The sequence below is a fragment of the Callospermophilus lateralis genome, chromosome X (assembly GCF_048772815.1).
Source record: "Callospermophilus lateralis isolate mCalLat2 chromosome X, mCalLat2.hap1, whole genome shotgun sequence".
In the NCBI taxonomy this organism is placed as follows: domain Eukaryota; kingdom Metazoa; phylum Chordata; class Mammalia; order Rodentia; family Sciuridae; genus Callospermophilus; species Callospermophilus lateralis.
Genome location: NC_135325.1, coordinates 122,639,533 through 122,783,711, shown reverse-complemented (window position 1 = coordinate 122,783,711; position 144,179 = coordinate 122,639,533). Strand labels below are relative to the sequence as shown.

The following is a 144,179-nucleotide window of genomic DNA, read 5'->3' as shown; positions in this document are numbered from 1 at the left end:
GATGGAGCCAGCTGTCCATGGATTGAGACATCTTAAACTGTGAGCCCCCAAATAAACTCTTCCTCCTCCTCTACAATTGTTCTGATCAAATCTTTTAGACACAACAGTGAAAAAAGGTGACTAAAACAACTAAGAGAAAGAGTCCACATACAAAGGACCACATAATATATAATTCCATTTATATGAAATATCCAGAATAGGCAAATTTATAGAAACAGATTATTGATCACCAAAGGCAGGAGGGTGAGTTTGGGAGTGATTAATTAATGGGTCCAGGATGTCCTTCTGGGTGATGGAAATGTTTTTTAACCAGGTAGAGATGTTAGTTGCACAACATAGTAATTGTACAAAATGTCACTGATTATATACTTTAAATGGTAATTTTATGTTATATGAATTTCACCTCTACTTTTTTTTAATGAAATCAATCCTCTCTACTTAATACCTATTTAAGCCTCAGGATTGTAAGTCCTCATTGGGGATCAATTTCAGAAAAAAGGCAGACAATGGTGGATAGCTTTATGCTCAAAAATCACTGGGCCTTGGAATAGGAACCCACTCGATTTACCTGAGGGCCCATTGTCCAACTCCAATAGAATTTTTTGGTATTTTTTCTCTGGAGATGGATAACCAAATCAATATCATTGAATGTATCCCTTCTGAGTCAGTGTCCAGAACTTATGTGATTAGAGATTCCTGTGTTCCTTCACATCTGGGTAATCCCCAAGAGACTTCAGGGGCTGACACTGAGCCAAAGTGTGGGAGGTCTTGTACTCAAATTGGCAGTGGGAAATAGCAAAAGAGAGTTTTTGCTAGAAGGTGGACAAAATCACTTCAGAGAATGATTTCTGTTTCAGGCCCCCAGCATGGTGAATAATCCAGAAACCTGGTCTCAACTACTGGGTAGGTATTCAGATGAATAGTGTTTTTAAGTTAGGTCCTGCTGCTCCCTAAGGCTTCTATAAGTGCAGAGAGCCTGCAGAAGACCTCAAAAAGAGCAGTGAGGCTTTCAGCAGACACACTACCTTTATAGAGAAGGCCCCAAGAGATTCTTTCATTTGAAACTTGAGCCCAACAGTATCCTCAGGTCAGCTAGAGTCTCACAAGGCTGGGCTGGTCCTTCTGACTGTCTGAGGATAGGAGGGACCCACCCATTCAGCCCAAGTCTGCTCTAATTCTGGAACACTTCTTCAAATCCAGTTCTGAAGCATGTATGGACTAATTCATATGAATTAGTCCTAACAAGGCTTCAATCATACCTCTAGTGTCAGAAAGGTCTTTCTAACACACAAATCTAAACATGTCTTGCTTGATCTGCTTAATAGACCCTGGGCCTATTCATTGCCTTCTGGTTGAAAATGAGAGCTCCCTACTTGGCATTTTAGAATGTTTGTAGATTTCTGGTCTCTCATCATCTCCCACCACTTGCTTGTCACTCTGGCCACTAACCCCTTGCACACCTCCCTTCTACCAATTCACCAATTGAGTGTGGTGATGTTTTAACCAAGGCCTGCCTTCCAGAGTGAAGGGTTGGGTGTTGGCCTTGTTGAGCCAGGCCCTGGAGTCCAGAGGAGACAGTGAATCATGAAGCTTCTGGGAGATGCCACCAGTCACTCAGACATATGTCCCAGGCCCCAAGACAGGAAGCTAGGTTCCAAAATCCAGAGCTGGTGTGCTCCAGGTGTGCCCTGAGCTTCCCTCAGTGGGCTGGAGGTATCTCCTGGCTTTTGCTTTGAAGCATCTTAGAATCGTCACCCAGGCCCTGTCAAACTACTGAAAATCCAACCCCATGGAGTCTTTCCTCGTCTTTGTCAGGGAATCCTAGCTTTGTGTATCACTTCAGCTTGCATTGCCCTCATGTCCACTTTTTAAATTTCAAACATTTCAAACATAATAGTAAACATTATTGACTCATATAATAGGAAGTCCAAACATAGGGCAGACTCAACTATCATCAACACAGGTTTTTTTCTGGCTCTCTTCACTGCCATTCATCTAAAGATTGAATTCTCTGTATCCTAATAAGGCTACCAGTAGCAATTCTGACTATATAATTTTTTTTGTTTAAGTCTCCTGGGCAAGAGAGCCAGTAAGGGTCTCGGTGGACCAACTCTGTTCACCCTGGATCAAGGATTGTCACAAAAGGAAATGCCATGTGTCATTCAGCTAAACCTAGGTTCCTGCCCTTCATCAGGAACTATGGGTCAACAGGCCCCATCCTTGCCTGCACCCCTAGACTGAGTCAGGTATACTCCTCTCATGACTTCCCCAGCCCCCATGCTTCCTCTATCACAGCACTTCTGCCACTGTGCGGTCATTGAGGTATTTTTACTGTCAGCTCCAGGAGGACAGGGCCTGTCTTGGGTGTTCTGTGGCCTCAGAGCTCTCTGGCCCAGAATAGCTACTTCATAGTACTTGTTGAATGAAGAGAAGAAGGAGTGAATGAATGAGTGGGTGGATATAACAGCTGAGTAGTGTGGTCAAGGGACTAAGGGTCAGATGGGGTGGGTTGGGGAAAGCCATTTCTACAGGCAGGCTCCTGTGTGCAGAGGCTGAGTAAAAACAGGGCGTGCCTATGTTTGAGTGCCAAAGTAACCCAATGTCCCAGCTCCTCCTCCAAGTGGGAAGCTCTGACATCAGGCACAGGGAGCCAGAGGCAGGCTTGCCAGCTCCTTTAAGCAACAGGGCTCACACAAATTCTGAACTATCTTCCCTCCCTCATGCTGGCCTTTCCTGGCCACTGACTTCATCCTCCTCTGCCTGTCTGTCCTTGCCTCACCTTCTGGATTTCATACACACTGGTGCCCTCTGTATGGTTATTAATAATACTCGAGAGTCATGCTAATAGTGCCTGCTTCCAGAGTGCTTTCTTAGTGCCAGGCCCTGGGCTGGAGCTACACTAGGCACAGGATCTCCTTTCCAGCACAGTAACAGAAATTAGCCAATATCCAAAGGGGCATTGGTTGGGGTGGAGGCAGTCTGATCCTACCCAAAGGGTTGTGGCATCCTTATTGAGCCAGAGGAGGCAGGACCTTAGCTGAGGCCCATGTTGGGGTGCAGTGCAAAAGTGGCAGATCTCTTTTTCAAGGGAAACGTTAGGTCAAGTCCCCATAGATGAATGAGTCACAATAGAATTGCTCTGGCTGGGATTTGGGGGCAGGAGTTGTACCTCCTCATCTTTCCATCTCCTGCTCAGTGAACTCTGAGATGTAACCTGTGCTCAAACAGTTCTATCACTTACCTGAGCAAGTGGCCTCAAGGCCCCAGTCATCTGTACAGAGGGGAGGGGTGCTATGAGAGTTCTCACCTCAAAGGATGCTGTTGAGCTTTACATGAGATGGTGAGGCATGAGGCATGTGTAGTTCCATACACAGGAAGAGTTTGGTATTTGCTGGTACCCAGTCATTGTTCAGTGGGATGCCAAAGTACTCTCCTGCCTCCCAAGGACCCATTCAGAATGCAAGGCCATTCTGCAGCTCTTCCTCTCATCTTTCAACATGCCTTTTATTGCCCCAATTCTCTCCCCACACCTATCTACCCATTCATTTATTCATGGGAAAAGTATCTGTTGGGCACCTACTATATGCCAGGTACCACACAGAGACAGCAACCTAGGCCTGTGCGCTCATGAAACAGTTTTGATAATTAAATGTCAGGAAAGCTGGACTAGGCAAGCCAAAAACCATGAGATAAATCCATTAATATCTCCCCAGGGACCTCTTCAACTGAAGATTGGAACACAGCCCAGCCCCCATCCCCTTCTCTTTCTACAGGGGAGGCTCTGAGGTACTCTCTGATGATTCTTGGAGAAGGCAAATGATGTGATGCCAACCTTCTGCCCACCCTGCTTGCTAGACATCTCCCAGAATTCTGCTGGAGCCTTCAGACATTCAGTCATGGAATGGGCACACATACTGGAGAGTCCTGAACCCAGGAGGCCCTCTTGGGGCCACTGTGGGTAAACTGTTTTGTGCTTAATTCAGTTAACTGGAAAAACTCTCCCTCCATCATGAATCTAAAATCTTTTTGAAATTTTAGTCACTGTAACTGAAAGGAAGTTACAGAATCCCACATATACATAAACTACTTTCTAGGAACGTGCCACAGCTTTGAGTCATTTTCTGAGCCATCCCTGCTTTGTCAGACTCTTCTGCCATGGCCATGGACCTGGGTGGAGGGAAATGCCCCATCAGTGGGACAGTCACACTCCCTCTTCTTCCCCCAGATCCTTCAACTTGGGCTAAGGGATCCTTGCTGTAATAAGCTGGGCTAATATACTTACAGGTGCTTACAAGTACTTGGCATACAACAAATGCTCCAGTTAGCAATCTTCGATAGAGAATATCAAGGGCAGGAGAGATCTCACCCAAAGCCTCTGGTCTTCCACTGTCTTAAGTGGCGGTAGGCAGGGCCCGTTGCCAAGCATTGGGGCATGGAGGGGGCTGGGTACTGCATGGCAGAGCGGTGCAAGGTCCTGAGGGGCAGAGAGCACACACACAGCCTGCCAGGAATGGCATGGGGCTGGCTGGAGAAACAGGTGCCAGCTCTGGGGTGGGGTGGGGTGGGGTTGAAGAGTGAGTAGTGACCTTCTTGGCTTGAGCCTTGAAGGCAGTGTGCAGGAGGTACCTCCTGCTCCCTGGGGAAGGATAAGCGGTGAACACTTGTCAGTGCTGAATGACAACTTGGTAGAACGCCAGGCCTCTCCAACTGGGATCTCTACAGCCTTTGACTCATCTTCCTGGAGGGTTAATTTTACTCTAAAATTAAGGGAAAAGAGTTACTTTAGCTGGTAAGTAACATAAAGATTATTCTATTGTATCAATAAACACAGATGCAAACTTCACATGGGTTTTTAAGCTGAGTATAAAGTTTGGGCTATAGCTCAGTGGTAAAGCACTTGCCTGGCACCTGTGTGGTCCAGGATTCAATCTCTAGCACTGTAAAAACAAACAAACAAACAAACAAACAATCCAACCACAACAATGATAACAGCAACAATCAGGCAACTTCAGATGTGCTCAGACTATTAGCATCTCATTCTTTCACCTGTTAGGGAGACTATGCAGAAGAATTTAAGGAGCACTAGCATGTTAGGGAATAAAGGGGTTTTTGGCAGACAGATGTGAATCCCTATCCCAGCTCCCCATCAATGATCTGGTCTCCCCATCAATGTGCTGGCTGAGATCTTGAGCTTTGAATGCTTGCAGGTGATGGTTCCTGCCTTGGAGACTGGCATGAGGACTAGAGGCTAAAGAGGAAAGGAGGGTCAGCACAAACACCTGCCTGAGACCACAGACCAATGACTCCCCATGTGGAGAGCAGGGTGCTCGTGTGGCCTAGTGCTGGATGTGGACTGCACAGTGGCACTTTGTTAGCCTGGTTCTGACTGCTTCTCTTGTTGGCTGGTAGGGGTGGGCGTTCTTGAGCCAGTCTTCACATGGTGTTCTCCCTGTATATCTTTCTCTGCCTCTGGTCCAGATTTCCCTTTCTTATGAGGATGGATATTAGTCATACTAAAGAGCCCAACTTGCTCAAGTTGGACCCAACCTATCTAATTTTATGTGTAATGACCCCATTTCCAATAAATACCCATTTTGAGTCACTGAAGAGTTAGGACTTTACCATTTAAATTTGGGGTGGGGGACAAAAATTCAACCAATAAAAGAGATGGAAGGGAGCTTTTCATTTGAGGCCAAACTCCAACATGCTGACTGTTTTCAAATTTTGCTGCTGTGAGTCTGTCTAACACCTGAAGATAAAGAAATGCAGCCCCCCACCTGCATCCACGAGAGACCATGGGAAAGGGACTTTGAGCAATTGCCTCCAGTGCCCCCTCCCAGGACATCTTTGCTCAGGACTGCTTGTGGCTGTTTTGCATACCTTGCTCTGCTTCCTATAAGCTTCCTTCCCACACCCCTGGCCAAGTCAAAGGTAGCTTTAAGCTAGAATCCTAATCTTGGTATTCCAGCCCAGAAGGAATCCTGTGGAATCCATGGAGAAGACCCCACATTGGTCTATTCCAAAGAGCCCCAGAGTACCTTGAGTGGCACCCAGGTTCAGTTGCCGTGGGCACTCTTACTCCATGTCATTGTCCCAGTCATTCGTGGCATTTTCTAGGCTGGGAAAGATTTTACTTTGGCTTGGGCATCTGGGTGTGTTGGCAGTCTCCAGATTGTGTCTTGAAGAATGATCGCTTTGGGGACCGTGTGGAACCTCATTTGCCACCACCAACGTCAGTCAGAGCCTGGGGTTTCTATTATTGCTATTTCTGCATGCTAACTGCATGCTTATTTTAGACTCCTCTCAGGAAAGCCTGCTCTCATTTAATTCCTTTCAGCCACACTTTCATATTGCACTAACCTATTTATATTTAACAGTTTGAGCACTGAAGTGCCTTGATTAGAATAATCAATTCTGTATCAAGAAACAGCCTCCCTGGGAATGCAGAATCCAGCCACGTGCCCAGATGCTGAGCAAACAGCCCTCTTATTCCAACCACATCCTCCTAGTCCTCAGGAAAGCTGTATGGGGGGCTCTCCAATCCCCAGGTCCTGTTGGCATGGAGAATGAAATCGATTTTGATTGGATTCTTCTGAAAGGATTTGTGAACAGGAGGCTGCCCTTCCTGCACAGCAGCTTTCAGGATTATTTAAGTTGGTCAGCATTTGTAGTGATCCTGGTGGTATGAGGTACATTTAAGGACAAATCAAGAATGTGTGCAGATAAATTGCTAATAGCTAATGCTCATTGAGCACTGACCTCATGTCAGGCCCAGGGCTAGCTACTTTCCCGGTAGTAGGGAATCTCACTTGATCATTGCAGCTACCCTCTGGGGCAGATCTTATTATTATACCAGTGTGTCAGTGAGCAGACTGGGGCTCAGAGGAAGTAAGTAGCTCTGAGCTCCTGCAGCTAGTAAGTGGCAGCAGTCAGATTTGAACTCAGGCAGTCTGGCTCTAAAACAGAACCACTCTCCTGAGCTAAATGCTGTCAGTAGAGGGAACCCCCCCCCATCTTGGGGGTTGGGGGTTGATGCATAGGAGGGAAAGAGCCCTACCCAAGTTCATAGAGCAAGTTGGAGACAGCTGGAGCAATTTCACAAGTCACTACAGCCCGGGTTTGGGGCATGGGTGTGCTGATGAAGGGACCTTGTGATTAGTTTGGCAGGGGACTCTACCCCTTTGGTGAAAGTCCGTTTTGTTGATGCACTTCTCTGGCCTGAGAGAAGCCCTCACTGCTGTTCCTTCAAGGACACCTGCCTCCTACTAACTAGTTTGGGCATGAAGTAGGTCATTGGTGACTTCTGTGAGAAGTCTATGCCACAGTGGACTGGCATGATGGGGATGGAAACCCAAATGGCGTGAGTTGGGGAGATAATGGGAATGGAGGTATGGTGGTGAGAGTCTCTGTAGATAGTTCTTCAAAGAAATTGTCTGTGAAGGGAAGTGGAGAAGTGAAGGAATTAGCTTGAGGGAGGGGGACACAATAAGAATGATTTGGAGAAGGCAGGAATTGATCCTTCAGCAGTGACTGGGCAGAACATAGGAGCAAAGCCCCCCATGCAGGTCAAGTGTCTGGCAGGCAGGGTACTTCGTGTGGAGGGACTGGCCTCCTGGAGGTACACGGATGAATGTTGGATGGCTATAGGAGGAAAGGCAGGTGAGAGATTCTTTGGTAGGTTTGGTGACCTGTGATGAGACAGTTCTGTTATCTTTCTACTTCCTCATAGATGGGCCAGGGAAGAGTTATGAGTTGGCAGTAGAATAGGGAGGGAGGTTCAAGGAGAGATGAGAAAATGTGAATCGTGTAGGGAAGTGTAAAAAACACTTGGATTGGGGAGTGTAGTAGGATACTGGGTGGTTTTGAATGCCCATTTAGGATCTGCAACTGAGATCACGTTGGGAGGCCCATTCCTTTAGGTCCTTCCAAACTGAACAAAGCCAATGTTCCCTTCTTTCTCTGTGTCTTCAGCCTTTTCTTTATTGGCTCCTTCCAGATGGCTCAAGTTTGTACCCTCCTCCAGCTATAATCTCATCCCATTCCTCCCACTCATAAACTTCTAGAAAGAGTTGCCTACATTTGCTGTTTCCACTTTGGCACCTCTCACTCTCCCCACATCTCACTTGAGTCAAGTTTTTGTCTTTAATCTCATACTCAAATAGGGTACATTTATGATATTAAATTCAATAGCCATTTCTGGTCCCAATTCTACTTAACTTCTTGATAGTATTTGACTTGAGACTCTTTTTCTTTTGCTTCCATAAAACCACATTCTCCTTGTTTTCTCCCTTCCTTGCTGGCCAGTCTTCTCTGCTGGCTTCTTTTCTATTGGGTCATTACATTGTAGAAGTTTAAGGCTCCTTCCTCCATCCCATTCTCTTCTCATTCTCTCTTGGCAGTCTCATTCTCACCTAGCTTTAATCTATATCTATATGCTGATGACTCCCAAATTCTGATCTCTGGTGTGGACCTTGCCTCTGAAGACAAGCCTACAAGTCTATCCGCTTACTTAATATCTCATATGCAATTTTAACTGGTACTTAAATTACAACACCACTTAAACAAAACTCATGATCTTCTTCAAATCTGGCCCACTACCAGCATCGCCTCTTGGGTGAATGGGCACTGAATTTCATGCACTTTTGTAAACAGAGCCATTATGCATTTTTCTCTCTTATTCACTTATATGGATAATAGGTAAGCTAAGCTCATTTTTCTCCATGGTCTCTCTCAAATGAATCCACTTCTCTGACTCCATCCTTTTCATTGAATGCACCAGTGTCTCCATCTAAGACTACTGCCACAGCCCTTTAACTGATCTCTGCTTCAACTCAGGTGTCTTTTCATTCTATAGAGAGAATACCGTTTTAATATATCAATCTGGTTATGGTGTTCCTTCTTTCTTGAAACCCTTCAGAGGTTTCCAGTTGCACTTATGATAAATTCCAAACTCCATACCATGGTCTGCCAAGTCCTGCATGGTCTTATTCTGCCTCATATTTAACCTTTGCTCCAGCCATACTGCCTTTCTTTCATTCTCCTACACTTTCCATAGTCATTTCTACCACAGGAATTTTGCATATATGTTCTAGAAAGAGTTCTGGAATTCATGTTTGTTTCATTTCCTTGGTAATCACTCCTCATCATACATATTACAGCTCAGATGGTCAGCTCCTCAGGGAAGTTTTCTTAGATGTTCCCCTGCCCACTGGTCAGGTATACCTGTTGTATGCCATTGGATGCCTGTGCTTCAAATATTGCAGCATCACCAAAATTTGTACTAGCAAGCTCATTCTGGAAGGTGTTTTTTTAAATATATATTTTCTCCTCAGCAGCCTGCCAGCTCTGTGAATATTAAGATCATGTCTGTTTTCCCACAGTGTTGCTACAGCACCTAGAACAGTGCCTTGCATGGCCCAGAATAGGCACTCACTATTCATTAAGTCTGGTTTCATACAAAGATTTTACATGTATACACACATAAGTATATTTACATATACATATAAGTATATTTATACATAGTCACACAAGATACAGACATTTGTATGGACATATACCATCTAATGTCCATGTATTCTAAATTAATTAGTCAATTTCCACCAACTTGGAGAAAAAGAAAGGAAGAGGGTCTTAGGCTGGGTAACTGGGTCTAAAGATATGGACAACATTTTGCCTATGTGGATACTACCTGCTTGCTATTTCTTCCTGTATTTATCTTTGACCTGCCTCCCCCAACCCCTGGCCCTGTTCAATGGTACAGTTAACTCTGGATAATGAGGCCAGCAAGGCTTTATCACCTTGTCTTGCATGCCTTACCCCAGTTCCACAGATTTTGTCTTTTGAATGGCTTTATGAGGGATGCTGGGTTTCTTTTGCTAAGGGGTTGGGGGTGGACCCATTATCTCTGCTATCAGCCCTTTCTTGTGGAGTTGGGATCAAGAAGATAACAGCATGTCAACATCACCAGCACCTCTCTTGACCCTTGTTTTACCCTTGTAGAGAAGGTCTGGCCAACAAGTTCTTGTCTTCCAGAACTTTCTGAACACTATACCCCTATTCCATGGGGCATTTATGAGGGGTCCCCTTCTCATACCCTCCCTTTCTGTCTTGAGACCTCCAGGTGCCTCTTTTTCTGCCTTCTAGCACAGAACAGGCATTTATGCTCTTTTGATTCCATCACCCTGGACTGGGGGTGTAGCTCAGGGTAGAGCACTTGCCTAGTATGTGCACAGCCCAGGGCTCCATCCCCAGCAGCCCCCCAACGCAAAGATTCCATAACCCCATTTTCTGATGAATAAATGAATGAATGAATAAACAACTGCTTGTCTATCTCACACAACTGCATCTCTTCTATTACAGTTTTGAACCATAAAATGTGCCATTGCCTTATAAGCTCTGAAGCCAGGTATAACCACTTTTGAGTCCAGGCTCTGCCACTTTTCAGTGGTGTAAACTTGTGAAGTTGCCTAAAGTCTCTGTGCAGTGTCTCCTCTATAAAATGAGATCTGTTGAGAGATTTAAAAAATGATATTGGCCAGTGAGGAGCCCAGGCCTAACACATAGTTTGAGAAGTAGTTCTTTCTCCACAGCTGGATACTGGACAAAGAGTCCTGTTGTCTGTGCTTGGCATTGTGAGATAATGGTTAAGAACACTGGCTTTGAATGTTTTCTTCTTGGATTGGACCTTTCTGTTGGGGGAACCTTGATTGACTCCCTTACGTTGCCCAGGATCACACAGCCAGAAAGTGCTGAGCTGCAATTCAGACCCACAACCTCTAGCCATCCTACTGTACCATGTAAGCTCTGTTCATCTCTGTAAAATATCAAGAAGAAGCCACAGTGCACCTGCCATTAGGACATTGCTTGGGGAAATATGAGGTTGAGGGCCCTGCAGCTTGCTGCATGCTCATTTCTGTCTATTCCAGCCTGGGTTTGAGAAACTGTGGAATGCTCCCTGAGCTGCCCCTGCCAGGTTCCCAGGCTTTGCTTCTGTCCTCTTCCCAACCTTGAGCAGCTTGTCCCTGGCACCTCCCAGCCCCTCTCGTGGGGCCTGGAGCCCAGCCCAGTCCAGCTCAGCTCTGTGCATCAAGAGTCGGGAAGAGAGGCAGCCTTTGTCAGGCTCTGCGGGATCTCCCCTCACTTCCCCAGAACCAAGAGGGGCCAGGCCTGAGACTCTCCCATGTTTCAAAAAGAAAAGAAAAATAACTGCTCCAAACATCTTGAAGAAGCTGGCAGAAGGTCACAGTTTTCTAAATTGCACCTTACCAGACACTCATTAAAAATGTTCAACCTGGGGTCTGGTCTATATACACATGGAAAATGGAGTGTGCAATAATAATCAGTATTAATAAAAACTTCAGAGGAAAAGACTCTGTAATCCAAAGACAAAAATCACCCACAGTTTTTCATTTTAAAAAAAAATGGTGGCGAAAATTCAAAGGAGAAACACATCAAGTGTCCAGAGCCCTTGTTCTTGTCATACTGTCATCCCAGCAGAAGTCTCTTTGGTGGCATCTGAGGAACCAGAAGAATCACATAGGGCTTGCTGACTTCAAGGGTACAAGGGAGATGCCACTTTTCAGGAGAGGAGCATTTCTGGAGACTGCCAAGGGTCATCCTGATGTTCTAATGCCTCTTGATCTCAGCAGAATTCTGCTCTGCTTCTATTGACGAGCACAACTCCCATGCTGCCCTATGGCTATGCAAATGCATGTCTGTCAGGGTACTTTTGCAATTGCCTGCTGGAGTTAGAGCAAGAGATTTAATCTCTGCCCAACTAGGATGACCTTGAGCAGCTACACTGGTCAGCAGGAGCTGGGACACCTAGCTTTGTAAAGGCCCCAGTACTTTGTTGTGTTTCTTGCTGTGGAACTGTTTGTTGTATATGCTGACAACCTGGAACTATCCCAAGGGTAGATAGAGGTTATGTAGGGGCTCTCTGTCTCGCTCTCCTGGAGCTGAGTTGGTGGTCCTGACAGCAGGTCTGGTGGGCTAGGGAAAAATGTGCAATAGCCTCTTAAGTTCCTGGCCTAGTGGTTCACTTCACTCATCTTAGGGTAGAGCAGGGCAGGGCAGAAGCCATCCCTGTCTCAGGCTGGCAGCACCATGGCATACTTGGAGGACACTTCAGCAGGGCCACCGCCCACTCCCTATCTAGGTCCTTAGCATATCCTGAAACAGAAGTTGCACTCCCTTAGTGGTCACCATGGGTTTGGGAGGGTGGACCATGGAAAGGGGAGAAAGACTTCCACAATCTGTGTGAAGTCCCACATGCTCATTATGCAGCTTCTTTGTTGTTAACAAAGGAGTGCTGCTTACCATCATGCCTTGAGAGCAATGCCAGAATGTAGACATCCTGAACAGGAGTGGGCAGGTGCACATAGGCTGTGAGCTTGGCATCGGGATTAACCCAGGCAACTCTTCACAGGCAAGGAAAAGCATGCTTCTTCATGGTCGATAATGAATCTTTTATTGCTCACAAGTCTGTACTCTGTGGGGGAAAGCCAACAAATCTTTAATGACCAGTGGTGTCATGGTCTCTGGGACTTGAAGTCTCCTTATCAAAATCATACTAGGGAGTCAATTTGCCCGGTCCCTGCCTTGCTTTCCAAGATAGCACCCCCAGCAGGCCCGGGTCTCCAACCCCCTCCCAGCCATTGCTGGATCTTCACCTCCTCACCACCCTAGATATGGCATGGAACCAAAAGAAAGCCTCTCTCAGTCTCTTAGATGAGGAGTGGGCACCGCCTAGCCTTCCCAAGTCACTTCCCTGAGTGCCTCTGGTCCACAAATAGAATCCTCCTGAAACTGGAATCCCAAGGGGAGTGTGAGAACCACATGTCTTGCTTCTCCCTTTTTATTTTCTTTTCCAACTACCTCTTTGGCCTGAAGTGGAGTGGGAAGGGAGAAGGGAACAGGAGTGCTTTCCACCTCTTTTATGGTGTCCATTATGTGTACTACCCCTAGCATATAACAGAGTTGACCTTGATTCTTGATATAATAATGGGGACTGTAGCAGTCAGGGTTTTCTCAAAGAAACAGAACCAGTAGTAAGTATACACACACACACATATCTATGTCATATATCTGTGCATATGGATTACATGATTGTGAGGACTAGTCATAGGATGGGTGACAGGCTGGGAACTCAGGCAGAAATAAATGCTTCAGTCTTAAGGCAGAATTTTGTGTTCCTCAGGGAAAATTTAGTTTTTGCTCGTAAGGTTTCTCAACTGATAGTTGGCTGAAGCCTGTCACATTATCAAAGATTAATGATCTTTCCTTAATGTTGACTGAGTGTAGATGCTAAGTACAGCTACCAAACATCTTCACAGTAACACCTCTAGTGTTTGATGGAATCACTGGAGACTAGAGCCTGGCTAAGCTGACAACAAAGCTGATCATCATATAATCGAAGATGTTTAGGAGAAGAATTTTTTTCTCGGTAGTCACAGCAGGGCTTTTGTTTTCTTTTTTGGTACTAGGAATTTAACCCAGGGTTAGTACGTCCCCAGTCCTTTTTATATTTTTGTATTTGGAAACAGGTTCTTGCTAAGTTGGTTATGGTCTTGCTAACTTGCTGAGGCTGACCTTGAACTTACAATACTCCTGCCTCAGCCTCCCTAGTTGCTGGAGTTACAGGTGTGCACCATCATCCTGGCTACACAGCATGGCTTTCAAGACTACCATCTGGTCAATGGACACCAGAAATACTTTCTGGATATTAAAAGCTGACTCTGTTTCTTGTTATGTTCTTTCTGTGTGAATTTTAGCCATCTAGTTATCTGTGGAAGGTTGTGGGGAACATTACCTCTGGAATATTGTGAACAGAATATCACCCACAAGGAAATGTAAATGAAAAAATGTAAAAATTAATACACTTTACCAGTATGTTTTGCCTGGGGGAGGACATTGTTGTATCTTCACAATTATGAATCATCTCAATGAAGAAGAGAGTGACAACTAATGACAGCTGCAAGCTTCCATTGGAAATGAACACAAACAAAGGACACTGATAGGGCTTATCCCCCCAGCATGGCAGGTATAGACTATTAGAAAAGTCCCAGGAAGGTCATGCCTGCAAGGCCAAAGTTGAGGAAGAGATGAGAGCAGTGGAAGAAGGCAAGGACACAGCAAGGGGCATGCTGTCAGTTCTGCTTGGCACTAGGTGATTCCAGAAGTGATAGGCCTGTTGCCTGAGGAGGCAGGTTTCCTAGGACTAGCTGCTAGAGGGGGGAGGAAATAGTCAATTACAGTTTTGCTTTTCATCCAACAGGTAATTTCACATTGCAAAGGATCCGACTAGTATCACCAGGTGGGCATCGCTATCTGAGAAAGAGAATAGTGGGGCACAGGGTCTGGACATCAGCTTCCAGCTTCCCTCGGGGACTCCTGCTTCTAGGCTCAGGCAGACCATGGCCATGATCACATGTTCCTGGAAGGTTGGACGAGAAATCAAGAGGGAAAGACACCCATGAGGTCCTCTGTACACAGAAAATTGACTTTTGAATCCAGCAAAGGGGATAGCTTCTAAGCTATTTGTTCATTGGAGTCTCCCTTGATCCACATTTTTCTCTACTCTTGTTCAGGCCTCTGTGCCTCAAACTGGTGGCATCTTCTGAGCTAAGGTTGCAATCTAATATCTTGAGCCTTATAGCCCTAAAAGGGCAGGTGATATACCCAGAGGTGGGGGAACCTTACACTTGGGCTCTGTGTTGAAATTTCATGGGTGAACTTGTTCAGGGTGCCCAACTCATGGGAAGGCAGTGACATACACAGGAAAGGACAGCAGCTAGGATTAGTGAGTGCTGTTCTACAGGCCTTGTGTGGATTCAATCTTGTTAAAAGTGAATTCAATGGAAAATACATTTGTTTTATTTTTTTGATGGTCAGCTTATTTCAAGCAACATAACATTTTTGGTTTTTTAAAATTTTAAAATTTGTTTTAATTAGTTACACATGACAGTACAATGACGTTTGACATTTGACATTTCATACATTTGGATCAAATGGGGTATAATTTCTCATTTTTTCTGACTGTACAGGTTGCAGAATTACAATAAAATAATGTCTATTTTATTCTGCTGCCCTTCCTATCCCCCCTTCCCCTCCCCTCCCCTCCATCACATCTCTACCCAATCTAATGTGACACACTTCTTTTTTTTCCCCTCACAACATCATACATGGATTCTGTATAACAATGAGGGTCTCCTTCCATCTTCTGTGCAATTCCCCTTCTCCCTTCCTTTCCCTCCCACCTCTCTTCCCTATTTAGTGATAATCTGCTTCTCATGCTCTTCCTCCCTATCCCATTTTGAGTCACCCCCCTTATATCAGAGAAGACATTCAGCATTTGTTTTTTAGGGATTGGCTAACTTCACTTAGCATAATCTGCTCTAATCCCATCCATTTCCCTGCAAATGCCATGATCTTGTTATTTTTTTATTGCTGAGTAATATTCCATTGTGTATATAGGCCACATTTTTTTTTATCCATTCATCCATTGAAGGGCGTCTAGGTTGGTTCCACAGTCTAGCTATTGTGAATTGTGCTGCTATAAACATTGATGTGGCTGTGTCCCTGTAGTATGCTGTTTTTAGGTCTTTTGGGTATAGTCCGAGAAGAGGAATAGCTGGGTCAAATGGTGGTTCCATTCCCAGCTTTCCAAGGAATCTCCATACTGCTTTCCAAATTGGCTGCACAAATTTGCATTCCCACCAACAATATATGAGTGTACCTTTTTCCCCGCATCCTCGCCAGCACTTGTTGTTTGACGTCATAATGGCTGCCAATCTTACTGGAGTGAGATGGTATCTTAGAGTAGTTTTAATTTGCATTTCTCTGATTGCTAGAGATGGTGAGCATTTTTTCATATATTTGTTGATTGATTGTATATCCTCTTCTGAGAAGTGCGTGTTATTTCAAGGAACATAACATTTTTGGTTTTTTAAAAAAGTTTTATTGAGCTACTATTCACACAACATACCCATTTAAAGTGTAAAATCCTCTGGTTTTTAGCATTTTCATAGATATGTGCGATCATCACACAACCAGTTTTAGAACATATTCATCACCAAAAAAGAATCCTGTGCCTTTAACTGTTATCCCCCGATGCCTCTCTTCCCACCCATCTAGCCTCTGTCTCCATGGGTTTGCCTGTTGTGGACTTCCAAATGAATTAAATGAGAAAGTTTTGTGTCTGGCTTCTTTCATTTAATACATTGTTTTCAGGGTCTATCCAATTTGTAGCATAAATCAGTACTTCATTCCTTTTTAAGTCTGAAAAATACTCCATTGTATGGATAGACCACATTTTGTTTATCCAGCCACCAATCCATTAATGGCCCTTTGGGCTGTTTCCCCTTTCAACTCTTATAAATAGTGTTGTTATGAACATTCCTACATGTGTGTCCATTTGGATGTTTGCTTCATTTCTCTTGGCTATATACTTAGGAGCATCCTGGAGTAACTCTTTCTGTATTTGTTTTCTTACTCCTAAGAAGAGCTCCATGAAGAGAAAATACTTGCATTTTCTCCATTTGGCAGATGGGAACACTGAGGCACAGAGACACTAAGTGGTTTGCTGACCTGCATAAGACCCCACAGCTAACTAGTTCTGGAGCCATGATTTGAGCCCAGGGTCTCTGGCGCCAGACACCAGTGCTTAATGGCTGCCCTGTGCTGCCCCTTGGCTTACAGACTGTGTCCAAGTCCCATGAGGCCTTGGGGCAGCTGGGTCTTTGCCTTTGGCTTGAGTCCATGCTTGCTGAATCCTCCCACTGCTGCTTGCAGGCCAGGGTATTCAGCGTGCCAAGTCTGTTCCCTTTGTCCCCAGAGGAGCTTTGCAGCCACAGCCACTCAAAAGGGGCAGGGCTTTGGGCAGGCAGCATGCAGAGTGGGCCAGGGCTCTGCATAACATTTTGAAAAGGGCCACACATTTCCTCAATTGTTGCTGACCATGGGCCACATTATTGAGTGTGAGGAGATTGATTTATCAAACCCAAAGCAAAGCCACTCAGAAAAGAGAAATGACAATGCTGCATTTCCATGAAGACTCTGTTCCACATGCCTCACATCTTCAATGGCCAGAGAATTTCAATTTACAGAAAACCAGTAGATGCTTTAGTAACCATGGCCAAACTCTCAGGTGTTCTGATGAAGAAGCCTCCACTCGTGGCCTTATAGAGGGAGTAGGTTGGAAAGAGAAGGAGAAAAATCCACTTATTTATTTGTTTACTTATTGTGGTACTGGGGATTGATCCTGGAGTTCTCTAACACTGAGCTACATTCCCAGTCCTTTTTATGCTTTTTCAGTTTTGACACAGGATTGTGTTAACTTGCCCAGATAGCCTGGAATTTTCAATCTTCCTGCCTCAACCACCCAAGTAGCTGGGAAAGCTGTGCCACTGTGCCAGACTGAAAAATCCACTTTTAGAAGGAAAGAAGTAGAGCTGGCCTGTGCCTATGTAGGTGGCTTGTGGGCTGAGACAGAACCCAGGCAGAGGGGGTCTTCTGCAGTCTGGGATTTGGAAAGCTTCTGCCTAAATAACAAACAACCCTGAGAAGGCCCAGGTAAGTCTGGGCAAATGGAACCTGTTGGAGGACAGAACTCCCCCATTTTTGGAAAGCACAGAAGCAAAATAAGGAATGCTCTTCACCCCTACTCCAGAAACAATCTCTGCTAACAGTTTCAGGTTCACCTTCCATTGAGGAGACTGTATTCCCACAGATGGCAAGGTCTCTTGTGATGATACATATATGTTACCCCCACCATTTCAAGCAGGGTGCCTGGCCTGCCCTTTTTCAGGCACCCCAACTTCATGAGGAAATGACTCATTGTCCACTTTCCCCACTCATTGGAAGATCAGATGGAGGTGATGGCGAAGGATGCTGGGGTGGATGGAGCCAGAACCTTGTGCCCAAGAAGCAAGGAAGAAGAGGGCCCTTGCTTGAACTTTTCTGGGTCTCTGGTGTGTGTGTGTGTGTGTGTGTGTGTGTGTGTGTTGGGGAGACTTAGGCAGCACACTTTCTTTTCTAAGCAAAACTGATTTTAATGGTAATTTCCTCTGAACACATTAATTTGATACTAAAAATAGGGACACAATTTTTATGGAACAGATAAATATTCACATTATTGCAATTGTGTTTTACCCAAACAATACAAACAAAAACAGCACCAATATCTTTTTGCTCCAAAAAAACAAAAAAACAAAACAAAAACAGCACCAATATCTTTTTGCTCCAAAAATGTTTTGCTTCATACTCTTAATATGGAGACTCATGGTATTGACTTTAAAATCTGAAGATACACATGCTGTGTGCCAAAGAATGGGCAATCTATAAAAACAAACAACACACATTCAAGTCCCAAGGCATCCAAAGTGTGTAACTTTTTATCTAGAAAACATGATGGAAAGGAGAATGACAGATCTGAAGAGACCAAAAAGACAGCTTCCATCTTGGAACCCTACCAACTTGCTCCATAGTGTTCTTCAGGTTACTAGTGGAAAGTCTTGGTACTGGCCCTGAAATCAAATCAAGTCTGCTGCATCTTGTTGCTATTTGCTGATTCCTTGTTGCTTTCACTTACCAGGAACAATCTTTGCAATGCAATATGGAAATTCATACCTGTAGTTGATCTAATTCCATGAGCAAGACAAATCTTTAACCCCAAATCTCAGGTGCCTCAGAGTTCCTCTTTTATGGAGAAAGGCCCAGTCCCATTTCTGCTGCCTATTTGGTTAGATCTTTTCTCTGCAAACTGGTTTTTGAAGCAACTCTTCTAGCAGAGGGGAATGATAGCTAGTTAGTACCAATTTTGATGGTCAAGTTCCTGAAGCTTTTAACCTGTGTTATTGAGGAGGAGGGATGAGAGGGTGCTTTCTTCACTCCAAGGTTCAAAGAACAATTTATAAAACGATGGCAGTCAAAATTAATATCAATTAATTCTGATAAAGTAAATACATGAGGGAGGGTTAAATGTTGAGCATTGAAACGTCCAAAGTAACAATGATTCCCTTGAAGACCTCTTTTGTTCAGTCTCCTATTCACTGTCCGGTTCTTGGGCAGTAGAAGCTCCAGTTGCTGAGGCCTCTCACTTAGCATTTCTGTGGAGCAAGGATGAGGGCTGTTGTGTCTCCCTGAGAATTTGCTTTTAAGGGCCTGCAGGAAAGTTCAGAAGACAAGATTAGATTAAACTTTTGAAGCAGGTTCATGCAGGCTCCTCTTGCATCTTTGGATCTGCAGAGGAAGGTGATGTTCAAGGTTCTCAAATGGGACCAAACTGGCTGGAAAATGTTCCCAGACTTTCAATAAATGGGAAATTCCATATGCTTTCTAATAGCTGCCTAATACTCCATAGAAAGGCTGTCACTAGTCTTTATTTTGAACACTTGAGAATTTTCCAGATTGGTGTGAGATCAAAGGATGTCATAATCAACTATTTTGTACACCCATCCATGAATGACTTTACTACTTTTCCCTATGAAAGATACTTATCATGTCAAAAGCCAAAGCAGTTCTCCTTGATCCTGAAGCTTAATAGGAAATTCCTGAGCCTTTTCCTAGTCCTGCTAAATGATTGTCTTTGAGGTTAGGGCCCAGTGCAGCCATATTTTTCAAAAGCCCCACAGGTGGTTCTGATGGACAAACCAAAATTGAAGCTCTCCTGGGGCTTGCCAAACTGTCCCCACAAAAGTTGTGTGGATTTGCCCTCTAATCAGCAGTGAAGGAGAGAGGGCCAGGTCCCCATACTTCATCTACACTGTCTATTTATTATCAATTCTTACATCTGGGGCCAACCTGACAGAAATGACACAACAGAATGTCATTGGTCTTACTGGCATCCCTTTCACCTTAAGGAAGGTTGTGGATTCACTGCATGTTCATAGACAATTTGTATTTATTCTATTTTTATTTATTTATTTTTTTGTGCTGGGGAGGGAAGCCACTGACCCCACCCCCAGATTTGTGTTTCTTCTATTAATTGATTATTCTTCTTCTTTTAAATTTCCTCCTCACTGGGTAGTTTATCTTTTTCTTATTGATTTGAAAGAAATCTGCTTTTTAATTTTTTATATGTAGTATAAAAATGAAGAAATACAAAAGAAGAAATGTGGGCTGGGGTTGTGGCTCAGTGGTAGAGTACTTGTCTAGCACATGCGGAGTACTGGGTTTGATCCTTATGCATCACATAAAAACAAATAAGTGCTGGGAATGTGGCTCAAGTGGTAGCGTGCTCGCCTGGCATGCGCGGGGCACTGGATTTGATCCTCAGCACCACATAAAAATAAAATAAAGATGTTGTGTCCACCAAAAATTAAAAAAAAATAAATATTAGAAAATTCTCTCTCTTAAAAAAACAAATAAATAAAGATATTTTAAAAGATAAATAAAATAAAGCTATTGTGACCATCTACAACTAAAAATATTTAAGAAGATTAAATGTTTATCAAGATAATCATTTAGCTAAGAAGTTGAAAATGGAAAGAATTGAAAACAGAGCAGTTTTGAAAATATTGAGAACACAGGGATAATTCAAGTGAGCAAAGCAGCTGAGCAACTGTTGAGGTGATCAATTTCTGCATATTGCCATAATAGAATGAAAACTAATCTGTTTGGTTGCTTTTCGTGTTTAGGTCCCCCCAACACTGTGCCCTGGTTTTGGCATAAACTCTGTTAGCTTCTGGAAAAGCAGTTGTAAGAGAACTGAGACCATTCCTATCCTCTTTCTAAATGCAGCTTACTTTCTGGCCTTTTCATTCTGCCTCAGATTGCTGGATTTGTATTTAAAAAAAAAAAACCTGTACATTTAAAAATTATTTCCCTCTAATATTGTGAAATTTTCAACTATTCATAAAAGTTTGAAGAAATGTACAGATCTACCTCCTAGATTCAACAATTAACATGATAGTCTACTTGCTTTGTCACATATCTGTTCTCTACCCTTCCATTTATCAACCCATCAATCATCTTTGTTTATTTATCTTATGGGCTTCAAAGTACACACAGGCTTCAGTACACCTCACCCCCAAGCACTCCAGAAAATCATTAACTAGAGTTCAATGTTTGTTTAAGATCCTTCTATTGTAGGTTAAATTTATTTATAAGGAGATGTCCAGATTTTACATGAGTCATTCTCTGGATTTGGGCAAATGCATGCACCTGTATAACCCTAGCCCTATCAAGATATAGAACCTACCAGCACTCCAGAAAGTTCCCTTGTGCATTTTGCCAGCCAACCTTCAACCCTGGCCAGAGGGTCTCATTATTAATTTTTTCACCATTCATTACTTTTGCCTATTTTAGCTCTTTATATAAATGGAATCATACAGTATATATGCTTTTGTGTGTTGCTCCTTTCTTTCAGCATAATGCATTTGAAATTCCTCTGTGCTGTAACCTGTATCCATAGTTCATTTCTTTTCATTATTAAGGAGTATCATTGTTTATTGATGAGTAGTAAATGAATTGTATGAATATATGAGAGGTTTTTTGATATACACCTGGGCTATTTTTGTGAATAAAATTGCAATGGAAGTCTTTTTTTTTTTTGTACTGGGGATTGAACCACTGAGGCACTCAACCCCAGCCACAACCCCAGCCTTATTTTGTATTTTATTTAGAGAAGGGTCTCACTGAGTTGCTTAGTGCTTCGCAGTTGCTGAGGCTGGCTTTGAACTCATGATTCTCCTGTCTCAGCTTCCCAACCCTCTGGGATTATAGGCATGCACCACTGTGCTTGGCTGCTATGAAAGTCTTATAATCATCTTTTTTTTTAACTTATCTTTATTTTGTTCATTTACTTTTACAGGGTGCTGAGAGGATCGAACCCAGTGCCTCACACGTGGGAGGCAAGTGCTTTACCGCTGAGTCACATCCCAGCCACCTTATACTAATTTTTTTTTGTAGATAATTTACTGCTTTTTTGTTTTAAATCTTGGGAAAATTAGCCTTTGAGTGTCATGTGTTGTGATTTTTTTTTCTAATTTTGTCATTTATCTTTTAACTGATGTGTTTTTCTTCAGGCAAGTTTTGAAAATTTTATATAAGCAATTTTAAGAGTCTTTTTCTTAATGTCTTCTGGATTTCTTTCTTTTTTTTTTAAAGAGAGAGATAGAGAGAGGTAAAGAGAGATTTTTTTTTTAATATTTTTATTTTTTAGATATCGGCGGACACAACATCTTGGTATGTGGTGCTGAGAATCGAACCCGGGCCGCACGCATGCCAGGCGAGCCTGCTACCACTTGAGCCACATCCCCAGCCCTGTCTTCTGGATTTCATATCATGATTGGAGAAGTTTGATCTAACTTGACTATAAAAATATTTACTCTTTTATTTCTTTTTTAAATTTTTTTTAATTTTATTTATTTTTTATTAATTTTTATTGTTGGTTGTTCAAAACATTACATAGTTCTTGATATATCATATTTCACACTTTGATTCAAGTGGGATATGAACTTCCATTTTTACCCCGTATACAGATTGCAGAATCACATCAGTTACACATCCATTGTACTCTTTTATTTCTTAAAAATATGTTTTGTTTTTCTTCTTTCTGTGTTTTTATTGATGCATTATTGTTACACATAATAGTGGTATTTGTGGTTATATATGAGTGCATGCCATGATGTAACAATATAATTTGTTCAATATCTTTCACCAGTATTTCCCCTTTCCCTCCCCTTCTCCCTCCCCCTGGTCTCTTTCCCCTACTTTACTAAATTCCCTTCAATTGTCATAAGATCCTATAACCTTTCTTTCCCTTTTTTCCTCCTTAGCTTCCACATATGAGACAAAACATGTGACTCAAGGCCTTTTGAGTTTGGCTTATTTTGCTTAACATAATGTTCCGATAGTACTAGAACCCTTTCTTCATTCTTCTTTTTAAAAATTTTCCTAGATATTCTTGCTTTGTTGATTCCTCAGATGAATAATTCCCAGCTATTTTTAATATTAAGAAAATAATTCTATTGGTGTTTCATTGTGATCACAGAGATTGTGCAGATCCATTTGGGGGAGAAACACATCTATCTGAGATACAGAAGGGGTGAAGGAAGGACAAATATTAAAGATGACTCCTAGATTCTGGACTTGGAGACCAAGTAGATTTCTGGCATCCAGAACTGAGGAAGGGGAAAACGAAGACCACCTTTCACTGAAGGATGCCCAGGCTTGGAGGAGGTACAGTGAGGAGCTTGGCCCTCCTGAATTGGAGCTGTCCTTGGCAAGCCCACAGGGAGAAGCAGGGAGGCAGAGACCCTCCTTATCCACCTACCCATTCATTCTGAGGCCTGTTCTCTGCATGGGCTCTGAAGTGACCCAAGGCTTCCCTTGTTGAGCCAAGATGACCTCCCCAGTGCTTTCCTGACCCCTCCTTTTTTCACCAGGTACTGCCCACTTGCCTCCTTCCCATTCCTCCTGACTTTTGTGTTTGCTGTTTCCTCTACCTGGAACATTCTGGCCCTAGCTCGTTGCCTGGCTTGCTCTTTTCTAACCTTTAATCTCAGCTCAGATATCACTCTCTCAGAGATGTGTATGCTGAGCACCCTATTTGAAGCAGATTGTTTTTTGCTTCCCACTAGCCCCACCAAACTGAGGTTTCTCCCTCTTTCTGTCCCTCTTGTGTTTCCTTCACCGATCTTGACATGCCTTATTATTATTCTATTTGTCCATGTATCATTTGTCCCCATTCAATGGGTCATTTTATGTGTCAACTCGGCTAAGCTTTGGTGACTAGTTTCATCAATCACTCACCAATCTGTTGCTGTGAAGGTATTTTGTAGCTGTGATTAACACCAACTGATTACAATCAGTTGAATTTAAATAAGTGAGATTACCCTACATAATTCACTAGTATTTCCCTTTGCCCTCCCCTTCTCCCTCCCTTTGGGTGGGCTTCAGCCAGTTAATTAAAAGAACTTAAGAGCAAAACTGAAGTTTCTCTGAGAAAGAAAAAATTCTATCTGTGGACTGCAGCAGCAGCTTCTGCCTGAGAGTTTCTAGCCTGTCCATCCGGTGCCCAGTCCTGTGGTTTTGGGTTTGCCTGGTCAGGTCTCCCTCCCATTACACAGTCTCCCACTGGTTCTCTTTCTCTGGCATAATCCTGATGGATGTATGCCCCACCTTCCCCAGTTGATTTTATGAGGTTGGCATGTGCATGTTGACATGTCATTTGAATCACATAATTGCCACACACTAGGGAAGACAACCACGTATGTTCTTTAGAACCTCTTGTCCCCTGGATGCAGTGGCACACACTTGTAATCCCAGCAGCTTGGGAGGCTGAGGCAGGAGGATTGCAATTTCAAAGCCAGCCTCAACAACTTAGAGAAGTCCTGTCTCAAAATAATATATATATATATATATATATATATATATATATATATATAGAGAGAGAGAGAGAGAGAGAGAGAGAGAGAGAGAGAGGATGTGGCTCAGTGGTTTGGTGCCTATAGGTTCAATTCCTGATACAAAACAAAAAGTAGAACTTCTTCTCCCAACACACTGGCTTTCCTGGATGGAGGACAAATGAGAGAACAGTTTACCCATAGACCTTGGTCCCAGCACTCCATGGGGTCTGAGCATGCTGTTAGGGAAGAGGAAAGACCTGGGATCTCACATACCTCCCTAGGCACTTCTGGCAGCTTCCCTGGGGTTGGCCTCAGGGATGGAAGGGGGGAATTGTGGTTCTTTCTGCCTCTCCAGTGGGGAGTCCTCAGGCATCTGCCTGTAGCTCCTCAGGAGTCATGGGCAGCTGAGTGCCTTCTGCCCCACAGTCCTCCCAGAGAAAACCATGCAGCCAAGAAAGGGGTCCCTTGAGGATGGTAGATCAGGCTGTCAAAGGCAGGATGTAGACTCCAAGCTCTTGGAGGGCTTCATCCCAGTGTGGGACCCAGTCCAGCAGCATTCCCTGATGAGTGAAAGTTAGGACTCTGACCAGATGTCCAGAAGCTGAGCTGCTGGGATGGTGGATGCAGGATCCTGAATCAGTTTGTCTGAGTATGAAGTTTGAAAAGTAATGGATGGAATGTCTCCTTGTAGAGAGGTGGGAGAATGGATGTCATTGTAAGAGAGAGGGCCAGGTGTAGGCCAAAGGGGAAGAAGGGTCCCAGGATACTGTAGGTCCCAGGATCCAAGGGACAGCACATTTCTGCTGAAGGATTGAATCTGCTGAGTATTGAAATTTTTCATTGGTTTTATGGCCAGGAAGAAGTTTGTGTTTTGACCAGGTTACCTAGGGGGAAGGAGATGACACTGGACACACACTGTTCTGGGTTGGCGGTAGGTAGGAAGAAAAGGTAGGGCACTGCCACTCACTCCTTGGCAAGGGCTGCAGAGAGTTGGGGTTGGCACTTTATTGGTGCTCCTGGAAAAAAATCCAGCAGAGGAATGGTTGATGGTGCTGGCGACAGAAGCAGTGAAAACAGATGAGAGGGAAGGCACTGCTGGGAGGCCATGAGGCCAGGCTGGGATCGGGTGTTAAGAACAGTGTTCAGGGAATTATCTGTGCTGTGGCCCAAACTGGTTCAGCCATGAGGTTACCCATGAGGTTCGCTTGGGAAGTTAAACCCTCTGCTAATGGAAGAAAGAATCCCCTCAGTGGGACATGACCATCTTTTGTTTTGGTAGAGCTGAAACAGGGATATCTCTGACCCATGAGGCTCTCAGGAGGGCTGAGGAGGACATCTGGGAGGGCTGGGCAGGGGGTTTTATAGGGCATGAGGTTCAGTTCCCTGATTAGCAGGTTCTGAGAAATAGTCACTGGGCATGTGGCCTAAACCCCTGAGAGGGGATCTGACAGCTGGGCCCTAAGGCTCCAGTGTATCTGGAACTATCATGGACAGGGTACTTGAGGAAGATGGATAATACTGATAAGGAGTAGAGACTGGCTGAGGGGCACTTGTGGGATACCTATTTCCTAGATCCATAGGAATGCTTAGCAGGAAGCAGGAGGGGCCTGTCTGAATGGGGGCTAAAAACTGAAGCTTTTGGGTAATGGTTGTTTCCATGACCCCTTTGGTCCATGGACAGTAAGACATCTACCCTGGTGATCTTGGCACTTAGTCATAGCCATCTAGTATTAGTAAATATGGGCATTTTCTGAGAGCAGCTTTTGGTTCTGTTGGACATGACAGGCCCACCTCAGAACATGTACATTTAATCTTGATCGTTTCTTCAACCATGCTATTACAGCACACGTGAGTGTGTATATGTGTGTGTGTGTGTGTGTGTGTGTGTGTATGTGTGTGTGTCCCAACTAGCTTCCTCCCCACCTTTGGACAGATGTGGCTCCATTTGTGAATGCTTGCCACCTACTGGCTTAGTTCTGGCCACCTGGTGGGAGAGGCAGAGGTCCAAGCCATCCTATTAGGGTCCCCTTCAGAAGACGCCCAAATCAGATGAATCTCTGTAGAAGACACTTTCTTGCTGTGATGTTGGTGGCCCACAGGTGAAGCACATGGGAGTCCCTGTTGTTTCTGCAGCAGTTTAAGGAAAACCCACCACGCTTAGCAAAGCCTCAGGATGCACATGTGGATGGGGAGAGGAGGGGAAGGTGGGGGGACTGGAGGGCTTCCTGGGATGCTGGGATTGACCAGCTGGTCAGGATTTAAGGGAACTGGGCTGGAACTTCAGGGACCAGAGCTCCTCTGAAGGTGGAGCAAATCCAAGTAATGCCTCTCCTTCCACTAACATCCTGGACTGAAGGCAAGCCAATTTTGACCTTCTACCTGCACCAATTAGCCTCCCTTTGCCCCACAGGCCCCAGCTCTCCTGGCTCCTCTCAGAATGAGCAGGGCTGCATTTAGCCCAGGCTTTGTACAGAGCCATGGGAGAGGGAGGCAAGAGGACCCTTCTTGCTATATGCTGCAGGGGTGCTCAACTGCCTGTCTATGTCACCATGGTCTTGTGGCTTTCTTTTCAAAGTATGGGTATATTTCCCTATGTAGCTGACATGTCATCCAACTCAAAGTCACCTCCCTGCCTAGCCACTGTTTAAAAAATAATTTTATTAGAGCTTTATAGTTACACATAGTAGTGGGGTTCATCCAGACAAATTTATTTGTGCAAGGTATTCAATGTCAGTTCATGACCCCTTTTTCCCACCCATCCTCCCTCCCCTCTCCTATTCTCCTTCCTCTACTCAGCTTACTTTAGCCCACTTTTTACTTTATATTTGATTCTTTCTATGTATGCATAAAGGTAAGGTTCCCTGTTGTATATTTATATATGAACATAACATGATTTCCCAAGAATTCATTCTGCATTGCCTCCCCTTACCTGTCTCTCCACTCCACCTCTCTATCTCCTTCTTCCACATATTGATATTCTTTTTATCTTTATGTTGTCCCATGCTTCCCTCCCCTTTCCTTTATTTCACTCTAGCTTCCCCATATGAGAGAACACATTGACCTTTGAGTTTCTGAGTCTGCCAGTCACTCTCTATGGGTGCCTCTTCCATGAGTGGAGCTGAAGGAGCCCTAAAGTTAGGCCTGCACTGCTCTTCTTTGCTTCACACCTGCTTTATCTCCTCAGATTCCATGGGTCATACCCAGATAGCAAGTTGACACAGTCATGTGATCAATTCTGTCAGGATCCACTCTTGGTCCATTTTCAAGGGTGGCAGTGTCTGAGCAAAGAAGGGCAAGTGTGATCTTCAGCAAGAGCAGGAGGATGGAGGTGCAAAGTCTGGATTCTCAGAGGGAGTCTCCCACCCATCCTCTGTCCCCACTGTGGAATTACCTGAGTAACCACGCAACCCTGTTCCTCTCCTGTAAAATGAGGAGTTGGGATTGAAAATGCTATGCTTCTATGTTACACTGGTCAATCACTGTAATGTGTTCTACCCGGCCAGTTACCCCTGTGCCCTCACCACAGCAGCTTTCTGATGCACAACACATCAAACCACCTCTGAGAACCAGAGACACTAGCAGGCTCAGCTGACTTGGGTTTGTAGGCACTGAATGCTCCCTGGAAAATGAAAACATAGAGGCACTTTTCTCCTGGCTGTTTATTACAGAACAGAAAAAAAACACACTGGCTCAAAATAGATGCCAGATTTTGATGTAGAGGCAAAATACGAGGTGGCAATTAAAATGTGATTACACAAAATCTGGACACTGAAAAAAGTTTACAGGACAGTGCGTGTGGATTTTTTTTATAACAGACACTTAAATATACATGACAATAATTGCAGATAGAAACCATCAAAGACAAACTCCAAATCAACTATTAATGTTTATAGACTCTTCACCCCAAACCACAGAGCCTTACACCAAGACGAATGCGGAAAGACTTGAAAGCAGGCTTGAAAGCAGGACGGGCTCACCTTCCCCCTGTGAGGGTGCACTGAAGCGGCAGGAAGTGGGGGTTTTCTCTGAGGTCTGAATGACGGAAAGAGGGGAATGTTCTAGTGCCTCGAGGTGGACAGCTCACACAGAGCTCAGCTCTTTGCACCTCTCCCAAATCTAAAGGACATCTAGCTTACCTGCAATGTCTCAGGGAGCACTTAACAATAAAATAGCTTCTGCTGTAGATGCTCATTAAGGAGGAGCTAGCAGGGACGAAGAAGTCTGCAATGAGATTAACAGTCACACCTGGCAGGCGACAGAATTTTTAGTGAAAATGGAAATCAATGACCAAGTGGTTTTTCTATTCAGCATTTGTCAGTTTGTACAACACCCATTGATTACATCCACATCTCTCATTGCATCAAAACCACAGCAACTCAGTCACCTGGCTTAACAAGGTGTCACTTCAGTGGACAACACAGTCTGCATATTTGTATAAAATGTATAATAAACACAAAACAAGGCATAATAAACACAAATCTATTGAAACAAAAGCCGTCACTTTATTTACAAAGTCACAAAACCAAGTATAAATACTTCTGTCATTCGTGTTTAGGAAAACCATTTACAAAATTTTTAAATATATACAAGTAGCTTGAAAAATCGCCAGCTTTCCATTGTTTCTGGTAGAGAGAGGGACAGGCTGGGCTGACACCACTAATGAGGAGCCAAGTGTGACTGTCTGGGGCCAGTTGTGAACTTGATGTGGATTCTGGCGACTCCTTTGAGTGACATCAACATGGGGGTTTCTGTGGGCATCCTGCTCTGATCTAAAACTCCCCAGTACCCTTGGTGAGTTGGTCAGCATTCTGAGCTATGGCATTTTGGACTGCAGCTTGCTGTTCCAAAATGTCATCGATCAGCCTCAAATTGCACACCCAGTCTTCATCTGGGTCCTCGCTAGAGCCTTTCAAGAGAGCTTCAATGAAATCCACCTCACTATCATCAGGGGGTGAAATCAGACCATTTAGCGGAGACTGGGGATGAGGCTGGGGCAAAAGGTTGTCAGGTGGAAGCTCAGGGAGGCTACCTCTTCTGTTAAATGGACCCAAGGACTGGCTAGCAGTGATGGCAGATGCAGCAGCGGCAGCAGCGGCGGCAGCCACATAGCTTGGTGGCTCAATGCCCTGAACAGGACTCATGGGAGCCATGGTGGCCATGCCCTGCTGGAGGGACTTGGTGGTGTTCAGCACAGGCACAGGGACCTGTACTGGGCTCTTCTGGAAGCTCTGGTTCCCCAGCAGGCTGAAGCTGGGGTTGGCCAGGGCATCACTAACCTTCTGGTCAGGTGTGCCTCCTGGGGCAGCCTGATTAGGGGGCACAAACGGCTGCTGAGATGGAAATGCCGAGGCTACTGGAGGCATTCCCATGGGCACCTTGGCAAAGACTGAATTGCTGTCAAAATGGTGCTTCATGCTGTCATCTCCCTGGCTTGGAGGAGGTTCCCTCGAAACTGCTGTGGTCATAGCTGCTGCCGCCACCATCCAGGCAGCATTGTTGAATACAGTGGGCATTCTTGTCCTACTGGGCTGTCTGAGCTGGTGGGGACTTAGGTGCTGACTGTCCAGGGGGTGGGAGCAGAACCTGGGCAGGGGCACTCCTATAGGGGTGATTTTGGGATTCTGTGGATGCTGGCAGACAGAGCCAAGATTGCCCTGGGGGTTCTGGTTCAAGTGTGAGGATGTGGGACACTGGGGGCTGGAGTTGAATATTCTTTGCTGCTTCTTCAGAGTTGGTGAGATCGTGCTCATGCCCTCATGGCTCTGGTGTCTGGTGGGTTGGATTATTCCTGGATTCTCATTGTTCTGAAGGAGCCCAGGTGTGGATGACATCATATGCTGGCTGGACAGGGGGCTTGCCTTGGTGTGGCTACACTTGGAGGTGACTTGTTCTTGGACGGCTACAGAAAGAGAGACATGGGGATCAGTTCCATAGGCATTCTCAGCAAGGACTGTGGCCACTGGACAGGCATGAGTTCAGCATCCGTCACTTCTCACCTCATGTCCCTGACTAAGCAACCCTGCCCCCACTGACTCTTTTCAATTCCCCTCATTTCTCTGCCCTCAGCCTGGACAGTTATTCTGTGAAGCCCTCCCATAACTCCTATGTCTGTACACAAAACACCCCTCACCCAAAGCAGATCATGCTGGATTGAAATGCCAGCTGCCCACCTTTTCAAGTAGACAGGAATCTCTGTGATACCAGGGGCTGTGTCTGCTCTTACCCTCAGTGCTCTGTATTTAGGGGCTTGTCCTGAATATTTTGTAGAAGAAAGGAAGGGTTGGGGTGGAGTGTGGTGGGTTATGGAAGATGGCTTTGCCCTCAAACTAGGGAGGATGTAGCTTGCCTCAGCTCTCCACCCAACAAACATGGTAAGAAGGAATGCTCCCCATAGCCTCTGAGCCCCACATTTGAGGATCATGTGTTTGCTGACTTGATCTGCAGTAAGTTTCCTTTCTAAAGGTCGAAATCTAGGAGGCCACCTTCTGAGCTTCCTGATTTTTGAAGAGAGACAGGGTGGAAAGAGACAGAGCAGAAGACAGAAGGTAGAATCCCAGGTACCTAAGTTTCAGAATGCATCCTGAGTGTGCTGTGGCTGACATCTACCGGCACTCTTGTTCAGTGGAAGCTGTGGAAACTGAGGCACGTGTCAGTCACATGGTTTGCCCGAGGTTAAGCAAGAAACAGTGCAGTTAAAATGCCAGCCTTGGACACTACCCATCTTACACTCCATGATCATAATTACTAATTCTATTTTTCTTTTGTAACCATGCCTAGGTTCTTTTATTACCATGGCACCTCCAAGTTTTTCAACTAGTTTACACTCTAGCCTCAGCTTTCCTGAAACTGACCTGCTCTGTCCCTGTAGCTGAAGCCTGCACGACATGCCACTCTAGCCTGGGCAGATAGACACAAAGTTGGCTGGTATCAGGCTCAAAGGCACAGGGGCTTTTGCATGAGGCTGGAGAATCAACGGTGTAGAGGTGGCATTGGGTAAAATGAAGATACTGCCACTTGTCGGAGAGTGTTCCCATGAGTATGCTTGGCCTGCTCCAATCTCACCTTACTGGTTTGTAAGGACTGCTTAACTCAGTTCTGCCTGGAAGTCTGTAAATTCCACAAAGGTGGGACCATGTCTAGCTTTTTGCTAACTGGTATATCCTAAGCCAATAAATGTGGAGTACATTCACGGTTGCCATGTGGGTGGTGGGGTGGGGGGAGCTCCTGCTATCTGTAGAGGCTCTGGGAGCCAGTAGCCCTGGAACTCATTAGAAATGTAAGGTCAGCCCAGCTCTGTGTGAATGTGCATGGGGCAGTGAATGGGCAGGGTCAGAATTCATGTTCTACTTAACTGACTTACAGACCACTCAAGTGCTTTTCAGAAACACAGATGGTAACTGCTTACTCAGAAGTGAAATTCTGCCCCACCCCTACATATGCATCCCCTGGCAGGTCCCTTTGGGAAAACTGACCTTAACTACTTACCTTGAAAATGGCTCATCTGCTGGCCCATGTACACGCTCCTCTGTTTAGGGGTTATTGCCATAAGACCTGATCTCTGTTTCTCTTGCTAAACAGAAGATGAAAAAGACACATTAGATTATAGCTGCTAAGAAACGTTAGTCTTGGGATCACTGCTTGGGGACCTAGGACTCGGCTTTGGTGCAGCAAAAGCATGAGTGAACACACCAACACACACTTGCATGCATGTCCCACCCTCCACAGCAAAGTTCCACAGGTATAGAGAAAAGTAGGATTCTGCACCTGGGTTAAAAAATCAACTGCAACAGCATAGGATGGGGCAAGAGGCAGAAATCAGTAGCAGTGCACAGAGAAAAAGACTGAGGCAGTTTGAATGTCTATCTGTTCAGAATGGGTCAGCAGTGCGATGTGGTCACCAAAAGAACAAATGTAACATTAGGCTGCATTAATAGAAGCAGAGTATGTAGAAGAACGGAGGTGACAGTCCTATGCTACTTTGTGTTGGCCACACATGCCCAGTGTGGATAGGAATCTGGCCATGCCATTTTCAAGGACACCCAGACAAATTGGCTGCATTCAAAGGACACAGTGGCTTGGGCAGAGCAGATTCTGGCCTATTTGGTGGTGGGTGTCCAGTCTCTGCAAGGCTGTCATGGGGAAAGGACCAAGGTTTATCTGGGTGGTCCCGGCATGAAGGCTGAATGATCAAATGGTCACATGGACACACTGAGTCCAAGAGTTGGCAGACACTGCCAATTTCTCTTCCTTTTCCTGATTGGCTGCAGCACGGACAATTGGGAGGAGCTTCCTGTCTCCTTCTCAAAGTTGGCTGAGTGGGTGAGGGAGGAGCCAGGCTTTTGGGCTGCAGTGAAGCCCCTTACGTTCCATCAAGTAACACATTGTACCAGGGTTGGGGCAGGGGCAGATGAAAGTTAGAGGATGTGACCCAAGAAAAGGCAGGGGAGGGCAGAAAAGTGCAAAGGGAAGGATGTACAGAGAAAGTCCACCCAGGAGCATGAAAAACAGCAAATCAGTGTGGGATAGGCTCACAGACAAAGGAGAAAAACATGGCAGGGAGAGGATCAGAAGAAGGCCCAAGGCAGGAAAAAGCACAAATCACTAAGACCCTCAGCCAGCCAGGGCTAGGTGGTGACTGGGACCCACATCTGACTTCAGTCCACTGTTCAACCTGTGCTCACCTGCTGCCGTCTCTCTCCCTTTCTCCAGAAGCCTGCCTGTGAGTGCACTAACCAACATTTTCTCTCACCTGTGCCCCCCATGTGATAGAGGTCTCTACTGCGCAATATGAGCTGCCTAGGCACTGCCTGCTTTCCTAGCAATGGGCATCCCCAGGCAGCCCCTCTCTGCACTCAGTGGGGATGGTGTGGGTGTAGGCAGGGCAGAGGGATGGCACTTTGGAATGTGCCCAGCTCTCAGGCCTGGCACCAGTACCTGGCCTCAGCTCCTGGCAAGGCAGAGAGGACAAACACATGGCACTGAGAAGACTACACCAGGAGTGATTTCCCCAGCCTGGGCTTTGCTTTTCCATCCCACCCTTAGCCTGCTTCCTGTGCTGGCTCTTGTCTCCTCCCACAGCAGAGGCTGCTGGGATGTGGGTGGAGAGGGCTGTTTCTCGGCTGACCCATGGATCTGCCCTCTTCCTGCTAAAGCACTGGTTGGGCGGGGTGGGGTAGGTTAGCTTTTATGAGTGATCTCTGTCTAGGGCACTTCGCACCCATTATTTCCTGTCATCTCAGAAAAAAATGCTCAGTGGGGACAGAAGGCATGACTGCCCCAGGCCATAGCCTCTAGATATGCCTGAGATGCTCAGGGTGGGTGGGCATTTCGAAGGCAGCCCTTTCACTTATGTTCTTCTCATTGATTCTTAGATCAGCCTGAGGACATTGGAATACATCCAGAGTCCCCAGCTTACTGATGTGACATGGGAGCCTCACAGAAGTTAAATGACTATCCAAAGCAACATGGAAAGGAAGTGCAATGCTTCCTAACTGCAGACTCAAAGTCTATACCCACTGGCTGCCCCATCACTTTTATCTAGTATCACGGTAGTACAGGGACCGGTGCAGATGGAGGTTAGAGAATGTGACCCAAGCAAAAGCAGGGGAGGGCAGAAAAGTGCAAAGGGAAGGATGTACAGAGAAAGTCCAACCAGGAGCTCAGAAAACAAGGAAAGCCTGAGCTGGGCAGGATTCAGAGAGTGGAGGCCCTTGCTCCCCTTGTACCATCTTTTGGATAAGACAGTGCTTCACACTAAGTTTAGGGTTATAGGGACAAAGGGGATACTAGAGCATCCAGAGTTTAAGGGTAAAATCTGGTCAGCTGCGTAACTATACATACTGCCAAGGTCAAACAGTGCCCTTGCCCAGCCAGTAGTGCTGGCAGCTGCTCTGTAGAAGCCCTGTGTCTGTGGGGACCCCCAGAAAGCTGGGATCTTCCACCAGCTCTTCACCCTGCTAGGGTGTCCAGAGACACTGCCAGTCCTCTCCTCCCTGACAGAGGGGGCCTGGGCACTCTCTCCAGCCTTTCCAAGGAGGCTGCTTCCTTTGTTTTGCAGAGGGAGGCTCCGATCCTTTGTTCTGAATCAATGTGCTCCAAAGATAAGCCACAAGAAAACAGTTGTTGCCTTTTGACACTGACAATTAGAATCGTTGGAAAATGGAGAAAACAGGAAATGACAAATGGTTTCAGTGACCAGGAGGAAATGGTGGCTGAAAATTGCTGCTTAGTGACAGACACTCACTTTCTGCCCTCTTGTAAAGGATGGCCCAGGTCGTGTGGCTTTTTATAAGCAAAGTTATGGAGACAGTCATCAAAGGACTAAATTTTCTAAGGCTGCGATTGTCATATACACTTGATCCTATTGTTCCCCGGACACTGATAAGTGAGCCCTGTGTGCCTCTCCCACAGTGGCCATCCTGATGGGCTAGGGCCAGCAGGAAGTCTCAGAGAACTAAGGCCTCCCCCTTCCTCTGTCTCACCTATTCTCAGCCCCACTCAGCCAATTCACAGACAAGTCCTGGGCTGCCTTTCAGGAAGCTTCGTGTTGATGCTCAGGAAGCTGTACAGCCCCACCAGTCTCTAGGGGCTCATAGAAGGGCTAATGCCTTAACTTGTGTGCCAAGCAGGAGCGAAAGGCAAAAGGCCAGGCCTAACCAAAGGCTGCCACTGCCTCCTGGCACCACTGAGCTCAGTACGGTGCCTGCCAATAGACTAGGCTGGGCACTGTACCAGCTTCACCCAGCAGCCACCACATGCTCATGTTTCTGTGCACCCCAGTACAATCACCTGGATGCTTCCTTCTCATTAGGGCAGAGGGAAAGTAATCTTAATAACAATTCAACCACCTAATTGGAAAAAGAGACTCTCCAATTGGGGGGAGTCAGAGGGCAGTAGAATCATATACAAAGACAGGTGCCCACAAAGGGTTCCTGAGTTTCAGCCTGATTCAGATTGAAGTCACTCACTCCACAATCCCCTAGAGGAAAGCATTCTGACTCAGAGGAATACAGCATGTCCATTGAGAGAGGGAGGGAATAGGGAGAGTGAGAGGGAAAAAAGTGGGAGAACAGGAGGGGGGGGGAGAGAGAGAGAGAGAGAGAGAGAGAGAGAGAGAGAGAGAGAGAGAGAAAGAGAAAGAGAGAGAAGAGGGAGGAGAAAAAAGGGGAGAGGGAAGAGAGGAGAAAGATTATTTTTCCCTCATAAGGGAATCCCCACCTGGTTTCCCCAGTGAACACTACTTGTGCCAGCAAAGGCACTCAGCTATGTGTCCCATAGGGTAATGAGCTCTAGCGTGGGTTTGTTTATTACTTCACAAGGAAGAGCACCTTCTTTTGTAGATTATGGAAGCAAGAATTGGCAACAACTCACTGGCCCTTGGGACTTTTCCTTTGAAATGACAGGAGGATGGCATACTGCATGGGAATTCCCACATCACTGAGATCTGATTTCTGAGGGGTCCCATGCTCCCCCATGGATGGGCACTCCTGAGACCCATGGGTTCTGGCCAGCCAGGACCCATAGAGAGACACAATTTAGTTACAGCTGCCAGAAGTCCAGTTTGGGGTGCTCTTATGCAAAAATTTCTTCTTGAGCATCTTTCAGAAACTGTGGGGATTTCCTACAATGAATGGTAGGCAAGTGTTCATTGTTTACTAGGTTCCTCAACTCTCAGAGCCTGTGACTCAATTTCTCCAGAAGATAGGGAGTGATGAGTACCCACAGATCACAACTCCCTGTGTATCACCGGGGTCATGACTTGGGGTGGAACTTGCTTAACACCTGCACTTGTGTATGGCCTTGGCTTCATGGTTTCCCCTGCCCAGAGTGTCATGAGAGGGACACAGGCCTCAATGACTCTAGGGTCCCTGAACTTAACTGTGCAAGGACGTGATGGGCTTACAGGGCAGCCCAGTCAGCCCCTCTGCCAGTCATTTGATGAACATGGGTCTGCTATGGACCAGGTTCTGTTTCCAGCTTGGAGTTGGCACTGTGTACCTCCGCTCTTATGGAGCTTACAGGAGACGGGGAGGCTGACAAGACCCAAGTAAATCAGTCAAAGAGGATAATGTTCTACAGTCAATATGCCAGGGTGAAGGGATGAAGGTACTGGCAGAATCCCTGGGTGAGGCTTGGGACCCTGAGGGGGAAGTGGATCCTGACACACAGTTCCATATGCTTGGCAAAACCTACAGCAGCATTGGCCTTCTGGGGTCTTTTTTTGCCACTTTGGACAGTGGTGCAGGAGGTGGAACTCTCTCCCACAGAAAGAGCCCTTGGGTCCCAACCAGTTGGAAGCTATAATCAGGGGCTTCACAAAATAAATACTATCAAAAGCAAATGGCTGAACTCCATGAAGGTCCTTTTTTGCTACTTGACCTATGACTGTGTAAATTATTCTGAGTCCTCCTCCATCTTGGTGGTTCCAGGGCCACCTGGAACCTGTCAAATGCTGGGATGATCCTTGGGCAGAGGAAACAAAATCTTTGTTATTTCTGTCTCAAACTCACAGGCTATTGTGACAAGTGCCAAGGACCCCCCTCAGTGTGGCCAACTTCTAAAGTTCCTAGAGAAAATGTTGGGGCCACACATGTGCTCTGCCCTCTGCTACTCAGGCAGACAGATAATGAGGTGAGGTAAAGGAACTCTCCAGGCATGCTAGCTGGGATCCTCTCATTTGTGGCTTCTGAGGCCAGGGCAAGGCAGGACAGAGCAGGGTAGAAATGGCGACATTCCGAGTGGATGACATCTATATCCTTTTTCGCTAATTTTGTTTCCCTGGCAGCTTTGGGCTGGACAATATTCTTCTGGTTTCATCTGAAGAGCGAACAGCTGAGGAGTACTGTGACTCTGAGGGAGAAAGAAATCAATAGCCCTTGAACGGAAAGCACTGCTTGTTCTTCCAGGCCAGGGCAGGCAGGATAAAGAGAACAAGGCTGGATGTACCAAAGCCGCATTTCCATTAAAGGCCAGAATCCCAGGAGGCCCTTTCAGCTTGATGGCCATCTTCTGATTACTATCACTTAGAAAATGCTCGTATCTCCAGCTCTCTCTCTGCAGATAGGGCAGACATCCTGTGCACATTGATATTTCATGCACCAGAATAACAACTCCAAGATCCAAATGAAATTCTCTGCAAAAGCTGGTATGCATCATCTTGCTGTCATGACTGTTAATGTGACTCTTTGGGGCATGTAAGCCAGCCATTCTTTCTAGACTCTAGAGGTTGATTCAAACTCTCAGCCATCTTGGGATAAGCTTGGCTTGGATGCCTTCTCCCTTCCCTCCTGGACTGCCAGGCCTTCAGTGGGGTCAGAGAATACCATGCGGTGCAGAACCCACAGCAGATTGCTGGCAGGAGAGGCGGTTCCTGAGCCCCCACTTGGTATCAAACAGGCAGTCATCTGGTAGCGGGATTTGGAAGCACAGAAGTACAACCCCTACTCCCCTTGGGCTCCCAGTCTGGCATCAGGGACAGGCAGGCAGGAAAAGAAATGGAATGCCAGAAGGTGTCCAGAAGAGGGAGAGAGAAACTGCACCCTGGGCAATCCCCCACTTGGTTCCCTGCAGGTGAGGCCAAGATATCTGGAGAATTCTGCTTGCTTGGGCTAGAGAAAAAGGAAGGCCAGAAAGCACTACAAATCCCTCAGAGGCATACAGAACTTTATGGGTTGCCTTCAGAGCTGTCACCTCCTGTGTTCCTCCCAAATAACCCCGTGAGGCAGGCGGGCAGGCTGAGCGGGTGGCTGTGCCCCAGTTGACAGATGAGGAAAGCGAGGCTTGAGGAGAAGTGACTTACCTGCGGCATCGCAGCTAGGCAGTAGTGGAGCAGGCACCTGCCTCCAGTCCTTCGGATCCCAGCCGCCCCAGGGCGCTGCCTCTGAGGTGCTGTACGAGGAGGTGACTCTGGCCAGCTCATGAGCAAAGGAGCTGCCGGGCAGGAAGGACTCATTCCCCAGGGCCTGGCAGGATGGGGGCTGACGCCCGAGGCTGACCTGAGGGGGCCTGGCTTCCCCAAGCTTGCAGGCTTTGTCTACATGGGTCTACAACAACCGATTGAACAATCCATCAGCTGCTTGACTAGGAAAAGTTTCCGACTGATTTTGTCACTGTTCTGACCTCCTACTTGGGTGGTTTGGGTGTTGTAGTTATATACACCAACTGGTTTGGGGAAGCAAAACCAAATAGCTTTGTGGTCTTAGCTTGTCTTGGGTCACAGACTCCTTTGAGAATCAGTTAAAGGCTATAGTCTCTCGCCACAGAAAATGCCCCTGTAGTGTCTCCCCCTTCCTTCCCAGAGCATCCATGTTTTACATATAATTTTAGGGGTCTCCTGGACCACTTAATGCCCATCCATGGATTTTGAGCAATCACTATCTTGTGGAAAGCTGGAATAAAGCTACATCAGATACCTGGTTCATGGATCAAACCCCTCCCCACCCTGCCCCACCCCCACCCTCACAACAGAGCACACAACTCCAACTGGTTTGTAGTTCTGTGCGGGTAGACATGCTGCGGGGTCTGAAAAACCAAATGGTGAGTGCGAAACCAGTCAAGTGTACACCTCCCAACAGTCAAAACCCAAACTTGTCCGTGCCAGGGCCTCAAGGTTTCAGGATTGAATGGACAGGAGCTCCCTTTCCATTAAGCTTTATAAGGGAGGCATGACACCAGCATTGAATGTAAGACCCAATTCCTTCAGCAGAAGCAATTAAAATAACCTTCTACTTGATATCTACGTCAGCAAAAGCTTCAAAACTTAGATGAGTAGATGAGCCAGACTTTCACACCCTGACGAGCATGCCAAGTGTTTAGCAGCAGTGGTGTCCAAGAGGACTGGGCCAAAGACTGCATGATGACAACTCGTTGTTTTTCCCTGAAGCAGCATCTTCATTCTCCTACGTTTAATACTGAGCTGCAAGTGATCAACTGGGTCCAAGAAATAGTCCAGTGGAAAGAAAAACACGTCTCACATCTAAGCTAAACACTTATGAAGCACCTACTATGAGCAAGTCTTTCCAATGGATGATAGTCCAGTAGATGTTTCGATATATTATTTGAAAAAAAGCAATAAAAATTGCCACTGCCATGAAATTTACTGAGCATTTTCTATACTCTAGGCATTAACCCAAGTGCTTGCAATATTTGGTTTTATTCAATTCTTATAAACAGTTGTCTCTGAAGTAGGAACTAATTATAGTCCTTACTATATGGATGAAGGCACTGAGGCCCAGAGATGTTAACTATGTTGCCCAAAGTTACACAGCTAGCTAGAAGTAGAGCAGGATGCAGACCTAGGTATGCCTCAGTCCAAAACCCACACATACACGTTCAGGCACGAACATGGTATACAGAAAGCAAGTTTTGAAATGGAGAAATTGTCTTAATGTACTATTAAGAAAAACACAGGCAGAGTATTACAAGGGAGGCTCCAGACAAATACTTAAGAGCAAGTTGTAAATATTTAAAAATAGGCATTAAAAGACAACCTAACTACCTGAAGAGTTTTAGAGATGACACATTCTCATCCAAAAACAAATGAATAAACAAAAAACAAAAACAAAAAAACTCCACCCAAAGCCAAAAATAAAGCTAAACAGAACACAAATTAGGTTTAGCAAGTGAACTCAATGTACTCGTGAAAAAGACTTCTTTGCCATTCTGATGGTGTTAATACCAACCATAGAGAACTCAGGTCCTCTCCCATTGGGGTGATTCATTAGCACAGAGCTGGGCTCACTGGCAATGTGCAGCTTTAGTTCATCAAGCTCCAATTTGTCCTTGGAGCAAGGTCATCTGGATGGAATAAGTGCAGAAACATGGCTTTCTACAACTCACAATCCTTTACTCCTGCACTTCTAGTTCTTTGATGATTCCGAACAATATTTTACAGCCATATTGGTTTTTAAAACCCCAATATACAAATATTCTTAGGTTCTGATGACTTGCCTGCTCCATGATGACACATTCTAAAAGCAATGGATGGGGCTTATTTGGAGAGATTGAAAGCTTTTTAAGCTTTTGCTCAGGAATCTCTGGTAGCTTCATGTACTTGCAAGATATTAGTGATGGGTCAAGAAACAGGATCCCCTATCAGCATTAGCATAGCTTGCAATGCCTCAGTAGTCCATCACGCAGAAAAAAATGCAGATGGCACATGGATGTGTTCATCAGCAGAAGCCCCAACAGTGTGGGAACAATCAAGAGTGGGCCTGGAGCCACTCACTCAAGTGGATCAGGATGGGATCAGGCACTACCGATGCAATCCCCAGTTTTAGAAAAATGGAATAAAGAAAATATGAAGCCTTATGAGTGTCTGTCCCAAAGACAGAGATGGATTTACCAAAGTTAATTATGTTTAGAAACCTTTAGAAGTTACAATGTTCCTAACAACCTTTTATTTTGGTTATACACTTATAGGATATGTGATAAGTACTTTCCTTTCCTAATTAAATAAAAGGCAGAAAACATGCCCATCAGCCATAAAGCTCTCACTTGGTCAGAGTCAAGATCAAATGACATTTCTTTTCTGATGGCAACTAGCTCAAAGTCACATGATAGGTAAGTGACAGAGCTGAAAGCTGAACCTGGGTCTGACTTTCAAAAAAGCCAGGCTTTTAGTCACAAACACTAAAGGTAGTTGAAGATGAAGCAATGTTCAAAGAAAAACCCTTAGGCTTATGCATACTCCTTACTCCAATTTTCCCAGACTCAAGTTCCCCAAGTGCCACCTTGCTGGGTACAGTAAGTACTGCTAATAGGCCCTGGGGTTCCTGAGAAGCCATACAACTAACTGACACATTCTAGCAACCCAGGAAGGGAGTGGCAGGATTTCCTTTGGAGACTTCTGGATTTAGACAGCAGATTTAATGCATGCATATTAATTTATTCCTTCTCAAAGTCCCATTAGAACTACAGCAAAGGTTTATATTTTGCTTTGTTTTTAAAGAAAAAAATCCCACCAGATAGGGAGTGTAGAAGAGGAGATAGCAACATAATTTAAGAAGAAGCTATATAGTACATACACTTAGCTAGGCATGGTGGCATGTACCTGTAGTTCCAGCTATTAGGGAGACTGAGACAGAGGAATTGCTAAAGCTCAGGAGTTGGAGACCATCCTGGGAAACACAGTGAGGCCCCATCCCCAAAGAAAAATGTCAACAGAGCAGGCTTCACTGACGACATAGCCCCATGGAAGCTAAATCACCAGTGGGCAGAACAGAAAGCTGAAAAGAAACTTGATCTCTATGGCAGAATCTTCATCAAGCTCAGAAACAGAAGCCTCAGATTGTCTCTGGAAATGGAAGGTGAAGTGGAAAGGTGCTGAGAGCCATACCCGAGTCCGAATGAATGACGCATGGCATTTTTGCCAGAATGGAGTGGTTAGAGGTGACCAGCAAGCCATTGAGATGATAATTGTTATGTTAAGCTGTGTATATTAGACCCCTGCTGTCCGCCTCGGCCTGCTACTTTGGAGTTCTCACGGGGATTCCTGGAGAGTTCCCATTGGTTGGGGAAGTGCCGGAGGAGGGAATTCCAGTTGGTGGTTCCTGGAGGAGCCACGTGGCATTCAGGAGAGTTCCCGGGGAGCATGTGTGGAGTGTGCTGGTGGAGTTCAGAAATAAAGTTTGTTCCTGCTTCAGTGGCTCGTGATTTGTGCCCAGCCAGACTGCGGCATTTCCCCAACCAATGGGAACTCTCCAGGAATCCCCGTGAGAACTCCAAAGTAGCAGGCCGAGGCGGACAGCAGGGGTCTAATATACACAGCTTAACATAACAATTATCATCTCAATGGCTTGTCGGTGGCACCTCTCAACCACTCCATTCTGGCAAAGGGGTGGTGGCCAATGTAATAGGGATTGGTAAAAGCTGTTTAGGAAGCAGGTAGATCTCTGAATCCCCTCCTGACTCCGTCCCTGGGCAATCACCTCTCCCTAACTCTGGTGGTGATGAGAGATCTGATTTGACTTTTGCTAGTGAATTTCCACCCTGCTTTACAGGTGCTGCTGCCTGGATAACCTGAGAACTGTCACTTCCCCCCATGGAGATGTTTTGCACTGGCCTACACCTGATAGCTGACGGAACTAAAGACAGCCTATGATGAGCATGAAAGCAAAACCCAGCAGTGGCCCAATCTCTCTAACTGTATTTATTTTTTATGTATATAGCACCATGTCTAGAACTCTGCCAGGCATCCCGATGGTGGTGGACTTTGTACATTCCCAGGCTCATGGTGCCTTTAGCCACTTACTTCTCTAAGAGACAGTCTGGGGGTGAATAGTCAGAGGCAGCTTAGCTTTCCTTCTTCTAGAAGCCTTGTACCCTAGGTTGTGTTTGTCACTCAGTTTTCCAAAACAAAGCTATTGCGTGTTTAAGAGTCCACTTATAAGTGATGAAGCTACATAAAAAATAAAGAGAATGATGATGTTAGAATGAGGATAGTGGCTATCTCCATGACAGGAGGCTGTGGCAGAAGGGACGTACAAAGTTCTACTTGGTGGTTGTCAACATTCTATTTCTGTACCGGATCAGTGCTAACATGAGTCTTCACTTTTCACTCTGTCACAATGTACACATCAACCTTCCAGACTTTTCTCCCTAGTAATGGGGAAAGGCTGTATACACAGGTTAACACCAACAATGTTATATACATTTCTGTATAGAAAAAGTTAGTGAAATACTATATTACAACATGTTCACAATAGCTGTCCCTAGGTTATTTATATATTCATATGTTTGTATTTATATATTTTACATGAAGTTTGTTTTCTGCATTTTTTTCAACTTGAATACAAAAAGCATATATTACTCTAGTAATCAGAAAGTCATAAAATGTATTCTGAAAAGACAAGGTCCTTATGTAAAACTGAAACTAATAACGATCAACAAAATTATGGAGACAAGTCATCTGTGGAAGTCTATGCAGAAAACAACTACCTAATGCATTTGGATTAAGCACAAGGACTAAGATGAGCTCAGAGCTCCTTGGAATCTTCTAGGGTGTATTTCTACAGTCAGCACTGGGAAGTCAGTATGGGTGTTATCTCTGGAAATAGAGAGGGTACCTGGGGATTTCTAAGCTATTGGATGTATTATTTCTTGACCTGGTTGATGGGTTATGTGGGTGTTAGCTTTAGTATTACATGCTTTATAGTTTCTTCTGTATGTACAGTATATACTCCAAAATAGATTCCCTTGAGAGAAAATCAGGAATTTTGATAACAGAAAATATGATGCTATGTAAAAGAAGCAATCCAAGTTTATGTAAAAGCACCATTCCTTTGGAAAATTTTATTTTGGAATTTGGGGCTTATTGATGTGTTCTTGTGCTACAAATCATAGCTCTTTTTGGAGCTGCTTTAGGCACAGGGAATTGGGGTGGGTCAAGGTTGCAGTGCCCTGACTCAGTGCACTCTTGGTAGATTTAGAGCTTGCAGATGTCAGCTGTCTTGAGATCTTGTCAGGGATGCCAACCCTTTCAGGGTTTAAGATTTGGGTCCTGTCTTCTTCCCCCAGGTTTGTCCACATAGACAACTCAAACTACCCCCTGGTTTGCTGCTACTCTTCTCTGGTGGCCAACTATCTAGTCACTGAATCCATCAGCACCATAAAAAGACTATTCACCATGATCAAATGGATTCATCCCAAGGATGCAAGCAGGGTTCAATATATGCAAACAAATGCACAAACATGATCCACTATGTCAACAGAATGGACAGAAACAATATGGTCATCCCAATTGATGTATAAAACTTTTTAATAAAATTCAACATCCCTTCATGATAATATGCTGAACAAATTGGGCATATAAGGAATATACCTTAACATAATAAAGCCTATTTATAATAAACCAACAGCTAACAATATACTAAATGGAGAAAAAAGTTAAAGCTTTTACTCTAAGATATGGAATGAGACTAGGATGCTTACTTCCACCACTTTTATTCAACATAGTGTTGGATGTCTTGAAACCCCAAACACTCCACCAAAAAAGACCCATTAGAACTAATAAATAAACTCAGCATGGTTGTAGGATACAAAATCCTACATATAAAAATTAGTAGTATTGCTGTATATTGATAGAAAATTACCTAAAATAGAAATCAAGAAGCCAATCCAATTTATAATAACTATAAAAATAACAGACTACCTAGGAATAATTAACTAAAGAGGGGAAAAGTATCTCCAATAAAATTTATAAATCATTGATGAAAGAAATTAAAGAGGTCACAAAATGTAGAACTATATCTGGTGTTCATGATTTGAAAAATCCATTGTTAAAAACGTCCATACTATCCAAAGTGATCTCAATGCAATCCTTGTGAAAATATCAATGATATTCTTTGCAGAACCAGGGAAAACAATTCTAAAATTTATATGGAACTACTACCAAACAAACAAAATTATGCCAAAGTCATCTTGAGCAAAAAGAAGAAAGTAGGAAGCATTATACAATTTCACTTCAAAACATTCTACAAATCCTTAATAACCAAAGCAGCATGATATTGGCAAAAAATGGACACATAACCAATGGAATGGAACAGTCCAGAAGTAAACCTATGAATCTACAGCCAACTGTTTTTTGACAAACATGTTAAGAACATGCATTAGAGAGGAGAGTCTTCTCAATAAATGGTGCTGGGAAAATTGGATATACAGATTCAGAAGAATGAATCTAGACTCCTGTAGGTCACCATTTATAAAAATCATCAAGGGTCTAGGGTATAGCTCAGTGGTAAAGCATTTGCTAAGCATATGTGAGACTCTGAATCAGATTCTGAGACCCACACACACAAAAGAATTTAAAATTGATTAAAGACTTAAATGTAAGATCTGAGATGATGACACTATGACACTATTAGAAGAAAACAGTGGATATGCTTTAGGACTTTGGAATGGACAAGAATTTTTTTTTTTTTTTTGGAGAAGGATCCAAAAGCACAGAAAACAAAAGTAAAAATAGACAAATTGAATTAAATCAAACTGAAAAGCTTCAACACAGCAATCAAAGTAAACAATCAACACACAGTAAAGTGTCACTGCGTGCGGTAGTGCATGCCTGTGATCCCAGTGGCTCAGGAGGCTGAGGCAGGAGGATCCCAAGTTCAAAGCCAGCCTCAGCAACTTAGCGAGGCCCTGAGCAACTCACTGAGAACCTATCATCTCAAAAAATCAAAAAAAAAAAAAATATATATATATATATAACATGGCTTGAAATGTGGCTCTGTAGTAAAGTGTCTCTGGATTCGATCCCTGATTCTGAAAGCAAAAACAAAAACAAAACAAAACAACTAAAACAAACAAACAAAAATGTCCAGTGAAGTGTCAATGTACAGAATGGGAGAAAATATTTGTAAACTATATCTGACAAGGGGTTGATATCCAGAATATACCAGGAATTTCAAAAACTCAAAAACCAAAAAAAACCTAAAAGGAGCAAAAGATATAGACATTTCTCAAAAGAAGACATAAAAATGACAAGTATATGAAAAATGTTAAACATCATTAATCATAAGAGATATGAAATACCAAAGTTGGGGATGGCATCTTACCCCAGAATGGCTCTTATCAAAGAGACTAAAGATAACTAACTGGCAAAGATGTGGAGAAAAGGGAACTCTTGTACACTGTGGGTGCAAATGTAAATTAGAACAGCCAATACAGAACACAGATTACAGTTCCTCAAAAAATTGAAAATAGAACTACCATATGATCTGGCAATTCCATAATAGGGTTTATATCCAAAGGAAATGAAATCATTAGGTTGAAGATACATCTATACTCCCATGTTCATTGCTGCACTATGCACAATGACCAATAAGTGGAAATAACCCACGTTCACTACTGGATGAGTGGACAAAGAAAATGTGGTACATATTCACAATGTGGTACATATACACCATTCAGTCATATAAAAAGAATGAGATGCTAGAATTTGCAGCAACATGGATGGGATTGGAGATCATTATGTTAAGTGATATAAGCCAGGCACAGTTATCACATAGTCTCGCTTGTATGTGGAATCTAAAAAAGTTAATCCCATAGAAGTTGGGAGTAGAATAGTAGTTACTACAGTATGTGGAAAGTGGAAGGGTGGGAAGAGGTTGATCAATGGCATTAATTTACAGTTAGAGAAGATCAAGAAGCTCTGGTGTGCTATTGCACAGTATGATGACTAGAGGTAATAATAATGCAAATAATTTTCAAAAAGCTAAAAAGGATTGAGTTTTCACCATAAAAATGATAAATTTTATAGAGATAAATATGTAAACAACCTGATTTATATAAATATATACATAAATAAACCTGATTTAAACATTGCACAATGTCTACATGTGCTGAAACATTACATAGTACTCCATTAATATGTGCAATTTTATGCATCAGTTAAAATATTTGAAACATTAAAAAATAAGAAACTGAATGTCCTATGTGATGTTATTAGGAGGTGGGGTCTTTTGGAAGTGATTAGGTATGAGGGTAGAACTCATATGAATGAGAACTAGTGTCCTGATAAAAGAGGCTTAGGGAGTCTGTTTATCCCTTCTATCATATGAGGACACATGGCACTTCCAGCTTCCAGTACTGTGAGAAACAATTTTTTGTTGTTTTGAAGCCACCGTCTTTGGAATTCCATTATAGCAGCCTGAACTGACAATGAGCACACAAGGAGAGCTCATCTGTCTCCTCCCTTAAGCACTTGACTCACAGCTAACTAAGTTGATTTCTAAGTTCTATTATGGTTTCTAAAGATATATATATCCTTTTCTGTTATTCTCCTTCCTCATTTCAATCATAAATTGGTTGTTTAAAAAAGGACAATTCAAGTCATGTGATTCCATCCATATCTCATAAGAAGCCCACTCTCCCAGAGTTCTGGAGAAGAGGGGTTTAGGGGAGTCCTCTGAGTATCTACACTGGCTGAGTTGCAGACTCTACTCTGTAGAGAAGGTTTTGGTCTCCGATCATGCAACTCTCTATTCTTCATGAGGGAGGAAGGGCTAGCTCTGGGAACCAAAAGGCAGGCTCATGTATAACCTGCCACTATGCCTGAGAAAACAGACTTTTCTAATATATTGAGTATCTAGTGACAATGGGATCCATCAGTTACAATAAACTTAGGTTCAGCCTTCAAAGTCAACATATATGGGATATACTTTTACTTAGGTTGTGGAGTTTATTATCTACCATCACTAAAGAAATTATTCAAAATTTTTAGTTTGATTTGATTTAATAATAAAATTTTATATATACAGCACAGGTTTTATATAGACAGCAACTGGTGATTAACTGTAAAGAGTATCAATTTATATCCTATTCCCAGATTTAAAGTTGTCTGCAGATGCAGTCTAGTTTCAGAACACATGAACCTGACTCTGAGCCAGAAGTCAGGAGACTCAGGCTGTTACTTGGGGCCAGTCATTCCACAGTGAAACAGACTGAATGTAGGAGCCCCTCTAAAACTAGGCAGTTTCCTCCTGCTGCAAGTAAAGGCTCAGAGGCAGCCACCTGACCTGGGAGAAGGCTGTTCCCTCCAGCAGACTGTCTAGAACAGACTAAAAAAATCTGTGCATATGTGTGTTTGTGTGTGAACATATATATGTCTCCTGCCTTTTGTCTCACTTTGCCATCTGACTCCTCTGAAACCATTAGCTCAGTCTTCTACCAGTTTTCTATCTTAAAGCTGGCTTGGAATAAAACCTATTTTCCTAATAATTTCACTCTTAGTATTTCTGTATCAGCAAAAGGGCCCCCACCCTTACCAACTTGCAGGAATTAGTGCCACACAGTAACGTTTTTAAGTCACAACATGGCCTTCATTGTCTCTCTTTAAATCAAGACTATCTCAACCTTGGTGGGCCTTACCTCCCTCCTTCTAGCACTTAGCACTCCTCTAAGACCTTGCTCTACCTTTTGCCTTCCTTCAAGGCTACCTTGGAATGAGACCTATTTTCCTACCTATTTGTGGAGCAGCAAGCTATAAAGCCTAGTTTCTTCCTTGGCCTCTAGGTAATAACTGTTGGAATCCCATTTCCCCAGAGGGAAAATGTGGGATTTATCTAGATAAGCTCTTCAGGCCCTGTGGTGTTGGGAGAGTTTTGGGAGTTCACCTTCCTGAATTCCTAAGGTATCCTTCATTTTCAGCCCCACTTGTCAAAATTAGATTATAAACTAAAGCAAGAACTCCAAGTTGTCTGCAGCTATTCACAAGGTAGAGTTGGGTGTGTCCCATTTATAAAATATTGTGTTCTAAGTCAGTGTTAGATCTCCGAGACCTAAATGACAGAATTTGAAGAAAGAATAGGGATGATCTGCATCAGAGGTTCTCAAAGAGGGGGACCTTGGAGCAGTGGCAGCAGCACCCCTTAGAAACCTGTCAGAAATTCCCAGGACCCCTGCAGAACCTATGGAATCAGAAACTCTGGGGGCGGAACCCAGTAATGTGCATTTAAACAAGTTCTCTGGAACATATTCCAATGTGACATAATGTGATTTCCTCCAGCCCTCTCATTATACAGAACAGAAGACTGGGTCTCAAAGAAGCAAGAATCACGTGACTCCCTGCCACCCCTGTGTGGCAGAATATGACATGGACAATGGATTGGTGACCACTCTCTGTTGCTTTTCAATCCCCCCTTTCCAAATTGGAAGGTTTCCTTCCTTCCTTCCTTCCTTCCTTCCTTCCTTCCTTCCTTCCTTCCTTCCTTCCTTTCTTTCTTTCTTTCTTTCTTTCTTTCTTTTTTCTGTACTCCTGCTCTTTCTCTGCCCAGGTAAGTACAATGACCAGGGAGTCACTGAAGGTGAAGAGAGAGCCACATAGTGACCCAATTGTGAGGATGGTGTATCTCTCAGGGTTTCAAGTTTGGAGCTGGAGCTCTTCAGAGAAGAGTAAATAGGATTTCTATAGGGGAGAGAGAGAGTTTTGGGAGGTATGTGCAAGGAAGAGAGAGTGTATGGATGGGGAGGAGCGAGGATATACCTGCAGTGGTGAATACTGTTGGTGGTCTGGCCAACACTGAATTATTCTCTTGATGACTTCCCCCCATTTTCATTCAGGTAGCCTTACTTGTCCTATGCCACCTATACGCTTTGGTTGACCTGCCTTTACTTTAGGTCCTAGAGATGGGCACTTAGCATCACTGACATGAATTTGAGCACAGTAAGTATGTGATCAGTGCAGGTTAGTAAGCTCAGAAGTCCCCAGAGACTTCTGGGAAAGAAGCCTCCTTTGCTCTTCCAGCAGAGAGACTAGAAGCAACGCCTGCTTTCTGAATGGGGACAGGAATTGTTGGCTATTATCATGTGCCCACAAGGGGGAGCCAGCTACAGGATGAAGCCCATGCTATGTAAGGCAGAGCTAGCCAGAAAGAAACAGCTTCTGGTGACTGCTGAGCTGAACCCTGAAGTCTGTCCAACTGCTAGACTTTCACTTTCCTGGGGTTAGTAAGCACCCTTTATTCAACCCAGTGTGAACTGGGTTTTCTGCTATGAACTGGGTTGTCTGCTACGGGCAACTGAATACATTCTAACTGATAAAGAATCTAGCCTGGCCCCACAGACCTCTGAGTTCATGATCTCTGCACTATGCCTTTAGCCTCACATTAGAGCAAACTTCATTTCTAATGATGAAGCTTGGGACTGTTTAACTCTGCTGAGCCCTGAGTCATGTTTCTTAATCCATAGACCAGGCCACCTAAAGACAAAACTAATATACTTGAATTGTCCAGCGTGCTCTAGCAAACCCATCTAGTACAGATCAAATATTGCAATCTTAGGCTTTTCATTCAGATCTAAAGTGTGGCATTCAAGCTCTTAATTATGCATTAGTTGAATGTGATACACATTTTAGAAGAAATAGTTTAGCTTAACATTAAGAATGTCTGGATCATATTCAATTTCGACACAAACATGAATGTACTTTGTGGGTTTCTATGAAGAAAATAATTGATGATTCAAACTGAAATTCATATATAGAAAATAGGCAGTGCTAGCTCCTAAAAGCAATTATTGGCACCAAGCTCCTGAATTTTTAAAATCCTTTGAAAAGTCTTAGGATACACCAGAAAGTCAAGATTTGATTTCAGAGGTAATAACTAAACAAAAAACCTAAAAGCCTGTAAAAGGTGTTGCTGAGTAGGATGTTGATGGTTCTAAAAACAATTGTGAGGGTTGGCTCATTCTTTTTCTCTGTAGTCCAATATTATATCAAAAATTTTGTGTATAGGATGATAAGAAATAGAAACAAATGATGTATAGGACTACAGAGAATGCTTATAAACCTCAGTGGGGGGTAGTTATGAATTGGAGTTGGCATGAACAATGGGCTTAGGCAGGGCAGATGGGGGATGTGGCTATCACCCTTGTAAGTGGATCATAGGAGGGCAGGAACAAAGCAGAATGTTTGGAAAATGGGAAGAGAACCTCTTGCTCTCTTCTCCACTGGGCCAAATGCATCTGGAGAACTTTTGGTCCATCCAGTAGAGCCTTGCTCACCCAGAGGGCTTCATCTCAATGCCCTGGGCACAGTTCAGAAGCAGGAAGTAAGGATATGGGCAAAAAATTGGGTGGGAATAGAGACTCAGTAGGAATATTAGAGTTATCTTCAAATCTGTGAAGTGCTTTTAAGACTTGATAGGCATATAGGACTAGAATGTTGACCAACCTCAAGATCATGCAATTCTTTAAAAAAAATGAGGCTCAGAGCAAGATGCTAAAATCTAAATTGAATGTCAATCTACCTCTGACAAGTCACAAAAAGATTTATTGCTTGTAGCAGGGCCTTGGTAGAACCTTGTAAATTCCTAAGGCTAAGACATTATTTCAAAAGCAGACTAATATAGTCTTTCAACAGATGAGTCCCTGGCTATAATCTTGCCTTCTGCAGTGTGGGGTAACCCCTGGGTTTGGAAAAGAAGTACTTCTCAGCAGCTTCTGAGGAAAGAGGCAGGCAGAACAGATCCCCATGAATTCAGAAGGAATTGACATTGCCAAGGCTATTGCCAGAGGCTGCTCTTTCAACCTCATTCTGCTTCTTTGATCTGTATCAATCTTGAACTATAGTTACTAATAGAATAATAAAAGAAATCAGGAGACCTTTCTAGGTAGAGTCATGTGGGAGGGAATCTCCTTGTGATGTAATTGTTCTGCTAAAGAAAACTCTTCTACATCAAAACTAATAAAGAAAATCGAAGAAACTACCAATATAACTGTCAAAATGCTAAAAACAAAACCCAAAAGAGAGAATCTCCATAAGTAAAGTAGGATCTGTACTCACAAACTAAGAAAATAAAATAATAAATTTTCAAAACAGTTGTGGGAGCTTGCTATAATTTGGAAATTCAATGCACCCCCAAAGGCCCATGTGTTATAGGCTTGGTAACCAGTCTATTGGCAGGTGACAAAACTTTTAGGAGGTAGGGCCTTGTGGGAGGAAATGAGGTCATTGGGGGTATATCCTTGAAGGGGATATTGGGATCCTAGCTTCTTCTTCTTCCCAGCTGCCATGAGGTAACATGGCACCCCTATGGTGTTCTGCCTTGCCACAAGCACAAAAGCAACAGAGCCAACAGGAAACTTTTCTCCTTTTAACTTGATTATCTCAGTACTTTGTTATAGCAATGGAAAGGTAATGGAGCTTAATTCAAATGCAGTCAAGTGTTCTTATAAGTTACATTTTAAGTGTAATATATGATGAACAGCCTTCAAAACATGCCCACTTGATCCTTTGCTAGTCAAAAAGAAATAGCAGAGTTATCAACACACTGTAAGTATAGACCACTCACTGCTCACATGACTGACTGCAATTGAATGAGTGTAAGTGCTGCCTAAGAGTGTTATGAACAAATCTTAACTTGGAAAAAGCAATGAAATTGAATGGTCTGAATTTCTAAGCTAGCTTTTTTTTTTCTTATCATGTGTGGCTGTCATTGTGGTATGTGAAACAGCAGCCAGAAGTCTTGTTTGTTCCTTGTAAATTGTATTAAATGATGACAGCAGCAGCAGAAGCAGCAACCACAACAATAGAACCCCCAGTACAAATTATCACTGGAAGTATAAAGCTCTGCATTTTTTGGAAGTTGAAGAAATACATGTATTTAGACATTGCACACTTGCTGTAGAATGACAAGAAACCCAACTGGACCAGAAAAAGAAATCACACTATAGGCAGTGGCCCTACATTTAGAGGCCAACTTCTCCCTTCTCCTCAGCTTGAGACTACACAGGTTCATTAGGCTCCTAAGCTGTGAAGACACAGTTTCTATGGATAGTTACCCTTAAACATGCAAAAGTCTCCAGAACCTAACATTCTATAAAGGCTGGAACTCATTCATTCACCCCTACATTTTTCTGCTCATTCATTCAAAGGGTCCTTCAGCTCACATTTACAGAGTTAGTAAGACATCTTCCTGTGACTGAGGAACTTACTACCAAGTGGGGTAGCAGATAAGACACAACCAGTTAAGAAGTTCACGTCACCAAACCCTGAGAGGCAGAAAGCAAAGGCCTTGTGAGCTTGGGTGTGAGTAGTGACATAAAAACCAGGTATACAACTTTCCCCAAGTCATTTGGTCAGGGTTCTCACTTTCTACTTATATGCCAGTGTCATAGCCCTTAAGAGCTGGCTGTCACATGGCTGAGAGACTTAACATTTTCCAGCACTCTGTTCCAAGTACCAGTACTTATTCCAGAGGGACAGTTTGCACAGAAAAGCATCATTTTGTTGACTCCTGTATTACTCAGCAAGCTGTGAGTCATCCTGGTGTTTCCAGACTTGTGGATAAACCAGAGGGCCATTGAAGCAAGTGGGGTTTCTTATCCCATTCAAAAGCAGAGATGATACCCATCCCCATTTACAGCCATTTCTTTGTCCCTCCACCCAACATGTTTTCATTTCTCCAAAATGCCTAGAGAATGACAGTCATTTTGTTTAATTTGTCAGAAAAGTTATTTCTAAGCACTGACTATGCCAGGTGACTCTATCCTGTGTGTTTAACCTCAATGCACCTCACTAAGACATGCAGAAAACCCAATGGACCACACAAAATGACAAGTGGACATGCAATCAATTCTGCTCCTCCCCAAAATGAAAAACAGGCAGCTGAGCTTGCTGCCCTGCCACTTTATAATGCACACTAATTTACTGGAAATGGAAATATTAGCAAGTGTTTTAAAACTGCAGGTTTTTTTTCTTTTTGTTTTGGTAAGGCACCCAGTCAGGTGTCACTTAATGAGACACATCCTGAGAAATGTGTTGCTAGGTGATTTTGTCTTGGTAGGAATTGTCCTAGAATACACTTACAGAAACCTAGATGGCACAGGTCAACTACTCATGTGGCCTGTTTTAAATTTTTTGGTACTAGGGATTGAACCCAGAGGTGCTTTACCACTAAGCAATATACCCAGTCCTTTTATTTTTTAACACAGGATCTCACTAAGTTGCTGAGACTGGCCTTGAACTTTTGATCCTCCTGCCTTTGTCTCCTGAGTTTCTGAGCTATAGGGGTACATTACCATGACTGGCTCCTCATGGCCTCCTGATACAATCAATAGACTTGGTAGACATAAAAAAGTATGAGATTACTGATGACATGACACTGCACATTGTTTCAACAGTAAGTGATTTTGTTTATAAGCAGAAGGAGTACAGTCAAAAATAAAGATTAAAAAGTACCAGTATACTATATGCTTAAACCAGCAATATAGTTATTTATTATTATTCATTGTATGTGCTATTCTTTGATATGACCAGTTTTTTTTTTTTTTTTTAACAGCAGCATCACTGCAAACAATTCAATGTGTTACACTATGACTGCTATGGTGAGAGTAATTTTTTGGTTCCATTATAACCTTATAAGAGCACTTTTATATATTCAGTCTGTTGTTGACAGAAACATCATTTTATGGTGCAAGACTGTATGTAGCATAAAACTGACCATTTTGATCTTTTAAGTGTATAATTCAGTGGCATCAAGTTCTTTCACAATGTTGTGCAACCATCATCAGTGTCCATCTGCAGAACTTTTCATCTTGCACAACTGAAACTCTGGGCCTTTCATCTGTGAGTGAAACTTGCCTAATATGGGATGAAGGAACAAAGCACTGAAGAAACAGACAGACAGGGGCCTATAGTCCTCTCACTATCTTAGAAACTGTTATTCAAATGGGATTCAGGAGTCAACGGAGTTTCAGGAAAGCTGCAGAGGTGGGATTGCACGTAGGATGGGGTGATCTCTTTGGATCTCCTTGTTTTTCTGCTTTCAACAACCTCAGTATTTTGGATGGGGAGAAACCTTCATTCATGATGAGTCCTCATCCACAAGAAACAAACAAAAATACACTCTGGAAAACCAGCTATCCATGTGTACAAGAATGAAACTAGGCTATTATCTCTCACCCTGCACAAAAGATAACTCAAAGTGGATTAAAGACCTAGGAATTAGACCAGAAGCTTAGCAATTGCTAGAAGAAAACACAGGACCAACCAATACTCCAACTTATTGGCACAGACACTAACTTCCTTTAAAATCCCTAAAATTCAAGAAATAAAATCAAGAATTAATAAATGGGATGGCATCAAATTAAAAATCCTACAACACAATAAAACAAGAAAAAGCAGTGTTTGCCATTGTGGGCAAAATAACGAAATTAAATACAATTCAAAGTGTTTCAACTCCTTAGGACAAAGGAGAAACTTTCCTTGGGGGTAGAAGGTGGAATGCTTTAACCATAATAAGTACAGATCTCTCTCCATTTCCATGGAGAGTTAGTTTCAGGATTTCCCTCAGATCCCTAAATCTGCGGATGGTGACAGCCCTTACTTCGAATAATCTCCAGATAAATTATACTAGCAACACAATGTGAATGCTATGCAAATACTTACATTGTATTGTTTGGGGAATGATGAAAAAGAATAAATAAAAAGTTTGTACATGTTCAATATAGATACACATTTAAAAAGGATTTTTGATCCAGAGTTAGTTGAATCTGGGACTAGAGAAAGCACAGATATGGACAGCCAACTGTATTCTACCTCCTGCTGTCCCTTTCAAGCTCAAAAATAACCAGGTCAGAGGACACACAGTTAGTTTACAAAGCAGGACCAGATTGTGGGATTTGTCAAACTCCAAGGAACATATCAGGGTCTTCAAGTGGCAGATGACCCCAGCCTGCTGTAAGCAGCTGTGGTTGAATCCTTATCCCTTCCTTCTGCCCACCTAAAGTCATACTGGGGTCACATCTGTCACTCATCATCCACATGGGTCCTAGTGCCTCAGCTATTTGTGCTAGGAGGGAGAACTTGGCCTTGAGCCCAGCCTCAAGATCTGCTGGGGGCCCCAAGGCAAAGGTCTCAGTGTCTTCAGGCCTTAGTGCTGGGAGTGTTGGGCTTCAGAGGACTAGGTGTGCCAGGGCTCAGACAGGCCCATTGGTGAGGGTTGTGAGGGATTTCCCCAAGATCTTACCTCAGATGAAGCTGCCTGGACCCCACCATAGACACAGCCCCTCAGGGAGGGCAGACGGTGAGATCACTGCCTTCCCAAACGTTGAGCACTCACTGCTGCCTGAGCTAAGGAGATATGACCCTTCTTGTCAAAGACAGAAAACAGAGCAGACCCAGTAGGAGCTTAATTCAGGCTTCTCCAAGGCAGGCTGGATTCACCTCTCTCTCTCCTCTCAGGATTTGTCAAAACAACATCATGTGCCTTTTGGTCTACTTCTCTGCAGCTGCCCTCTTCCCCCTGTGCCTCGCGGCCTGCCTCAAGGATCGGATTCCAGGATTTTTTGTTCTTATTCCAACTGGCCACCATCCACATCCCTCCTCCCCATGAAGCCTCACTTGCAGCCCTGCAGATCTGAGCAGGGCTCCAAAGCACGTGCACTGAGGACCTCTGGCTGGAGGCAGCCTCCTGCTATCCTGCTATCCTGCTATCCCTGCTCTCGTGCACTGCAACTTCCATCTCTTTGAAGATCTTGTTTTCCTGTTTAAGTAAATGAAAGTTCTATTCTCCAGTAGCCAATGAACTAAATCCTAACCTTGATTTTTGCAACACACTCAAGAATCTCTTACAGTTTTCAGGTTGAAGGGGTATCAAATCATGGGGACAAAATTCATTTTACCTCACTTTGATTAAAAACAGATATGTCACCCAGTCTGAGGGTAAGGTGGGCCAGATATAGTATTGGAGTAGAACAAACTCACTCTGAGTGTGTCATGAGAGAGATTTAAAAATCCTTCTCTCAGTAATTCCAGGTCCATATCTCTTACTGTAATTTCAACTTTCAAGATGCTTTGAAAGTTAAATTTTATGTTTGTAAATCTGGTCACAAATTTTACTTTGGGCAATATTTGACCTGGACTTCAATATGAATGCTTATCTGCAAAAATAATAAAATGTTTCTCCAGATTCCACTGGAGGGTTGTGTATTTGGGATTTACACCATATTACCATGATCAAGTATCAAATGGTCTCCACTAGACTGTCATTGGCCACAGGGGCTTTAGATCTAAGGCCACAAGCCTACACTGGTCCTGCCTAAGTGTGTGCCTGAGTAATTTCATCTTCTTTTTTTGTGGTGCTAGGGATTGAACCCAAGGCCTTGTGCATGCAAGGAAAGCACTCTACCAACTGAGCTATAGCCCCAGTCCCTAATTTCATCTTCTTTATCTTCTCAACACCTATGTGTTAGAGACTGTTTTTTTCCCCATTTGCTGCTGAGGCTCAGGAACATTGCTCACTGTCTACAACCAGACTGGAAACTACTTCTGTCTGCATCCACTGCCCTTGTTTAACCTGCCACACTGAACTGCTTTCCTGAAGTCAGACAAGCATTTGCCTTTTACCTGACATGGAAGTGAATGGTTCAGTGAAACTCAATCATTATTTCAACAAGTAAAGTGAAATCCCCCAAGTTGAGAAATACTAGCCTGCAAATAAGAATGAGATCCTATAAACAACTGAATTTTGCTTTTCTGATTACTGTAGAGTTTGTTTCTCACCTCACACTTAGAAACTGTTCCTTTAAAAAAATACGATCCACCTGGGCACAGTGATGCACACCCATAATCCCAGTGAAATGGGAGGCTGAGGCAGGAGAATTGCAAGTTTGAGTTCAGCCTCCACAACTCAGTGAGACCCTCAGTAACTAGTGAGGGCTGGGGATTAGCTCAGTAGTAAACTGCCCCTAAGTTCAATGCCCTTGGTTTCAATCCCTCGTATGGTGGTGGGGGTGGGTAGAAAAGCTAAGATTGAGATTCAAACATATCTCCATTGTAACTCAGGAAAAGTGCCCCAATCTAACAAATGTCATGTAAAGCTGAGTTTGTAGACCTTAAAGTTACTGGGTAAAATCAAGAGAAGGAAAAGAGGGAACAGGGGGCTGCTTGTGGCATTCTGGCTGAAAGAGAGCCATGTAGAAATTGGTGTGCTAAGGAGAGTTGGGGCAAGAGTAGAGACAACTCAGGAACAAACAAAGCAGCAAAGTGAACATGGCTCTTTCCTTTTTCTTCCAGCCCTGGGTTTCTTGTGGGGGTGGGAGTGGGGGGGTGGGGGCAGGGCCTAGAACAGGAAGGTCCTGCAACTCTTGACAGCCTCATGGCAGACACAAAGCTGGAGAAAAGTGCTTTTCACATTCTGTCCCGACAAAGTTCCTGGTTTGAGATTCATACCTTAGCCCCAGAAAAACAGATCTGGGGGTTCAAGGTCAAGAGTTAAAAGTCATAGTGGTTAAAAAACCTTTTTGCCAAGCCCTTTCCAAAGTACTTCAGATTTCTAAACATTTAATTCTCAAATGACCTCTCATCACACCATTTTGTAGAAGAGGAAACAGGTAAGAAGTGAAGGTAGGAACAGAAAGTTCCAGAGGCAATGCCTCATGCACAGAAGTATGAATGTGGGCTCTGTATCCAGACTCTGTGTTGTTTGACTTGCTGAGTGACTGTGGGTTACCTCTGAGGATTCAAATGAGAAAAGGCAAATGAATCACTGAGTCCCATGTCTAGTCCTTGAGTACAGCCTGACACTGTCTGGGAAGGTAATTCTCCTGACAGTATGTCATGTAGGGAGCACAGACTCTCTCTGCTGTCAGAGGTCTCCGAGCCCCTTTTGGCTTCTAGTCTTAGAGAGCATGGCCGCTTGGTCTTTCTCCTGAAAACATTCTCCAGTCCCATCTGAGTAACTGATTGGACGTGATTTCCATGATTCCAGGTGATCTGGCTCTGGAACAATGCACCAAGCCTATGAATGTACTCAATTGCAGACAAAACAAAACAACAATGGCTCAAAATGTTAGATGGTGAAATACCTCTAGGATAAGGGCCATGCTTACTACTGAGAATTCCAGAGTCGATGCCACTGCTCCACCAAGATAGCTGCAGAAGTCCATGCAAACAGATAGCAACAGCACTATCATGAAACCAAACCACAGTGTTCCTCAACTGGAGACAGAGGCCTGAGTCCCCAGGTGGCCTGCCCGGTCTTGCCTGCTGAGTCACTCCTCTTGCTGCTTACTATGGCCACCCCCCTGGGAGCTCTGTCTTCTGTGTACATAAATGGAATGATTAATTCCCTGGTGTCAAGCACTCTGCTTGGTTAGGCTCCATGAGACCTGGATGAAAAAATTATCTATCTCTAGGGGGCTGCCATGGTCATCCTTGAATAGGAGGTCAGTTCCTCACTGGAGCTTTCCTTGGGTTAGGTCCCTAACCAAGCACTTTAAAGACATCTTCTCCTTGAATACTGTATAGAAGACGGAGGCCATGTGGGAAATGGAAGCATGAAGGATAGTCAGGAGAATGCTTCCTGATGGCACAGTGCTTGAGCCTTAGGGAACTGCAGGAGTTGGACAGGAGAGAAAAGGGATGAAGAGAGAGCTAGGCATGGGGAAGAGCAGGGGTCAAGGCTAAGACTACACAGGGTGGATTAAGATGTTATTGAAACAAAGTACAAGGCATAGGCACTAAGTCTAAGAAGGTTGGTGGGGGCCATGCCATGACCCTCTGGGGACTTGTGAGCAAGTGGGAAACATGAACAGGGCATTTTTTTAGCAAGGCAACTCTTAGAAAAGTGGATGGTTCTTTGGGGGAAACTAGTTAAGAGCCAACTGTATAAATTCATATTTTGAATCAAGAGGATCCAAACTTGGGAAAGCATAAAATGATAGAAAAGAGGATCATGTCTAACAGTATTCTGGGCAGGCATACATGAGACATGGCCTCTATTGAGCTCTGCCTCCAAGTAGTCATCCTTCACAAAATCTCTCTGGCTGACATCTAATGAAGAGAACATAGACTGGATTATTATAAAGACTATGGCTTCTGACTTGCTGGCACCTCTCTCTTGCCCACTTGGATGAAGCCAGCTACCATGCGGTGAGATGCTCTGTGAAGAGGATATGTGTTAAGGAACTAGTTTGGGAGGAACTGAACACTCAGCCCCATAGCCTGCAAGGAACTACTTCCTGCCAACAACCATGTGAGTGAGCCTGGAAGCAGATCCTTCCTTGTGTAGTCTTGCATGACTGCAGCCTTCCGAGAGACAGTGAGCCAGAAGTCCCAGCTAAGCTGTTCCAGGATTCCTGACCCACAAAAACTGAGCTAATGTACGTATGTGGTTCAAAATTGGTGCTTTGGGATAATTTGTTACACATCAGATGATAACTAGTATAGGCAAAGATCAGAGCAATGACAAGTGGGAAATGTAACGAGCACCACCAAGAAAACTGAGCTGTATTCAATGAATGAAAAAAACTAGGAGATGAAGGAACAGGAGGGATCAAAAGTAATTTCAAGAAGAACACAGGTTCTGGAAAAAAGCTTCCTGGCTTTAAGTTCCTGCTCTGCCCCTCGCTATTTGTGTGACTCTGGGCAAGTCATTGCAACTCTCTGAGCCTCAGTTTCTTCATTTGTAAAATGGAGACAGTAAGAGTTAACTACCTTGCTAGTGCCTGTCTTTTTCCTTCAGCACCTGCCTCAGTGTCCAACACAGTGATGAATGGAACACTGAAGTTGTTCAGCAAGTGATTGCTAAAGCATTTCTAGAAGGCTTATGTTCATCCTTATACCAGCAATCAGTGAAACTTCCTTGCATTCCAAGAAGACCTCACAAGTTCTGCTGCACAGCCAGTGCTGGGGAAGACAGTGCATTTCTACACAATGCTGACTTGTCCTCCTCTTGCCTTTCCTTCTCCTGGGAGCTTTGTAAGTACTGCTTTCCTCCCAGGGGAGTTGGGCGACATGAACAGGCACTGAAACCATAACCTTGGCCTCATTAACACTGCTTTACCCACGCAGAATTAGATGACTGACATAGACTTTGCCAGAGTCAAGTCCAGCCTCAGAGAGGACAATAGCCTGGATTTGCCCTCCAAAGCCAGGTTTCAATAGTATAAAACATAGTTCTTATTTCACAACAAAGGAACACCACCAGGTGTGAGATCCTCTTACCTGTCTGGGCAGAGCAGGCATGGAATCTGAGGCCACTGATCGCTGAAAGCGCTGGGATTGCTGCATCATCTGCTGCAGTAGGAATGCAGAATGGTCAGGATGTGGTGGTGGTGGTGGTGGTGGCAGTGGCTGTGGTGGTGGCAGCAGTGGCTGTGGTGGCTGCAGCTGTAAGGTGGCAGTGGCAGTGGAGGAGGCAGTGGCTGAGGAGGCCTGCGCTGGTGTGGGCTGCTGCAAGTAGTGAAGCAGGGATTGCTGCCTGGAGGGGGCAGGCATGGAGGGTATCTTCTGGGGGCCTGGCTCAGAAACAAAGTGGGACAACGGCTTGGTGTTGCCAAAGGTAAATGGTTCAGGGGCTTCTGGGCTGGAATTGGTCAGCCCCTGTTGCATGATCATGGTCATGGTTTTGGATGAATTGCTGGTTATGGACTTGAAGATGGCATTTGCTTGCTGCTGTTGCTGCTGCTGCTGCTGCTGCTGCTGCTGCTGCTGCTGCTGTTGCTGCTGCTGCTGCTGCTGACTTAGCTGAGTACTGGTGGGAGGGAGGCTCCTGATCAGAGAGTACTGTGGAGTGAAGGACTGCTGTGGCAAGCCTGGGCTGGAGAGTTTCTCTGGGCGATAGGGTGGGGATGGCCCTGGATTGCTGGTGGGCAGAGCAGACATCAGGTGTCCTTGAGGACTTTTGATTGCAGAGGACACCAGGTTTGCAAGAATGGAGCTCTGTTGGCCAAACTGTGGTTGTTGATTGACAGCCACGCTGGGATGCTTCTCAGGAACATAGTGCAAGGTGGGCCCCATAGTGGCACTGCTGCCAGACGTCATGCTGGAGAGTAAGGCACTGGGCGAGGCTTGCACAGTGCTGCCTGAGGAACTGTTGGATGATATGCAGGGTCCCATGAAGCTCTGAGAGCCAAAGGGCGGTGGTGGTAGTGGTGGTGGTGGTGGGTGTGGTGATGGCACCGGACGGTAAGGTGGGGAGATGCCTGTAGGAGGCAGGCCAGACCAGGCGATGCAGGGCCTTGGGTGCTTTGTAGCAGATCCCTGCTTGCTGGCTGCCAATGCTTTCAGCTGGTTGGCATGATGCCACTGCGGCACTGGTAATGGGGGCAAAGTGACAGGGAGCATGGCCTGGGCCTGGTTCTTGGCCTGTGTTGTTGAAGGACTGACTGAGACCATCTGCTTACTGGTGGAAGGAACAGAATGGCTGATCCCAGTGGAGGAGGGCATGATTGGAACTGACACGCCAGTGACTTGGCTGCAACTCGAAGCAAAAGCCTTGCTGGAACAAACGCTCTCCATTTGTGGCATCTGAACTGGAAGCTTGGGAGGCATGCCTATGGTTGCCTGGGGAGGCATGCCTACGGTTGCCTGGGGGGGCATGCCTACAGTTGCCTGGGGGGGCATGCCTACGGTTGCCTGGGGGGGCATGCCTACGGTTGCCTGGGGAGGATGTAAGACCAATGGCTCTTCTGGCTTGCTCCCCAGTATATTCTCAAGATCTAATTCAGACGAAGAAGGTTCCTGAATTTTGGTTAACTCTTCCAGCAGATCTTGAAGTTCCTGGTCTTCAGCAGGTGGGCTGTTTTTCTCATAGCAAGGAGCAGAGGGTTCTTTCAGCTCCATTTCTGGGGTTGGTGGCACCCCAAATGGTGGGCCTGTGACACTGCCATTCATGGCATTATTCTCAAGTAGTAATGACTGATTAGGTACTCCCATCACTGCAGAGCTAGGATTCACTGGTAACATGGGAACCTGCATCTCTGTACAGAGGGTACTGGGATGGGTACCTGGGCCCATAGAAAGGGTGACATCTTCAAGGCAGGGCCTCTTAACTTTATTAGGGTAACCCCTATCAGCCATGCCTGCAAATTGGTAGTTGTCTCCTTCCTGCCTCCTCTTAAGGGTTCCCTGTGGCTGAAAGAGAAGAAAGAAAGAAAGGGATGGGAAGGGGGAGGAAAAAAAAATTATAAAGGCTTGGCACATTAAAACTAATGAATAGGAAACCTGCAAGATAAAACATCTCTCAGTCTAAGACTTATAGTTGTCAAAATTATAAAATATAGCATTTAAAAAAACAATTATAATGCTTGCTTCTTTGTTCTTGTGCTTCATTTCAACAGTCCTGTTACATTTCAAATAATGAGTTATGCTACCTGGATACCAAACAGGACAAAAAATCACATCAAGGGTATTCTTTGCCCATGTAAAGGGGAGGTCAATAAAACTATGCCAAAACCACTCTATGTACCTGTTGCCAAAGGCAGGCGTTAAAAAGCAAAGGAGAATTGGCTGAATATTTTTAATTCCTACTTGTCTACAGATACCCCTGTCTTGGTTAAATGCATCAAACAGTGGTAATAAACTAAATCTCAATAGGAATGAAGTTGATCTGGGAGTTCTTGTGGGCAGCTGTCTAATATATATGGTTTAGAAAAAAGTCTAAGTTTCAGAACATTGTAGTTCTCATTTCATTTATTTTTATTTACATACACACATACATGCACATACAAACACTGCTTATACATGCATAAAACATAACTTTGAAGAACCTATATCCAACCATTTGGAGTAGTCATTTCTTGGGGATTACTGGCAATTCCCTTTCTATTCTCTACACTTCTGTACTGTTTGTTTTTAATGAGAAGAACTTGTAATCCAAGGGGGGAAAACCCACGTATAAGGTTATTTAAATAAGAAATTCCTCTCTGCAGATGCATCCTCAGGTTGGGGAGATATCAAACAACCGGAAAAGGCCCCTCTGTGGGATCTGTACCGTGGGAGAACTGTTCCCCACGTATAAAAGCACAGCCTTTGGGAACAAAGCAAAACTGCCAGTAATGCAGTATTTCCTACTCTTTCATGGCTTTACACACTTATCAATGGCTCTCATGTTAATAAACTGCCTGTCAACAGGTAAAGGGGGAAAGGGAGTAGGGTGGAGCCGAGCATGTGGGAATAATCAAAATAAGAAAAGGAAGAGAGGGACTTGGCAGTCTCATGAATGTCAACAGGTGAATAGGTATAGTTCTCTTAAAGCACTTTTTCACATAAGAGCTCCCAATTTCAGCTTTGGAAGTCTGTCTAGGACATACAGTGCTGTTACATTAGATACAGATATCCCCTCTCTCACCAGCATGATGAAAAGAATCATGCCCCTCATGGCCAGATGATCAAAAATGTAGCTCCCTCAGTGCTGTGAGCCTTAAGGCCATGCTGAACACTCAAATCACTGAGAAACATCCAGATTCCCAGAACCTCTTATCACAAATCAATTGCTTTAATCTCATCCAGGATAGGGCTTGTACACAGTCCCATGGGTGATTCTAAATGCCCCTAGATAAAAGCTCACTTCAGTGCTTCCTTTTTACATGGTTACATGATTTCTTACTCATTTCCATTGTGAGAGGCTGGCTAGGCCTTCCCCATGCCCACTGCCACACTGGCAACTTTGCCAGGTCTCCTGGGCCAATGGGTGCTGCTGCTGAGATTCTACCTGCCCAGGTCACATGTTTTCTACTGAATTCCATGGCCACTGTCTTAAATCAAATACACCAGATCAAGAGAGCTCACTCTTCTGGAAAGACTTCCTTTCCCAATGTCCCCGACCAAGCTTCCAGACCTTTGTAAACAAATCTTCTCACTTTCTAAGTGTGCTGTTTTCCAATCTCTGTGGTCTCAGTGACAGCAAGCTATTAGTTCTAGATACCAGCCATTTCTTGCTTTCTTCAGTCCACATATTACACAGGTTCCTGCCCTGAGTCTGTGACATTGAGTGAAGCCATAGATGTTGGTAGGATTCCTAGAGAGTAGATCTAAACCCTCTACTTCTACAGAAAACAGAAGGGGCTATAATTTGCATTTGGCCATACAGTCAGTTAAGGGATAAGGATCCTAGACCTCAAATGTCCCAACTTCCAGCCAGAGGCCATGCAGGTCTTGCATTTGGTGGTAGAAATGAATTAGTTTCTCTCCATACATAGATGCCTGCAGAGTCCCATTTCATAATCAGGCAGACAAAGCTACCAATGTGATCCCCATGACCTTATAAACATTCATTAAAATGCATTTTGAAACATGTGATGGCTTCCCCACCCCCTAAATCATGAGAAAACAAAGGCCATCCTTCTGATTGGGGCTAAGTTCAGCTGTGAAGTCAACATTATTTCTGGTTCTGTCTGAACAATGACATATGGCAATGCTTCCCTCTCTACATTTTTAGTTCAGAATGACAAAAAGGACAAAAATTTCTTAGAAAAAGGAATAGAGTATAAGAATACAGTCCAGGCTCATGAAATGGAATAAGCAAAATAAAGAACATAACTTATGAGCAATACTCTTTCCAAATATGCCTGGCAGGCTGTTTTAAATGCTTAATTTTGGACTCTCTTGCTGAAAGTTTCACATAGATACCAACAAAAGGCCAGGACGAGGTATGCACAGCTCCTATTGGATAGGAAGGTAAAAGGTCAAAGGTATCAGGGAGCCTCATTCTCCCCCTGTTTCCCACAGAGGACACTGAGCACTTAGGCTTTTGTGTAAGATTATTAAGAAGGTAAAAATTGCCTGTGGCTTGTTTAGTCTTCTCTTTCTCCTCATTGTCTCCACTGTTTTAGCTCTGGGCAATTTGCTTGCTGGTTCTTCTGGTCTCTCCTACAAGTACATCTGAGTATCAACAACTTTATTTTCAGTACTATGACACTTCCCCACTATGAGTTTCCAGGCACTTGATGTTGGCCAAACAGACTAGATTTCCAGCCCTCTGAGGACAAGGATATTTCCCCAGCAGATCTGCTCAGAAGAAAGTAACAAAAATGTAGGCCCAGAATAGATAAGACAATGGTACATCATGACTGGGTTTGCGGGGCAGGTGGGGGGGGGGGAGAATGAGCATATGAGAATATGCCTGGATATATACATGGGCTCAGATGAATATCCATTTTAAATGCCTATATTTGGGCATATGTGTCATTTTCATGTTTGTTTTTCAGTGGAATGTTCCAAAACACTGACACTGAAGTTTATGTAGGACAACAGGATTATCAGCATTTCCAGAACTGCAACACATGAGGCTCTGGACAATCAGGGTATTTGGTATCAGTAGGGAGCCTTGAATGCTGACTGTCTTCAACAGGAGTCAGTGATGTCTCAACCTTGACCTACCAATGGGGGATATCCTGGTGCCCCCAACTTTCCTTGAGCTAGCAGAAACTACATGTTCAGCACCAGATGCAGGTAGAGGCTCCTAGTTCCTACAATGAGGACAGGATGCTCCATTTTCTTCAGATGAGGGCCGGATGACAAGATGCATTGTCTCAGGGCCACCCAGTCATACGCATACGCAGTCCAGGCCAATGGCAGCAGGGCAACCCCAGTAGGCATTGGACCAACACACTGACTCCATGTGTGCTTTCTGACAAGTCCCTCTCCAGTTGCTGTGGGTCCTCTGTCATACACAGTGCATTCAGCAAGGGGATCAACCGAAGGCTACAAATTGTATAGAGCCTCCTGCCTGCAGACCCCAACCATCTGCTATTAGGAAAATATAACTGAGGCACAATCAGGTCACACAGTGAATGAATGAAGAAAATATCTCTTTCTGAAATGCTCTAAAGAGGTGGAAGAGGGGTGAGGAAGGAAGTGCTCCTCCAAGTGCCTGGGCAATTCTTACAAATGCCGGACTTCCCTTCATCTGATGAGTGACAGAACCAGTAGAAAACACCCATAAGGGGCTGGGGATGTGGCTCAAGCGGTGGCACGCTTGCCTGGCATGCATGCAGCCCGGGTTCGATTCTCAGCGCCACAAACAAACAAAGATGTTGTGTTCGCCGATAACTAAAAAATAAATATTAAAATTCTCTCTCTCTCTCTCTCTCTCCCTCTCTCACTCTCTTAAAAAAAAAAACACCCATAAGGGGCTGGGATTGTGGATCAGTGGTAGAGCGCTCACCTAGCATGCACAAGGCACTGGGTTTGATCCTCAGCACCACATAAGTGTAAAATAAACATATTGTATCCACCTAAAACTTAGGAATAAATATATTAAAAAAATCCATAAGCTGTAATGCTTAGACACCCTGCAAAGCAGAGAGACCCAGACATTCCATAAACTAGTGGGCTGTGAAATCCCATAATTATGCTGTAAATATTTCTTTTCTTTTAATTTTTTTCTAGTTGTAGATGGGCACAATGCCTTTATCATTTTTATTTATTTTTATGTGGTGCTGAAGATCGAACCCAGAGCCTCACACATGCTAAGCAAGCACTCTACCGCTGAGCTACAGCTGTAGGCCTGCTATAAATATTTTTAGGCTGCCCTGGGCTATGACGGACCCTGTCCCCAGCTTTCTATATGTCTACCTAGAGCCCATGTGCAGATGAGCCATCCAGGCAGGCTAAGAGTGTAGACTTGCATTCAGAGACCTACCCAGGGAGTGGAGGGCAGCCATACAAACAGTCTCAACTCATTTGGTGGGCCCTGCTTTCATGCCATACAACACTATTTGAGGCCTCAGATTTGGCTGATGAATATATATCAGATGGGGTGCACTTATCTCCACCTCCCTTGCTCCCCGGATACTCAGGCCTTCCTCTCAAGTGTCACCTTCTTGGCTGTGTCTTTGAATGCAGGATCCTTTAGGCAGTGGAAGGCTCCTTGCTGATGGTGATTTGACAGCTGGGGAAGCCCCTAGGCTGATCCCTGATGGCATGAGAGAATTTTTAGAGGGGCTACTGGTACATTTCAGCGATATAATATAATGCTGGGCAGAGCTATGCTGGCGCAATAAGGAGCCATTAGTTAGAATGGTTTAAGCTGTGTAAAAATCATGCAACACATGGGGTAGCCAAACACATTATCCAGAGCATTTCTAAGAATGGTTGTGATTGGGTAAATGAAGTAGCAGTAACACCAGCTCTTCTTACAGAAAGACCCTACCAGCCTTGCCTCCATGCCCCAGTTCCCCTCATGACCCAACTCATGCCAGGATGGCACATTAAAATTACTTTTGCAATAGCAGTTCTTGGGCCTGTCTCCACACTGTTGCTTAGATCTCAAAGGATCATCCTAACCCAAGGAGTTTTATGGCTGAATAATATCCCATCATTTGGGCAGGCCACAGTTTTTATGTACCTATTCATCAATTGATGGATATCTGGATTGTTTCTCCCTTTTGGCTATTAGGACTAGTGCTGCCATGAACATCTGTATGCAGTTTTTGTTGAATATCTGATTTGTTTGTTTGGGGAGTGGAATGGCTGGGTTCTAGGGTTTAACTCTTAACCTTCTGAGGAACCACCAAACTGTTTTCCATAACCTAAGTCCTCTTTGAAATGTCCACCATTTGTGGGGGTTGGAGGTCTCATGAAAAGGGAAAGCAGTAGAGTAGGGGAAAGGGATCAGAGGGAGGGCAGAGGGAAGGGAATGGGGAAATATTAGGAAAAGACATTGTCCACATTATATTGTTATAGTCTATACATGTATGAATATGCAACAATAAATTCCATCATTATGTGTAATTATAATGCCCCAATAAAAAATATGGGGGGAATGTTCACTATTGTAACTAGATGAAAATGTGGCAGAGAGGGCTAAGCCTCAAAGTCAACTTCCAGGCTGGCAAAAGGAAACCTCTGTACCTATATTTTGGTAGTCTGAGATGGAACCCAGGGCCTCCACATGCTAGGCAAGTGCTCTCCCACTGAGCTACATCCCCCTGGCTTCTGCAACTTCTTTAGAGAAGCACCTATTTGCTCCTGCTGCCTGTCCACTTGCACTGCCCATGGCCTCTGACAGAGTTTGATGTAGGCAACACTTTTCCTGTCTCCAGGCTGAATGAAGACATCCACCATTCTAACACCTAACAGGCAGAGAGCCAAGAGAGAAAAGCATGGTCAGATCAGGCAACTAGAAGACTGGTTCTGATTTGTCATCTAAATCACATTTAGCTTTCTGATCTAAAATTGCATCATGGGTAAGGTTTAGCAGAAGCCTAGAATCCTATGGCAGAGTTTGTGAGGACCCATGGGTCACTGCCATTTGAGTTAGAGAGGTTGTTGTATTCCCATTCCAGCTGAAATGAGCCATCTAGCCTGGATTGCATTTACTTTGAGGCAAGAAGTCTCTCTAAAGGCATGGTCCTCCAGAAGCCTGTTCTGCTGTACCTACTCCTCAACCTCCTGGCTCCTTTAGCCCAACTCCACATCTGGAATCCTGTTAAGGCAAGCTGATCATATGTTCCCTATCTATTCAACCAAGTAGAACACCACTCTAGAATTATCTCTGGCCACCACCTGGTCAGAAACAGCAAGATATGTGTCTGCACAATCAAACAGCAGAGCCTGCCTGAGCAGGGAATACATACCTAGGAGTCAAGTTCTGCATTTTTATGTGCACACGGGAGGTGGCTCCTATACCAAAGCCTTTCCAAGGATGTGGGGGATTTGTGATGTTTATTCCAATTATACAAGCACTCAAGCAGTAGTCATGAGGGATCTATATAGACTCCCAACATATTGGACTGTTTTTGAACTTCAGCTGCAATTCTTGGTGTTATCAACCACAGACCTTTGTAAGATTATAGCCTCTGTCAGTGGAAAATGGACTTTCTCTTCATTGGTTCAAGCAGCAATTGTAGGATATAGTCATGGTTTTACTTTGGATCCTTGTTTTTCACATGGGTAAACTGAGGCTCAGAGAGGCCAAGCAATTTCTTCAAGTAGTACAGTTAAGTTGGTGGCAGAGCAGAGCTTGACACTCAAAACTTCAGAGTGCAGATCAGAATCAGTGTACTAAGAATCCAGATTGCATGGCACTAGATGTATGGACACTTTGGAAGAAAGTCAGCCTACCCAAGGTGACCTAGAGGTTATGCTTGGACACTGAGGAAAAGGCACGTAATTTCAGTAACATAAAATCTGCTGTTCAGTCTCAGTCATAGCATTTCAATTTGGCTGTAAGGACTGTTGTACTTGCCCTAGGATTTTCCAAGTTACACATCACAGGAGAGTGCCAGATAGCAGCAGCCTTAAACAAGGAAGCTCCTCCTGCAGTTTTTAGTATGAACATTAAGGTAGTTTGGCTACTAGGAATTTGCTGATCTTCGAGGGCCCAAACATTTGCCTAAAAAGCCCTTTATCTTCGCTCAGGTACCAGGTGCATTGCTATTGACCTGACTGAACTTCCAAATACTCCATGCACATTAAAAGTGTTGTAGACAAATGGAGGATCTGATCAAATAAAGGAACTTCTGGACATCAAATTCCAATTGCTGAACTTAGCAGTGTGGGATGGTGAGAGGGCTGTAGATAGGTCTTGAACCCTCAGTCTGCTGAAACCATGGCTCTAATTTGTAGAGACCTCAAGCAAATCTTTTTTTTTTTTAGTTGTAGATGGACATAATACCTTTATTTTATTTGTTTATTTATATGTGGTGCTGAGGATCGAACCCAGGGCCTCACATGTGTGAGGCAAGCACTCTACCACTGAGCCTCAGCCCCAGTCCCTCAAGCAAATAATTTTGAGCCTGTTTTCTTACCAACAAAATGGGGAGAGTGAAGCTACTTTACCATTTGTTATAAGGATTATATGAGCTTAGAAATATAAAGTTAGCATAGTGCCTGGTGTGATGTAGATACCAAATAAATATTATCTCTCTTTCTACTCCTGAAAATGCAAACACATTCCTGGTGGTCCTAAAATAGCTGTTAACATGGCTTACTCAGCAACATTTGCCATTCAGGGCAGATCTGTCTTTAGTCATTGGCTGAGCTCCTGAACAGCTGTGTGCAAGGCTAACTTTTGTAAACCAAATCATAATAAAATTCAACAAGAATTTGCCACTGAAAGGAAATCCTCAGTATATACTTTATGAAGTGAAAGATCCTTCACCTAAATTTATTGGTTTTTTAAGAGTATACATTAGGGGATATCACCCTTTCTTAGAGTCAACTTTAATTCAATGTTCATCACAAATACATGATGTTCCACAGCCCCAAAGCACACAATAAGAAGAGTAGGTTACATATTGAAAATAATGACAATTAAAACATGTATTTAATATACTATATATGGACAGTATCTGTAATTGCATAATTGAGTGTTCTTTTGTGTGCATGTATGTGTGTGTGTGTGTGTGAGAGAGAGAGAGAGAGAGAGAGAGAGAGAGAGAGAGAGAGAGAGAGAGAGATGGGTGCTGGTGCTGGTGGTAGAGTTGCTTGACGTGATAGAAGTGGGCAGAGGTGGTGACAGTGGTGATGGTAGTGGCGGGGAGTAGAGGTAAGTAGTAGAGATGGTGGAGGTGATATAGGTAATGGTGATGGTGGTAGTGGTACAGGTGGTGAAAAAGGAAGTGGCAGAGTTGATGGGTAATTGAGCTGGTAGTCATGGTGGTCTAAACATGATGGTATACTGGTATGTGGGTGGAGGTGCTCCTACAGGATATTAATTTCTTGTTATAGCACTCTGTAAGAAGCTCCACTGACTGAGCCTGAGGAAGAAGACTCATTTTGAATGTGTTATTAACAGAGGTCTCAAAACAGCCTGTCTCCTTGCAGTCATTCATACTTAATTTTTCCTTATCTGGGAAATTGAAGCTGAATTACTGGGGAAACACGGGAGATTCATGTTTGTTAACGTGATGCCAGTAAAATAATTTTATGTCAGATTTAACTACAGGAAAGGGCAAAGCAATTTAAGTTCCTTAGATGTCATGTGATAAAAAAAATAAAGAGTGGTTAGCTACTGTACACTTAGCTGTGTGAAGTCATTTATTCAGAAAGCAGGTGTTGGGTGTTGGTGTTTGCAGACTGACTTCCTGGAGGAATTTTATCTAGGCCAAGTCCATTGTTCCAAACCCTAAAGGCTTTACTTTAGGGAAGATGAGAGGCAAGAAAATGTTTAGGTCTTCTGATAGTCACACAGCAGCCCTAACACTAGACTTTCTGCACCTGAAGCTTGTTCTAGAAAAGAAGCAGCTACAGTGGCACTGAGCTTCCCTCCACCAGAGATGGAGACTTTTAAAAATGCAAGGCAAGGCTGCTGAGGGGCCCAGAAAAGACCTCCACCAAAATGAGCATGTGCCAGGGAAGACAGGTGTCAACAACAGAGGAGCTGGAATTCTAGTGGGGCAAACAATAGGAGAACAACAGGAACAAAACCAGAGTGAGCAGCATTGAAAAAATAGTGATGTGATAGAGAGTGGCTGGGGGTCCTCTAAGGAGGAGACTTTTAAGTGAAGGTCTAATGCAGAAAGGAGCAGGCAGAGAAGCACAGGGACAACACACTCCGGGCAAGAGCACAGCATGTGGAAAGGCCCTGGCCCTGGAGGGAAGGCTCTTGGTCTGTTGTGGTGATGAGCAGGCAGCCAGTGTGCCTGGCACACAGTGAGCTGGAGAAGTAGCCAGGAGCTCACAGAGGGCCTTGCAGGCCATGGGAAGGGGGCTGGATTATATTCTGTTCGCAGTGTGAAGCCATGAGGGGGAGCGGTGAAGCCGTAGAAAGATCAGTTCGATGTTTGTGAAACCTCTCTGGATGCCAAAGGGGGAGAAATGAATGTTAGAGGAAGAAAAAGGAACAGCTGCAGATGTAAGAACTCCCAAGGAGGATGGGATTGACAGCGTGGGGTCTAGGCCAGTTGCAGTACTGTGGCATGGGGTGGAGGGGATGGAGAAGAAGCACGTGGGGAGACATAAGGTCCTATGATTTTACCTCAAGTGAGTAGTGAGGACAGTGCCCACGTATTGGGGGCAACAAAGGCCTCAGGGAAACTGGAACCACATGCCCAGTGACCTGGATCAGGCTTGGCAAACTTTTCCTGGAAAGGCCCAGATAGTGACTGTCTGAGGCTTTGCAGGCCATGTGGTCCCAGTTGTGAACTCGTTGGTAAATAGTATGCCAAGGACTGGAGCAGCCATGCACTAACACAACTGCATTAACTAAAGTAGCTTATGTGCTGCATGGAGTTCCCAGTCCACAGTGTGTGAGCCGAGCCTCTTCCCCCTGGGAAATAAGGTATTTCCGAAGTGCCCTCACTGCACTGCAGGGGAACATGCAGGTCTATTGTTCATAGAAGGGTTGGATAAGCAACCTTTTTGGAACTGAAAAACTTAAACATTTCCACTATAGTGCGACCATTTCTGAACCGTGTTATGCAGCAGTCCAAAATGCTATGCTTCACCTACACTAATGATACTTATTATTGTGCAACTGTTGGCCAGTGTTCCAAGGGAAACACCCTCTCCTCCCAGATCCCCTCCAGCTTTGCTCTTACAGCCTTTGTCCACTGTTGGACAATTTGCATATTGTCTAGGGGATTAAAGCACACCCTCTTCCCTTGGGCCTCAGTGGTCTCTCTAAGAGGCCTTGGTTTCTACCGTCCCCCACAATGCCAGTTGCTCTGACCAACCTCCAGGCCCCTGTGATGGGCCTATGCACCTTTCAACCCCACAACATGCTCTATGAAGGTCAGACTGTTTCCTACTCATCTCTTTACCCCTAAAGCACATAGCCTTCCTGACAGGGCTCAGCTGGCATCTGCAGATTAGAATTACCCATTGGAGCAAATGGTGTTCTGTAGATTATCCTGTTCTGTTCCAGTGTAAGGCTTCCAGACAACCACTTTTCAGGGTGTCAGACAAAGGCAAGCCTGTGCCAAAGGGGCAGGAGGCACCAATGAGGTAGGGAACGACAGAAGCAGCCAGGCCTTGGGTTTGGGCCCTCAATGGTCAAGTCCACTGGCTCAATGATCATGTCTGCCTTCCTAATTTTGGATCTAGGGGATGATCATCTATGAGAAGGGAGGAGGGAGATGAGAAGGAAGGGGGAGGATGGGAGGGAGGAAAAGGAACAAGGGGAGGAGATTTTTTTTTGACACATTATTCTGTATCTACTGCAGAAATCAAAATATGTAGCCCAACCCTGAGAAGCATACACCCCCACCCCCATCCTGTCATTGCCAGAAGTGTAGAATGAAATCCCCTCAGGGCAGTTTAGGATCCATATATCTAACTCTAAAAGGGAGACATTGAGTTTTCCACCAGGGAATTTTCAGTGAAAGCAAGAGGTGTCTGCCTGCATAGGTCAGCCCACAGTTTGGGGTACCACAGGCTCATACTCCCAGGACATGTCCCCTAGAAGGCAGTGGAACCTGAGTCCAGCTTGGCTGTGCTCTCCTGTCACCCTTGCCCTGAGGGGAGTCCAACAACATCCCCTCCTCTCCCTGGGTCAGTTCTTCCTCCAGACACCTGTTACCTTGGGTCTAATATCAAGGAAACTGGGGGAAGGAACTACGTAGGAATGCAGACAAGGCCAGCGTGGGCTTCTGGAAGTTCAGAAATAGGCTCCCAGATGCCTGTGGAAGCCAGCTGCCAAATGGAGCTCCCCTTCCAGCATCCTCCCCCTCCAACAGACTGCGATTAATTTGCAGGTCACCGGTTTGCTGAGTTGGGTTACCCAGGCAGGACCCAGATGCCAAGCCCAGTGGTGTCCTGCAAGCTGACCGGTGCTCAGCCCTTGAGGAAGAGATCTGTCTGCAGGCAAGGCTCTGCCTGGTTTCCCACCCTGGTGGGGTGTCTGTAACAGGAAAGGGCCCATTGCTGCAAGAGTAGGAGGAGGGAGCAAAGGGAGGGAACAGCTGCGTGCTCCATGGGGAGGATCCCCAAAATAGCAAGGCGCAAGCGCACTTCGGGCCTTGACCCAGAATGCTCAAAACTGCACCATACATCCAACTCTCCTCAGTGCAGTGGGGCTGCTGATGAGGCTGTGATATCCTCAGGGGTCCTCTGTGTTCGTACCTGAGTGCCAAGGACACATTCCTTTTTGCCCTTCTGATGGAAAAACAATTCTGAGGCAATGCCATTCTCTGATCACTAAAACAAGTGCTAAGAGCAGTCCTACCCTGTGTGCTTTACAATGCAAGCACATCTGTGTCTTGTTTCATCATCCCTGAGACCTTCACATAGAGAGCAAAATTATAGGCCTACTTCGCTGATGTGCAGACTGAGGTTCAGAGGCTCACCTAAGTGCTTAGTAAATGGCAGAGACTGCTGCTTCCTTGATGAGATGGTCCCTGGGATCATCTGGGTTTTGGAAGTGAGGCCATACACACGAAATCCCCTCTCTAGGGGTCAGTCATGTACCCACAACATACCCACAGCCTGTGTGAATCTGGGCTAATGGCAAGAACTCCAATCCCTGAACCTGGTCCTCCTTCCCAGACTTCTAAGTGTCATTCCAGTTCCTAGGTGACTGTCCCCCTATCCCTATGGGATCCTCATTTCTGGTTTTCTGCCAAGCTGGACAGTGAGTCATGCTTGTCACAAGGCTCCAGGGAGCTAACAGGGATAAAAGCTCCAGGAAAGGGGGCTCTCTTTTCTCCACTGGTCTAGCCTGAGCACCCAGAGTTGTGCATGGCCTGCAAAAGGTCCCAAAGATATGAGTCCCTAATTGGGGAATGGGAGGCAGCTAAGTGGGAGGAGATTTAAAGGCAGGCAGGGCAATTGGGTTTGAGATATGAATTTACAACTTTCCATCTGTGTGACACAGGAAAAGTCCTTGTCTTTACCTGAACCTCTGTCTCCTCTTTGATGAAATGAAAATAGCAATCCCTGTGTACAGGAGTAAATGAGGTGATACACACAAAGTACCTTGCACAGGAGAGTCACTCAACCATTCTCTCCTCCAGGTTGCACCACAAACTTCAGAATAGTATAGCTTTGTTCCCAAGGAGGGAAGACTGAATAATTTGCTCCTAGACTGTGAACTCCTGGATTTTAGGGAGGGTATTGGTTCAAGGTCTCACAAAGAGACTGTCACACTAATAGGATATAGTCTGAGATCTGCTTTCTGAGTCCAGTGCTCATTTGCAAGCAAAAGCATGTGACTCCATGTGCCCATGGCAGATGGGCAGAAATCTTGAACCAGATCACACACTATAGGAAGAGGGGAATACAGCACCTCCTACTAGGTATTTCTAAGGTCACCAATCTAAAGAAAAGGGACAAATAGAACAGGACCAGTATTTTTGCAGCCATCCAAATCTCTACATACCATTACACCAGTGGCTCCTCTCTTCTGCCTCAGCCCTACTTTCATTTAGAGGAGAGGAGACAGGCTGAGAATTGGTTCTGGTCAGTCTATAGGTAGGAAGCACACTGCACTGAGAACCCTAGATGAAGCTACCTACCTTCTGTGAGTCACTGGATTTTTCATATTTAATTATCTTCACCCATAAAGGAGAATGATAAGAATAACCTGTCCCTTCTGGCCCAGGTCAGCAAGCTCAGAAGGACTACAGGGCATGTCATCTCAATGGGGCCTTAAAGAGCAAGTCATTTAGTAGCATTAATTAGTTATAGAAGGTAAGCAAAGAGTATGCTGCCCCTTTCTCTCATCAACTGTGCAGGTAATGCCCTTAGTTCCCCTTTTTGTCCAGGAGCTGCTCACAGCTGAGGGAATCTTTGCAAATTCAGTGAGGTATAGACTCAGATAGAGCTGACATGGGACATGTAACCTGAGTCCTGACTATATGCACACTCTGGAGGACTCCCAATTTGCAGATCTAATAACTTTGAGATTCTCACACTAGTAGTCAATTGACCTACAGATCTGGGGGAAAAAATCAAGATCTTAACTTCAAAGGGAAGGACCAACTGTTCTGCCTGCTGTTGAAACTCCACACACAAACTGCAGACTGGATGCCTTATTAACCTTGGATAGACACCCAAATGTTCAAAAGGCAAAACTCCTGTTTTTCCCACATCACAAATCATTAATCAATCATGCCACTGAATGAATGAATAAATGATGCTGAAAAGGTGTTTGCATTGCTGAGAGTTCTGATGACCACTTTTTTTTGCAAGGTGAAATTTTTATTATGTTATCACAAGAAATTGAGAGAATATTAAAAATACTATTATAGTTAACTGATGACTACTTTTGCCTGATACCTAATTCAATGTTTTGTGGTTTTCAACATGCTTTAGATCTAAGAGACACAGAGTATGGTGATGAGGATAGCAGATGCTGAGATCTGCCACTTTCCTAGGTTTGTGACTTTGTCAAATTGCTTAACCTCTTTGAGCCTCAGTTCCCTGCAGAGAATAATAGTCTCTTCCTCTCAGGGTTGTCATGAGGATTACAGGAGATAGTGTACCCCACTATCTATATTTGCTTAGCAAAGTACCTTGCACCTAGTGAATGCCAGGTATTCTTGCCCTTAGTTCATTTGAACTTCATTCTCAGAAAAACTCTGGAGCTTTTAGGAGCAGATGGAAGACCAGAAACTTGGTCTTAGGGTAGAATAGCTGTCACATCAGATGCATATATTCCTGCAATGGGGCTCTCAACTTATTTATACATAAATCCCAGAGCTGTTCAAAAGAACTTTTCTCTGGGACAGATAAAATTTTATTTCAAGACTCTGACTTAAGATGTGCATTTTTGGTTAGTTTGTTTCCCAGGAAAGAACAAGAGAACCAGTTCAGCCAAATCTGAAGCAGATATCTATGTTAAGGTTGCTTTCAGGATGAGAGGGAGTGGTGCAAGCAATGTGTTTCTAGATATCCATGGTTTTGTGAATGCAAGGTGCGGATCCTTGGATGTTATGAAGCATCCGAAAAACAACACACAATGGAAGCATCTGGAAATGCACAGCTAGATCCTACAAAGGGCCTCCCTTTGCTGCTCACATTCTAGACCCTGAAGTAACTTCTTTGGACAATAGGTTTCTTGGTGAACTCAGAGGTCATTCTGCTTTTAATCTGTCAATCTCTGTCCTTCATTTCTTAAGAATCCAGCTGCTGAGATCCTCAGTGTGTGCAGCAGAGTTCAATGTTAGCACAGGGTATCTTCCTGAGGTCTCACAAATTGATCAAACACTAAAATTCAGTTGCTCTCACACCTCACCAAGAGCTTCCCTGGCTGCTCAATGATGGAAACATCACTTGCCCAGCCCAGCCAAAGGTGTAGGCTTTCTCTATATCATCCGCTTTAGAGACCATATGTCTTCCAAGAAGACAGATGTGGTTTCAACTGTGAAGATGACTTTTCTGAGATAGCTGTTTTCTGAGTCCTGAAGCATATTTTTTGGATCCCCTTAACTGGGGCAAATCCTTAGTCTTCTAGGACAGTTTGGCATTTTGAAAATAGGTCACTCAGAGCCAAGGACAGAGAACAAGGTGTGACATGGAGGAGGAAGAAGGACTGATTGTGGTCAAGTCCCAGGTGAGACTTTAAAGCAACGAATGTGAAATCTTGGCAAAGCTTACAAAGGGCACAAAAGGCTATCTTCTAGGAAAGGCCAAGCCTGGAGATGGCATGAGGAATGATAGCCTCTCCAGAGTGAGAGCATCGCTGGCTGCTCCAAGGACTCATTCTAAGTACAATGCTCCCTGGGCATTGTGATCTACACTGCTTAGACTGAAGCAGTTACTTATGTGTTACATTTTTAAAAAGAATATTGGTGGAGTGGGAGAGACCCCTACAACTACTACCTACTTACCCTTTTCTCCTAAGATTTGGCCCAAGTGAATGAAAATGAGTGGGAAATGAAGAGGCGGTCTGAAGCCACGCTAAAACTGACCAGGAACTCTGGGGCCACTATCAGAGATTCTTCATTTACATACTCAGTTATTGACCATAAGAGAAAAGCATGAAATAAAAAGCGTAGTTAGTTAGGATGGAGGTTAAAAATTGCCTTCTAGAAGATACCTCACAAGGGGCTGGCAGTTTGGGGAACAGGTTGCTGGCCAAGTAATAGCTGTCATCTGACTGTCATTTCTGCCAGAGCTGGGATTCCAGTAAACACAATTTTGTAAACATGTACACATTTAACTTCATAGCACATTCTCAAAACATTGTTGGCAATGAGGGGAAAAAAGGAGAAGCACGATTCAATCACTTCCCCCCCACACACCTGGGCACATATCAGTATCCTAAAATAAATAAAGTACATTGCCCTTGGAATTGGAGAAGACAGGCCCTCTAATTATGTGAAAAGGCATTACCTCAGAGCCTAGGGCTCCTAGTTCTATGAACAGGAAGGAAGCAGACCCATGGCTCTATAAGAGCCATTTCCTCTCTGCTCTATTAATTTCACAGATTAAGTAAGCCACTCCTTTTGGGCCCAATACCCTAAGATAACAGCCATTGTGTTTGCAGCGACTCCTGCTAACTGAGTTAATCTCACTAGACTGGTGATGTTTCAGGCTTTTATTGTCAAATTCAACCAACCCATGGATCTCATGGCCCTATCTATCATTGTCTTGGACTCACAGAACTACCACTAGAATCAAAATGCTAAATTTCAGACACTTGGATGATTTCTGGATTCCTAGGGTGGAAAGCAAAATTTGTCCAAAAAGTTGTAAAGAGGACACTAGGACTACAGAGTTGAAAGGGAACCCCTCTGTGTTCCCTACTTACTAGCTTCTTTCTTTTAGTCATATTAGGAAGTTAATGTAAGACATCTAGTGCTTTCCATTCTGGCTGGTTTCTATCCAAAGGAAAAGGAAGATTTTCTTTCCTCTCACCTTTCATCCTTTCCTCAATTAAAGGAGTTCAGTGCCGAAATAACTGGACTGAGAATCCAGATTGAGCCTTGGAGTATATTTCCAGCTCTTCCACAAACCCATGTGGGGCAGGAGCAGCTCATTTTCTAGATCTTTTTCACATCATATTCAATTATATTTTGGGTTAGACCCCTGCCATCAAGTTTGCATAGAGAATTTCAATAACACATATTATATTCAACTTTAAGATTAGAAGCATTCAACACCCCCCTCCCCCCATAGCCCATTTTCTGACCGATTCCTGGAGCTTTCTGGGCTCCTGACGATTTCCCACCATGGCGAAATGGGGAAGCATGCTCTTGATTACAAGCCGACTTTTCCAGTCATCCATTGTTTGACCTGCAATTTTATTCTTGACTCTCCAAGGTGCTTCCCAAACGACCTAGACACAGGGCTTAGGGAGACAAAAAGTACACTGTCTTTCAGATATGAAGATGATACCATTGACCCCGTGAATCACAGACTTACACTCTGAGGACAGGTTTGTGTGGAGTCAGCCACATTCCTTTTTCCGACTCTCTCCCCACCTCAGAACCCTTGTTGAGCACCCCCACCCCCAGTGATGAAGGGCACTTCTGTGAGGCAGTTGGTAGGGATGAAGTGGCAGTCTCTGGTTATGGGGCAGAGCAAGGTTTATTGGAGAACAGGGGGTGGGTGGAGGAGCAGGCTGATATTACTAAATAACACCAGGCACACAGATGAGGAATGTGGGCTGTAGGTCTCTCATTGCTTTTGAGTGGTATGCAGTGGGACACAGGGAAGACTCTTCCATGGTCTGGGACACAGTTCCTTTGTATGAAGAATATGGTGGTTGGATCAAGTGATGGCTTAGGGCTCCTTCAGCAATGTGAGAGTAAGTATTAGGAACCATAGAGGAGCAGATATCAACATGGCCCTGCTAGCACCTAATCAAGTGTTCTCTGACCAATAGTTCAAAGCACAAAGTGACACTAGAAGGAAGCAATGGGTGCTGAAAGGAGCTCAAGAAACTCTGGTGAACTGGTTTACAGGAAACAAACTGAGCAGACTGTGACCATGGCTATTCCAATGTATGTGCTCTGTGATAGAGGAGCAGACATACAAACCCAGGTAAAGATGTCCTTTCTTTTTGTTTTCCACAAGGTGGACATGCGATAAGAGCTCTGCTAAGACATTCTTATACAAGAGCAGCCTGTTTTAACATAGATCTTCTTAGCAATATATTATGAGGCTCTAAAGTCTCAATGTCTGAACTTCTATCTCTAGAAAGACAGAGTGCTTTTTTCCCATTCTCCCATTGAGTACAATTAAAATTTCTTGACCTTTTATATCAAACAAATAAAGAGTCTTAAAGGTAGAAAGAAGGCAGAGTGGAAAGGAACCTTGGAATTTGAGGAGTTCCTTGGGTTTTCTTTTGCCTCATAAATTCCAGACTTATTACTAAAGAATCCAGGGCTGGGGTTGTGGCTCGGTGGTAGAGTGCTCGCCTAGTGTGTGTGAGACCCTGGGTTCGATCCTCAGTACCACATAAAAATAAATAAATAAAACAAAGGTATTGGGCTGGGGTTGTGGCTCAGCAGTAGGGTGCTCGCCTCGTATGTGTGGGACCCTGGGTTTGATCCTCAGCACCATATAAAAATAAATAAGTGAAATAAAGGTATTGTGTCCAACTACAACTAAAAAATAAATATTAAAAAAACAAAGGTATTGTGTACAACTAAAAGAAATAAATATTTAAAAAAAGAAACCAGCAACTCAGAATGCCAGTAGGCACAGACGAAAATGTCTGCTCTTCCTAACCAGAGAACCAGGAAAGGGGTAACTTAGCAAGAAAGAAATTTTTTTAGATAAAACTGTTCTAATTCAGCTGAACACCAGAGAAAACACTGCAGTCCCATTACATCCCATTAGCAAAGACCAATCAGGGATTCTAGACTCTACCCCAACTTGGCAGTAATGAGGCACTTCTCCACATCTCTCCTAGGGTGGTTATCAGTAGACGCCCAGTGGTGACCCAGAATTTTCATCCTTGCCTAGCTGAAATGAGGAGCCCTACCCTTTCTGACATTAACAAAGGTTAAATGGGAGAACCCATACTTCTATATCCACCTGGCAAAAATAAGATGGTGCCCCTCTTTCCCTGCCAGAGGCAGTATCAGAAGAAGTCAGGTACAACAGAAGATTGAAATAAGATCCACTTTTATAACATAACATCCCCAAATGTCTTGATTTCAAGAGAAAAACACTTGTCATACCAAGAAACAGGAAGATTTAAAATGGAAAGAAAAATATTATCAACAGATGACACACAGATGTTAGAATTATCTGACAAGGATTTTAAAACACTAATCATTTAAATGCTTTAACCAACAATTACACCATGCTTTAAACACAAAATAGAGAATGTCTCAGCAAAAAAAATTACACACACACACACGAACCAAATAGAATTTTTAGAACTGAAAAACACAATATCTGAAACTTGATGCATGGGATAAAAAGGAGCACGGAAAGGACAAGAGGGGAAAAAGTTAAGATGAAACAACAGAAATTACCCAATCTGAATGACAGAGAGAAAACAGGCCAGAAAAAAAGTGAACAGAGACTTGATGATATCTGGGATTATAAACAATCATGCCACTAAAATTCCAAAAGGAGAGGAGGGACACAGAATAGGAGTGAAAAAGTACTTAAAGAATTAATGACTGAAAACTCCCCCAAATTTGGCAAAAGACATAAATGTGGGAATTCAAGAAGCTGAGTGAACCTCCCAAAGTATGAATGCAAAGAAATCCACTTAAAACAATATATCAAAATTTGTAGAGCATAGGTAAATGCATGCTAAGAGAGAAATTTATAACATGCTTACATTACACATGAGGAAAAGTTTAAAATCAGTAATCTAAACTCTCATTTAAAGCACTAACAAAAGAAGAGCAAACTAGATCCAAAAGCAAGAAGAAGCAAGGAATTAATAAAGAAGCAAAATAAATAATATTTAAAACAGAAATACAATAGAGAGAAACCCAAATGGGAAAAGAGCAAGACAAAATTAATAAAATTGACAAACTAGTAATCTGACAATGAAAAAAAGACAAATACAAATGGCCAATATCTTTGAATGACTAAGTGAATGTTACCACAGAACCTGCAGGTACAAAATGGATAAGAGGATGCTATGAAAAACTCTTCACACAAAAATTTGGAAATTTAAATGAAATGAATTAATTATTCTAAAAGCACAAACTATCCAAATTATCCAATATCAAAAAATTGGAATATCCTGATATCACTTTGCACTCACTGGGATAAAAAAATACCACATTGCTGGCAGAAATGCAAAATGTTGCTGCTGTTGTGAAAAATGTTGATGGTTTCTCAGAAAGTTGAAGAATTACCATTTGATTTCATAATTGCACTCCTAGACATATATGCCAAATAATTGCAAATTGGCATTCAAACAAATACTTCAAAGCAGATGTTCATAGCAGTACTAGTCACAAAAATCAAAAGTGAAAACAATCTAAATTTTCATCAGGGGATAAATGGATAAACAATATTTTGGAATATCCATAAAGTAGAATATTAGTCAGTTATAAAAGGGAATGAAGTATTGCTGGGCACAGTAGTGCACCTCTGTAATCCCAGCAGCTTGAGAGGGTGAGGCAAGAGGATCAAGTTCAAAGCCAGCATCAGCAACTTAGCAAGGCCCTCAGCAACTTGTCTCTAAATATAAATTTATAAATTTAAAAAAATCAATTAAGTAATTAATTAAAAGGGCTGGGGGTGTGGCTTGGTGGTTAAGTGTCCCTGGGTTCAATCCTTGGTACCAAAAAAAAGGAATGAAGTATTGATATATGCTACAACATGGATGAATCTTGAAAACATGCTAAATAAAAGAAGTCAGTTACAAAAGGTTACATACTGTATTTTTTTATATGAAATGTGTAGAAGAGGTAAATTCAAAAAGATGAAAAGCAGATTGGTGGTTGCCAGGGGCTAAGTAGAAGAGACATAGGAGAACTAATTGTTTAAAAATTGGTATGGTGTTTTATTTTGTGGTGATGCAAATATCTAGGAAGTAGATATGATTCCATAATATTGTGGATGTTCTAAATGTCACTTAATTATTATACAAAGTTTGTCTTTATAAAAAAAAAAATAGTGCCAGGCGTGGTGGTGCATGCCTATAATCCCATAGGCTTGGGAGGCTGAGGCAGGAGGATTGGGAGTTCAAAGGAAGCCTCAGCAGCAGCAAGACACTAAGCAACTCAGTGAGACCCTGTCTCTAAATAAAATACAAAATAGAGCTGGGGATGTGGCTCAGGGATCAACTGCCCCTGAGTTCAATCCCCGGTACCCCTCCCCACAAAAAAGTGACAACGTGAAATGCTGGTGAGAATGTGGAGAAACTGGATCACTCATCCATTGCTGGAGGAAATGTACAACTGTACAGCCATTGTGAAAAACAGCTGAGCAGTTTCTTAAAAAATAAAAAAATGTAGCTACCAACAACTGCACTGCTGGATATTTATCCAGAGACATGAAAGTCATTATCTAAGATGTCACTTTGGGGGAAACTGGGTGAAGAGTACAGGGTTCTTTGAACTATGTTTGCAACTTCCTCTGAATATCATCATTTCCCAATGAGGACCTAACTGCTATTAAAAAAAAAAAAAGAGTTCAGGATTCATATCCAGGGAGATCACTGATTCTTCTTCGTACTTCTGGGACATTTTCTACATAGCATTCTTTCTTCAAGCAATTTATACACATTTTGTACCCACCTTTTTTATTTTCTAAAATTGTCCCACCCAAATGTTCCCTGTTTCAGGAGCCAAACATGAGACCTCAGCTGTGAACTGACTCCAATATTATGATCTAGAAACACCAAAATGAAGACAAAATGGCACATAATATACAGCATACCCAAATGAAGAAGGAAAAACAAGACCACAGATACTGCAGAGGCCATCATGAACTCCCTGGCCCAGGCAGGCCCAGCATCTCCTTTCTGTGGGGGATGGAGCACCAGATCTCATTTCAGGGCTGGCAACACAAAACCTATCAACATCAAACAAACTGCCTATTCAGCTCTAAAGAAAAAAGGCCAAAAAAAAAAAAAAATGCCGCCTTGGCTTTTAAAGACTCAAGTCTATTGATTTCATGTCCTGCCCCTTTGTGGCCCCCAGAACCAATGCAAAGAGAACAGGTGGGGGGTAGTGGCCAGAGCTTTCTGAACAAAGGCCCAATTCTCTGGCCAGAAGTAGCAGCCTATTTCCTCACTACCACAGTCAACATGTTTGGGTACTGGCTGGGCCCAGAGCTGGGAAGTGAGGGAAGGAAGATTTGTAGGGTTTGATGGCTGGATGCACACAGACCAGCAGGATGAGGATATTCCTATCCTCCAGATTTCTAGCCTGGATGGCAGAAGGAGGTATAGACCTGCTGATAGGCAGAGAAAGCTGCAGGAGTATTAATAGACTCATTAACCCATTGTCACAATCATGACCACTTTGGAATCTAATTACAGCAGATCACCCTGCTCTACAAGGGATTAACTGTTACTAATTACTATCTGCTGTGAACACTCTTGGTATTATGCTAGGGTATGGATCAAATAGGTTACCTCGGGCCAGGGAACTGAACCTGGGAAGGGCAGGAAGAGCACAGGCTAGAGACAGGCAGGTCAAAGGTTAAGAAGGTCAGACTTCTGGATGGCAGTATAGCTGGGGCTTTGGAGCCCAAGGAGGAAGGAGGGCCTGAGGCAGGAAGGTGAGATTCTTAGTCATGAGTTACGGAGCTGCTTAAACTTTGAGACTTGATTTCCTCATGTGTAACATGTAAACTTCTGTACAGAAATGTAACACCTACCTTTGAGCACTCGCTATGAGAGACATTAGGCTTAGCTGTTTACATACAGCATCTCACTGGTTCTTTAATAAGCTATAAGATGAATAGGAAGAGCCTACTGTACACATGCTCCCTCTGTGTACCCTTTGCCCTTGGCAGGAGATATGTATTTAGTATTTGGCCCTACTTCTAGGCTATCTACTATGTGAGGGAAGGGAGATGTCTTTTCTGTGATGGTAGGCCCACAGAGTATTCAGAGCCCCTAGTAGGGTCTTAGGAACTATCTGCTGAATGAGTCTATGGGGTAGATACAAGCATGGATACAGGGCTTCACCAAAAACTGATAGTCACCCAGCATGGAGTTTGGCAATACATAATACATTGTTCAATATTTCTGTGCATAATGGAAGGACTGTTGACACAATGTAACAGCTGCAAGGCATATAATTATAGTCTTGTGTTAATAAATATATCAATATTCTAAAATATCACTTTTGAAAAATTTACTCTAAAAAGCACCAAGTGATGTAGAGAAATTAGAACCCTCTCACTGGTGGGAATGTACAGCTGTTATGAAAAATAGCAATTCCACTCCTGGGTATATTCTCAAGAGAATTGAAAACATGTATATACACAAAAACTTATACATGAATGTTTAAAGCAGCAATAGTCATAGTGACCCAAAATGGAAGCAAACCAAATGCCTATCAATGAATGAATGGATAAACAAAATGTGTTCTACTCCTATAATTGGATATCATTCAGCCTTAGAAAGGAAAGAAGTACCAACACATGCCACTATATAGATGAATGTTGCAAATATTGTGCTCAGTGATAGAAGTCAGCCACAAAGCAACACATATTATGATTCCATTTATTAAAACATCCAGAATACATAAATCCTCAGGGATTAAAAGTAGTTTAGTGCTTGCTAGGACTAGGGGAGGCAGGGAGAATAAATACTGACTACTCATGGATACAGTGTTTCTTTTGAGGGTGATAAAATGTTCTAGAATTAATTATGATGATAGCTGTACAACTCTGTGAATACATGAAAACATATTGGATGGTACATTTTCAATAGGTGGATTTATGATATGTAAATTATGTTCTAAAAAGTTGTTATCAACAAATTGTTATGACTTCTTACTGTAATTCAGGATTTCAGAAGGATGTTCCTTTAGAGAAACAATGAAGCAATCTTTTTTAAGTTTCAGGAGGCAAACAATGTTTATATCCTCCACATTAAGCAAGATTATCTCCTTTCAAAATGGATCATCAACATGTCCTTTCTCTCTTTTGCTACTGACAAAGCAGTGCTGGAAACCTTCCCCAGTGACCCACATGCTCTCCAAACGACTTCAACTATCTTAGGCTCTCTAGTTGATCCTACTTTTGGCAATGCTGCTGCTGCTCCCTAGAAATCTCCAATCTCTACACCTTGGGTTTCAGAATTTCTTCATGCTGTTGAGGTTACAAATGACACACCCGCACACACATCTGGGTATTAACTGGCACTCTGTGACAAATCAGCTCAGCTCAAGATCAGTACTTCCTGGCAAATAGAAGTGCTGCATGTTCCCACACAGTGCTTTCAGATGACAGAATGCTACTTCAAAGAAGCAACTATCTAAACCAGCAAGCTGGCTAGAAAACTTATTTGACTCTAAAGTGGAACAACATGTATTAGCCATCCATTATGGATTTGGAGACTTTTTTGAACTTGGGAACTCCATGAAATGAAGGCAGACCAAGATCATCTTAGAGCAATGATGACAACGCTGGTCATCATGCTCCACCGAAGCTGAGAATTTTTGAAATCTCATTTCTTAAAAAAGAAACCAATTATTGGGCTTGTTTAGCATCATCTTTTCTGTGTCATAAACATCAGACACTTTTAGGATTTAAAGAGACCTTGGATTTGAAGTGGCAATCCAAACTGGAAGGCCAGGCTAACGATGCACTAGTTTCCCATGTGATAAATGTCTGCAAGCTTAGTTTCTCTAAACTTTTCTGTAGCTGATTATCAAAGTTGGGGCTGGTACAAGGTGCTGGGAAACTATTCCAGTATCCCTTGTGGATCATCCTGCTCATAAATAGGTATACGTAAATACAGACATACACATCCTCCCTCTCCTTCCTGCCTCCACTTCTAGAAAGCACTAAACACTAGAGACCCTGGGGGAAAGGGCTCCTCTTTTAAGTTTCAGTTTCAGTAGGTATCTGGCCCTACTATTTGTCCATCAAACTGGGCTTGCTGCTTAATTGGTCCTCAGTAGTTTCTATAGTTGACCAGCAAAAGAAGCAGGAACAGTAGCTGGACTTCTTTCCTGCCCCTACCCACTGCTCAGCCATGGCCCCAAAGGCCACAATGACTCCCCCTATCCTGGATATGATTTTTTAAAAAAATCTAGACTTGTCATACAGGAGTAAAAAGAAATGCTGAGCAAGGAGGGAGAAAAATGTTGGAAATTGTTTGGTTTTGTAGCAATTTCAGCTAGCAATCACCTCAGTGTAGAAACAGTTTGTAAACATGCTACACTTGGGCCCAGATGCCAGTCATAACAGCAGGTGGAGGCAGGCAAGTGCAGGTTTGCAAAGTGTTTTTAGCTGATGGTCTAGAAGCAATAGCAGGCTGAATATAGGGCTGGGAGTCAAGAGACATGGGGTCAACTTCCATCCAAAAATTGCTTGACCCCTTTGAGCCTCATGTTCCTCATTTGCTATATAAGGCTGATTCCCCTGCTCTCTCCCCTCACATGGTATATGTGAAGATAAAGTGAGACTTGAATCTGAAAGCCACTTGGACAGAGGGGTGCTGTGTGCATGAGAGGTGTTGGGCGAGGGTATCCCCTTTTTGTTCTCCCCCTCTTCCACAGTAAAGCTCAGTTAAGGTCCTTGAATGTTAATATTGAAAGAGAAAACTAGAGACTGTAGGGTCTAACCCCCTTTGATATATATATATATATAAACTGAGGCAGAGGCCCAGGAGCACATAATAGCAATGGATGATGGGAGCTGACTTTAGAGTTATATTCAATGAATTCTAAGGCAGGGCATGAACCCAGAAGACTGGACTTGAATATAGACCCTTGATGCAATGTTTCCTTGGGTCCACATTCTGAAAGCACTGGGCAGAAGAAGCCCTAATAAATCTGCAAGGCAGCCTCTCAGGCTGCCCAGAGCCTGCCTCTCCTCAAAGATGTGCCGGCATCATTGAGGTTTCAACCTCTCCTGCCAAGGCTCACAAGCAAGTTGCTTCATCTTTCTGAGTTTCACTTTCTCTCAATATACTAAAGAGCTTGGCCTGAAGGACCCTACAAGGCTAGCCAGCTGGCACGATCTCCACATTGGTGACTAGCTTTCCTCTACAGTCATCTACCTATTATGATTCCCCAGCCAGCATGCACAAACAGACTTCCTTTCACTGGCTGCTGGAAAGAACCTAGATTGGCTCCAGATTCCTAGTGGGGCTAGGTGGAGTTTGAGGTCCCCTCTTTCCACATCAAACCCAACACAAATGACACCACTCCCCAATTCTAAGTAAAGCAATCTCAGGGGATCACAGCCCTGCATCGTTAACTAGGACAATGCTCAAGAATTATTCATCAACCTCAAAACCCAAAGTATTCTAAAAACAAAGTGGGAAAAAACAAAGCCACAACTAAGAGAGAGAGAGAGAGATGTGGGCCATTGTCACTGGCATTGTGAGCATTATGAGGAGGTGGTCCCCATCTGATGAAAGGAAAATGTGCTTTCAGTACTTAATATGATGAAATAATTTCTCCACTTTTGGAAATACTGCTCTGCAAATATTTTAGATATTATTTCCCAAATGAAAGAAAACAGTCAAGGCAGCTACCATCAGCTTGAAGGAAACAATCTAACTTTCAAGATATTTATCCATGGCAAGTTGGCAACAACAGCTTTGGTTTCCAAAGAAAGTGGGAAAATTGCTGTGTATTTCAGAAATGGTTCCCAGACACTTCCCTTTGAGAACAGTCACCAAAAATGCATGTAAGCAGGTGCTGAAAGCAAGTGTGAGTTTATAGGGAGCCATTCAGCGACATGATGTGATAAATAGGCAAGACCAATGTTTTACACACAGACAGCTTTGGGCTTCTTAAAGGGCTTACAAGGGAAAACTGACATGAAGACTTTCAGTAGGGCTGCCTTTGTTGATAGCAAAAGCTGATTTCCCAGTTAGATGTATATAAATCTTTCTATTCCTATTGCCTGCTGAGTTCATCTATTTATCAAGCATGAAGTTCTAACCCTGTGCTCTAACTGAGCAAAAGAGAATCTGCTAAGTCCCAAGGAGACTGTAGATGCAAGTCACTTGACCTACAGCTTCAATCTATTCCCTCCCATAAGCCAGATGCTAATACCAAACAAGACACTTTTTCTTTTCTTTTTATAAATATTTATTTTTCTAGTTATAGGTGGGCACGATATTTTTATTTTATTATTTTTTTATTTTTATGTGGTGCTGAGGATCAAACCCAGTGCTAGACAAGCACTCTACCACTGAGCCATGGCCCCAGCCCACAAGACATCTTTTCTTGTTCAAAACTCTCTTCCCTGAGTCAGAAGGAGAACATGCCATTGACTGGTGATTAGAACCAAGGAGGCCACATATGCAGTGTGCTTCAAGGTATTCCATCCTGCTCAGTGGCCCCTAGTCAGGTTGGTGCATCTGAGGAGACATCCTAAGTCAATCAGAAAGCCTGTAGGTCTAGCTTATCCTGAGCTTGATTTTGCCCATCATGTTTACTTCTTCTGGACTTAATTTCTTCTAGATCCAAACCACTACCACTTCTACCACTCCAAGAATCATTCTTGCTCTAATTCCTTCAAGAATAAATACTTAACTTTACTTTGGGGTCGAATGTAAACAAATTTCTGGGGTGGAAGGATTCAAATAGCTAGATTTTGAAAGGCATATTATTTTGACACATTTCACACCTACAGAGTGACGGCTCTTTAATGGAATGTCATCTATTATCATTTCTTGGCCGTGGGCATAGTTGATTATGAATTCAAAAACACCCCAAATAAACACATTTTTACCAAGGCTTTGCAAATTTCATTCACCCAACAAAGCTGCCTATGTCATACTGGTTCCAGTACTTATCTTTTCTCTTTTTTTCTTATACAAAGCAAATATGAGAGTGTTATAGATAAGGCATAAGGAAAAGAGACAAACTTTCCATTCTGTATTGTGGCAAAGTAAGGTACAGTAAAATCCTGTTAGCTATGGAACTTCGATGCATAAAAAAAGGCATTGTTTTAATAATGCTTATCTTTTAAAGTGGTTAAGAAACCCCTGGAGTTTCATTTCATACTCATTGAATACATGGCTTAATGAGACAGTATTTATGCTGAGTTGCTTTCAGGTGGTGGAAGTTAGAAGATGGACCCCACATATCAGAAAGGCCAAAAGGGTCTCTGCTTTCTGTTAAAACATTTTCAATACTCAAACCATTTTTCAACATACTCAGAAGAATCAAAATGAAATGAATCCAAAGCTTGGTTTTCGATATGCAGCAGACATGCTGCCTACATGGTTTTGTACCAACATTCACTAAAACTCCCTGAAGTTGGCATCTGGAACCTTGGGTTCAAGCCCCAGCTCAGGGAGGTTACTGGCTGCATGCCTTTAATTATGAGCCTCTTCATCACTTCAGTTTTTTTCCTACCTGGAGACCCCATTTGTCATATGACTGATGTGAAAACTAGGCACCATGCTTCATGGGTGGCTAAAGGAGCACCTCAACCTTCCCGCCAAACAGGCCATGGCTTGTAGTGGAACCTGAGATGATGGTGCTCTCGCTGGCAGGCCCAGCTCACTACTAAGTTACACTGAGATGGATATCAACCGACAGCCCCTAGTTTGTTCTCAGTCTACCTTTTTTTCCATGCTACAGTTGGGCAGATGGGTCCAGGAACCAAATGTAACATTTGCCTTGTTAAATTCAGTCTTGAGTTCATCAAGATCTCTTTGGATCTCAATTTCATGCTAGAGAGAATTCCTCATTTTCTGGCACTATGTCAGAAGCAAATCTGGTTAGAGCAATTTCTCAATCTTCATTTAGATCACTGGGAAAAAGGAAAGCAGGAGGGAGCCCCAGTACTTGCCTCTTAACTTCTCTAAGGGAAGACATTAATCCATTATCCATGACCTTTGGATTCAGTCCTTTAATTGGTTACACAACCACATAACTGAGCTGTAAATGAGGATTTCATGACAGATGCTTCCAAATGCTTTGCTGAGGTCCAAAGATGCCTTCCTGCTTTGCTCTGATCTACCTGCCTAGCTAACTTTTCCAATAAAAATGAAGCCATTCTAATAGAGCGAGCTACTCTGAATGAGCCTCCACTGGCTCTGAGGGATTCCCCACTCCTTTTGCTCCAGCTTTGGCTTTAGACTCACTTTTAACTGGCTTCCTTTTGTAAGCCCTCACTCACTATTCCTTTTTCCTGGAGCGACATCAAGCAAACCATAGGTACACAAGATATTCAGTTTAAGAAATTCCTTTGTGGGAATACGGAAGTGCCTGCCCACTTGATGGTCTATGGTTTGGTTTTGCAGTTCTGTGTGAATTCTTCATGATCTGCACTGAAGGTTCCCAGTAGGTGCTCTCTTTCTTCCTCAATGCCATGGTCTGTCATTCACTGTCTGCAGTGACCAGATAGCCCTCTCACAATCACTTCACCCATTAGAATCTTCTATCACTTTCAGGTTAAAGACCATTCCAGAGCAACACTCATATGATGCTTATACAGGCGGGGAGGAATTCAAGAAATACCATGGAGGACAAGTCAAGGGTTCCAAATGAGTAGTCAGTGAACCAGAAGACATCTCACATGATTTCTCAAAAGTCCTTGAGTAGGTTGGAGAGGTAATTTGATCATCCACAGGAACTAGAAATATTCCTGTGTAAGTAGTACTGGCAAGTAAACACCTCAGACGTTTCAAAGTCAGGTTTGTGATGAGTCAGGTAGTTAGAGGAGTGTTGTGATTGGAATATAAAAGTATTCTTCTTACCTTACAAACAAACTCAAAAGTCTATCTGAGAGAAAGAACAAGCAAGAGAGAATGAAAGTTGGCTATGAAATCAAAATAGTTGGGGAAGTTGTCACAACACTATAAAGGCTTGAGATAAAGTTCATCAGTCCATGTGGAGTTCATGGGTCTAAGCTTGAGATGGAAACAAGATGTACAGCTGGAGCAGTGGGAGAACAGGACAGAGGAATACAAAAGGTTATGGACGGGCAGGGAGGTGGCCAAGGATGGGAACCCATCTTAAAGGACGCAAGAGGGAAGCAGCCAATGGAAGTGAAGAAGTAGATTGCAACATCTGTGTGGATGACTGAAGGTTAGGAGATGTCAGGAAGGTGACGGGGTGCTGGGTGAGGGCACAGTGCAAGGAGGATTGGGGAAAGCTCACTTGTCCCACAGTTAATAATGGGTTAGTGGAGAAAACAGAAATCATTCCCTCTTACACTCATGGTTATTTTGATGACTTTTGTTTTCAGGCCATGAGTCTCAAGACTCCACACATTGATTTTAACTAAAAGTATCAATCAGACTCCCATCCTAGTATTGTCCATATGCTGACACTAGGCTTTTTCCTAATCAGTGTCTGATTCCTTCTATGAAAATCCGTATAATCACTCTATACCATTTTACTTTCAGAACATTTTGTGTAGCACTTTTAAATCCTTGACTTCTAATATGGTTCTAGATCATATGGTTTTAATTACTGAATTTTTATTCCCTAAATTTGACTAAAAATAAAGTGATTTGCAAAACCAATGGGCCAGTTAAACAAGGTGGTTGCAATTCACTGGCAGCCTGCCTGCTTTTCCTGTCAATAAGTTCAGTTTCTGCTCCACAGCTCTCAACAAGTAGCTTGCTGATACCTGGGAAAGAAGGGGATAGGCCAGAGAAAAAGGTCTGTGGGCTGGGTGTGGTGGCACATGCCTGTAATCCCAGCAGCTCCAGAAGCTAAGGCAGGAGGATCACAAGTTCAAAGCCAGCCTCAGCAGTTTAGCAAGGCACTAAGCAACTCAGTGAGACCCAGTCTCTAAATAAAATACAAAATAGGGCTGGGGATGTGGCTTAGTGGTTAAGTGCCCCTGAATTCAATCCCCAGTACAAAAAAAAAGTCTGCAGCAAAGGGGCCCACTGGGAACATTTGTGAGGCAATGTTGAGATTGGGGCAGTGCTGGGTGTGGTGACACCATCCCATAGATATGACAGACAGCATCTAAACAACCTCTGCTCTACCTCGTACATATGTCCTCTCCTCAACCCAAGGCTCTGCCAGAGCTCCTCCTACTACTTCAGAGGCCAAATCCAAGAGGCACCATGCATGCCAAAGGCTAAAATGGCTTTGCAACTGCCAAGATTGCTCCTAGGCACAGGCAGTGGTAGTAAAGCACTTACCCAGCAAGGCAACAATTCATCATTTTCTGTAAACCTGATGTTGTCCCAGCTCAGACCCAAGAATTGGGGTCAGAGTTATCAGTGCTGATAACATTGTAAGGGGCAGGGGCAGATATGATTTACAGTCAGCTCCTTAGAGCCTCAAAACCTCTTTGAAACAAATGAGCTCAGGGTTCTATCCCAGAGGAAGGAACTTTGAGAGAGGGTGATGGGGCATTGCTCAGGCCAAGTCATACCCAGCTAGCACATTGGTATCTCTGACTTTCTTCCAGAGTGAAGGTACTCCTCACTTTTAGAACAGAGGGCCCTGTCCTGACTCTTGGACTTTTCTTGAACTTGACATCTTGCCTGCAGGAGAAGATTCAGACTGCACCATCCTGTGAGGCAGTGTAGCCATCAATCATCGAATCTGACACCCAGTAGTCTGAATTCAAATCTTAGCTTTGCTACTGATTAGCTGTATGGCTTTGGACAAAGTAACTCAACCTCTCTCCTTTTCTGTTTCCTCATCTGTGAAAGAGAGATGCTACTAACAGAATCTGCCTCATTGGGCTGTGGTGACAATCAAAGGTATGATATCTCTAATGTTCGTTAAACAGTTGCTAGTACATGGTAAACCCCACCAAATAGTGGCTGGTGGCAACCTCTTCCCCAGGGCCTCCATTTGAGTCCTGGCAGCAGGTATCTTGGCCCCGTGACCACAGCTACTGTTTGGAATGCAATTTTGTCCACAAAGCAGTGTAGATTGTTTTTCTGTTCTGTCTCTCCTGACTACAATAAGAGCCCTATGCTGAATGCCCCATTCCTAGAAGAAGGCCTGGCATGTGGCAGGTACACAGTGACAAAAGAAAAAGTGGGTACAGGAATTCCCCCCTGTAGTGCATGACTCTGGAAAGAGTGCCAACATTAAAATAATACTTACTTCAGGGCTAGGGATATAGCTCAGTTGGTAGAGTGCTTGCCTCACATGCACAAGCCCTGGGTTCTAATCTGTAGCACACCACACACAAACACACAAAATACTTGCTTCAGTGCAAATACAGTTGGGTGTCTGAGAGCAAAACACATGTAAAAAGATGTGAACTTGCATCAGATATCCTACTAGGAGAGTGACAGGAGCTGGCCCAGGAGTCAAAAGGTGAACTTTGGGAGACTCTGCACACACCATTTCTATCTCCATTATAGGAGCCAATTTCTCTAGCTTAAAATGTTCATTGTAAACCACACCCCGCAAAAAAACATGTGAAACTTATATTTAAAAAGACATTTTGGAAACAGGTACATTTTGACAGGAGCAGTCTGAAATTGCCACAGGCATAAACACACATAAATTGATACTATTTGGTTTGCATCTGAGAGCCACAGGCAGCTCAGCCAGCTACAGCCAACTATTTTATCTGAAGTACATCTGTCATGCTGTACCCAAGAAAATGAACCTGGACTAGTCAAGTGAATAGATACTAATTTTACTACCTTTGCTTCCAGAAGCTGTATCTCATTTTGGCAGCAATGGTCCCATCCCTGACTCCTTATCACCTTGGAGTTATCACTACATTGATGTTCCAGAGCTCCCCAAGCCCTTCATGTCATATCTCTCTTCAAAACCTTTTGCGGCATGGAGTACTTAGCAGGAGCAAGCTTCCCCACGAGACCAGAACTGATCAGACAGGCAGGTCTATGATCACTTGCCTTCGGGCTTTTAGCCCTCCCTTCTCCCATGTCTGGAAGTCGAGGATGGCCTGTCTCTGTCTACCTGATGCTGGGCAGCCAGCCAGCTACACGCCTATGCAATTGCATAGGGTTTTGAGAAGAGGAAATGTCATATTCCTGAGCTGGTGCATGAAGCACAGTAATGCTGTGCAAGGAAAGGTGTGGGGCCCCACTGATTGTGCCCATGTTTTACCACAACCAACACCATCCAAGAGAAGTTGAATCCCACGTAAGGATAACATCAAACCAATGGCTCAGTACTCACTCAAAGTCTCCACAGAGCACCTCAAGGTCAGAGTCAGCTTATAGGCATGTCCTTGCTTTCGGGGCACTCCTATGGCAGCCCCACACAAAAGGTTATCCAGTCCCTTCCAGGACAGTGGGCACTTACAACCATATCCCACTTCCCCATAGTTATGAGTTCTCTCACTTGCTGTTACTTATGCTAACATACAACTGAGAAAGGAAATATAATGGAGAGTGGAAAGCAACCTATATAAGAAGCTTGTAGACCAGCAAGATAGCAAAGATGCATTTGAAACAGCTCATGCAACCAAATGCCAATGGCTAAGCAAACCATAACCCCAGGACTTACTCCCCCGTGTTGCCCTGCAAATTGAGCTACTCAGCACTTCCATTTGCAGACATAAACATCCACTTATGAGTTCTGAAAACACTATCTAGGCCAACATTTGGACTCAAGTAATGCTAACAGGACTGCATAATCAGTAAACTCCCTTTTCCGCTCTGTGCCTTTACAATATTCTCGGAGAAGAATGCACAAGAGTCTTACAGATAAAAACTGACATGGAACTAAGTTACTAGTACATAGAAATATTGGATTTTGAGTAAAGTATATTTCATTCTGCAGATAAAGAGAACAGAGATTTTTTTTTCCTTATCTGAAAACAGAACCTTGTGCAGAATTGCTGAAATGGAAGTAATTATCAAGAACTGAGAGCATAAATCAAGAAAAAAACCTGTTCTTCCCTTGTTCTGAAACTTTGTAGATGAAAAAAAAAAAAAACAAAACCAACAATACAGAGCAAATGAAATGAACTTGGACCACAAGGATCATTTGGTTACTTTCCCCTGAAACCCATCTGATGTTTCACATCTTTCTCAGATACAGTATAGTTTATCCCACCAACATTTTGATAAGAGCAGCTCCCCACCACCTCCAGTCATCCTTTCCTACTATTGCCCTGGTAAATGTCAACAGGCAGCTCTTGTGTTGGGGGGGGGGGCTCTGAATTAAAGTGTTCCTGTAGCACTTGATGATTTCTCCATTGTAAACACTCTCGCTGTGAACTATTTCAAGCTACCAAAATGATGTGAACCATCTTGCAAAATTTCTAAAAATGTAACAATTGGCTTTCAGGAACCAGTATGAACCAGCTTAGCCCATCTCCATCCATCCCCTGTCTATGTGCTTCCTATGCTTTCTACTCTGGGGTCATAGAGATGGCAAAGACATAAATTACCAAAGAATAAGGCTGACAGTTATAATAGTCGACATATGCATGCTGCCCTTTGATTTATAAACTGTCATCTAGAAATAGTTATTGTAGTTAACCTTTTTGAAAGTGCTAACGTGCTGCTGGGATGTTTTACAAGCATTATCCCACGTAATTGTCATGTCAACAGTAGAAGATAGGTTACCATTAGCACTTCCATTTTACAGAGGAGAAAACTGATGTTCAAAGAGGCTTAGTAAGTGATCAAAGCCACCTACTTCATAAGTGGGGGGGCCAGGAGTGGAACTTAAGCCCTCTGGTTTGTGCTTGTCAGTATGAAGGAAGCACAGTAGAAGAAAATGGTATAAGGATAATAGTTGGACTCAGCCAAAGAATCAGGAGGGAAAAATCCCAATCAAGCCAATGGGTTTCAATATTGTCTTAGCAGTTTCCCTTATCCTACAATTCATGGATAGAATTATGGGGTGGGGGTGGAATTACATTTCTATTTTCACTTACCTCTAACTGAAAATTTAGTACTTCTTCAATTATGAATGTTGGCAACAAACCACAGAAATATTTACAGAACCCCTGACTTTGTCACCAAGAGAAAGCACAGATATTTTTACTTCTTATTCCAGTCATAGCAGGAATCTTCAAATATCACTACCTTGAAATTACAGTAATTATAAGACCTATTGCTAGATCTTATTTAATGTGTTAAGCACATAAATTAATATCTTACAGGATTGTTACAACAAAACCACTTTGATTTAATTAGTATTATTTCTGATCCCATTGCTTTATTTTATGCATTTGAAACATTTGTTTTCCGGAAAGGGGAGTCCAAAAATTTCCTAAGAGAGTCAAGGGTATCCACGACATTCTATCCTTCCCAAGTAATTTCTCCAGCACCCAGGACTGATCCAATTCCATTCCTAAAGGCCTCAGGACCAGCTCAGCACCAGAGAGCCCTGAATCAACCCACTGCAAATGTCAGAAGGCTCCTCTAACCTCCAGCCTCCCCTGTTCCCTCTTCAGGGATGATGAACTTTTTCATGGAAAGTGAGTTTCTCCTGAGACAGAAAGATAAAGCTGGCATGTTTGTTTATTTAGTATGGCTGGGCTCATTCACACAGAGGACAAGCCCATGGCCTGTAATTGTTGATGGGCCCTCCAGCATTTTCCCCCAGTGAGAAAGCTTGACACCCATGATTCAGTCCTTCCTGAGAAATGGTTGAGGAGCTTTCAGAGATGAAAAAGTAGAGGGGGAAAATGAGGGAGGGGCAGGGGACAGTGTGAGTCAGACCCCCAACCACTCTTCCAGGGCATCCTAGGAAGAGTGGAAAAGGGGAACTATCCTGCCCTTCTGGGGCTGAATCATGCCAGGGTGGCTCTGTTCCTCTCTGTCTGTGTTTCCCTTGGTGAGGCTTTTATTTTAGGCCAAAATGAAGGGCCCTGAACCTAGCAAGTGTCTACCACAGAGAAACTCTGGAACAAGTGGGTTATTATCTTTATGGAAAAGTACTAACATAGTGTGGGTCTTCCAAGGGCCATAGAACCCATCTCTTCTTGGCTAGAGTATCAAGGAGTCCCAAACCCAGGGCCACCTGTATTTTAACAGATTAAGGAAATGAAGCTGCAGTTCAGACTGTTCCACTTCTACTTCAGACTGGAGGTTCTTTGAAGTGGTAGGGGCAAGGACAGTGCACCTTGCCTTCCTAACTTGCACCCACCGAGTCTAATTTGTTGAGAAAGAATTCCTTTTCTTCTTACCAACTCTGCCATTCCCTGGCCATGTGATAGAAAGCAAGAATTTTACCATTTCTGTGCCTAAGTGTCCTTCTTTATTAAATGGAGGCAATAATATATTTTATCCGTCAGGTGCTGCTGCAAGGGTTTAAAAGAAGACACTGTAAAGTCTGGAGCACCATCTCTGATGCAGAGGGTGAACGCATTAGCTAAGGATCAGCTGTTGTCATAGCTCTTCTCAACATGAAACGAAAGGCACCCGGCATACATGCTTGATAAGGAGGGCAGGCTTGGTAAATATCCAGGAACTTTCTCTTCCTTCTCATCCTGCCCCTGCATCTTATCAGTTTAAACCCAAGGATGGTCACAAGGGACTGTACCAATGCGTATTCAGAAAAGGAAGGCTGGCAATGTCTGTGCAGGAGTGGGTTGATAGTCTTCTGGGTCTCATGCCTGTTGTACTCCCCCTCAATATCAAATCCAATGCCCAGAACACTTTCTTCACTAGGCAGGAAAGACTCCATTAGTACTGTTAGTGTAAGCTCTAAGATGCAGAGAGGAAAGGTTTGATATCAGTATCTGCAACCAGCTCCTTTTTAAAGTCAAGGGCAAGGATGAGGCCCCAGAGCTGGGCTCTTATCCTTGGAATCTAGTGCTGGAGTGTCCCTCATATACCACTTCATGTTAGCCACATCCTGCATAAGGGGCAACCTGAGCACTGGGAACGGGAGCAGCTGAAACAACTCTGGCAGAACTGGCCCTAGGACAGAAGTCTCCTGGCTCTAGGTCTCTCACTCTTTGGGCTCCCCAAAAGAGTCTAGCAGTCTCCAAATACTTTCTGAACACACCCCTAAGAGAATCAGAGGAATGCCCAGCACAAAGACCTGTCTACCAGGAAACCTTTGTGGGATAAAGAATTCTCTGATGAGATGTGATACTACCCAAGTTGCTTCTCCACCCTGCTTTTCTCTGATCAACCTTTACAGAAATGATAAGAAAGACAAGAATTATATAAAAAAACAGTTAATTGCTCAAAAGGTAGAAAATTCAACTGCCTTCTCTTTCCACTTATTCTAAGTTATATAGGTCAAGTACATCTGGTCTCATTGTTATGAGTTCCCAGATCCAGGCAAGTACATGACCACATAGTTGCACTACAAGGCTTAGGGGTGGGCACCCAGAAAAATGGCCCATTCATTCACCAGGGACTTCTGGATCTTCCTAAAGGTACCCAGGGGCTCTGGACACTTGGCCATTTCTCACGTTTCCTCAGTCACTGCAGCTGTCAGCGTCCCTTTCAAAGGAAGTCAGTTTGACTTCTGAGGTTCCCCTATTCCAAATGCATCTCCATCTCCCATACTCAGTCTTTCTTTCACAAATCACCCCTACCTTTAATCATGTTTAATAATATACCCCCCAGAACCAAGTCTAAGGTTATTTCTGGATCCAGCCCAATGCCTGCTTTACTGCAGAACATGTGTGAAAAACCAGAACTTCTACCAATCCCCTAGGGAGCAGGGATCGTTAAAAAAAATGCACAACTCAATAAGTGACACTTATGCTTTACGAGCCAAGCATTTTACTACTGAATATTTACCTAAAATATATGGAAAGTATATGTCCATACAAACACCAGTATACCTAAATTGATGGCAGTTGTATTTATAGTTTCCAAGTAAACTGGAAACAATCCAAATGCCCATCAATAGGTGAATGGCTAAACTGTGGCATCATCCACACAATATAATACTTCTTAGCAATAGAAAGCAATGAATAATTGATATGTGTACACAACATGAATGGGTCTCAGCCATTACACTGAATAAAAAAAAAGAATACCAATTTTATGGCTCCATTTATACAAAACTCTGGAACATTGCAAACTGTATACCAGTGCTTGCCTGAAAATGACAGACAGGGGCCAGAGGGAAGAACCATCAAGCGTCATAGGAAAATTTCAGGCTGATGAGTATATTTTTTATCTTGACTGTGGTGATGGTGTACACATGTGTCAAAACTGATCAAATTTTACTTTAATATCTGTGGTTTCTTATGCCTCAATTATACCTCACTAAAACTATAACATAATTATAGTTACACAGCTGCTTGTCTCTTAAAAATTTTAATTGATTTTTTAAAATACATGACAGTGAGGGGGGATAGTAGAGGATAGGAAAGGCAGCAGAATACAACAGAAACTAGTATGGCAATGTGGAAATCAATGGATGTGTAACTGATGTGATTCTGCAATCTGTATACGGGGTAAAAATGGGAGTTCATATCCCACTTGAATCAAAGTGTGAAATATGATATATCAAGAACTATGTAATGTTTTGAACAACCAACAATAAAAATTAATTAAAAAAATACATGACAGTGGAATGTATTACATTTCTTATTACACATATAGAGCCTCATTTTTCATATCTCTGATTGTATATAAAGTATGTTCACACCAATTTGTGTTTTCATACATGTACTTTGGATAAGCTGCTCATCTTTTTGCTGATATCCCTGAACCTCATATGACACCATATATGGTACCAACATTCTTCACTCATTGCTCTATTGGCCCTGTGTTCTCTTAGCTTTCTGGATGAGAACCTCCAAAATACTTTCATTTGCACTTCTGGAGAGCTCCTAAGAAGACAATGGTCTAGAGAGAAGCAGTTTATGAAGGAAACTGCACTTTACAAAGATCACTTTGCTATAGCATGGAGGCACAGGCCTCTAATCCCAGCTACTCAGGTGGTTGAGGCTTGAGGATGGCAAGTTTGAGCCCATTCTGGCAACTTACTGAGACCATGTCTTAAAATTAAAGGGATTGGGATGTGGCTTAGTGGTAGAGCACTTGCCTAGCATGCATGAGGCCCTGGGTTTGATCCTCAGCACCACCAAAAACAAAAATAAAACATTAACAACAAAAACAACCTACAGTCATTTGCAATACCTTTAACTGAGATTAAATGAATACAAGAAGCCTTGCATCCTGGACCTTCCACTGTTACCTTTTCTTTCCCACCATAATATGCAGCCAATCCATTCAGAAGTAAGACAGAAAATGCCATGCATGCTCCAAAGGTAGCTCTCAGGATGACAGGCCTGCCTTGTTCATCATGCCATGTTGGCAAAGGGCAGCTAATGTCAGCATGATTAGGCTCTCTGTGCTGCCCACTATTTAGCTGAAGTTGAGACTGCCCCACCTCCTCGGGGTCACAGACAGTCATAAAATCTTTCCAAACCTGCAAAATTCACAAAACAAAAAATAAATCTTTTTTTTTTTTTTTTTTTTTTTGGTGCCAAAGATTGAACTAAGAGGTGCTTAAGCACTGAGCCACATTCCTAGCTCCTTTTTTTATTTTGAGACAGGGTCTTTCCAAGTTCCTTAGGGGCCTCGCTAAGGTGCCGAGGCTGGCTTTGAACTCCACATCCTCCTGTCTCAGCCTCCTGAGCCACTGGGATTACAGGTATGTGCCATCATGTCTGGCAAAATAAACCATTTTAATGTGTACAATTCAGGGGCATTTAGTATGTTAAAAGTGCCATGCAAACACAGTTTCTAGCTAGTTCCAAAGCATTTTCAACACCTTAGAAAGAAACTCCGTATCCATTAGCAGTCACTCTTCATGCTCCACTTTTTAACCCAGCCCCTGGCAGTTCATTTTTCTCTCTTCCTATGAATTTACTGGTTTGGGACATTTCATATAAATGAAATCACACTCCTGGAGGCCAGAATTCTGAAATCCAAGTATTGGCAGGGCTTCCTTGTGAAGGCTTTGAGGCCTCCAGGGCTCCATGGTTGTCTCCTAGCTTCTGGTTGTTTCTAGAAATCCTTGATATTTCTTGCCTTATAGATTATCACTTCAATCTCTGCCTCGGTCTTCACATACCCTTCTGCCTGTGAATCTTTTTGTGTCCAAATTTCTCTTTTATAAGGATCCTACTAGTCATAGTGAATTAGGGTTCATCCTAATAACCTTCTTGTAACTTGATTACATCTGCAAAAACCTTATTCCCCAGTAAAGTCTCATTCATGGATTCTGGGAGTTGGGACTGAAACACATCTTCTTTTCTCGGGGTAGGGGGAGGTGGGGGTCAAAATTAAACACACCAATATCATTCAAGTCTCTGAAGTAAATACCCAGCACAGTTGTTGATGACAGTATTTCTATCATGGATTCAACTCCACATCTCTGTCCTGGTGAAACACCAGTCAGGCCTGTCTTTGGAGTAATAGCCATCTGTTGATTCTGCCTCTCAACCATCTGTCAGGTCTGTCTCCTTCTACTGCCCTGGCTGATCTTCCTCACCACTCCCCTGGATTCCTGCCACAGCCTGCTCCCAGGGGAACTTCTCTGCCTCCAGTCTCTGCTTTCTAATTTGTCCTCGGTAGAGCAGTCAGAACAACCTTTCCAAAACATTGATCTCACCAACTTCCTGGCTCAAATATATGGTGGCTCCCTACTCCCTCCAGAAAAAGTTCCAAAGCATGGCCTTCAGAGTACTTCACATGTGCTAGTCCTTCTCTGCCATGGTCATGGTGTTCAGTCTTCTGGACACCCTGCTGCTCCCAAACTCATTAGATCAGGGCCTAAGCAAAACCCTAGATGCTTGAAGGTGATGGCATCTTCCTGTTGCTAAGTGATCTCTAAGCCATATGTATCCCTCTACCATCCCTTCACCCAATATCACTTAGTTTTGACCTTTTTGGCCTCTGTCCATCCATTGAGAGCTTACTTGGGGGCTGGGACTTGCAGCTCAGCAAGAGAGATGAACTTCTGGCACATGTCAGAGGGTATTAGATTCTCAAAGAAAAGGTCTTGAAGATGATAAAGCTTCAATTGACCATAAGCTCTTACAGTGCAGAAAGCATTCCTGACTCACAATTCACACTCAGTACTTAGCACAGTACCTCATAAATAGCAGGTGCTCTGGAAATGCTTGAGCAATCCATTCTGACTGTGGAGCCCTGAGAAACTTTCAGAGAAGAAGTGCCGTCCAAGTGGAACCCTAATGAATGAATGAGATTTTGACAGGGGAAGAAAACACAGTGGGAGATGCAGTGGTGGGCTCAAAGGAACTGATTTATAGGAATTAATTTTCTAGAAACAACTATATTAAAAGTTTTTAAGCAGTATCACTAGTAAACAGAAATGTCCTGTAAGAGTTCTTAGTTGGGGGGAGTATTCTATAGTTGTTTTGTTTTCATAGTTCATTGGCATTATATTTATTTATTGGTCTGTCTCTTCCACTAACTTAGAAGTTCTGTGATGACAGCATATTTCTCATTACACATACACATTGTATCAAGTACTTAGGAAATATATTATTGGGTCCACACTGAAAATACCCTAGTGTAATTATTATTATCACTGGCAGTAGTCTTACTAAATATACCAATGCTGCCTGTTTTTTTTTTTTAAAATCCCTACTGATGGAGTAAGAAAAAAGGAATACTTACAAAATTAATGTTTATATGGGCCTTTAGAAAGCTACTGGATTCTTGGGGCTGGGGATATAGCTCAGTTGGTAGAGTGTACAACCCTCACATGAACAAGGCCCTGGGTTCAATCCCCAGCACCTCACAAAAAGAAAAAAAAAAGAAAGAAAGAAAAGAAAGAAAGCTACTGGATTATTGAAACTTCCTCTTTCTCCTCCCCTTTCTCCTCCTCCTCCTTCTTCTCTATCCTCCTCTAAGAGTAGTTGGAGATGAGGTGGTGGGAGGTAAGCTGCAGCCAGGATCACAAAATGTTCTGGATATTAGGCACATAAGCTTGACTTTCCATCTCTGTGTGCTGGAACCTGGCAAAGCCAGGACTGTGTCATAGGACAATCCCATATGAGGTTCATAAAGAGATGGAAAATAACCATTATAACCTGGAGCAACAGCCTAGACTGAAGGCAAGGGTCACCGATGTAGGGGGTAACCAAATAACCACAGGGTGGTGATTTTGCAAAGGAGAAAATAAGAAAGAAAATTAGCTGCCTCATAAAAGAGCAAGTTCTCAGTCCCTGGAAATATATATCCAAGTATATGCCAGGAAGTTCCCTTAACAGACACACTGAAAACAGAATTCAGGCAACAAAATTGAGGTTAGGCTACATGACATGATGATTCCATCTAACACAGACATTTCATGACCACAGCTTCTAAACTGCTGGAGAATTATTAGAACTGAAAAAACAGTTGATGAAGTATGTAAAGTGTTAATGATTTCATATTGTCTATCATGTGAGTGTCAACTTTATTGAAATTTGGGTTGGAGTGGTCAGGGAAGAAGATTAATTGAGTTTTATACACATTGAGTTGAAGACAAAAGAGGGCTAGCCATGTATGTAGTGGAATTGACAGTCCCAAATTTTGTCAGGTACTCAAATGATAGTTGGAGATCCACATTTGAGATTCACTGATATATTTCATATGCTAAACAACCATGGATGTGATGTACACAATAGGAAATAAAACCCCATCTACAAAAGGAACAAATAAGATAATATCCTTTGGAATAAACATGGCAAGCAATGCATACAATTTCCATAAAGAAAATTCTACATACCTTATATACAATCAGAGATATGATAAATTATTGTATAATGGTGTATTAAGAATTGTAATGCAAAAATAAATAAATAAATAAATAAATAAAAACTCTGAAACTCCGGAAAGACTCAAAGGTATGTGAGAACAAGTGGAAAGGATCTCTTGCTCTTGAATAAGATGACTCAACATCATCAAGATGTCAATTCTCTATAACAAATTATAAATATCAATAAATCCAATAAAATACCAACAAGCTTTTTTAATGTTGCTAGATAGTTTGGTATTAAATTATACATGCAAAAAGTGATCACAGAAGAATAGATAAGAGAATAGACAAGAGAATACATTAAAGAACACTTTTGGTTCTAACCAAGGTAGGGTAGCACTATTTCATCCAGGTGCTTCCTCTTACAACTAAAACACCAGGACACACTGCAATGTAATATCCTTCACAATATTGAACTACAAATTTACAAATGGTTAAGATGGTGAATTTTATGACACATATATATCATAAATCATATCATATATAATATATTACATATATAACATATTACAGATATGTAATTCCATATATGTATTATATATGCACCACATATTAATATCATATATAACATATATTACATATGCATCATATATATTAATATCATATATTACACAATCATATATTACATATATTATATATATGCCATAAAATGACATATGTCATAAAATGTTATATATATGTATATATATTCCAATTAAATATTTTTAAAGGCAAAGTACAGTACAAAGAAAAACCAAGTCATAATTAACCAGCAAAGGAAGATGCTTGAAGATAGAAATAAAAGATGAAAAACCTAGGGTCCTAAACTTGAGAACAACACAATATTGAATTCCCTGGGTTTCCTTATTGATTTCCAAATATTTTCAGAAGGGTACTGTAGAAACATCCAATCTAGAACAGGTAAAGAAAATAAAAAAGCAGGCAGAAAACTAGTAAAGGCATAATTAAACTCAATACCATTAAACAAATGAATGTAACCAACATCAATAGAATACTTCTTCCAATGATTGCAGATACACATACTTCTTAAGCTCACATGGAATATTCACCAACATACATCACATTCTGCATCATAAAACACACTTTAACAAGTTTAACAGAATAGAAATCATACAATGTTTCCTCTCAGATCACAATAGAATTATACTAAAAATCAACAACAGAAAGATAACTGCAAAATCCCCAAATTCATGGAGATTAAACAATACATTTCTCACTAATGTGTTAGAAATATGGGCCAAAGAAGAAATCTTAAGAAAAAGTTTAAACATATTTTGAACTAAATAAAAATGAAAATACAACTTGTCAAATTTTGTGGGATGTGGTAAAAGCAAGTGTTAGAGGGAAATTTACCGAATTGAATACATAGGAAAAGAAGTAACATACAAAATCAACAATCTACATTTCTGCCTTAGGAAAATTTTAAAAAAATAAAAAAGAGTAGATTAAATCCAAAGTAAAGCAGGAGAAAATAAATAGTAATTGAGGCAAGAAAAATCAAGTGGGATAAACAGAGAAAAATCAATGAAATCCAAAGCAGATTAATAAAAATTATAAGCCTCTAGCCAGGATAAGGAAAAAATAGAGAGAAACCATATTGCCAAAATGAGAAATAAAAGAGGAGACATCACTACAGAATCTGTGGAGACTGGGGCTGGAGTTGTAGCTCAGTGGTAGAGTGCTTGCCTCTCGTATGTGTGAGGCACTGGGTTCGATTCCCAGTATCATATATAAATAAGCAAATAAAATAAAAGTCCACCAACAACCAAAAAATATTTTTTAAAAAAAGAATCCATGGAGACTATTGCCAAGTTGTTGGTTCATCCCAACAGTCTATAGAGTAAATGCAATTCTCACAAAAATTGTAGTAATTTGTTTTGTGGATTCTAAACTTTATATGGAGAGGCAAAACACCCAGAATAGTCATCACAATATTGAAGGAAAAGAACTAAGTTGGAGGACTGATGATGCTACCTGACCTTGACACTGACTACAAAGCTACAATAACCAAGACAATGTGGTATTAGTGAAAGAACAAACAGATAAATGGAGCAGAATAGAGCTCAAAATTAAACCCACAGATGGCACACACCTGTAATCCCAGCATCTCAGGAGACTGAGGCAAGAAGATTGTGAGTCCAAAGCTCGCCTCAACAAAATCAAGGCACTAAGCAACTCAGTGAGACCCTATCTCTAAATTAAATACAAAATAGAGCTGGGGATGCAGCTCAGTGGTTGAGTGCCCTTCAGTGGTTCAATCCCTGGTACCAAAAAGAAACAAAAATCAAACCCAGAGATAGAGTCAATGATGTTTGACAAGGGAGCAAAGGCAATGCAATGGTGTAAAGTTAGTCTTTTCAACAAACAATGCTGGAATAACTGGATGTCTATAGCAAAAAAATTAACTTAGACACAGACCATACACCTTTGAGAAAAATTAACTCAAAGTGTAAAACACAAAATTATAAAATGCCTAAAATATAACAGAAAAAAAAACTTAAGTGACTGTGGGTATGTCAATGACTTTCTAGATACAATACCAAAGACATATTCATAAAAGAGAATTGATAAGTTGGACTTTATGAAAACATCAGCTCTGAGAAAGGTTAAGGTGGAATGGGGAAGAGTGAATGAGTACAAAAACTTTGTAGGGCAGTGGAAGTGCTGTGTAAGATTCTAGTCTGATGTGTACATATTATTATAAATTTATCCAAACTCCTAAATGTATATGAAGAGTGAACCCTAAAGTGAACTATGTACTTTGGGTGACAATGTGTCAATGTAAATTCATCAATTGTTATCATTCAAAAGATCATTCAACAAATGTATCATTCTGGTGGAAGCTACACATGTGTAGGTCAACAGGTATATGGGAATTTCGTAACCTCCTTTCAATTTTGTAGTGAACTTAAAACTGCTCTAAAAATAAAGTCTTTTTTAAAAGCTCCAGGAAAAGCCTTTCCCTCTAGCCAAAATACTGTGAAAAAGATGGCCTAAATAACAGAAGTTCTGTCCAAAAATATCTGCCCTACTCCAGTCAATACCAACAGAAAAAACATTCCCCTCCTGTGGTTTTATCTGGACAAAGTGGAAAGCTGATATTCCACTTACTCAACTCCCTAGCCCCATGTATACAGATAACAGCTCTCTGATTCCCCTGCCCAAAGTGTCCAGAAGTCCAAGTATGCTCTTTTTCCTCCATCAGGGTAGTCAGCACAGTAAGGGGAACTGAGCCTTCACCTTCACCTGAAAGACTTAATGAAATACTGTGAAATGGAGCTAAACAACAATAGACTTCAGCAAGCACTCCTATCCTAGTATTAGTGAGGTAGTATGGAAAGTTTTACTTTTACTCCTACCCAGCATTAACAAGTCTAAATAAGGTCATGCAAATCAGGTATGGTCATCATTCCACTTTCCATCACTAAATACAGACTAACAGGATCTAGATGGCACTTAGAGAACACTCCACCCAACAACAGCAGATTACACATTTGTTTCAAGAGTTCATAAAACAAAGATAGATCATATTTTGGGCCATAAATAAATTTAAAAGTCATATAGTGTGTTCTGTAATTACAGTGGAATCAAACTCAATGAGAGAACAAATTCAGAAAATCTCCAAACACTTGGAAATTAAAAAATATATATATTCTTCTAAGTAAACCATAGATTAATGAAAATTAAAAATGCATTGAATTTAACTGAAAATGAAATGAAAATATTTCATTTAAATGAAAATGAGAATATGAGTTACACAAATATATAGGACACAGCAAAGGCAGTGTTGGGAGGGAAATATGTAGTACTAAATGCATATATTAGAAAAATGGAAAGGTCTCAAATTAACCTTAGGTAAACCAATAACCCCTCAATGACCTAAGAAAATAAATGCAAAATAATGCCAACGGAGCAAAAGGTAATAAATAGTAAAATAATAAAAACCAATGGAATTGAAAGCAAAAACTACCAGAGAGGGAATCTATGAAATAAAAATCTAGTCCTTTGAAAAGAGCAATAAAACTGACCTCTAGCAAGAGTTGGAAAAGGGAAGATACAAAATATCAACATCAGAAATGAAGCAGGGAATATCACATACAGACCTGGTACACATCAAAAAGATAATAAGGGAATATTGCCAAAACTCTACACACATACATTTAATAGCTTACATTTAATAGCTGCAATCTGCAATCTGTATACAGGGTAAAAATGGGAGTTCATATCCCACTTGAATCAAAGTGTGAAATATGATATATCAAGAACTATGTAATGTTTTGAACAACCAACAATAAAAATTAATTAAAAAAATAGCTTACATGAAATGGACCTATTCCTTTCACAGCACAAACTACCAAAATAAAATTTTGAATATACCTATCACTATTAAAGAAAATGCATTTGTAATTTAAAAATTCTCCCCCAAATTCTCTAAACCTAATGGTTTCATTGGAAAATTCTAAATAAAAGGATAATTAATAACAACTCTACACACTTTCCCCCAAAAACATAAAGAGGGAACACGTCCCAACTCATTTTATGGAATTAAGTATTATTCAGATATTAAAAGCAAACAGTAAAGAATAGTAAAAAAGAATAGTAAAAAAGGGCTGGGGATGTGGCTCAAGCGGTAGCACGCTTGCCTGGCATGCGTGCGGCCCGGGTTCAATCCTCAGCACCACATACAAACAAAGATGTTATGTCTCCCGAAAAACTAAAAAATAAAATAAATATTAAAATTCTCTCTCTCTCTCTCTCTCTCTCTCCCTCTCTCTCTCTCTCTTTAAAAAAGAAGAATAGTAAAAAAAATCTATAGACTCACACTCCTTATGAAAGTAGATGCAAAATCGTTAGGGAGTTATTAGACTAGAACAACTCAGACAATGCTAAATATATAACCCAAATTACCCTGTAATTCTTTAGTAAATGTATTTGTAGCTAAAAACTCTTCAAACAGAAATCTCTAGACCTAGGTGATTTCTTTGGAGAATTTTACCAGATGTTAAAAGAAAAATTAGTGCCACTTTTACACAATATTTTTAACACAAAAAAGTGGCAAAAGATTTCCCAAACAATTTATTATTTCTAAATAGTTTTATAATAAATTCAGATGAAAACAGTACAGAAAAAGAAAATTATAAATCAATCTTTCATGAATTAATTTTTTAATACTATCAAAACACTAGCAAATGAACTCCAGGAATATATAAAAGAATAATACCCCATGACCAAATGGAGTTTCTCCTAGATTGCAAGGCTGGTTCACCAATTGCTTGAGCCCAGGAGTTGGAGACCAACCTGAGACCAACATCATGAGATATAATCTCAAACAAAACAAAAACAAAACAAAACAAAAGAAAAATCAAATTATCATATTTGATGCAAAATATAAAGTGTTTGACAAATTCAACATCCACTCATTACAAAAACTCTCAGAACACTAGGAATAAAGGAGAGCTTCTTCAACTTAATAAAGAGCATCTACAAATCCCTACAGCTAACATTATCCTTTAGAATGCAAGACTGGCTGCTTTCACTCTAAGATTGACAATAAGGCAAGGATGTCTGCTAAAACTACTGCTACAAATACTTGCCATTCTAGCTAGTGTCATAAGGCAAGAAAATGAAATAAAAGGCATGCAGATCATAAAGGATAAAATATATAAGTACCCATTTTCAGATAATGTGATTGGCCACATGTAAAATCCAAATGAACTTCCAAAATAAGTCCTAGAACTAACAAGTGTGTTCCAAAACCAACTCACAAAAATTGATCACGTTCCTGTATACTAATAGCAAACATTTGGAAACTACAAAAAAATCATAATGCTACTATCATAGAGATAGATGTATCAATCAATAGCATAGAACTGAGTGTCAAGAAATAAACTTTAAGGCTGGGGTTGTGGCTCAGTGGTAGAATGCTTGCCTAGCATGCGTGAGGCACTGGGTTCAATCCTCAGTACCACATAAAAATAAAGATATTGTGTGCATTTAAAACTAAAAAAAATAAAGAAATATTTTTAAAAAAAGAAATAAACTTTACATTCATGGTCAATTGATTTTTTACAATGGTGCCAAGCAAAACAATGTGGAAATAATTTATCTTTTTGACAAATGGTGCTAGACAACTGGATATCTACATGAAAAAGAATGATGTCAGACTTTTTTTTCACTGTTTATAAAAATGGGCAAAGGATCCAAATACATATTTTTTCCAAAGAAAACATATGAGTGATTAACAGCTACATAAAAAGGTGGTCAACATCACTAATAATCAGGGAAATTCAAGTCAAAAATCACACTGACATATCACCTCACAGATGTCAGGATGTCTATTATAAAAAAAGACAAGCAATAAGAAGTGTTGGGGAGACTGGGGAGAAAAGGGAATCCCTGTACACCCTTAGTGAGAATGCAAATTGGTGCAACCATTAGGGAAAATAATTCGAAGTTTCCTCAAAATAATTAAAAATAGAACTACCATACAAACCAGAAATCCCACTTCTGGCTATATAATCAAAGGTGATGAGATCAACATATCAAAGAGACACCTGCATTCCAATGTTCATTGCAGCATTGTCAATATATATTTCCTAAGTTTCCTTCAATAAATGAATGGGTAAAGAAAAAGTGATGGGTCTTTGAAATGTGAATAACACACACACACACACACACACAGAGAGAGAGAGAGAGAGAGAGAGAGATTCAGCTGGTTAGGGGATGAAAGGATGCCTGCTCAATGTATATAAACTTTTAATTATAAAATAAATAAATTCTGGGGATGTAATATACAGCATGATGACTATACTAAACAACACTATTTTCTTAAAATTTGCTAAGAGCAGATTTTAAATGTTCTCACCTCATACATATATATACACAAAAATGGTGACTATGGATGCTGATGCATGTGTTAATTAATTTTATTGTGGTGATCATTACACTATGTGTATTTACATCAAATAATCACATTGTACACCTTGATTTTATACAAATTTTATTTGTTAATTAAATATTTTAAAGGGCTGGGGATGTGGCTCAAGCGGTAGCATGCTCGTCTGGCATGCGAAGAGGCTCTGGGTTCGATCCTCAGAACCACATAAAAATAAAATAAAGATGTTGTGTCCACCTAAAACTAAAAAATAAAGAAATATTTAAAAAACTCTCTCTCTCTCTCTCTGTCTCTAAAAAAATATTCTAAAATAAAAACTTTAGAATGGAATATAGATCTAAATGTAAGAAATGAAATTATTGAACTCTTAGAAGAATCATAGGAATAAATCTTTCTTAGATATAATACCAAACACACAAGTGATGGAAGAAAAAAACTAAATTAATTAGGCTTCTTCAAAATTCAAACTTTTGTGGTGCAAATAATTCCATGAAGAAAAGTAGAAAAATGCATCACAGAATGGGAAAAATATTAGTAAATCATGTGTCTTATGACTCTAGAGCTCTATGTATGTAAAGAACCCTTATAATTCAAAAATAGAAAAACAAATAACTCAATTTAAACATAGGTAGAAGCTCTAAACAAACATTTCTCCAAATATCTACAAATAGCACACAAACACACAAAAACATGCTTAACATCATTAGTTAACAGAAACATGCAAATAAAATGCCACAATGAAATGCCATTTCATACTCACTACAATGACTATAGTCAAAAAGACAGATGGGCTGGGCTATAGCTCAGTTGGTGGAGTGCTTGCCTTGCATGCACAAGGCCCTGGGTTCAATCCCCAGCACCACACACACACACACACACACACACACACGATAGAAAATTACAATTGTTGACAAGGATGTAGGAAAATTGGAATCTTTACATATTTTTGGTGAGATTGTAAAATGGTATAACTACTTTGAAACACAGATTGGCAGTTCCTCAAAATGTTAAACAGATATAACCCGGAAATCCCACTTGTAGGAATATACCCAACAAAAATGAAAGCATATGTCCCCATAAAACTTTTTACATGAATGTATTATTAGTCAAAATAGCCCCAAAGTAATAATTCAAATGACGCTCAGTTGATGAACAAAAAGACAAAAAGTGGTCTGTCCACACAATGGAATATATTTGGCAATAAAAAGAATGAAGTACTAATAGATAGATGCTACAATGTGAGTAAATCTTAAAAAAAAAAATAATATGTCAAGGGAAAGAAGCCAGTCACAAAAGTTTACCTATTATATCATCTCATTTATAGAAAATATCCAGAATAGGCAAATGAAAAGAGATGGAAAACACATTAATATTTTCCAGGAGTAGAGGGGTCAGGGAGTATGAAGAACAGTTTTTAATGGGTAATTCTTTGGGGGTGTACATTAATTAGGACTGTGGTATTGGCACATAAAAAAAGATCAATAGAAAATTATAAAGATCCCAGAAAAAGATCTACCCAAACATACTACATTTTGACAGGGGACGAAAAAGCAATTCAGTAGAGAGAAAGTTTTTTCAACACATATTGCTACAGCTATTGAGCATCCAAGGCAAAAAAAAAAAAAAAAAAAAAAAAAAAAGGAAAGAAGAAAATAAACGTGCAAATAAAAAGAACCTCAACCTAAGTTTCATATCTTATACAAAAAGTCATGAACAGACATTAAACTGAAGAAGATATACAGATGGCAAATGAGTTCCATAAGAGACATTCAATATCATTAGATATTAGAGAAATACAAATGAAAATGACAGTGGTATATAACTACCTACCTATGAGAATGAACCTATCATGTATTTTGCTACACTACTATCAGAATTAGGTTGGGAGAAAAAAGTCAATCAAGAGATCCCATGCTATATGATTTCATTTATATAACATTCTTTTGTAAAACATTCTTGCAATGTCAAAATTATAATTATATAGAACAGATTAGTAGTTGCCACAGGTTTGGGATCTGATGTGGGGCAGAGCAGGAAGCAATTGGGTTTGGATATAAAAGAGCAAGATGGAGTATTGAGGTTCCTTGTAACAATGAAAATGTTCTTTATCTCGACTATAGCCACATGACTCTATGCATTGGATAAAGCTATTTTGAATTTAATACCCACCCCCACACAAATTTGTGCATGTAAAACTTGTGAAATATGAATAAGGTAGGTGTATTAATGTCAGTGTCTTCATTGTGATATTGTACTATGGTTTGCAAACACATTACTGTTAGAGAAAACTGAGTGAATGGTATATGGCATCCCTCCTATATTATTTCCTAAAATTGCACATGAATCTATAATAACATGAAATATTTTTTAAAAAATCATACTATAAGGGTTGGGATTGTGGCTCAGTGGTAGCATACTCATCTGGCATGTGTGAGGCACTGGGTTTGATTCTCAACACCACATGAAAAAATTAATAAATAAACAAAATAAAGGTATTATGCCCATCTACAACTAAAAAATATTTTTAAGAATCATTCTATAAAGTCTGTAATAAAAGCAGATGAACAAAAAAAGACAAAAAGTGGTCTATCCATTCAATGGAATATTGTTTGGCAATAAAACAAAAGAATAAGAACAGTAGACAAATCCACCACTGAAATATCATGTGTATCCAGAAATAGACTGAGATGTACATGTAAGTTGAATGTATAATAAAGGTGACCTTTCAAATGACTTGGATAAAAGTGGACTTTTTATATAATGGGTTTCTGATAACTGGTCAGCTCTTTGAAAAACGGTAAGACCCATACCATACAGATTTCACAAGAATAAACTCAAAATGGGTTAGGAATCTCAGTGTTAAACATGAACCCATACAAACACTGGAAGAAAATTTGGTGAATTCCTCTATAATCTTGCTGAGGAAAGTCTGTGACTCAACGTCCAAATGAGAAAAAAAAAAACTAATATCTGACTCCCCAAAATGCTTTTGCATGACAAACAAAACATAAATATCAAAAACTAAGAAACCAACTAGGAGAAATTATCTACAACATATATCACAGATAGAAAACTAATATTTCTACCACATAAAACTCCTAAAATTGGGGATAAAAGACCAAAAACCCAATAGAAAATGGGAGAACAGACTTGAACACAGAATTCGCACACGCGGACACTATCAAAAAGGCACTTAAGCATATGAAAGGATGTTTCAAGTCATTCGTAATTAGAAAAATGCTGATTAAAGTACACTGAGATATCATTTCTCACCTATCTGGTTTGCAAAAATTAAAAAGTATAGCAGACATTTGTTGGTGAGGCTTTGGGAAAAAAGACACTCTCATACACTGCTGATGGGAATGCAAATTGGTGCAAGCTTTGTGGAGGGGAATTTGGCAATACATAATAAAACTATATTTGTGTTTACTTTTTGATACACCAATTACACATCTAGGAATCTAGCCTGAAGTTAGCACTTCAACAATGTGAAAATGTATACTATCAGGCTGTTGATTGAAGCACTATGATTATAAAATATTGGAACCAACCTAACATGCCTATATCTAGTACGGTATTTGAGAAATCTATGGCACAATCACAAAATACAGTAGTCTGCAGCTTTAGTGAAGAAGTGAGGAAGATGTCCTTTATGTAACAAAAAAGGGAACAGCAATATACAAATATCTATTTATGCAAAAATATAAAAAACTAATGTTTCCTATGTTCTTATATAAATACACAACCACTATAACTTCACATCATATACAACCACAAGAATGGGAAGTCATATTCTATGTATGTATGATATGTCAAAATACATTCTACTGTCATGTGTAACTAAAATGAACAAATAAAAAATACAAAACAAAACAAAACAAAATAATGAGGTTGTTTACTTACAGATGAGCGGAACAAGGTGGAAAGGATGGAAGTAATGAGTCCTGTCACCTTTCTGAGAATTTCTTTGCTGAACAGATCTCATTTTTTTAAACTATGTTATTATTTTACATGCTCAAAAAAGGGAATCAAATTAACAAAGATGGGGGAAATAAAAAAAAGAATCTAAACAGAAACAAGTGAACTAAACCATATTCAAATGATCTCATGGGGATGAAGGGATGAAGAATTAGCTCAGGTAATGTTTTAATAGTGATGAACAATAAACTCAGAGACTAAAGACAAAAAGAATTCTAAAATACTGTACTCAAGTTAATAGGCCTCTTCATAGAGTCATGGGTTAGTGATTCTGAAATCACTTTCTATGTATTCTAGGAATAAGTGACTAAATGTATTATGAATAATAGCAGAGAGATTTCTCACTGTCTAAAATAGAAATTATACATATGGAAAAGGGAAAGGAAGAATCAATGTTAGTGTTGGATCAGATTTAGAGGAATCAGCATGAACTCATGGTTTATTGATAGGTAGGTAGCTAGAGAAACAGATATTCCCCAAATACTAAAACTAATAAATGAAAAAGATATAGATAGTTATTTTCCTAGTTTTGTGGACTGAGGATTTAGTAGCAAATTCACATCTGTAAAAATTATCATACACCTAAGAATCCAGACCATGGTTTCTAAATGCCATTCTCCACTAAACGAATAATCAACATGGGAAAATGTCTAAATTTAACACAGGGAAAATACAAGAAGGGTCTGAAGTAACTTGTGTCAGAAGTTAAGGCCAGGCTCAGAGATTAGACAAAAAGATTTAGGAGCTAATTTGAAGGAACTCTCACTGGCCAAACCTGAGCCAGGAGACTGAGGCAGGAGGACTACAAATTTGAGGCCAGCCTCAGCAATTTAGTGAGATTCTCAGCAATTTAGCAAAACCCCATGTCAAAATATAAATAAATAAATAAATAAATAAAAAGTGTCCCTGGGTTCAATTTCCAGTACCAATAAAAATAAAATAGAGTAAAATAAAACAATGATAGTAAAGGATTATGACCAATAGAAAAAAGAAGCCAAAACTCTTCTTAATAAAAATAAATGTATTAGTGAACATATTTACTTATGATGGGGTAAGGGAAAGCTCTTTTTTACAGTAGAAAGTTAAATGATATAGAAAGAATGTTGGGATCAAAAATTAATTATTTGGCAACGCATAATAAACTTGCCTCAGGCAAGGATCATCAAAGGGCCGCTAAACTAGTGAGTTAAAGTTTGAAGAGTAACAAGTTTATTAACATAGCTTCAAAATATGTTCCTTCCCCTAAGAAATTCCTTAATTGCAAGGGGAAGAAATGGTATTTTCAGAGTTGCAGACACCTGGCACACACCACTTTAACTATGTGATCAAATTGCCTGTCACCAATGATGAGATGTAGTGACCTCATACACTTCCTGACCTGCTATACCAAGAGGACACAATATCATTTCTGTCCTGATCCTGCCAAAAGTATAGAATCTGAATCTAATCATGAAGAAACAACAGACAACAAACCCAAATCAAATGATATTTCACAAAATAGCAGGCCTGTACTCTTCAAACATATCCATTCTACAAAACACAAAGTATTTCACAAAATCTGAGAAATTGTCCCAGATTAAAGAAGAATAGAGAGACATGAGAACTGAATTCACTACATAATTCTGGCTTCACTTTTTTATAAAGAACATTATGAGAACAACTAGCAAAATCAAAGGTCCTTAGATAGAGTAATAGCAATTTTAGTTTCTTGATTTTGATCAACATTGTGTGCTTTTATAAGAGAATACCTTTATTTTTAGGAAGATAGATATACCTACACACACACACACACACACACACACACACACACACACAGTTATCTGCAATTTGTTCTCACACAATTTGCCGAAAGTAATTATGTGTAGAGGAGGTAGTATATTAAAAAAAAAAAAAAAAGAAAATTCAGTCGAATGTTAACATTTGGAGAACTGAATGAAAGAATTTATTTTGATCACTCTTGCAATCATTCTGAAAGTCTGAATTTGTCAAGCAAAAAGGTTAAATTAAAAAAGGTTAGAATAAGTGGCCTAGGGAGAAGGTGTGGAGAACCAAAAGTACATGCCTGAGAAAATGTTCCTGGTTGCTGGGTGGCTTTCCAAGAGGCAACAGGACAGGAGTCTCCAGGCACACGCAGGCATTCAGGAAATGGTAACCTTCATTTGGATAGAGTTCAAGGCAAAACTGGAGCCCTCCTTCTGACAAATGATTCATTAGCAGTGCTCCTGGAGGCCCTGCTTGGTGTGACAGATGTCAGCTGGTCCGCTGAACTCCTTCCAGATCTGTACTCACAGGGCAAAAGCTTGAGAGTCAGAGGACTCTTTCAGGTAGGGACACTTGGGAAGGTGGATAGAAAGTTGAATGGATGGAAGGACAGATGGATACATGAGAGTCACCAAATAAAAGACTACTGAATATCCGTAGTGAAAGAACTTATAAAAACTAGTGATGATTAGCACATTCATTATTTTTAATAATTTCAGAGCACTCAGCAAAGAAAGCCCCTTATAATGTAAAGTTTATCAGGGACATGCTAAAGTGAGAACATTTAACTTGAGTCTAGTTAATGTACTGGCTGATATAGTGGCTACTGAGCACAAGTAATGTGGCTAGTCAAATTTGAGATGGGCTGGAACTGTAAAACTGAAATATGAAGACTTAACATGGTTTACAAAACACTGTACATCCAGGTGTGGTGGCGCAGGCCTATAATACCAGTGCCTTAGAAGAGTGAGGCAGGAGATGTAATCCCAGGGCTGGGGATTTGGCTCAGTGGTTAAACACCCTGGGTTCAATCCCTGGTAGCAAAGGGGGAAAAAACCCACAAAGAACAAAAAACAAAGAGAAAAAAAAACCCCTTTGTATAATATCTCACTAATTTTTATGTTGATTACATGTTACATGTTGAAATAAAATATATGATTCACATTAGTTCCACCTGCTTCTTTTTTAATGTGGCTAATAGAAAGTTTAAATTTCCATGTGTGACTTGGATTTGTAGGTCCTGTTCTATTTCTATTGGACAGCACTGCCCCATTGATGAATGGCTTTGCTAGTTTTTGCTCAAATTTCACCTTCTCAGCAAGGTCCTTGCTGTCCATCCTATTGAAAATTGCACCCTTCCCTGGCAACATCCAACTCCTCCCTTGATTTATTATGCCTCAAGGAACTTATCACTTTATATGCTACATATTTTACTTACTGATTTGTCTATCATTGGTCTCCCCTGCTAAACTACCTTTCATGTGTCCTTTTTTTTTGTATGGTTCATTCCTGTACCCCTGACATATCATTAATTTGCAGAAATTTTTTCACCATGGGTATTTAATACCTTTTAAAGCTTAACTCTTGTGCATCTACTTATCCGAACATCTGTCCATCCACCCATCTATACATCCTCCAACAGTTCCTGGTACATTGATAACAGACTTAAATCTTTATTGAGACCATTTTCTAAATAACTTTTGACCAGCTCCTGAATTGACAAGCATCCAAGTCTCAGTTTTGGATTACTTAGGGCTCCAGTTTCATACCAATCCCTCCTTCCACATTGTACAAATAGGAGTGGAGAGGCAGCCCAATGCCAGCCTGTGCCACAGAGGGCCCACACTGGAGAAAAAGACCCAGGGCAATGCCCTCTTTTCCCAACTTGCATTGATTTTGAGGTTACAGGTCTTAATAAACATGAGTGAGAGGAAGGGAATAAATGTATCTTTCCAAAACGCTGACAACCATCAGAAGCTCTGTGGTTAAGAAAGCAGATAAGTGGCTGGGCTGGAAAGGAGAGACAGTCCTAGAGCTGGTGGCAGCGTGAGGATGAGCAAGGTGCATTTTCTAAGTACCTCCTGAGCTATAGGTGGTTAACTCTTTCATGTGATTAAGAAAAGCAAATAAACTAAGCCCAAACACTTTGGATGCAAACAGTTGAGAAACTTAAAAGCTTCTTTTAGAGGAGAAAAAACTGTTACTTATTACAAAAATAAGGGTGGGGTGGCTTGGGTTTGTTTTTTCTTTCTCTAATGAAAATTAGCAAATATGAAGTCAAATCTAAAACAGTCCATCTGTTTAAAGTAAAATAATTTCAAATAAGAGGCCCCTAAAGACAATCCCCCCAACCATTATTCAAAAAAATCTGTTTTATTTTAAATTGGGCATTGGTACAAGAACAAAAAAATAAAATATTTACTGTTAACTGAGAATTACTCATAGATGTCGGGGGTAGAGGTGAGGGACAAAAATTCTTTTCTGATAAGCTACTATTTGATAGCTAGAAATTCAATCTCTTATCCCTGTATTCTGCTGACTGCAGGCCCACATGAAGCTAGGAGTGTGTTCTTCTGTCAGGGCTTAGGAACTTTGGGTGAGCTACAAGATGGGACTCAGCTCCTAGCAACTTGCTGAATGACCCTCAGCAAGTGTGGGTTTCTCCAGCCCCCGCATCTTCATGTGTACAATGAGGGGTTTCTAAGGGAATTTCCAATTTTCCTCTTCTTTGGTACTACATAAATGCACATCAACTCTTTAGCCCAAAGTTGTAGGACACTAATTTATATAAATCTCAGGAACTGAGATTTATATGGACTGAGATTTATATAAATCTCAGGGACTGAGATTTATATAAATTAGTGTCCCAAACAAAACTAAAACCCCAAATTTTCAAATCTCCAGTAATTTCAAAAAGAATAATCTTTTTATGTGTCATTTTCAAATATCCTAAGTAACTTAGAGCTCAATTTGCTCTTCAGACAATCATAGGATGCAGAGTGGAAGGAGCCCTTTAGATCCCCCAGTCTATTCCTTCATGGTGCACATGGGGAAACTGAATTCCAGAGAGGGGAAGTAGTTTGCCCAGAGTGCCATGGCTAGTTGGTATCAGAGCTGGGCCCTGAGCACAGGGGGATGTTTGGCTTCCATAGCACCAGGCACTCCTCCCAGATTTGGAAAGCTGATCCCAAACAGTACACCTTCCCAAGGGCAACAGCTAATTGCCCCAACTTTCAAATTCACAAAGCACTATCTTTTTTTGTTTGTTTGTTTGATCATGTGATGGTGACTAAATGGCAAGAGGGGATCTGCTTTCAAGTATTTTGCATGACTCCTTCCCTTCCAGATAAATAATGAAATTAAGAGCAAGACACTCCAGCAAAGGATGGTAATTCAGAGTCACTCTGCATCATGCCCTGTACCAAAGGCACATTTGAAACAGGATGCAATTGCTCTCCACTTAAGCATCCTTGGCAGATCTGGCTGGTTTAACACAAGAAAGAATGAGTAAGGGAAACCCAGGGGTGACCAGGAGAGAGTGGAGGAGGGATGGTGTGGAAGGAGGAGGAGAAAGGGAACAAGCCTGCAGGGAAACTCCCTCAGCTTAATACTGGAACACGTTGGGCTCTGGCAGGCTTGAAGCTCCCATTTGATAAGGGCCTCACCTCCCTCTATGGGAGGAAACCTCACCACCAGTCCCATTAGTGGACAAGGAAGGACTCCCAGGCTCTGCTCCTGCTCAGGGCACCAGTCACACTCCCAAAGTAACACCTGAGCCATGAGCCAGGCAGCTTCTTGGGCTCCCTGGGGATGCTGGCTCCCCAGCAGGATTAGTGTAATGACACTCCTTGATATTTTCAGAGCTCATTTTGAGGGTTGGGGCTACCTCTAACAATCATGCTCTTTACCCCACTGCTAGAAACAACCAGATTGTTCACTTTAATTCTAATGTCAAGTTAATTATTTTAACACCAAGTTTGTCAGATTTGACTCCATATCCCGAAAATTAATTTTGGAGTGGCAGTGAAATAAGATGGCTTACTTCTTTGAGCTTTGTTACAACATGTTCATGCAACAAACAGCGAAGAAAATTTAGTAATTAGAGGTTAAATTAATCCTTGACAGACAAGTGGCTTAGAAACGCTGCACCCTCCTCTCCAAACCTAGCATAATGCATGCCAGTCTCTCAGAATTAGACACGCAAAGCATGTGATGTTGGCAACTGCACTGAAACTACTGTCCCACTTAAAATTCCAAGGTCGCGCTGGAACTTCCAGAGGCAGATATTAACACTGGGATCTCATTAAGAAGGAAACTCAAACAACCTTCTGCAACAGCCAACAGAGCCCACCCAGCTGAGCCCTCCATGGGGCTGACTGCCCAACTCTCCTGCAGGAAATTTGGAAGGCAGATGAGAGACAATCCCTTCTGAGGCCCTAGTGCCTGACCCTAGTCTTATCCTTCACTTCCAGCCTCCATTCTCTCCGCTTATTCCAGCCTTGGCATTCTGGTTTCAATATGCCCCTCTACTGTTCTGACAATGCCTAGCATAGCACACACAGATACAGGGCAGATTCTATTCCACCATATGAAAAATGTTCCTTGATGTGCTGCATTTCTTCTCATCATATTTGCTCTGCCTGGAAAGGATGCCTGTCTGCCCACACATGGGTGCAAAATGGGTGTTCCAGACTTGATTGAAAATTAGAGATCAGGATTCTGTCTACTTTGGGTTCCTTTTACTAAGTCCTCTCAGGAAATTCAGGCACCTCTCTGGACAACAGTTTCCTCTTAATAAAATCATAGGGTTTCAGTATTCCCAACTCAAAAACTCTATTTTTCAACATCTGTGTTTGTCCGAGAGTTGCTTTTTTTTTTTTTTTTTTTTGTAGTGCTGGGGATTGAACTCACAGCCTTGTGCAAGCACTCTGCCCAGCCTGAGAGAGTTGCCATTCTTATGCTAACAATGTGCAGGAACAGTGGTGGACCAGCTAATGGGGGCCAAAATGGGAAATGAGCTGAGTCCTTTTCTCCTCTGCCTCTGCTGTGCCAGCATGCCACCAAAAGAAGCAGAGAGTGGGGATTTCAGGATCAAATTCTGGGCAAAATTATGAGGGGTGGGGCTTGGGGCCACTAGACAGAGCATTTTGGATTCCTGAAGCATTGAAGACCACTCATCTTTGTCTGCCTCTAGTCCCTGAAGGTTCACACTTCCCTCCAAAGATTGAAAGCACATGCCAGAGCCACCAGACCTTCTGACCCAGATGCCACTTGCTAGCTCAGGCCCTGCAGCCTCCAATGGCCTCTTTGAGAATCAGCGGAAATGTGTCTCTATAGCCCAATGTCTAGGTACACCTCAAGGTGGAAGAAAGGGGAAATCACAATGGCTGGCTGGCTAGACCCCCTTTCAACAAAATGGAATCCTGTGGCCTCTGGGGTATTCTGGGGAACAGTTCTGAGCCTTGAAAAAATGGCATTTACCAATCCTGACTTAATGGTTATTTGGTGAGTAGAGCAAGCCACAGAGTACAGAGAAAAAGTAAGGTGGCTGGATACCCTCAAGAAAATAGGGGGGCAGTGAGGCTCAGACTGGGCTGTGCAGAAAGGGGCACTGGCTCCCCAGTGGTCAGAGGGCAACCAGGGCACAACTGGGTGCCACAGGAGGAACCCTCTTCCTAGCAACAGGCAGAGCCCCCTCCTTGCAGGCAGGGAAGAATGGGGGAGTCAGAAACTGGGGTCTCAGGGAAGCTTGGGAAGGCCCATGGGACAAGGAAAGTTCTTGGAGTTTGCAAATAACTTTTTCTTTCTTTCACCCGAATCTTCCTTAGGTTTCTCTGGATACCTTTACTCTGGGGAACTGGTGCTTATAGCCAGTGAGGCCCCTTACTGTGGCTTTCCCCAGGGGATCTTTTTGGATTGTGACATATCCAACTGCTTACTTTGGAAATTATGAAGAGGTCAGATTTTAGGAGGAAACCTGAGGTTCCAAGGAAACCAAGGAGGCTCTGTGAAAGGGAAGAAAATAACTGGAGTGGGGGGAGGGGAGGAGAGCCAGAATCCAAGTCTTTTGCTTTCCTCCCCTCCCCTTGCAGAAATTCCCCAGGCTACAGCAACCCTGGGTGGTTATTTGGAAGGAGGACCCCACCAGTGGCTGGCGCCTTGCAGTGTTCTTGTGTAAATACCCTCTAACAGGAACTCTTCTTCACCTCTGTGGTTCTAACTGCCTACAATTCTAGGAGGTCTTTGCTGCATTTACAGACTTAAGGCCAGCGATGACAAACACAAATAACAAGCGGAAAAACAAGTGCAACAAAATTCCTTCAGGTTCATTCCCATTTAGGAAGCCTCCCTCCTTAAAGTCCTAAAAGATGTCTAAAAATCAGACCAGTTCCAACTGAGCTTTGTGATGCTTCTTTCCTGCCATACAGTTGACTGGTGCTGCCTAGGTTACTCCTTGGTGGCGTTGTGAGAGGTGTATGATGGGAATTGGTTTATTGTGCTGATCCATAGTAACCGGCTCCTGTTCCTCCATCATTTATCTCCCTCCCCAGCGACATCTGGGTTGGTCTATTCACACTCTCAGCATTCTATCTGCTCCAACAAACACTCAGCTTTTTCTGCTTGGATAAGGAGATTTTTTAGTTACATCCATTATATGTGTATCAACATTTATGGCAGCAAGATAATTGCCAAAGAGCTCAGAGGATAAAAGGTCCTTCTTCATAATGTCCACCCCCACCCATTGCAAAAATCAATATTAACAACAAGCAAGACAGTGGCAGATTCTTGCAGGCTGCTGCGTCCCCAAAGTTGAAAATGTGATTTTTAGAAAATACTCAGCTGGACTAGAGAGGAAAGGAAGACTTCCACGTGAGTTCTGAACACACATCCAGTGGTGCAGTGCCTGTGGAAGATGCAAGGCAAGGCCTTTTTGTCCTTATAACCTCTGCTAAAGAACTACAAGACGGCAAATCTGCTCTGTATTTGATGAATCCTTTGGAAATACGCCAATCTAATTTCAAAGAGTTTAAGATCCTGTTATCTGTGGACCAACCCAATGATTAGGAAGGCCTTCCATCAATAGTTTGAGATGGCTGGATTAGAAGTACTGGACCAGAGGCCCTCTAGGTTGCCTCCAGGGACCCCTGTCTATGATTTTGAGTTACAAGTTCGCACTTGCAATGATACAAGAAAATGCACACTTTCTACTCAAAAATTGTTTTGATTGGCCTTCTGCCAGTTTTTATTCCTTCCTCTTTTCCCTGCCCCTCAAAATCTCAGCCCCATTTCTTTATCTATCTGGCTGTTTTCTCCAGTGAGAAAGTTGAACGTGGTATTTTACTTTCCCAGAAAATGACTACTTGTTCACAAATCATACTGCTTTAGAACTGAAAGGGAATTAGACTCAGAGGTTATGGGGAAAGAGCAGAGAAGGACAGACTTGCCTATGATCTCTCTGTTAATTAGTGGGAAGAGTTTTCTGGAACACAAGTTTTCCAGTTTCTGATCTAATGATCGCTGCAACTCACCATTGCAGGAAAAAAAAAACAAAAAAAAAAAACCCCAGAATCCTTTTGAAAAAGAAGCTTACTATGTATGCAAAGTCCCTTTCAAGAAGAGTAGTTCAACTACTGTCAGAAGAACCATTTACTTAAGAGGAGATTGTGCCCATTTCATAAGCCCAAACAGTAATTGAGTTTCCTAGAGATGAACCATTAACAGGTGCATTTTGAGCCTAGGTGATCAAATTTAAAAAGGAAAAGAAAGACATTAAACCTGCTTGCCAAGCTGAAAAAATCTTTCTCCTTACAAAAAAAGGATGAAGAACAGTAAATTTCCTACCTTAAGATGCAAAGAATGTGAAGCCCCCAACCCCCATCCCAGCAACAGGCTATTTCCTGGTTGAGTTTAAAAATTCAATGACGTTCCTGTTTCAACCCACACATCTGTGTCACTGTCAGCGTCAGTGGCAGGAAAACAGACAAGTCACCCTTTGCTAATGATTTCCTAACATGGAATTTCCTTGTATCTCCTAAAGCCTTTCTTCTTCCAATGCTAAACTGCCCCCTCCCTCTTAAACACATTGTACCAATGGATGGAAAACTGAAAATGGTCACGGCCGGAAGAGGATGGTTTATAAGCAGAGCTTGTAAGGAAGAGCTTCAGCACTTGAGATTTTTAAAGAGAGAAGAGGGGAAGGACTGCTAGTGTTTCTATGCCATTAGGAACAACACAGGGAGATTTCCTTCAAAGGAGTCTGGAAATCTCTCAGCTACATCTCTTTCTTTCCCTCTTCCTTCCTCCCCCATCCCAAGTTTCAGTTTGAGCAACATTCTCACAGCCATACTGGAGGAATCAAACTCATGTCCCACAGAAGTAGACAAGGGCAGAGGATGAGGCAGCCCCCCAGAGCAGGGAACAGGCACTGGAAGACCACCAAAGCACAAAGCAACACAGAAACCCGTCACTTTTCCCCTGTAGAGAATATCCTATTTAATATGTAAACTGGTTATCGAGAGAAAAGAGGGCTGTTACTTTAAGGGGAAGAAGCTGATTAGCTACTCTGGCTGGCAGCAAACAGCTGGTCTGTCCGGCAGGTTCAAGGCCATTTCAGCTTCTCTCTTATGGAGGCACCATATGTTCCATCTCGCACATCAGCAGCTTTATTTTCCAATGATCTTGCTCCAGAAGAGAAGCACAAAGGGGGGAGGAGAAGGTAGAACCAGTAGTTTACCCTTTGATTACTTTCTGATGGTTTTAGATGCAGTTTGGATGTATGTGGTGTGTGTGTGTGTGTGTGTGTGTGTGTGTGTGTAGGGGGCTGGGAGAGTTTAATGCTTTACCTTCTTCAAAGAGTAGAGAGCAAATGTTCAACTAACACTTATATATTAATAACCTCCAGATATAGGAATGGAATTGGAGTTGGGTAAAGATACCCGAAGAGGCCCAAATGAAACGTCGACATCAGCTTAAATGCACATGGGGGTGCAGAGGCAGCGAGAGATCGTGAGGAATCTAACTATGCTCCGTAAACCCACTAGCCTGAGCTGCAGTCCCGCCCACTTCTTCTTGTCTTTTTTTTTTTTTTTTTCTTTTTCTTATTGTTAGTATTCCCTTCCTGAACAAACTTTGGGAGAAGAGAAGTGGACCATTTTGGATGATAGAGAAGAGGCAGGCTGATGTCACCATTCCTCCATGCAAACCCTGGTTCCTCCAAGTTTTGGGGGGAAGCAGGTGTAAGGGGAAGGTCTCACTAAGTCGTAAATGCAACTAAACCTGACTGCCTGAGCGTCTTGGACACCCAGGCGCCAAATGCTGGGTCTCTGCAGAGGCAGCAGGCTGGTGCGTGGTCCAGCGCAGGCATTCTAGTTCTCACTGCCCGCCCAAGCTGCACGAACCCTGGAGGTAGCAGCTCCTACTCCCTGGGCGCCACTAAACAAAGGGCACCCGCGAAGAGTTTCAGGCGGTGTGTGTGTGTGAGTGTGTGTGAGTGTGTGTGTGTGTGTGTGTGTGTGTGTGTACGCGCGCGCGCGCGCGCTGGGGGGGCGGGGGATAGGGTGCGGCAGAAGGGCGCGAGAAGGAATGAGGAGTGTAGCTAGATGCGGGTGACGAAAGCCTACAAGCCGCCGCCGCCGCCGTCTCGGCCACAGGCAGGCGCGACAGCCGCCCTGAGCTCGGGCAGAGAGGGGCGTCCGCTGCAAAGCGAAACCGAGGAAACGGCGCCCCCTATGCCCGAGCCCTGCAACCGCAGTGGCCGGCAGCGTTTGCCCACTTCACTCAGCGTTGGCCACATCGGGCCCCCTCACCCGCGGGCTAACTGTGCAAGCCCGCTGAGCCGTCTGGGTCGCCGGGATTTAGGGTGTCCAAGGCTGGCAGGCAGAGCGCACAGTGGGCACCAGGGGCTAGGGTTCCCCATGCCTTCCTGGGTTCCTGCAGAGGGTCCTTGAAACACACCCCCTCCCCCATCGCCTACATTTGCCCTCGGGTCCCAAGCAGCTCGGAGCCGCACGGAGGCAGCCGCCCCCGCCCCCTGCTTCTGCGTCCCTTTCCCCTTCCCTCTCTCCAGCCTCCTGGGAAACAAAGGGGCTTTTTATAAAGCGGATTGTTGGCGACGGCGGCGGCGGCGGGGGTGGGAGGGAGGGGGGGATCTATAAAGACAAGAAGAGGTGGGAGGGAGGGAAGGAAAGAAGCTGCGAGGCCTCTAGGGGCCCAGGGCTGTGATGGTGTCTGGGAAGCCCCGGCGGGTACACAGTCGACCCCGCCCGGCCGATGGGCACCCGGGCGGCAGTACGCGCCTGCCAAGAACTGAGCGCCAAGCCGTTGTGATGCTGCCCGCCGGCTCAGAGTCAGGGAACACATTCCCCCGCCTTGGACAGGGGCTGATGGGGGTGGCACGATTCCTGCGGTGGTCTCCTATGGGAGACCTAGACCCTCTACGTAGTCAACTCTTGCTCGGGCTCAGGGAGACTTTGCGTCTTTGTTACAGCGCGGTTATCTCTAGCAAGCTCGGATCACTAGCCCTCACTGTGTCCCGGAGCCGGCCTTGGTCGGCTACACGAAAACAGCCCTGGGGACAGCGCCCTGAGGGGTTCCTTCTGCTGCCAAGCAAGCAATGGGAGTCCCTTTTCCTATGTCCCCTAGCCACTCCGTGCTCCCGCCTGCGCACACACCCACACTCAGGGTGCAGGGACTCAGCCGCACCCAGCTGTAGGAACGCGGTGGGTAGTGAATCTCCTGGGCTGGAGGCGCATCTGTTTGCTAAGGTTCCGACGGCTTCGGGCCGAGTTTTCTTGCAGGCTGATCCTATTAGTGTCCACTCAGTACGAATTTAATCACAGATCAGAGTCAGACATCAATGCCAGCTTTCCAGGAGGCTTCGGACACACTGCATTGGACAGAGCCTGGCCCAAGCCAACTGGCCGATAAAGTATTTGGCGGCGCTCCGGGGGGCTTCCCGCCCGCCCCAGCCGGCGCCGGGCGTCCGGCACTGCTGCCGCACGGATGCGGGAGCCGGGAGCGCTGAGTCTGGCACAGGGGCGGCAGGAGCGCGGGGTGGGAGACCAGTAGGGGCTGCCTCGAGCCGCTAGATCCGCTCAGGGCTGCACTACCGAGCAGGAGTTGGCGGGGAGGGAGCACTAGGCAGCGGGCTCGGCGCGCGCACACTCCACACTACTGCTCCGAGGCGGCAAACCGGGTTGGGGCGGGAGAATGTTTTCCTCAGTGCCCACTGCCCACCGGCCCCGCTTAGGGAGCTGGCATGCAAAGGAAGAGTCGCCAGTGGCACCTGGGCTGTGAGCGGCCCAGGGGTGCTGGTATGGAACGGGAGCCTCCCCGTAGCCCAGCGCAGCCCAAGGAGCCCGAGCAGCTTGCGCTCTCAACCTTCCCTCCCCGGTATATAGCTGCCTTCGCCCGATTTCAGGCGCCCTGTGGAAGCCGAGAAGCAAGCAGAGGCCGCGGCCCCGGGGTGATGAGAGCTGCGATCAGCCTGGTTGGGCTGGTCTAAGAGGGGGATGGCCACCCCCAGTGCCAGGTGGGCCCTGTGATCAGAGCAAACTTTGGGGTCCCCCGGCTCCGTAGCACCCCAAGGTCCCGGATCCTCAACAATGGGGACTCTAAGTGGGGGCTCCAAGTGTACCCTGGAGCCCCGAGAGCAGTTGAATCTCCCCAGCCCGCCCTCAACCTTACCGTGTTGCGGAGCTCCGGCGGCGGCCAGGGCAGTGCCCGAGGGGCGGGCGGCCGCCGGCGAGGGCAGCCTGGCCCCAGGCGCCCGCCGAATGGCCCAGCCCGGTTGCAGATCACCCCCTGGCTAGCGGCCGGTGCCCCCGCGCCCGCCCGCCGCCGGCCGCTTCAGCTCGCGGCCAAGTTCATGCTGGCGGCGCTGCAGTGGCGGCCTCAATCTGCTCGCTCCATTCCCACCGCCCGGCTCCGCGCCGCGCGCCCGGAAGGTGGAGTTTCGGGGGTTTAAGTTACTGATAGGCATTTCTCACTGCTGTGTCACTCGGGGAGGAGGAGACACGCACGCCGCACACTCACACACCCTCACACTCACAGCGACGAGCGGCTTTGGTCTTAAAGGAGAAGCTGCGCTGCCCTGCCCGCGACCCCGCCGGCCTCGAGCTTGGAAACACTGGGTTTCCAGGCTGTGATGGGGCTAAAGGTAGCCCCAAAGCACCGGACGCCCAAGGGGCCTCCCGGGACCTCCATTCACTTTTTAAAAGGGGAAAGTCACCCCAGTCTGGCTTCACTGTGGCCACCTCATTTTTCCAGTTAGCTCGAATCAGGGTAACATGTATGTGTGGGGAAGACCGAAGTGGCGCAAGGGGCTCGGGTGCACTCACCTCAGAAGCTTCTCACGCTGTGGAGGATGGCCTGTGCCCTTGGCGTCAGGTGGCTCTCCTAGACCGTGACCTGATGGGGAGAGGAAACATCAGTGTGACCAAGCACCCCTGGGCGCAAGCAGACAGAGCCTACCGGAGGGCCACAGGCTCGGCCCGGAGCGCTAGAAAACCCAAGCCTCAGGTAGTCCTCCTGCATGTGGGAACAGCGAGATCCTGAGCTCTGGGTTCCCCGGACACACGTAGAGAGAACCGGGAGAGCCAACACTCACCAGCGACAGGGCGAGTTAATGCTCCAGACTCACAAGAGATCAAGAGAGACAAAGGGAGGGCAGAGACTGAGAGACAGAAACCAAGTGAGGTAAAGACAAGTGAATGGAGAGGGGAGGGGGCAGAATCGAACAGAGAAAGGGAATTGATAGATTCCTGTAGGACCCCAACACGTCCCGGCGATGGGATTCTCATTTTTAAAAAAGTAGCATATTTAAACCCTTTCCCCCTTCCCACTCTCTGCAGAGCCAGATTCAGCCCCATCCTCCCTTGGGGAGAGGTGCTCACCTGCAGTGGGTGGCTAGGGGTGGGTTACGCCGGTCCCTCCGCCCACGCGTCCGTCCTCTAGCTCACCAGCTTGCACCTGGACCTCCAAACAAATCGACCTGTAGTGGCGGCAGCAGGGACCAGACTTCTCAGTGGTGGATAATGAACTGCACCCCCTCCCCTGTCTGACTGGTGTTCCACTCTTCACTCCCCGGTCCCCTCTCCGGCTCTTGGCGCAGAAGCTGTCGGTGTTGCCTGCCGGTGAGCTTACCCAGGAACCCAGGCGCGCGGGCCGGCGGCGGTCTCCCGCCCTACTGGCCCAGAGCAGGCAAAGCCCCTACCCAAGCTGGGCTGGACTGGCCCTCTCCGTGGCGCTATTCCGGGCCCGACACCTGTGGCTTTTGCAGGAGCACTGGTTCCTCGCAAGCTGCCTGGCCAGCCAGTGCGCCCTGTCTGCCCTCTGCCCTGGAGCAGAGGCTGGCGAATCCCCTCCCCCACCCCTGGGTGCTGGGTTGCACCCCTTCTGCAGGTTTCCCACCACAGGTGCGTTTACTAACTTGGACTTCTCTGGGCGGCAGCAGCGGCTGGGATTGAGAACCTCTTCCACTCGCAGATCAGCAGCGATCTGCTCAGAGTACCTCTGAGTAAAGACCTGACGCTCCGCGGAGCCGCAGGCCATGAATAAAGGGGTGGGACAGCCGCCCGCTCAGCCCCTCCTCCCTCCACGCCTACTCCCTAGGTCCTCAGAAAGCGCCAGAGGGTCCCCTGCAAGAATCCCGCAGAATCTCTTGGTGGGCTACGTGTAGGCTATTCTCCAAGGGTTTGACTAAGTTCGCTAGTGGAAGAGTGGCGTCTGGGCCCTACCTCAAGGCTCACGTGCCGGGCACAGCAAGAGCTTATCACCGGACCTGGTGAAGTGGGGTGAGCTGCTCCACCGCGGTAAGGAAGGAACCCACCTTGGCTGGGCCCAACCCTGTCTGCTTTGGAGCAGCAGGAGACCAGGAGAGGATATTGTTCTCTGGCGACTGAACTAGTTGAGGTTCACACCTTCAAGACCCCACAGAACGGAAAGCCATCCCAGTGCCCTCCAGGAGCTGAGAGCTCTGGAGTATGTTGAAGGGAATCTGATTAAACAAATTGAAATGGAGAGTAACCATGTCTATCACGGACCATTGGTCGGAGGCAGCTGCACATCCTCTGAATGTGCATCAGAGGAGGTGGGAGATGGGATTCTATTCCCTGTGCCTTCCCAAGCCTCATGTCACTCTGCTTCCCCAGGGAGGCAGTGATGCTCATGATCCTTGAGTGTCCTGGAAAGACTGAAATCACAGATGCCAGCCGGCATCACCACTTAGATTGTCTCTAGTCATCTCAAACTGAGCTGAGCTCCAGCCTCCTCCCTTAACTGCCTTGCCCACCATAGTCCACTATCTCTGCTCATGATACCAGCATCCTTCAAGATTCCCAGGCCAATAGGCTGGAGTGATCTGTGATTCTTCTCTTTTGCTCACACGCCATATCCAGTCCAGCAGACAATTCTGTTGTCTTTGTTTTCAAAACACACCCACAGTCTCAGCCTTCTCTTTTCTTCCTCAGCTACCCACTGGTCCCAGCCACCAACATCTTCTGCCTGATTTACTCCAGTAAGCACCTAGCAGACAGCCCTGTTTCTTTCTTCCCTTCCATCCTCCCCTTCCCTCTGTGCAAAATCCTGCAGTAGCTTTCCATTTCACAACGAATCAAACCAAAGTGCTTCTTTTGGCTGGTAGGGCCCTGCAGAATATGCTTCCCTGGTCTCCACCATCTGGATGACATCATATTCCCGCTTGCCCTATTCACCCTGCTTCAGCCTCATGGGCCTCCTGACTCTTCCTTACATACTAGGTACATTCCCACCTTAGGGCCTTTGCACTAGCTGTTCCCTTGGGCTGGAATTCACTTCCCCAGATATTCACAGACTGGCTCCCTCATTTCCTTTACTCTTGAAACAAATGTCACCTGGCTACCCTGTGTAATGCTTCAAAGCCCACGCCCATCTCTGGCACTTCCTCTCCCCTTCCCTGCTTTGTTTTCTCTCCAGTACTCACCAGCAGCTGCCTTTTCTGTAGGTTATAGTGGTGCCTGCTGTTTTCACTGCAGAGTTGCCAGCTTGTAGCACAGTGCCTGGCATGGAGTAGCTGGTCAATGAATGTTAGTAGATTCTGTTTTCCTGCACCTTTCCAGGAGATTCTGGGGGCCACAGGATTATGCACACATTGGGAAATGGGCTCTAAGCTGTCATCACATTTTAAGGAGATTCCAGGCCTAAACAAAGGTTAAGAGAGATGGAGGCCAGACAAAGAGCTTCATGTTAGCACCAGGAAACTAGCCTTGGACCACATCACCAAGGAGCACTGTGCACTGAATATGCTGGTGGCAGTCTCACAGGCAGCTGCTCAGGTACAGAGAGAGACTGTCACTTACTGTCTGAAACAAAGGTTCCCTGTGATTGCCACCTACCACACTCCAAGGTTGAAGGAGAAATGGGAGAAGAGGCCAGAGAAAGAAGCTAACTGGGGCTTTCTCCTGAGTAGTCAGGCTAAGAAGGCCGGGGCCCTTTTTCATATAAAATGCAAGACCTAGTCTTGTGCCAGCAGTATATATCCCTCCCTTTCTGTAGGCCTTGCTGTATTTTACTGACAGGATTATGTTCCTCTCGTAGTGTGAGCAACAGTCATCTCCAGGCTGTAGATGAATAAATGGAAGGATCAGAGAGGTGGAGATATATGTCCAACAGCACGCAGCTCCAAAATGGCAGAGAAGTAACCAATTGGGCCTGAAAGCATGGGCCACTATTACTTGGTATGTAACTACCTGTTTAGTGTGTAAGTCCTGGCCTGAGGGTCCAGGTAAGGAGAAGATCCCATATGTGATCTCAAGGAGCTGCCCTTTTCCTAAGAGAATCTCCTGGCCCTGTTGCTGAATGGGTGCCAAGCAAAAGGTTGAAGCTGGGCTATTGGGGTCCAGGGGCACCAGGCCAAGGCACATAAGGGCCCTGCTTTTGGTCTGACCCAAGCTTGGAGCTCCATGGATTTGAAAACAGTCAGTAACCACCTGTCATGCGTAGTCATATTTCTGTGAACTTATGCCAAGTCTTCCCAAGTTCATATGACAAATGCAGCGAGCTTAACTGGGTAGCCTGTGGAATTCTGTGTGTAGCTTATACAGGTAGGGGCCCATGGAGAACACTCATGCTGACTGAAAAGAAGAAAATACACCCACTGGTTCTATTCATCATCACTCTCTTGCTCTCAAACCCCCTATGGCTCCCTACTGCTGAGGAAACTTAAATTCCAACTCCTCAGCTTGGCATTCAAGGCCCTCCATAGGCAGGCATCAGCCTCTATTTATTTCCAGATTCTTCTTTTGGTGCTTTCACACATGACCCTGGGCCTCCTGCCTGGCTGGATTGCTGTCTGGACACCTAAAAGTTCCTGCTTCTTCCTGCTTGTGCACTTTTTGCCTGCATTTCCCATGCCAGCTCTTCTGTTGAAATTCTGCCTGGCCTTCAGGGTGTATCTCCAAGTCTTCCTCCTCCTGAAGCTAGGCTCAAGTACCTGTTTAGTGTGTAAGTCCTGGCCTGAGTGTTTTGGGGGGTTCACTCCCTGGTGAACTCATGAATGACCTTCAGTGGGGGCAAAGTGGAGTTTGGAATGCCTTCTGGATGGCAGAATTAGGACTTGCAAAGAGGAGGTAGTAGGTGTGGTAGGGCTCAGCGCATGTTCAGATGCTGTTGGCTATGCTCACATGAAGGTCACCATCTCCTCCTGTTCCCCTGGCTCCCAGGCCTACAGCTATGCCCCACTCAAGTAGAGGCCACATACCCACAGTGCAGTTGCATAACCACAGCCCCCAGTTTCTTGAGCTCCAGGGGCTGCTGCCTTGTGTCAGGGGAGTGGGTCCTCCTGTGCACCCATCCCTGGCCCAGAGAACTGTGTTCTGTGATCACAGAGGGCTGGAAGCTATAACCAAAAGGAGCCCAAGAATGAGGACATACACAGGTCTGTGTGGAAGAGGCCCAGGGTGGCCGCTACCCCATGCAGAAACAGCATGGGAACCTGATATGGCAGGTAGGAGGCGCTGGTGCCTAGCCAGGCTCAGCTGCCTGCTGACTGCTCCAACTCCTGAGCCTTAGGTCTCACTGGTCAAATGGGGTCACAATAGTATCTACTTTATTTAGGCACAGTCAGGGTCACAGTTCCCCCATGTGCTGGACTGCCTTTGGCAGGGTGCCTGGCTGATTATCCCTCAGAGAAGAGGGTGATGCTGTGATTATCCCAACCCCGCCCCCCCAGGGACAGGAGGCACGCCTTGAATCCTAGAAGATGACATACATTCGAGTGAAAGTTCAGGCCTCCATGTAGGGACAGACACCTTTTGATTCTGGACAACTCTTCAAGTGTCTCTTGAGGAGCCAGAAGCAGGCACTGTGGAGGATGCATGGTATTTTGCCCTGGTGGGGTAGAAGAGAGCCTCTAAGAAATGAGTTGAATGATCTCTCTTTGGTGTTTTCTTAAACAATTTTCATTTTATTGAAGATGTTGTTGTTGGTAAGCATTTCTAACAAGCACAATGGAAACAAATGGGAAATTGTTAAAATATTGATTGTAATTTCCTGGTGACTTCACTGATTTAATACATAGAAACCTTTAAGAAAAAAGCCCTCATTAGCGAGTGAACAGTTAATTAAGGGGCTGTAGAATGGCTTGCATCGATTTCACCATGAAACCAGAAAGCTGGGCTGCAAGTCCATTTTTCCCTACACAGCCCCTTGCTTATCATGAATGCTGCTTCCAGAATGCCATGGGTGATACCACCAAAGTGTAGGTGAATATAAGGAAGGGCCATTTAAACAGAAACAATTTAAGGAACTACCATAAATCCAGATGGCTGCCAGTTTTCCTCTTGCACCATACATACAACTGAAAGATACTTCCAAAGCTCTTATCTAGATAAAGTATGCAGATAGCTTGCTAATTATTACTCTTCATGCAATCACATTGTTCCTGATAGCACAGGCGATTGAGGCCCCACATGGGAAGAGGCTCTATCCACTGCTCTAGGACCCTTCAGATCATTTGTGATTTTGTGATTAAAAAAAATGAAACTCTGGCCTTTGGCTGTCCTAGCAACCAGCTGAACTGATGCTGTACCATGACCACAACCATGTAGAAGGTTAATATGACCTAACACCAGGAGACTAGCCAGGGACAGCATCCCACAGGCATACTGGCTAGGACATCTGGAGAAACACCTAGACAATGTGTTCCAGGTGGTCTTGGTTTGCAAAACACAATTATATTAACAACAAATACAGCAGCCAGTACTTGAGGGCACACCTACTATGTGCCAGGCTCTATGTGCCAGGCTTCACACTTGTGAGTTCAATGAAGGCTTGTAACAACTAATTTCAGAGATGAGCAAAGTGAGGCTCAGAGAAGTTAAGCAACTTGTCTGAGATCACACAATCACTCAACATGCAATCAAGATTTCAGTGTCCTAGACAGTCTGGAACTGAGCAGCCTCAGTAGCATAACATTGGCACAAAGCTCATAGGGAAGGGAAGGACTATGCACTTCACACTTTTGGCCCTGTGCCTGTACTGATTGGCTTGCATCAGCTTGTGAGATAGATCTGTCACATTTTCAGAAATTTTGTTAGCCCGTTGATGTCACATTGGTAGCTTGAAATTGGCCATAGTGGGAACAGTTACACCACATAAATGGGCAAATGCCACAAATTTGAATTGGTTGTTAAACATTTACCAACACATCAGTGTATGCATGTGTCAGAGTCAGACTGCCTGATTCAAATCCTTGCCCCCCTGCTTACTAACCATGGCCTGCACAAGTTTCCTAGTTTGAGAAATGGAGAAAGCAATATGTCCATCCCATCAGGATGTTGCAAATCATTAAATCTAATAATCCAGGTAAACCATCTAGGATAGTACAATCAACCCCCCCCCATGATAATATTTCAATGACTGACTGCATATACACAATGTCCCATCAAATTACAAGGAAGCTGAAAAATTCCTATCACCTAGTGTTGCTATAACCATCATAATCTTATAGCACAACACTTCTCTCACAGTTTTCTGCTTCTATTTCTCTGTGCTTCTATTTCCTCATCTGTAAAATGGGGCTAATGATGGTTCCTGCCTTAGTGTGGGGTTCAGTGAGTTTGAATCTGCCAGATGTTAGTTATCATTCAGTTATAGCCAGTGCCTAACGTGTAATGGTGGGACAAGCATATGATAAACAGTCCCATTCCAAACAGGAGAAATGGGAAGGACAAATGGAGCCAAGGCTGTAGAGAAAGTCTAAAACATAGCATGGAAAATTCTGTTCGATTTCAAGGCTTCAGAATGAACCTCTTTGGTTTGATGCTCCATCCTCCAGATTTGTCCCCAGCCTCCACAGAAACATCCTATGTGGTGGACACAGCAAACCACTCATTGTTCTGAAGCACTCTGTACTTTCACACCTCCATGCTGTGTACACATTGTTCCCTCCAGGCTGCAAGAGGCCTCCTTTCCCCACCACTTGGCTATCCATGAGTCCTGCAGAAGGACTTCTTTGGCCCCTCCTCCCTGAGGCCCAGGAGTAGGAGCTGCCTTATTTGTAAAAATCAAAAACAAACAAACAAACAAAAAAACCCACCTCTGGCACTTGTGTGCATCCTTCTCCATCCTGACTCGTGCCTGTTTATCCACGTGCTCTCTCAGTAGACTAGGTACTACCTGAGCTCAGGCACCAGCTCTCCTTTATCATGTATTTGAAATTCAGGGTCTGGTACAGAACTGGTGCACAATATATTAATGCCTGCATGTGAGAGTGATCAAATACACAGAAGAACCTTTCCAGATTACCTACTGTGTGTAGAGTATTGGACTTGGGCTGTCCACTCTTGGGGAGGGAAGAGGAGGGAGTAGGACAGACAATCTCAAAGTCAGTTGTGACAACACCCACATTTACATGTCGAACATATGAACACTAGGACTTCAGTGTGTAACCTTAGAAATTGGGCCATTACAGATAGAATTAGGATGACATCATACTGGAATATGATGTCATGAGAGCTGCTAAGGGCCCTTAGCTGCAGGCACTGACACCAGACATGTATTAGCTTGTGGCATCACACATTGACCCTGTGCAGGACAACTTATCACAGTGTAAAAGTCAGCACTCAGGAGCATGTGAGCCTGGTTTGATTCCAGACTTTGCCACTCATTAGCTATGTGACTTTGAGCAGCTTACTCAACCACTCTGTGCTTCTATTTCCTCATCTATAAAATGGGGCTAATGATGGTGCCTACCTTAGTGTGGGGTTCAATGAGTTTGTATCTGCCAGATGTTAGTTATCATTCAGTTATAGCCAGTGCCTTACTAGGTAGCATAGCATTTGCTGCTGCTGCAGAATGTCACCAAGACCAAAACATGCTTCTCTGCCCTGGGACAGATGTGGACAAAGGAAGTCTCAAGGACCCCCCTAGGTCTCAAGTAATGCACTTCTGTCCTGTACATGAAGTGATTTTGGTATATAAACAAGCAGCATGTCTGTAAGTACAAATGAACACAAGTACATGGGGAGAGGGCAGGCTCTGAAATGGCCAGTGATACCAGGTGTCTGGTGGTGGCAACCCTGTTCAATGAGAAGATCTCTGGCCTGGGAGGCAAGACTCTGTTTTTTAAAATATTTTTATTAGTTGTAGATGGACCTTTATTTTGTTATTTATTTATTTACATGCAGTGCTGAGAATTGAACCTAGTGCCTCACACATTCTAGCCAAGTGCTCTACCACTGAGCCCCAGCCCCAGCCCAAGACCCTGTTTTTTATCATTATTTTTTAGTTGTATATGGACATATTACCTTTATTTCATTTATGTTTTTATGTGGTGCTGAGGATCAAATCCAGGGCCTCATACATGCTATCAAGTGCTCTACCACTGAGCCACATCCCTAGCTCAACCCTGGGTGCTTGACTCTGTTCTGCAAGTGGCTTCTCTGGGACCTGGGACATGAGTTTCTGCCCTCCCATAGGCTTGAATCTCCCCTCTATAGCATTTTACAAGGAGTCCTCCTGCCAACCTATTTCAGAAGCCAACATATTGGTCCTGGGCTGTGAGTAGCCACCAGTTTTGTTGGCTCTGTGACTGTGCCTCCACTATCTTGCCTTACTGCCACATAGGGTGGCTGTGCCTCCACTATCCTGCCTTACTGCCACATAGGAAACTTTGCTGCCTTGGGGCCTGAGTGTAGGTGCCACTTGGTATAATTTAAGTAACAAAATCCAAGGGCAAGCAAGTGGCTTGCTGCTCTTCCCAGTCAGCTGGGGTGATTGTCTCCCTAGCACTTTGTCCTGAGTTGAGAAGTGAGTGAAGCCAATGGATGCTCTCAAGTGTGGTCCCTATGAGCACACATTACTCCCTTAGTGCCTTAGGAGGCAGGTGCAGAGTGGATTTCCTGCCTCTGAGATGCTGCCTGAAACACTTCAAGGTGACATTATATGGAGAATTACGGTACTGGGCAGTTGCCAGGAGGACGAGAGTATGTGCTTTACATGGGACTGAAATGTCCCTGCTATTCACAGAAAGGAGATTCAGAGAAGAAGGTAAAATTGGGGCCTTTTCAGCAGCCAAATTTCCATCTCATTGCTGTGTGCTGGAAACGTGATGCCCAGAGCTGGATCACTGAGGTTGGTGTCACGTTGCATTAACGGCAAAACAAACACTTTAAGTAAGCAAATCCTCAGGACCTGGTAGAGGATGCCTGGTTTGCTAGGAAGGCCATGGTGCTTGATTTTAGAACTGTGGAGGTCCACATAAGCTAGATATGGTGCCACACTGACCCTCATAGTGAACATCTAGAAGCTTCCTTCAAGTAGCCATGCAGGGCTCAGCTTCCTCCCTGCCCTGAATCTGTTCCTAGACTTGCCCCACAGAAGCCCATTTAAGTTCACTGTCCTGTCTGTAAAGCCACAGACACACACTACCTGTTTGTTTCAGAAGAACAAGCATGACAGCATGCCACCTTACAGGCACCACCTTGCCATGCCACTCTGTGGGCTCAGTGAGGCTAGGAGAACCAAGAGCAGAAGCCTCATGAAGCTTTTGCAGCTCTAGGCAGAGGCTGGGAAAATCAGAGCAGAAGCCTTGAAGAAGCTTCTATAACCCTAAGCAGCTGTGGTCACGAGGGGCCACGTTTCTCTAGTAGGATAAACAGCAAGCAGAACATTTCCTACCCTGACGGAGGCCAGAACTAGCTGTCCCCTGCCAAACTCCATGCCAGCTCCACTTGCTCTCCACTCAGGGCTTGTTCCTGCTAATGAAATGGCCATTCTGCCAGTGTAACATTACTTAGCGATTTATTAGTAATTATTGATTTTCAATTGTGGTTTTCTGGGGCTGTGGGATAGAGCAAATAGAAGGCATCCTGCCTGTGGATCTCCATCCATTCACTACAGGTCAGGGGCTCAGATGCAAGTAACTTATGCACAGCTGAAAACATTCGCACTGTTCTGCTGCTCAGTTTCCATTCACTCTTTCCTGCAGAACCCTCCACTCTGCTTCCCCTGAAGCCCCAGCTGCAGATGGGAGCAGAAAGGACTTTGAGTTGAGGCTTTTTATAATTTTTTTTCGTGGCCCCGACTGGTTCCTTTTTCCACCTTCCAACACTTACCTCTGTCTCTTTGCTCCCCAGAGGCCTCCATCTCTTTCTCCCTTTTAAAGGGCTACTACTTCTTCCTGATGGTCCATTGTCCCTCAGCTTGCAGAATGGTAGCCTCCTAACTCTGACAGGGTGCAGGAACGTCTGAGTCAGCTTTGTGTGTATTACCTTGTGGTTTTGCTTAAAGGGTGCAAGGGTGGTAATTCCCATCATATCCTTGTTCAATCCATCTGTATGGCTCCAGCAAAAGCTGGATGAATGATGGCAGATCATGGTGAACAAAACCGGGGGGTTGCCCCAATTATGGTTGTACTGCTGGATGTGCTATCTTTATTGAAATAGACCAAACACCCCTTGGCACTTGGTCTGGAGAATACATTATTATTATTATTATTATTATTGTTGTTGTTGTTGTTGTTATTATTATTATTATTATTATTTGATATCAAGGACTGAACCCAGGGGTGCTAAACCACTGAGCAACATCCCCAGCCCTTTTTAATTTTTATTTAGAGACAGGGTCTTACTGAGTTGCTAAGTGCCTCACTAAGTTGCTGAGGTAAATTTTGATCTCCCAATCCTCCTGCTTCAGCCTCCCAAGCCATTGGGATTGCAAGTATGCAAACTGTGCCTGGCTGAGAACACATTATTTTAACCCTCATCAATAATTGGGATTACAACCAGTTTGCATTTACTTGAAAACTCCAGTGGTACATAGGCACTATCTTACCCTGGGGGTAGGGGAAGTACATTAGTTCATCATCTTGAAGAAACTGCTGACACATGCTAAATGCACCTGATGAGTATCAAATAACAAGTACCCTAAATGCCTTTATAAGACAAATGAAAAACAGAGTTGGAGGCACCTGTCATGTCAGTGAAATTTTGGGGGGGTCTAATTATCCATGACACCTCCCCTAAAGAAAAAAAAAAACAAGTAACTTTATCTTTAATCATCTTTCATTAATTGGGACACAACACTTGGTGAATCTTTTTGAATTTTGGAGACATAGACTGCAGTTGGGAATTCCACATATTTATTGGGTTAATCAGAATTTTGTCAATTCTGAGTAGGACAAGACCCTGAAGTGGATCCAGGCTGAAATATGAGCTACTTTATGACTTGAGCCTAGTGACTCATCAGATCCATTGGTGCCAGAGAATGTTGTGTGGAGTCTTGGCAAGCTCCAATAGGAAAACCAAAGAGCAGGCCTCCAGGACCTGGTAGCAAGGTCATGCCTTCTGAGGCAGAAATTTGCTGTCTATTCTCCCCAGCCCCCCAAATGGGAATTGAACCCAGAGCCTTGTGCATGCCAGGCAAAGTGTTCTTTCACTGAACTCAATCCCTAGAGGATTGTTCTCCGTTTGTAAAACAGCTCCTGAAGTGCTACTGGACCCTGGTAGAGAATTAGTGCTTGGCCATGAAACCCCAGATAATTATAGGACTATAGTTGCCCATCATGACCTAGGTATATATTACACCTATTAAATTATAAGGTCAAGCAAGCACACTAGCAATCCATTGTATGATTAAAATGGTTATTTGACTTTGGATCCAAAAAGAGCCATAAGCTCAGATAAATTGTACAAACAAGTGGCCCAGACACCCATGCCACTTACATCTGTTGCAGTGACATACCATTTCCTTAGTTCATGTTGATGACCTTATGAGGTTTCCCCATGATCAACTGATGGAAGATAAAATAATTTGAATCTAGTTCTCATACGGATAAGCACAGTGTATTGGTGAAAACTGGATAAAAATGACTGTCACTACATTTCAATCCCTCTGGCAATGGTCTAAAGGACAGTAGAGTTGTAAACAATAGGGTTGGTGATCAACGTTTTTTGGAAGGAAAAGTGGCCTACAAAGAGATGGACTAATGAGTAGTGGCAATTGCCTTAATTGGTTGTCATAGGTCAAATCTTGCTCTCAAATTCATCTATACAAGTCCTAACACTCAGTACCTTAGAATGTGACCTTATTTAGAAATAGGGTCAATGCAGGTATAATTAAGATTAGATCATACTGGAATAAGTTGGTCTTAATTCAATATAACTGATGTCTTTACAAGATGGGGAAATTTGGACACAAACACACAAATAAGGAAGATGATGTGAAGAGACATGGGGATACGATGGCATCTACAAGCCAACGAGAGAGGCCTGAAACAGATCCTTCCCACATACCCCTCAGAAGGACTGAACCCCTGATGATGTCTTAATTTCAACTCCTAGCTTCCAGAACCTTGAATCAATACATTTCTGTTGTTTAAGTCACCCAGGTTTTGGCACTTTATTATGGAAGCCAGAGCAAACAAATACATTGGTTGGTTAGGAACCTGGAAGGAAAATGCTTGGAAAACTAGAAATGGAAAGTCCTGGAGAAGAGCATACCTATGGGAGCAGGCAGAAAGCCTGTGGCTCTTTGTGCTTCATAATCATGTCTACCAGAGACCATACACCACAGAGAGCACATTCAATGAGGCAGACAGGATGACCTATTCTGTGGATTCTGTTAGCTCCTCTCCATGATAAGCCTCTCATCAAGACAGAGTATAAGAGAGAGAGAGGAGAGGGGCTCCCCATTGCTGTTACTATTGACCATGAATGGAGTGACCATGTGGCATGGATGGATGGACAGAAGCTGAGGTGGAGCCAACAGCATCATGTTTCTTCTTGCTAAGTTTTATCTAATGATGCCAATGCTGCATACCCAACCTGTCAGCAGCAGAGTGCTGAGTACTTGATATTGCTCCATTATTTGAGAGTGCAAACTAGCTACTGGGTAGTAGGTTGATTACATTTGAGCCTCTTTCTCTCTGGAAGGAGCAGGAATTAGTCTTTACTGTAATTGATGCCTACTCCAGGTGAGTACTGCTTTCCCTATCCATGGTGCCTCCACCAGCACCAGATCTGAGGGTCTACAGACCTCAGATGGTATTGACATTGTATCCCACACAGTATTGCCTCAGTCCAAAGAACAGACTCCATGGAAAAGAGGGTGTCAAAATGGACATAGGATCCCCTGATATATCCTTGTAACTAATCTTTTAGTGGCAGCAGGTCTAATAGAGCCTAGTAAAAGCTTATGTAAGATGTCAGCATGGAGACATCACACTGGGGTTAGGCTCCTATTTTCCAGGATTTAACATATACATGGGTTCAGTGGCTGATGTATGCTGCTATGTCCCCAAGAGTGGAACCCATAGATCAAAGGGTAGATGTAAGAATGGGCCTTCTTACCCTCACTCCATGACCTACTTTTGGAATTTTTGTTTCCTGTTTCTAAAGACATAGTCCCTGCCTGATTAGAAGCTTTTGTTTGATAGGTGAAAATGTTGCCATTAAGGGTCACAGTAATGATTCCATTGATCTTGAATATACAGTGACTCTCTGGTCAGTTTGGGTTTTTCATAATAGTAAACCAGTAGGAGAAGTAGGAGTTAGGCTACTGACAGACAATGGGGGCATGGAGAAATATATTTAGAGCCCAGGGAATTCAACGGTGTGGGGGTTCTTAGCCCTTCTATGTCCAGTGCTAAAGGTGGATGGGTAATTGCAGGAACCGTAGCTCAACAAGGGAAAGGCAACTAAGGTCTTAGTTTTCTTCGAGGATAAGCCTAAACCACCTCCATAGGCAAGCAACACAAACTAACCAAAGTGCTGGCCCAGGAAAGAACATTTCTAGAATAGAGGATGAAGGAGGGAGATAGTAAACAAAAATTGAGGCCAAGGACTATCTTGGCACCAGTCACCATCACTATTTCATTAACCTTCTGGCATTAAGTCTTTGCAAATATTGCAGATGAGCACTACTTGGAA

General features: G+C 43.4%; 1 protein-coding gene across 2 annotated transcripts; it reads right to left on the bottom strand.

The window, feature by feature from the left end:
• Nucleotides 1-28,689: 28,689 nt before the first annotated feature.
• Nucleotides 28,690-129,544, bottom strand: Mamld1 (mastermind like domain containing 1). Of its 2 annotated transcripts, XM_077106755.1 has the most exons (6): nucleotides 129,460-129,544; nucleotides 79,586-79,744; nucleotides 60,790-62,700; nucleotides 38,149-38,392; nucleotides 31,836-31,920; nucleotides 30,168-30,249 (listed from the first exon to the last, which is right to left on the bottom strand). In XM_077106755.1, exons 2-5 carry the CDS (start codon nucleotides 79,679-79,681, stop codon nucleotides 31,880-31,882), a joined length of 2,292 nt encoding a protein of 763 aa, XP_076962870.1. In that variant the 5' UTR covers nucleotides 79,682-79,744; nucleotides 129,460-129,544; the 3' UTR covers nucleotides 30,168-30,249; nucleotides 31,836-31,879. The 2 variants fall into 2 exon arrangements, with proteins under 2 accessions (XP_076962869.1, XP_076962870.1); XM_077106754.1 differs by lacking the exon at nucleotides 38,149-38,392 and having other exon boundaries at nucleotides 28,690-30,249.
• Nucleotides 129,545-144,179: the final 14,635 nt, after the last annotated feature.

What these genes read in the sequence shown, in the direction of transcription:
- Mamld1 (XM_077106754.1), bottom strand. Translation starts at nt 79,681, where the DNA reads ATGGATGACTGGAAAAGTCGGCTTGTAATCAAGAGCATGCTTCCCCAT. An exon ending in CCAGAAAGCTCCAGGAATCG is followed by an intron (nt 62,701 to 79,585) that starts GTCAGAAAATGG and finishes CTTCTCTTTCAG; the next exon opens with CCACAGGGAACCCTTAAGAG. An exon ending in TGCCTGCTCTGCCCAGACAG is followed by an intron (nt 31,921 to 60,789) that starts GTAAGAGGATCT and finishes TCTTCTGTTTAG; the next exon opens with CAAGAGAAACAGAGATCAGG.